Source organism: Pseudorca crassidens, chromosome 19, assembly GCF_039906515.1.
Source record: "Pseudorca crassidens isolate mPseCra1 chromosome 19, mPseCra1.hap1, whole genome shotgun sequence".
NCBI classification, from domain to species: Eukaryota; Metazoa; Chordata; class Mammalia; order Artiodactyla; family Delphinidae; genus Pseudorca; species Pseudorca crassidens.
Window position 1 is genome coordinate 47,086,292 of NC_090314.1, and position 124,246 is coordinate 47,210,537.

Genomic DNA, 124,246 nt, shown 5'->3' on the forward strand with positions numbered 1-124,246 from the left:
ACCATCCTGGAGCTTCAGAGAGAGGGAAAATGTCTCTGGGAACCCACAGCTCCTACCCATAATTGCTCGTGCACATCCCCAATCCCTTAGTCACCGAATCCACGTGCACGCATGCATGCAACCCCATTGCACTCCATCTGGTACCTGCACCGACTCAGACACACCAAGAGTGAAAGGCAGTGATCGCCTACTCCCAGCTCCCACTGCCACTGGTCGGCAGTGGAGGGCTCACTGGCCAGACCATGTATAATTCACAGGTTTGGCTCAAAATAGTTCTATTCGGGCCCAGCCTCTTGGCTGGGAGGGTAGGAGTGGCAGGGGTGGAGACAATGACGTGGGGGAAGAGTCTGCTCCTGCTCTGGGTGCCTGGGCAGCCTGTAGGGCTACCTTCCCAAGTTGAGGGGGCCCCTTTTCTCCCTTCCCCGTTCGCATCCCCAAATCCTCCAACCTGGGGAGACAGGGTCCCCTGAGGGCCAGCGGAGAGCTGCACTGCCCATGTCGGGTCATCACACCTGCTGGGGCCTGGAGTCCCCACCTGCCTGTCTCCAGCCCCCGACACTTCCCCAGGGCCCGCGGTGACAGGGACGCTGCTTAGTTCTTAGGCATCTTTGTCCCAGGTCTCCTGTCTTCACTGCACCAATCAATCCGTTGATAAGTCCACAAATATTTACTGAGCCCTCGAGTAGGCAAGGCTGGGCCTAGGACATTGGAGGCACACGTGCTGTGCACAGAGAGGCTCACCACTTGCTGAGAAGGTAGGACATTCGCAGAAAGAACAAGGACCGGCCAGGCAGGGACAGGCCACCAGGGGCAGGGACAGGGACTACAGGAAGGTGACCAGCTGAAGGCCGTCATGACTTGAAGCAGGCCTCCTGGATGAAGGGTCAGATTCGGGGAGATGGTTCGAGCTGGATGAGGGGACTAGAAGGTACAAGGCTGCTTGGAAGGTAATAAGAAGACTGGCTGATGGAACCGGGGTCATGTGAGGACGTCATGGGACTGGCCTGGTGTGTCCTTCACCCTTCCATAGCTCAGCAAGGACAGGGACCACACCATACACAATCCCGTGGAATTTGTGCCCAAGGTCCTGTCACATGTAACCACTTTGCTTGGAGTCAGCCTACTTGGGTTCAAATCCTGACATGGCTACTTTACTGCTCCATGACCTTGGGCAAGTGGCATAACTGTGCTTGTTTCCTCACCTGCGACATGGGGGTAATAACAGTCCCTACCTCTTGGCCTTGCTGAAGAGAGAAATCAGAGACGCACAGATGGCGCTCAGCCTAGCGGCCATCCCCACTCTTTCATCTACCGTGATTTCCCCACCTGTGCAGAGAGACAGCGGTACAGAGTGCCTCCAGGACCCAGAGAGCTGACCAGGAGAGGGCGCTACTGCCCAAGGGTAAAGAGGTAGTGCTGCCAGATAGAAAGCAAGAGGGCTTCCTGGCAGAGGAGGCCTTTGTGCTATGATTTGATTAGAGGCGCCTGACTCCAGAAAACCTCTAGGCAAAGGGGACACGTGGGCCCAGTGCTCTGGGGGCCACTTTCTCCGTGGGACACGACACTCCCCATGGTGCCGTGGGAGGTCTATGGGGCTTCGCTTTCGCTTTGCTGTGTTTTCTCCCTGAAGAAAGTCAGTGTGTACTTTGGCCCTAGGTTCCGGAGGGCTCTCTCTCTCCTCCGCACATAGGTCTCCATCCATCTCTTGGGACCTCTGGCTCCGTCTCTCCATCACTCTCTGCCTCTGCCTCTCTGAGTCTCGCTAATTTTGTCTTTCCTCCTGTCTCCCCCTCCCTCCCTCCCTTGTTCCAAGTCTCTCTCAGGTTCTGATTCCATCTTCCCTACCTCTCCTCTGCTCTCCCGTCTCTCCAGGGACTCCCCCCAAACTCCACACTCTTTTCCTGGAACTGGAGGCAGCTGGGGAGTGGGGAGGGGGGGTGCCTGCCTCCGAGGGGTCCACCCCAGGGCCGGCTATATCGATTAGGGCTTTCTTCAGGGGGAGGGAGACATCAGTGAGTCCGCGACAAGACTCGCCAGCGCTGCTAATATTAGCCCAGGAAGGCAGCTCACTGATGGATTAGGAGAAATTAAGAATTCAGATTCTGTAATTTGAATTGAAGGCCGCTGCTTGCTGACAGCTCATACTTCCCCAGAAATTAATGAGTGAAGGAGGGACGGCAGTGCCCATTTTCCTCTTTGACGATATAATTTTCCCCTGTGATCTGCGCCTCTGAAACCCCATCCCTAAGCAGGCACTCGCCAGGAAGGTGGGGTCCTGTTTGTCTCAGATCCTATTCCCAAATCCTCTTGCATCCCAGAAGTTCCCTGGAACCGGCCCCCTAATTCCCGACAGAGCCCTGGGCTTCTGCCTGCTGGTGTTCTCAGCGAGGGGCCAGCCCAGGGAATGCCAGAAGGACAGGCTGTGAGGCACAGGCAGACCTTGCTTTCTGTCCCTCCTGACGGTGTGCGCTGCCGGCCAGGATCCTAGCCTGTACAATGGAGATCGTACGTGCACCCCACCCCAGGGGGTGTTGTGAGGCACAAGATGCGAACAGGAACACGAAGGTTACCTTCTTTCCCTCCCTGCCTCTTCTCCCTGTGCATCTCAGCTGTGTGGTTCTTCAGAAAGCCCGCCAACCTCCCCACGGCCAAACCGGGCCCAGACCCGTTTCCTGTGGGAAGTCCACCTGGCTTCGCCCTATTGAGACTGATGGCTTCTAAGTGCTTGAGGCCTTCTTTCTTCACCGTCTTTTCTGTGAAGTCTCAAAGTTTCAGGTTATTCTGGGAAGGGGTGTGTCCTGTCTCCCAGAAGGTTGTCAGCTTCCCCCTGACAGAACTGGTCCCGTGCCCGGCACCCAGTAGGCGCTTAACAACTGGTGTATGAGTTTAACCAGCGCTTTCTATTCCCTTTGCACCTGCCTCACTGTCCCTCCACCCATGCCCACCAAGTGCCCGGTAAACCCTTGGTGATGACCGGCAGATGTTGAGGTCCACCAGGGCCCGGCCAGTCCTCCCTGCAGGCCCAGTGTCCACGTCTTGGGGGCGAGGTGTGTGTGGGGGGGCACATTCACTCCTGCTGCGAGTAGCTCCCCAGAGCACAGTCTCCAAAATGGCAGCTTGTAAGCAATTTTTAAAAAGTGATGGACTTCCCTGGTGGCGCAGTGGTTAAGAATCCGCCTGCCAAGGCAGGGGACACGGGTTCGAGCCCTGGTCCAGGAAGATCCCACATGCCGCGGAGCAACTAAGCCTGTGCGCCACAACTACTGAGGCTGCGCTCTAGAGCCCGCGAGCCACAACGACTGAGCCCTGTGCTACAACTCTGAATCCCGCATGCCTAGAGCCCACGCTCCGCAACAAGAGAAGCCACTGCAATGAGAAGCCCGCGCACTGCAACGAAGAGTAGCCCCCGCTCGCCGCAACTAGATAAAGCCTGCGTGCAGCAACAAAGACCCGATGCAGCCAAAAATAAATAAAATAAATTTATTAAAAAAAAAAGTGATGACATGGTGTTTGTTAAGGTAACAGGTAAGTCTTTAGAGGGAGTCCTGAGAAAGCCAGGCCTCGAGACACACGGAGATGGAGTCCGAGGTGGACCATCCCTTGTCCCTCCTCCAGACCCCTCAACCTCTGGGGCACACCCGCCCCTGCCCTTCTGCCCCAACTCCAGGCTTAGTCTCCCCACCTGGCACCTGGCTGAGCGCTGGCTCAGGGATGAGACGGAACCTCCTCAGCTGCCAGGCAGAAGGGCCCTGCAAGGCTTGGAGCCCACACGTCTCCACGGAACCGGCCACCGAGGATCTAGGGTTGGACTTCCCCAGCCTCACAGAGGACACGCAGGGAATGAGCTGAAACGGCTTCCTTCAGAGCTGGGAGGGACCTTAGGAGTCACCTAGGACCAACTCTCTCTTTGACAGCTGGGGAAACTGAGGCTCAGAAAGTCTCGACTATCTAATAGGGAGAAAACTGGCTGAGTGATCCCTGGAGCAGGTAATCCCAAATCCCTCTAGAAGGCTCTGCTGGGTTCTGGAAAAGCAGACGTTCTTCCCAATTCTGCTTCCTCAGGGCTAAACTTGTTTGAGCAAAAGTTTACCCCTGGGTGGGCTGGAGCTGAAGGCAGAGAAAGGAGATTGGCAGAAAAGCAGTTTTCCAAGTGACTGACGGGGTGCTCTGGGCAGGAAACACGGCTGCTGGATCCTGTCTGCTCCCCCAACCTGCTTGCCTGGGAAATGCCCCTTACCAGCACCACCACCAACGTTTTCTTTCCTGCCGAGGCTAACCCTGGATGCAGCCTGAACGTCAGGGAGAGGGTGAGGGTCTGGGGAGTGGCTGGGAAGCATGTACCACCATGCAAAGTTCCGGGGCCGGCAGGCGCCGCCTGACACTCCGAGGCTGCTGCCACTCCCGCGCCTGCCCTCGCATGGACCCTCCGGTGCCCAAATCGCCTTTTCCCAGATCCAATTCAAACGTTGTTTGGAGCAAGGTTGAAATAATCACATAATCATTTTCTCCTGTGAAGTTACTGGCTGAAGCCCGATTTGAAAGCTGATCTGGTAATTGAACCTGAGGAGTGGCAATAGCAGAGGCGCTGGGGTGGGAGGGGCTCTTCCTGGGGATCAGACCACCCCTCCCACTGCAGCAGTAGGGGCATCACGAACCCCACTCCTGTTGCCCGTCACCATCTCACTCACTTCCTCTGGTCACAATGTCTCTTGAGGTCGCAGGGCTCCCAGCCCACATCAGGAGGACAGCAGGTCCAGAGATTATGTCATCAGACTTTCTCAGTTCACAGGCCTAAATGGGGAGGCCAACGTCTACCAAGGGGTCCAACAAAGCTAGGACTCCAACCAGGTCTTACTCTCCAGCTAGCGCTCTGTCTCCACTCTAGTTTCCTGTCTCCCCTGAAGGAGCCCCAATACCCCAGAGCTACACTCTCCCCACCCTCTCCTGCCCTGCCCATCCCCATCTTGCATTAGTCCCTGGGTCAGTCCCACCATATTCTCCCTGCAGAGGGGAGGGGAAGGCCTTACCTGCTCGCTCTCTGGTCTAATGGACCATGCACACAGCTGATTCCCTGCGCACCCACAGCTGAAACGCCCACACTGGGCTGCCTTGCCCTGTCCCTCCCAGCACGAGGCTGAGGCCGGGGATCAGAATATCTGCCACTTGTCGCGGTTCATTCATTTCTTCCTTCTTTCCTTCCTTCTCTGAATGTTCATTTGTTCTTGCTGCACGTGAAACCCTGAACAGGATGCGGGGATGATCAAGGATTGACACGGCAGCAACTGCCCTCATGGCCCAAGGGCAGATATGAACAAATTAACAACTATAACACGATAGGAGGGCCCTTACCTGCAGCTGGAGAGATGGGGCGGGGCGGGGGCGGGGCTTCCTGGACGAAGAGCCCGCTAAGCCGAGGCGTCAAAGCTGAGAGGAGTGTTTTCCCGAGATGGACGCAATGGCCGGGACACAAGCAAAGAAAACAGGTGTCACCTTGGGCAAGCTGAGGTCTCAGTTTCCTCATTTCTAGAATGGACTCCTTGCTCTGCCTCTCAGGATTCTGGACGTACTTTGTGAGATGGAAAATTCCATTCCACTGATTATTGTCGTTAATGGAGGGCACTGGTCCCCCAGCGCAGACGAGGGGATAGAGTCTGGGGGAGGTGTGAATCAATGGTCAGGGCTGGTGGGAGAGGACGGCGGGGCAGGGAACTGGAATTCAGGACTTGCTCCAGGGAGCCCTTGTGGTTATTTGGTATCGGGAGTCAGCTGAGCGGGGGCAGGGAAGAAAGTGCCTTGACCGCGTGGCTGGGAGTTGGGGTGGGAGAAACCTCGGAGTTGGCGGCTGCTAGGAGGGCTAAGCCTGGCTCCTATGGTCAGGGTCCAGCTTCCACAAGACTAGTACCTGCTGGGCCTCGGGCACTCCAGGCCCAGGGAGTCAAAGTGAGACTCTGGGCGGGGCGGGGTGGGGGGAGGGGAGGGTGATGTCTAGTCCCCTTCCTGCACCTCTCAGCCAATCAATACCTGCCCTGCTCCCCTGCCATCGGCAGGGTTGGTGCTAGCTGTGTCATTCTGGAACTGACTGGCTGGCCCGGAGAGCCCACAGAACGCCCCTCCCCCATGAGGGCTCAGGAGGAGACCTAGCCCTGGGCAAGGTTTGTGCTTCCCTTATCAGTGGCACCAACCACTGAGCTTCCTGCCCCCTGGGCCCTCCTAAGCCCATGCCTGTGTCCCCCCCCCCCCCCCCCCCGCGCCCTTCCTGGCACGGCTGGCCTCCCGGTCAGCAGCTGCAGGGGTGAGTCACAGATCTCATTAGAGCTTAATTAATCAATTGAGTTAATCAGACAGCTGAGATGCACTGTGGTTGCAGATGGGAGCGGGAGAGAAAGAGCCAGAGCATGAAGGGCCGGGTCAGGCGAGCTGGACTGGCAGGGCCGGGGCTGGCAGCGGAGCCTGGTGGGTGGCGCTGGCCAAGTCCGCACCTGAGTCCCAGGGAAGGAGGATCAATGGGCTCAGCAAAGGCCCAGGATGGGCCGCTCTGAAACGTGCCATTTGCTGGGTGCCAGAGACAGCACCTGGGGAAAGAGAAAGCAGGACTCTTTCACCTCAGCTTCCTCTCTCATTTTTTATCTTGTCACGTGTGTCTCTGAAAGCTTTGAAATCCTTATTTGAATGGAATGGGAAAAGGAAAGAAAGAAAAACAGAAAGACAAAAAAGGTAGGTCCTCACATTCCCAGAGATCCCAGTCTGATGAGGGAGGCCAGATGTCTCCTGGGAACACAGACAGAGATCAGGACTCAGAGATAGAGAGACACACGTCTCTCCAGTCGAGCCACTCAGGCTCTGGACATCTGGACTTGGGGGGATGGGGAGGGGCCAGAGGGATCAGAGCCAAGGGCTGGCAGGAGTCCAGGAAGAATATTGGGAGGGGAGCATCTGAGCAGAGTTTACACTGTGATTTGCAAAATGATGTTTCATCTATTTTTTCTCACATCTGACCTTGGTATTACCTGGTGCTGGGGGAAGGTGAGCAGGACGGGAAGGGTGGTGGTGGGAGACGGATTCAGAGAGGATTCACAGACACCCCCTCCCCTTAGGCCCTGCCTGCCAGGGGCTTACAGTTTCCACTGGGCGACAAGCTAAGTGCCGTCTCTGGTGACCCAGAGTCTGAGGCCGTGAGAGATAAGGGTTCAGGGCCTGGGCCATGCAAGGGACTGTGGGAGACAGACTAGAGGAAGGCAGGCACTTCTGATGAGGTTGAGGAAGGCTTCACAGAGGAGGCAGCATGTGAGCCAGGTCCTGCAGGCCTTGGGATTCCAATAAGTAGGAGGGGGTGTGGAGAGGAAGGGTGTCGCAGGAGGAGAAAATGGCCGGGGCAAAGGCAAGGAGAGTTGGACTGAGTGCAGCAGGTTAGCTGACCCCACAAGCTGGGCTGAAGACAAGGCTCCTGCTTGTGGCGGGAAGAGAGGGCTCTATGCTAGGGGGGCTCTTTGAATGCCAAACCCAGGGGTCCACAGTTGAATTTGGTAGGCACTGGGAATCACTGCCAGTCTCTAACTGGAAAGAATGGGCTTACAGCATTTTTTGGAGACAGTATGTCTGTGGGGGCAGCCCTGTGCGGGATGGAACCAAGATGGAAGAGACCTGAAACAGGAAGGGAGAAAGTGTGTGTGTGTGTGTATGTGTGTGTGTGTGTGTGTGTGTGTATGGGGGGAGGGGCTATGTGTGTACATGTGTGTACGTGTGGTCATGTATATACATATTTGCATGTATATGTGAGTGTGTGTGTGTGTCTAGAGCAGTGGTTCTTACTCTTAGGAGTCATAGATCTCTTTAAGCCTTGACGAAAGCTTAGACCCTTAGCTTAGAAAAATGCACGGACTCAAAATTTTGACTTCAGTGATGGGGACAGGAGGCGTGTTCACGGATCTCCTGAAGCCCATTTGCTGGACCTCCTAGGGTTCAGATCACCTTAAAATCCCAACTCTCCTGTTTCGTTGCAGAGTCTGCAAAAAGCTGTAACTGAAGGCTCACCACGGTCTTGGTCCTGGGCAGCCTGGAGCCTCTCCCCATATCCTTCCTCTGGCAAGACAATTCTGCAGCCAGGACAGGGAGGACCAGTGGGTAATAGGGGCTTCGGGGCCACTTGGGCACAGGATCAGCCAGCCCGGGTGTGAGAGCTCCAGGCTGCCGGGTGCCCTTCCCTGGTTCCCAGCATCAGCAAAAAATGTCTGGCTAGACCCAGGAGAGCTGCCTCCCTGCCAGCACTGAACGCCCTTTGAGTTGCCCTGAAGTAGCCCTGTTCACTCCTTTTCACAAATCCTAGTGCTGAGAGCAGCTGAGAAGCGGGACCCAGGTGTCCTGGCCCCCAAGAAGGGAGCTCCAGCAAAGCTGTTTCTGGGTTTGCTGTGTCACTCCTGGGGAATCACACCCTTCCTGGGCCTCTGCTCCTGCCCTCCTCCTGCGGCGGAAGCCAGCCTCCCCCAGGAGTAGGGTGGCCCCAGCAGACCCTGAGAACACACCCAGCAAAAGCCACCCAGGATGGGACGGCCTTGGAAGGGGCTCCCCTGCCCTCCCTCCTCATTTTCTCTTTCCGTCACCCATGCTCACGGCTTCGGAAGCATACATTCTTTGTGTAAGAAGCCTTTCTACCCCTGTTGAAATGGTGTTGATCATGATCATGCCCTTTTGATCGACAGTGGAGCTCAGAGAGGGTCTGTGCCTCAGATCCCACAGCCAGGAAGCAAAAGCTCCAGGAATGAAAAGAGTGTCCAAGTCCAGCTGGCAGGCTCTTCCCTCCACACCAGGCTGCTCCAAGGCCTGGGGGATGCCAGGGGGGGATGCCCCGCCCCACCTCCCTAGGCCACTCACTCCTCCCAGCCCCCACTGAAGCCACTCTCCCCTCCCCATGCTCTGGAAAGCTCCTGCTAGAAACATCCCCCTGACAACTGCATTAAGACTAATACCCCTTGGGACTTCCCTGGTGGCGCAGTGGTTAAGAATCCTCCTGCCAATGCAGGGGACACGGGTTCAATCCCTGGTCTGGGAAGATCCCACATGCCTAGGAGCAACTAAGCCCCGTGCGCCACAACTACTGAGCCTTCAAGCCACAACTACTGAAGCCCGCGCACCTGGAGCCCGTGTTCCACAATAAGCAGCCCGCGCACCGCAACAAAGAGTAGCCCCCACTCGCTGCAACTAGAGAAAGCCCACGTGCAGCAACGAAGACCCAATGCAGCCAAAAAATAAAAATAAAAAGTCTAATGCCTCTTGGTCCTCCACTGAAGCCAGAGTCTGACATTAGACTCTGGCCTATGATTCCCCCATCAAAGCTGGTGCATTTGCCCTGTCGTTAACAGTGGGCTCCTTTGTACCTGCTGCCACTCACATAAGCGCTCCAGCACATGAGAAGCAATGGCCACGCCCCCTGGGACGCACCCACTGTCCCTCCCACTCGCGATCTTCCCCTTGCCCTCCCCACCTGGCTTCCACCCCTTCTGCCACCTCCTTGGAGATGAGCATATTCAATGAGGCTCTGCTGGGGGAACTGTTTCTTTAATTTACGCCCCCCGCCCCACGTCTGTCCCTGGAATGTGATAAAAATACCCAGAATTGATTTTTTTCTTCCCCTTCTGCCGGGGATAATGTTTACCCAGGTGTCAATCAGGAGAAGAATTTGGCTTCCTAATTTCTCTTCTCCTCCCTGGGGGCCGTGCGTCTCCCAGCGTCACAGGGACACTGAGCTGGAATCAAGGTTACTAATAATCCCCCAGCACACACAGACACCGAGAGCACATATATTAAAGTCACATATTGATTTATGTTTTCGGGTCCCTCTGCCTTGCTGCCCAGCCTCAGCCTTTCTCTCTGCCAAGGAGAAAAAAGAATTACACAGCTCTATTTATCGCCAAGATGTTTAGTGCAAAGAGCACTGTGTCCGAAGGTAATTCCCACCCCACACCCTCTTTGGGGGTCTTTTTAAAAAATAGTGTGGCATTGCCTATCCATAAGCATTTACCTTTTGTTGTTCATTCTTTAACTTTTCCCTGAAGGAAGCAGTGAGACATTTGAGGTAGACTGTCAGATGGACTTCCTGACGTGACAAATGATGGCTGCCACCGCCACGGAGGTGGTAGGGTTGTCTTGCCAGCGGAGATAATCTTGTGGCAGGTGTGCGAAATGGATGGGTAGGATGTGTGTGGACAGTGGGGCAATGGATTCAGTAACTTCTAGAAGTCACCCACCAGTCCAAAAGGCACCTTGTGATTAGTGGCTCACAAGTTATGCTCCCATTTAACATCTGGGAAATTCAATAAGGTGAGGAGTGAGTTTACTTCCCAAGGCTTCAGGCTTGCCTTCCATCTGGACCCTGAGTTTGATGGGAAAAAACTTTCCTCCAGGCATGGGTGACTCCTGCCCTGAGGTGACTCCTGCCCTGGGGGCATAAGTCTCTGGCTGGGGGGAGGTGGAGGCGGGAAGGAGGACAGACAGTCTGGAGATTCTGATTCTTTAATGTGAGATGGGGTAAGGAAGGGCTCTCAGAGCCCTAAGCCTGGCAACCAGAGCCTCCCGCCACACCTCCCCTCCCACCCAGAGTGCGAGTCGCTCCTTTTGGTGGGGCAGCCATTTAAAAATGCCAAACTGGGCTTCCCTGGTGGCGCAGTGGTTGAGAGTCTGCCTGCCGATGCAGGGGACACGGGTTCGTGCCCCAGTCCGGGAAGATCCCACGTGTCGCGGAGCGGCTGGGCCCGTGAGCCATGGCCGCTGAGCCTGCGCGTCCGGAGCCTGTGCTCCGCAATGGGAGAGGTCACAACAGTGAGAGGCCTGTGTAACCGGGAAAAAAAAAAAAAAAAAAAGCCAAACCATTTGACTCCAGTTCCCCCAAGGAAGCTCTTGGAATGGAAGCAGTGCTGAGCGTGGGAACTCACATGGACTCAGCACCACTCTGTCCATGTCTGTCGGCGAGTTTCCTTCCCTCTCATATAAATACATCATCTCCTTTATTCTTCACAAATACTCTGGGAGGGAGAGGGTGTCAGCCCCATTTTACACATTGGAAAACGGAGGTTAAAGAATTTGCGCAGGGTCACAGAGCAGGGAAAAGGCAAGCCTCGACTACAGCCCAATTCCTGATTCCTCCACAGAGCTCACCTGGGCCCCTGCCATGGGCGCAGCCTCCTGATAGCCACTGGTGACCTTCAGATCCCTCCAGCCTCCTTCCCCGGCCCAGCCTTGAGGGCATGGCTCACCTCCAGGCCCAGCTGACTCTCCATCCTTGGTACTGGAGAAGCAGTTCCTCTTCTGATTGTGCCCAGATGTACCTAGGCTGGAGGTCAAAATATTCCGTGATGGAGGCTGACCCAGGTGCCCCCTCCCGCCCGGCTTCTGCCAGGGACTCTGGGGGGCTGGCTGCCCCCTGCCTTCCCTTTGCTGGTCTCCAGGATCTTGGCTGAAGTGCTTACAAACCCAGTGTCCCTCACTTCATTCTGGAAGTTATTTTACCCCTCTCGCAGGGCTGAGAAGTAAAGCCACGATATGCCAGCCCAGGGCAGGGCAGGGTCCCTCTGCCGTGTTAACCCCATAACCCTGCAACGTGAATGTTGAGCCCCATAGTACAGATGGGGAAACCGAGGCTCAGGGAGCATAAGCAACTTCTCCTAGGTCATCCAGAGGATAAGTGGAGATACTAGGGTTGGGTCAAGTCCACGTGACCCGAAGTCCTTGCTCTGGAGCTCCCTCTTTATCTCACTGCTCCTCCCGGGCTGTCCCCATCTGACAGGCTGGATGACGGCCGGGGCGGGCGTGTGGGGGGTAGACAGCACAGGGCGCGGCGGGAGTCAGCAACGAGGACCCTCCCAGGGAACTTTTCCCATTGAAAGTCTGTTCCCCTCGCGGCCACGGGTGATGTAGGGCTGGAGCTGATGAGAAGTGTGCGGCGGAATGGAGGCGGGCGGCGCGGGCGGCCGGGGCTGGGGCAACGCATTGAAATTCCGCGGGGCGCGGGGGGCGGCGCAGGCCCTGACACGGGTCGGGTAATTGATCTGGAGGTGCCAATTTGCAGCAACTAAATATTTGGTTTCTGCCTCTGCCCGCTTCGCACTCTGCTCAAACTTCAATTAAAAGCGAAAAGCGAGGGGGTGGGGGGCTGCACGCCCGGGTCTTCGCGGCCCGATCAATGGCGCGGAGCCTGCGGGCTGCGGAGAGCGGCGCGCCGGCCGCGGGGCACCGTGGACGAGGGCGGGCCGGGCGCCCTCTTCCGTATCGCCGAGCACCAGGCAGCGGGCCGCCCGCGAGAGGCAGCGCCCGAGGGAGGGCCCGCGAAAGCGGCTCCACCAGCCTGGAGCCGCGGCTAGGTCTCAGCCTCGCAGAGCCGAAGCCGCCCGCTTTGTGCCAAACAGGGCCAGGCCTGACAGCCCCATTGCGGACGTCCAAGCCTGTGTCCTCGGGCAGGGATCCCGGGGAAGGAGGGGCCCCGGGTCGCTGACCCCCTCTCCCCATGCACCCACCACTTTGAGGCCGACCTTGGCAGTCAAGAGCATTTGCTCAGCCTCTTTCCTGAGAGCCGCTGGGTGCCTGGGGGCACTGGGCGCAGAGGTCTGTCTCCTCTCTGGTGTCTGCCCACCTGTGTACCCTTGGGTTGGCCAAAGCGCCAGGGGTAAATCCAACCCAAGCCCCTCCAAGGGTGGGGGTCTGAAGGAGACAGGGCAAGATGCTGAGAAATTGGGGAGGGGTCCTGGGGAGGTGGCTACAGCCTGGAGCAGGGAAAGGGATCACTGGGTCACAGCTGCTTCATATCGGGGTTCCAGATAAACACAGTACCCTGTTAAAATTGCTGTATTGTTAATTAAACAGGTGTAATCAGCAAAAAAAAAAAAGAAAAGAAAAAAAGAAAAAAAATCCCCTGCATTAGCAGGTGGATTCTTAACCACTGCGTCACCAGGGAAGTCACTGTGTGCAGTTAGTCCCTGTGGAAATTCCTGTCTGTCAAGGATCTTTCACTACCTTGGGGGAGAGACTCCAGCACTGGTAAAGGGAGCTAATCATTGGTGCTGGGAAGCAGGGGGACCTCAGGGTCTGTTGGGTGGGGCAGCCTGGAAGTAGTTAAGGCAGTTCTGGTAAAGATATGATGAGGCTTGTGGATGAGGGTGGGGGTGACAAACAGGCATCCAGGTCAGAATGGAAGGTGGGGGTAGATTCAGATGGATGGAAAGTGAGGGAGTGGGGATTGGGATCTTTTCATCTGAGTGAAGGTTTCTTAAGGGCCAGAGCTGGGAAGTAAGGCAGAGGGGCTGGGAAGGTAAGTGAGGAAGCCCTTGTCCCCTCCCACATATCTGTGCCCCACCTTCTGGGGTGGAAGGATGCTACCAGACTTACCCCTTCACCAAGTGAGGCTGCTGCTGGACCACACAGCTGCAGGCTGCAGCCCCTTTCCTCCCCTCCTCCTCTTTAAGCCCCTTCTCCCTGTCCCCCCAGGATTCCCTTGGTCTGCGGCTGGGTGTGGAAGCAGGGTCCTGCCCGTGTGGGCCCCAGCTTCCAGGTACTCAGATGGCCCTGCAGGATCCTCTGGACCAGGGAGGCCTGGGTACCAACCCCATTCCCAAACACAGGGCTCTGGGGGAGGTTGGTCTCACCATCCCCCCTTTCCACCCCCTTCTACTCCAAGCAGAGGCCTCACCTCCTGGGCCCTCCTCATCAGCCATCAGTCCCATTCTCTCTCTTTGTGGCTTGGGCCATGTTTGGGGATGAGGAAGAACCCCTGCTGGGCCACCACCAGAAACCTCCCCATCTACCCCTGCTCTCCCACCCCAGGCCCTCCCTGGGGCTGCAGCAGGCCCCACGAAAAGCCAGAGCCCCTTCCCAGCCTGCAAGCTGGGTGCTTGCTCCCTCACATTCCCTCCCTCCCTCCCTCCCTCCCTCCTTCTCCCTGGGCCCTGAGCTGTGGAGAAGAATGATTTCCTGTAATTGGCCAGCAATCCGGCTGCCCGACTTGTTCTATCGACATGCTGGTTAGCTGGAAATTGTATTGGAATCTGAGCGATGGGGAGGGGAAGGTGGGGAGCAAAGGGAGGAGGCTCTTTGGGCCCCAGCTGGGTGCAGCCTCAGCTCTGCGGGTGGGACAGAGGAGCCACCAGCCACATCTCCCCTTCCCGGGGAAGGAGCAGGAGAGCAGCCCACAGAGCCTCAGCATCTCCTGCACTTTGCTCCTTTTCATCTGCCGTCTCTGGGGTCTCCCCTGGCCACCCCCTGTGGCCCCGAGGCCTCGGGTCATCACTGCCACCCTACTGCCTCTCCTGCTTCTGGGACTGGTTCCTCCTGACCTGGAGTGCCTTTGTGACAGCAGCCCTGGCTGTCCCTCTCCCATCCAATTTCTAGCCATGGTGGCCTGTTATGGAGTGTCCCAAACCTTCCCCTGCCCCTCCCTTCACCCTCCCAAGGACAGAGAGAGACTGAACATCTGAAGAAGAGTTGACAATAACTCCTAGCTAAAGACCAGAGGCGTCATTAATGGGGACAGTGCAGGTAGTGGGAGGGGCATTGTACTGGGAGTCCAGAGCGTGGGATTATGCCTATTGGTTACTTGGGCCCCCGCGGCTCAACCTCTGAGGCTCCTGCACGCCTTCTCAGAGTTGAGGGACTTCAAGGAGATAGCTGCGGGATGTGCTTTGGAATCTGTAAGGCTCTGCTAAGTACCCTATGGCCAGCCTGGGCCTGGGGATGTGGATGGTTTTAGGGGCCCGCCTGTCCCCTTCATCCCCCCCGCCGCCGGGAGGCCGGTGCGCCTGCAGCCCTCGCTGGCGTCTTTACTGCTCCGCGCCGGGGCGGTGAGGCCCAGAGTGGGTGAACGGAGGGCAGGGCCCGAGCGCGCGGTTGCACGGTGGGAGGCCTGGGGAGCGTGCCGGTCGCCCTCGTACGGGGTGGAATGGGGACACATCCGTCCGCCCGGCGGCGCCAGCAAAGAGGACGCAGAGAGCCGCACGGCTTGTTAATTAGCGCCCGGGCCGGGGCCTAGCGCCCGCGCCTCCGCGGCTGGCGGGGGGATCTGACGCCGCCGCGGCACCGTAGGAGAGGCGGAAACGCCACCGGGAGAAAGTTAGTAACCGCTCGGCGAGCACCTGCCGCCGAGGCCCGACCCCAACCTGGGTGGGTGCTGCCACCTGCCGGCCGGAGGGGAGACCGCCCGGCCGGTCGCGGGGCCGGGGCTCCCGGGGTCCTGGCTCCTGCTGTATCCAAGGGGCTCCCGAGCGACCTAGACATGAAGCGACGCCCCAGGGGAAGTAGGATTCTTGTAAGGCCGTCTTGGGCCACCAAGCCTGGGAAAGGGAGGCCGTGGGGAGGGAGGCAAGAGGAGGTGAGTGGGAGCTGTAGGAGGACCTGGGCAAGGGGAGGACGGGATGGCATTTTCTCCACACCTTAACAGGCTGGCCATCCTCTGACATTCTGGCATCCAACTCAGTAGACTAGGTCCGGGAGGAAAATAACTCTGGAACTCTATAGTTTGCAAAGGGCTTTCGCTGTTCTCTGACATAAGCATCATGAAGTCAAGAGGTCACGTAAGTAGGAGACAAAGCCCAGTGGGCCAGAGCGATGCCAGGTCTGCTGCCCCTTCCAGGCAGGCCCAGGGACAAAGCAGGCAGAGCTCTGAAGCCTGGCTCTGACACGAATAAGATCATCCCTCTGGGCCTGGATTCAGAATAATCCATGCTATGTTACCTCCGGGTGTCACACATCCAGCAGCAGCTGGCATGCCACGCCTTCAGGAAGCACCGTCTTCTCAGTGACCAGGGTCACAGGGCACTGGGAGGAGTCCGTACCTGTCCTCCCTTACCCGCTCTTGCCAGGTCTCAAACCGGAGAAGCGGCTGCCCTCTGCCATTCTCATCCTGCCCTGGCCCTCACCCCACAGCCTGACACCACCTTACCAGCCCTTTGCCCCTCACGGGTTTGCAGTGAGTTAATGAGCTGCTCTGAAGTATGAGCAGCTCTGGGAAAGGGGGCACTGAGTATGGCCACCACAGCAATCGCATTTGTCACACTCATTTCTGGTCTTAATAGGCTGCTGGCTACAGGATCAACACATCAGCAGGTCTGCCGGCTCTGGCAAGGGGAAGCTGATGTCTACATTGGTCTAATTGGGTTGGGGAAGGAAGATGGAGTATGTGGGTGTGAGGCTGCCCCAGCACCTCCACCCACCTCCCACACAGGTACATCTGGACCTGGCTGGAATCCTCCTGGGGCCCCAGAAGAAGTCAGAAGGCAACTGTACCTTCTGGGCCCAGGGAAGTGAGGAGCACAGGTCTTAGTGTGGGAGGAGGCCAAGTCTAACCCCAATGGTACCAGCCAAGTCTGGGAACCTCGGTCAGTCGGTGATGCTGGGGGAACAATGGCAGCACAGGGCATTTCAGATCAACACACTTTATTCAGCACCAATGGCAAGTCAGGCTCTGCACCAGGAACACGGATGAATAAGACACAGTTCCTGCCCTCAAAGGGCTTACAGTCTAGTAGGAGAGACTAACCAGTTTTTGGCTGATTATTATACTGTGGATTCAGGTAAAATGTGGGGCAGGGGGTATCCCAGAGCACCTAACCCAGCCTGGGGCTTCAGATGGTGCCTGAGCTGGAAGGTAGCCAGTTGTAGGGGAAAAAAAAGGTTTTCCAGATTGAGGAGCAGCAAGGTGAAGGCAAAGAGGCCAGAAACAGCCTGGTGCACCGCGTGCAGCCTAGCAAGAGCTCAGGGAGGTAGAGTGGTAGGAGGCGGGGAGCAGGGTGCGGAGAGTGCTAGGGAAATGCCACGGTGGGACAGTGGGTCATCCCAGAAGAGGCCTGGCCTCTGCCTCACTACAGCATCACGACAAGGGGATTGTTACTGCCTCCTGGCCAAGGGCTTCAATCTACAGGGGAATCCTGCTTGAAGGCAGCCCTTGGTCTAAACTGATTTCCCATGGTCCACACAGGGGGTTTTGGCCGTGACGGGGCACGTGCTAGGAAAGGGTTCAAGCCCAGGGACCCTCCCAGCTTTAAACACTGGTGACGGCCACTGAAGGTGCTCCTCACCCCCGCCCACAAGAAAGTTACAAGAGTCTACCACTGTTGCTTCCACAGCCCGTGATGGTCACTGTTCCAGAGGGAGGGGCGCTGGGGGAGGTGGGAAGGAGCATCTGCTGACAGAGGGCTGCTTCTCTGCCTTGGACAGGATGTGCTCCGAGGAAGGGTCGGCCCAGTGCAGGGCTCCAGCCCAGATCCAGAGTGTGTGTGCTGAGGGGTTGGGAGGAAACCGGATGCATTCATTACCTGGTTTCAGCCTCTGAGGAGATGGAGACCCAGGAATTCCTGCCTTGCAGGGTCCCGCTAGGGGGAAGGCAGGAGGTAGTGGGTGAGCAGGTAGAGGAGACTGGCGATGCCGGCCAGCCCCGTGAGGACCCCGAGCCGCAGTGGCAGGTACTCCAGGGAGCGCTCCAGCTCGGCGTGCAGGAGGACCACCTGGCGTTTGGTGACGCCCCACTCGCCCGAGTTGTCTAGAACGTGGCGGGCCATGCGGGCCTTGTCCTTCAGGGGCAGCTGGGCCTTGATCCGGGCCTCTGCGTCATCACGGTTCAGGTTGTTCCGCTGCATCAGCCGGGCCAGCTGCGTGTCTCGGTCACTAGGGACCGGGCAGAAGGGCTGCTCAGACATCCCAGGTCCCGGCCTCCCTCCCAATGGTGCGTGACGGGGGTGGACAGCCCTGGAAGCTCCTGGGCTCCCCCACCACACCCCACTCTTTGTGAGCACCCTGGTAGCACTGTGGGCTACCTGAGCCCCTCCCCCCACCACACCCCACTCTTTGTGAGCACCCTAGTAGCACTGGGGGCTACCTGAGCCCCTTAGTGTGAATGTGGAGGGAAAAGGGGCAGCTGCTGTTTCCTGCCACCAGGCCCGAGACTCCCAGTTTTAAGATGGGAGGATTTGATCACCTGGAATCGGCTACATCCTGCATCCCTGGATGGATGAACTTTACTGAAAGACCTGTGTCTGCAAACTAAGCACTTCCTTCAGCTCCCCTGGGGGCCTGGCCCTGCGGCATCAAAAACAGCTTCCCAGTCCACCACAAAGAGCCCTCTCCTTGTCTCCCCACACCTAGTCCTGCACATTCAGAGCAAAAGGACTGGGCTGAGACGGTGGCCACTGGGCTTGATGCCACCGATGAAGTGGGATGCACAGAGCCCAAGAGGAGCAAGGACTTGAGAACTGGGTCCCCTCGGTCCTTGGGACAGGACTGAGCACTGCACAGTAAGCCAGGCAACGCCCAGTCTCCCAACGCCACAGGAAATACAAAGGATGCCTCGCGCGCGCTCTGATGTTACCGCCTGGGTCCTTCCTCGGCAAACGCCCTGTCCTGCTTTTGGCCACACAGGAACTGCCCAGCTGTCCTCTGGAATGGGGTCATCTCTGTGAATGCCTAAGCCCTCAATAGGAACAAGGCGGGAAAGGGCTGCAGCAGCTGTTTTCTGCCATCTGGGGTCTCTCTGCTTTGCCACTAGGCCTGAATTTTCCCAGTTATAAGATGGGAGGATTTGATGACTACAGTTTAGTCCCCTCCTACTTGTGGCCTAGACCCAAGGGCCTCCTGGGATGTGAAGACAGACTTTCCAAGGACAGACATAACTGAACACTAGCCAATCCCAACGCCATTCAGAACTGAACGTGGCAGGAAGTCATTTCTGGCTGACTGATCAGGGAAGACCCTGTAGAAGGATGGCATTTGCACTAGCCTTGGAAAGTAGGTAGGACTTCTGATTTCCTTTGTTAGGAGGACAGCATACTGTCAAGGTCATGGGGCCAATCCCTGCCTGGCTAAGAACAAGGACTATAGCCAACCCTAGTCAGGGACACTGCAGATCTGTGGCTGGGAAAGTCTGGGTGAGAGAATGGAGATGGCCTGGGGCCACCAGTGAGCGCACACCCTTCAGACGGTGAGGCCGTGACCGGGGGCCTCCTGGGGTGTGAAGGCAGAACTCTCTGACAGCCCTTCCTGGAGCTCAGGGATAGTCCCAGATGGTTAAAAGACTGACGTTGTTTGTGGTAAGGGAACTTTTGCCCAAACATTTATCCCACAATTGGCAAGCTCCTTGAAAAAGTGAATAATCACATTTTGGTATAATCACACTTTGGTAAACGCCCATATTATTTCAAATGCCAATTAAAGGAGTCCATGAGGGGGTCCTTATTTTTGTAAAGCGTGGATCCCTTTTATGAAAAGCAAATAATCACTCATTCATCTCTTGGGCATCTCTCAAGAGCCATACAACCACATGTGGTAAAAGTGGGGCATGTATGGTACCCGAGACCCTGGGAAAGGCTGCTCTGGCTGGTGAGTGGGGCTGGAGGATCTCCTGGGGAGCAGGCAGAATCTACAAAGCTGCAATTATGTGCCAGGAGCCACAGCTATCTCTGCTCTTAGCAAAAGGAAAGCATAGGATGAGGAAGGTGGCAGGGAAAGCGTGGAGTCACCTGGTGACTGCAGACGCAACCAGCCCGTCTTGTTTACTCACCTACACTCTAATAAGACTTTTTTTTTTGAATCCCTTGGTACAAAGTTTCAATTGTATTAAAATTCCAAGGCAAAGAGAACTCTGTCCTCCTGGAGTTGGCTTGGCCTCAGTTGACAGTACTTCACAAACAGAGAACAAAGAACTCAGAGAGGCTGCAGGATTACAGGGCGAGACACGGGCCAGTGGGGGAGCGAAGAGGATGCCTGAGTCCCTGCACCAGGCTCAGCAGATTCAGGCTGCCTTTAAATGCCAACCCACAGCGGGGCGCTGGGGCAGAGGGCAGGGTGATGCTTAGGGCACTGAGCGCTCCAGGCCCCGCCTCCAGTGTGCTCGGAGACTCCCCCACCATTAGTCTCTTGAGAGCAACCCTGTGCCCAAAGTACCTGCAGAGCCAAGTGTCCACCTCTGTGTCTGCTGTACTTATGGGTGGCATCCAGGAAGTTTCTGGAAGGCAGACACACCCTGAAGCCTCATCTGCACTCTCACTCCGCTGGGACTACGACTCATTTTCTCTGACAGCTTGATCCTCCTCTGTTTGCCAAACCTGGATTCTGGTTTGCTTCATGTCCTGGGGGACATGAACAAAGCTCCTTCCTTAGCTGGGTTCTGACAACTCCTTCTCGGCAACTTTCTTTTCATAGATTTTGCCGATGGGTGACCCTGGACAAATTCTGTAACTCCCTGCCTTGAGTTTTCTATAACTCAGAAATATCAACTCCTGTCCTGACTACCTTATGTTGAGAGGTAAACTGAGGGAAGTAATAAATGTTTGGAAAGTTGAGAAGTGCTGCAGGAGGGAAAAGGGAACCAATGAATAAGAACACGGTCGCCCAGGGGAGGGCCCGGCATCTGGGCTGAAGTGCCTCCAAGAGCCAGCAGGGGGAGCCCTTCCCAAGCACTAGAGAGACCTGGGGACCATCACTCCCCCACATCTACTCCCAGGCACATCTGGGTCAGGCACAGAGGTCAGTTTCTACAGGCTCTGGGCCCTGCTCCCCCAAACCTCTGGGCCTCCTGGCCACCCTGTGGGGAAAGGCAAAATGCAGGGGGCCATTTTGCAGGTACACGCCTTCCCCCAGGGGTCCTCCTTTCCAGCCTCGGTCAGGCCAGGCCGTGCCACACACTCACCAGTATACCACCACCGTGTGCTTCATGTACTTGAGCAGCTTCTTGGTCTCAAACAGCAGGGGGATATCCAGAATCACGTAGCGGTATCCTGGGGGGAGGCCAGGAAACCCACAAGTTCAATTCTGCAAGCACACACAGGACTATGTGCTCAGTGTGGGAACAGAGTCCAAGCCACCGCCCCCTACCATCAGGAGCTGCCCGGCAGAGGGGGAGACCTTCCGAGGAGAGGCATAACCCGAATGCTAGCCAGTTCCAACGCCATTCAGAACACAAAGCTGCAGAAAGTCATTTTGGGGTGGATGATCCAAGAAGACCTTACAGAAGGGATGGCATCTGTATTGGCCTTGAAAAGCGGGTAGGACTTCTGATACTTGAAACTGAGCAGGTGGAGGTGAGGGTTCCGGGAAGGGGAAGAGCTCTGGCGGAAGTGGAGGCCTCGAGCAGAGTGAGGCGAAGCTGACAAGGTGGTCGGGGCAGTCACAAAGGGCCGAGTTCACTTGATCTTCAACCCAAAGAGTTGTTATTTCTGAACAGGGAGATGACACAGCCAGAGCTGTAGGAGACTGGAGAGAGTTTCCAGGAATAAGTGGGCCTATTCTGCCCTACTTCACCCACTTTTCCTCAAAAAAAGAGAAAAAAAAATGATAGGTTCTCCACCAGGAGCCAGGTCCTGCACGGCGCTCTCTGCCGACTCTCCACGAGAAACTCCCATGGGGTGGTGGCCGCAGCAGCCCCAGAGGGAAAGAGGCTGCTTCTCGGCGTCAGAGGCCGCCTCCAGCCAAGGATTACAGGTACGACTCTGGGGGGTGGGAGCGGTTATGACTCATACTACAGAAGTAACTCCCGTGGGGTAAAAGGCACCGACTAGCCCTCCCACTGCAAGCCAAGGCCGGCCAAGTGGGTGCAACCTCACCCACTGTGTGCGGGCATGTCCCTGGGCTACTCGCCCAGGAACACCTGGGGCTCCTAGTTCTCTTTAGGCAAGTGACCGCTGTGTAAGTGTGGAAGAGCTGGCAGGGATCCAGGAGCAGTGAGAAGCGGGTGTGTGTGTGTGTGTGTGTGTGTGTGTGTGTGTGTGTGTGTGTGTGTCATGAGATGGGCTCAGATGACACGCCTTGGTTTGTCGCCACCACTGTCTCCCTTTGGGCCCCTTACCAAACCTCACCTGTGTGAATGAGTGAACAGATGGCCCGCTTCACAGGAAGACGGTAAGGATTACATGAGCAAATGCCTGTAAACCCCTCAGCAGCCCCTCACCCAGACCCTCACTCACTGCTCCACAGATGATGCCTGGCTGTTATTACTACAGCTCCCTGGAGGAAGGAGGCTGGCAGTGCTGGCTCCCCAACTCCTGTCCAGCCCAGAACAGGGGCCGAGACCAGGTCCTCACTGGGCCTCTTACCTCCCTTTTCTGCTCCACTCCCGTCCCTTCCTCTCCCTGCACTGTCCTTTCTCCTCGGCCCCTCTCGGGAGCTCGCGGACAGCTCTATGCTTCGCTGGCAAAGGGCTATTCAGCTGTCACATCCCTCCTGCTTGATAAGCTCTGCAAACCACCCTGACTCTATTAAGACATCCGTCTGCCTACGCGGAGACCTCCCAACAGCTGGTGATCTTATCTGACGTTTGATTATACCAACTCTGACAGTTGTATTTGTTATACTCATCAGGGGAAAACTGGGACTGTGGAAGCCACAGCTGTCGTCCCCATTTTTCACCTTATCGAGCTGAAAAGAGCTTTCTGGCTTTTATTTAAGTGGTGGTGGCTGGGGAGAGGGGAAGTTGGGTGGATGACACAGCGGGAGAACTTTGGAGCGGGTGACATTATCCGATGCTTAATTTCAGAAGGGGAGAGCCACTGCTGCCTCAAAGCCCTGCAGATAGATGTACTCGCGCCTGGCCTGGGAGCGAACGCGAAAGGGCAGGAATGAAAGGCAGAAGGTCTCGCTCCCGGCGGGGGTGGGCAGTGACGGGAGGGGTCTTGGCACAGATACAAGAGGCAGGACAAAGGTAGCAAGAGTCCTGAGACTGCCCTTGAGGGAGGAGGGAGGAGGCCTGTGGCAAGGTACTGAGATGGGGAGCAAAAGCTGGTCCAGCAGGGAGGATGCTGGGAGCCAGCTCCTGCCTGGCCAGAGCTGGGGGGCGGGGAAGGGAGGGTCAACATGAAGGATGTCTGTCAAGTCATCCCTTTCCTTCTGGAGGGAGGTACTGGCCAGAGGGGACAGCAGTGGGGAGAGGGTCCCCACTCTGTACATGAGAACTTGACGCATGGGAGAATTTGGCCATGATCACAGTGCAAAAGCCCGAAGAAAAGCAAGATGCCTCCCCCATACCCTCCAGGAAGCAAAGTCTCAGCCTCGTGACTGACGGGAGACAATCAGCCAGGCCTTCAACCCGGAGCCTGGGCTGGAGGCTCCAGGGCCCAGCGGCTGACAGGCCGCTCTGTAGGGGCCCTGGGCCAGCCTCTCGCCTGATCCTAAACCATTGCTCTCAGCTCTCCCCCTTCTCCTGGGGACTGACCCCATCCTGGACAGTAAAGATCAGGTCACCCCTGCCCAACGCCATCCTGAAGAACCGTGCTTGGACTGTAGCGTACGGCTTGGGAAAGGCTGCCACAGACCCCTGCTTTTCAAACACTCTCCCCTTCCTTCAGTCCTGCCGCATCACTTGGCCATCCCTGAGCACGCCAGGCTAGCTCTCTCCACTGAGGCCCAGCCCCCAAGGATCATCCTCCACTTAGAACCCACCCCCGCCGGCCCTGGCCATCCCGGAGCCTCCCCACCTTACACTCTGCAAACTTACTTTCCCAGGCGGCTCAACCAGCACCAAAGCTGACTGACTACGGTTTACATTGTCGTGGTGTTTGACAGTCACAGCGTAGACTTTTAGTCTCCCTAAGAACTTGCCCGGGTTGGCATTATTAGCCTTACTATGCAGAGGAGGAAACAGGCGCGGGGGCGGGGGTGCACTCCACAGTCACACCGCTGGAAACCGTGAGGGCCAGGACTTAAACTCAGGTCTTATGACTCCATTATTCGCCAGCTACTATGACTCCCACCCTATTAGAAAAATCAGCTTCCTGGGGTTCATGGCTCAAAAGCCTCAAGTGTCTCTTCTCATTAAACTGTCAGCCCCCTTAAGAGCTGAGGGACATCACTTCTCTCTGGGGCTGGTACAGGGCTGCACGGAGGACGCCAACGAGCAGAGTGAACTCAACAGCCTGGATGATAACCAGCTCCTCCCCCCGCTCCCACCCCCACCCCCGCCAACCTTTCTGCAGGGGAGAAAGGCCTGGGCCCCACCCCGTCCCAGGCCCCGGGTCTTACCCCGGAGGAAGAACTTGAAGGTCTCCTTCATCATTTCCTTGCAGATCTCGGGGTGGGTGATGGAGTTGAGCAGGTGCCGCCGGTCGGGCTGGTTAAAGATCAGGTCCCCCAGGACCTTTCGATCGATGTCGCCATTCTCCAGCAAGACCTCAGTGCCGAAGGCCTCCACGATACGCCGGTGGGCAGGGTACCCTGGCTGGACGACTGTGGCATGAAGAGGAGCCTGGGTCACTCGCTGGAGCCTCCAGCCCAGCCAGGGGACTCTGAGCAACCAGAGGCAAAATGATGGCGGAACCCAGGGGTTCTTCTTTCAGTTGCAGCAAAAACAAGATGAGGGGAGGGAAAGCAGAGAGGAGAGCAGAGTGCACAGAATCCCTGGTGTTGGTCATAGGGTGAGGGGAGCTGGAGGGAAGAGTGGGAGTGGGGCAGTAGGGGGCAGGAGACCAGGGCTGATGGGAAGGCCCCCCCCCTCCTCTGAGGGCTTGAAGAGCCTTATAAAAAGGTGAGGCCTCATGGAAGGAAGGGAGCCCAGGGCATCTGCTGTGTACAACCCGCCCCCCCAACTCACCATGCCGGGCAATGACGTCCACATCAATCACCGCACAACCCAGCTGCTGGAACACCTGGATCACCGAGCTCTTGCCTGAGGCAATGCCCCCTGTCAGGCCCACCAGGAACATCTTCCTAGGAAAGAGGGAGGTCACCGGAGGCCAAGCTCCCCGGTTGAGATGGTCCCGCACAGGAAAGCTGGAAGGACCTGCCTGTGGCACAGAGCAGGCCTAGTCAGTGTGGAGCCAAATGGCTGGGGGACAGCAAGGCAAAGGCGGGGGAGCAAGACACAGCTGGCCAGGCAGAGCCTCCCCTGAGCTCGGGAGGCTCAGGGTCCACCCGAGACAGAAAACTCTTTCAGGAGAGGCCTCCGGTGTTCTTTTAAAGACACTCATGAAGAAGGCAAACTAACACTATAAATTTAGCAATCAAAACGCTGAGCAGGCAGAGCAAGGTCGGGTGCTATTAAGCAAAGAGAGCTTTCTGGAGGCTGCCGTACCCCACTGCAGGCAAGCTCCCATAGGAAAGGGACACCTGTCCCTCTGGGGTGAACCCAAGGCGCTCTCCAGATGGCCCCAGCCTCCGCTTTCTAGTCTGGGACACTGAGGCTCACGGGGAGGAAATGGCCTGCCTGCCACACCCTAGCACCGGCACCGGGAGGCCTGGTGACTGGTGTACACTGAGAGTAATAATCCCTCCTTCTCATCTAAGAAGCAGCCCAGGTGGGGAGCTCAGCGAGAGGCAGTGGCTGAGTGGCCACTAAGCCTGAGGTTTAGAGAAGTGTGGATCATGCCAAGAAGGAACGAGGGAAGGAAAACAGGCTTGGTGGGGAGGTAGCCTTCAGCCTGGCGTGGTGATCTGCGGTTCTCAGACTGAGCAGTTGCAGTACAGCACAGAGGCTAGGAGCACAGACCCTTCAAATCTAGTTGCTCCACCTGCATGCTGTGCAACCCGGGGCAAGTCACTTGCCTCTCTCAACCTCAGTTTTCTTCATCCATAAAATGGGGGTAAAATGCAGATGACAGAACCTGCCTCCTAAGGCTGTTGTGCAGACTGACCGAGAAAACACATCTACAGCCCTTGGTGCACTGCCACTGATGTGGTAAATGCCCTGGAAAGGAGGTGAGGGTGCTGGTGCAGGACGGATGCTCTGAGTCAGTCATACTGCAAGGCATGGAAAGAAAAAAAAGACTTTCATGAAGTCAGGTCCCCATTCCTGCAGCCTCAGACGATCTCACAGTAGATTTTAAGCCGTGTTGCATTTTCAGTAAACATGGTTACCATGTCCTGGACTCTGTTCCCAAACTGGGAGAAATTAAATCAAAGGCCACGTCTCTCCCATCCTTCCTTCAGCATCAAAGGAAGGATGTCCAGGACCCTGAAACCTGTCCTAGGACTTTTTTTTTTTTGGTTAAACAGCAGATTTACTGTCCTAATTACAGTTTGCTTGAGCTTATACTGAAATGAGTCTGCTTCCCCTGAGGACACACTAAACGACAGGGGGAGGCAGCCGCTCGGGTGTGGGCTGAGTGGGTGGGTGGCTTGGGGCAGCAGGGGACCAACCTAGATGTTTAAATCTGCCCGCGCTCATTCTCACCCAGGGAAGCCAGCGAGGAGAGAGGAAAATATCCACCAGAATCATCATCCACGTGGAGAGATCTAACTAAATTATTAAACCGTTTACAAGGCATTTCTCTACAATCTCTCTGAGACTGGAGTTGCCCCCAGGTAGGTCTCCCTCCAGCTTACAAAAGAGGAATTAAGGACAGGGTTCACTTGCGGGGGAAAAAAAAAATTCATCCACTCAGCTGAAGCTTTTTAAAATTTTTTTAATTAAAAAATTAAAAAAATTTTTTTTGGCTGGGCCGCACGACTTGTGGGATCTTAGTTCCCTGACCAGGGATTGAACCTAGGCCCTCAGCAGTGAGATCGTGGAGTCTTATCCACTGGACCACCAGGGAATTCCTTATTTATTTATTTTTGGTGAAGTTTTGAAATGGGATATTTAGCACCAGCGTTTTAAATCCAAACTCTGTCCTGTTGTCCCTAAAGCACTGGGTCCTCTTCTGCGGAAGACCCATCTTGAAAACAGGCCGCAGCTGAGGGAAGGGGCAAGGGCTGGTTCTCCACAAGGCCCTGACCCCTCATCGATGAAAGCAAGCCACTGTCACCTGGTCACCCAGGTTTGCCGAGTTGGGTAAGGGGGCCTGTAAGACCATGTGGCCGAACAGACCTCACCTCCTTCCTGTACACAGGACCAGGATCCGCCTCGAGACCTACTGAGTCAGATCTTGGTGTTGGGGGCTGGAGGTACCCAGGCAGTTCTGCTGTGCAACAGGGCTTGGGATGGACTCTTTGTTTACGATGGTAAAGACTGAGGACCAGAGAAGAAGGGACTTGCCCAGGACCACAACTAAAAGCAGAGCCTGGATGGAATTCAGGGCTCCTAACTCCAAGTCTAGACCCCTGCCTTAATGTACCCCGGGAATGGAAACTTAATTTACATTTAGATTAAGACAAAATAAGGATGGCACATCCGTCTGTAGGCAAATCAATTTGGGGCCAAAGAAAAATTATTTCTTGATGATCACACTGGTGTTTTCCCTCTGCAGAATAGGGGGCCGGATCTTATGGACAACCACCAGGGCACAGAGATAAATTCCAGGCTCAATTCTGCCCCAGCCTCCTTGGGTAACCCAGTGAAGAGCTTCCCTTCTTGGGGCCCTGGATGACCATCTGTAGAAACAGACGAACAGCTGCTTGGCCTCTGCCAGGAAGGCCGAGGGGATGGAGGAGCACATGCCCAGGGAAGCTGTGGGCCCCTGGCTTAAAGGGGCTGGACAAATAACAGCTGTTCCCATTTGACAAGCCCCTCCATAGCTCACTCCTTCATGAACCGCTGAACGAGTTCCTCTGGGCTTTGCAGCAACCAAAGGAAAACACAGGTCTTGCCCCACAGGAAAATTCTGAGAGACAGACAGTAACAAATGGAACCAACCAATAACAGAGCACTGACAGGTGAGCGAGAGCGATCACGTGGTACTCACCCTGGGCCTGGGGAGGGTGGGGGATGGGTCTGCCCAAGAGGCGCACTGACCGAGAGCCCACTGTCCCCTTAAGGCTCAGCAAGGAGGTAACGAAGGTTTAGGTTCCCAGCTGCCTCAAAGTCAGGCACCCAGATCCACGCAGACCTGTCCCGTAGCTCCTCTGCAGGCACCTACCAGAAGAGTGACCACCTTTGATATCCTCTTCTTGATCTGGCTCAAAAACCATCAAAAAGCTCACGATAAGTGTGGCGGTGCTGAGTGGGGGAGGGCATCAAGAGTGACGGGGGTCATTGTTTTAAACGAGGGACCAAAGCAGTCACTCTGAGTGAGGACCTGAAAGCAGCGAGGAAGCAGGCCACCTCTCTCGGTGCAGCCTCGTCCACCCCCCAAACCCAAATCAGGCCTCTGACATCTCTCACCACTTCATTTCCTCTCCTTCCCTTGTGCCCACTGTGCTTTGTACTTTTGTGTGACTACGTGTTAGATAAAATAAGCTCCACAAGGTCACAAGCTGTGTCCAGTTTGGACCCTTCTGTCTCTAGCATCTAGCCCGGTGTCTAGTGACTGTCAGTCGCTCACCAGGTGAGTGATATTGGTCACGTTATTTAAGCTTTCTTTGACTTAGTTTCTTCACCTGTAAAATGGAGCTAAGGACACCTACTCTGGGTTGCCATGAAGAGTAAATGTGTTAATACGTGCAAAGCACTTAGAACAGTACTTAGCACACAAGGAACCCTCAACCAATGTTCCCTTCTTGTTCTGACAGTGTTTGATAACTATGCGTAGAATGAATGACTGAATGACTCCAGAAGCAGGAAAGGGAATGGGAAATACTTGGGGGTCACATTCTCCCCTCAGTGGCAAAGGGGAGGCTTCCAGCCTGCTCCTCTTTCCATAAGAACATGCTGCTCACTGCCAGTAAATCCCTCCAGGAGAAAAGTGCAAACAAACAAAACACCCAATGGGTTCAAGCAGAATAAGGAACTGAGGGACTTCCCTGGTGCTCCAGTGATTAAGAATCTGCCTTCCAGTGCAGGGGATGTGGGTTCGATCCCTGGTCAGGGAACTAAGATCCCACATGGCACGCCACAACTAGAGAGAAGCCTGCGTGCTGCAACTAAGACCCGATGCAGCCAAAAATAAATAAATAAATAAATAAATAATGTGGGTTTTTTAACAAAAAAGAATAAGGAACTGATATGTGAATGGACACACTTTCTTTCCTCCCTCGGGAGAGCTCGGGACTTGGGTTGGAGGCGAGTTCCCTTGTTTTGCATCTCCCAGTCAACAGCCCCACACCGGCCTGCCCAGCCAGGGCCCGCTCCCTCATGAACTTCCAGCCTCTTTCCTCCTCCTTCTGCAGCCTCTCAGGATTTCACCCTGGGCATGTCTGACCAGCCACACGCTTCTCCTCTGAATTGCTTTCCAAAGGGGATGTATCCACGTTGCTCCAATGATCAATATAATCATTCATGAAAACGAGTTGTTCCCTGCCTTGGGACCCAATTATTTTCTTGTGGAAGCAGTGGTTGCAAAAATATATTGTTTTCCAATTAACTGATAAGTGCTATTTTTATCTACAGTTTCCTGGCTCCTGATCTTTCATTATTGGTGAGAGGCTGCTGTTCAAACCTGGGTCCAAGTTCTCTTCTCTTCGTCTGCTGGGCCTATTAAGTCACCACCTCCTTCTCCAGGCTGCCAATGACCTGGAGGGAGGCCCCAGAGCAGGTGCTGGCGGTCAGCCTCCCTCTCCCTCGGCCCTCACCAACACCAAGGGAAGGGAGGGAGGGCGGGAGGGAGGGAGCAGGTCTTTCTTCTACAGCCCTCTCCAGGCACACACCATCACTCCAGGGAGCTTTCATGGGTGGACAGGGAGGTCGTTTGGACTGGACTACAACACTGGTGTTGATGCAGAAAAAAGGATCACGGGGAATGCCAAATCTCAGGGTCTGTGAACGCAGCCACGTGGCCTAGGGCAATTTACTTCAGAGCTGTGGGCTTCTATTTCCTTGCATATAAAACGGGATTAATAATGACTACTCACGGGGGTTTCGTCAGGACTGAATGAGGTACCATATGCCCCCATCACCTCATCTTCCCCAACTCAACGTGTGACACGTCGGTGACTGCTGTCTACTCCCTTTCCCTGAAGGGCACCTCCGTCCTTTCAGCTGCTCAGGCCAAAACCCTCGGCACCCTCCTGGCTCCTCTCTCACAATCTTCATCCAACTTACCCGCGCCCCCTGCCAGCTCTACCTTCCAGCTTCACCACCTAGACAGACACGCCCGCCACCCCCCAACAGCCCCGCCAACCCCACCCACCGTCTTGCTCCTGGATTACTGCAGCAGCCTCCCAGTGATCTGCTGCCACCTTTGCTCCCCGACAGTCTGTTCGTCATAACAGCAGCTAGTGTGGTTGGATAGTGTCATCCCTCTGCCAAAACCCTCCAAGGTCCCCGTCTCACTTCAAGCCCAGTCCTTAGAGTCCCGTAGGGGCCTCCTGACAGACACAGCTCCATTCTCTCCAGGCACCCACCACTCCCCCCCTTGAATGAGACCCTCCAGCCACCCTGACTGCCTTGCTGCTCCTTGACCGTGCTGAGCACTCCCACCTCGGGCCTGTGGACACGCTGTTCCCTCCACACACAAGGTCCTTTCCCCCAAGGGTCTCACGGCTCACCCCCTTCTCCGCTCAGTTGTCACCCTATCAGAGACTGCCCTGAACACGTAAAATAGCACCGTTTCCCTCGTGTTTCACTTTTCTTCACTGCACTTATCACCCCTCAAATATTATGTCTATGTGATTATTTATTGTAATCTTCCTCTCTCCCTAGAATCTGAGCACTATTGAATTCAAGGTGCTTAAAACAGGGCCCGACGAGCAGCAGGGCCTCAGACAATATCGGCTGAATACTGTACCTAAAGCTCACAGCAAAATGTCCAGCTCTTGGGTCAGCAGGAACTCAACAGTAACTATTTTAAAATAAGAACATGTCTGTTCCAGAAAACGTACTGTGACCATCACAAAACCTCTTCCACATCACTTCCCACCCCCACATTCCTGGGCTGAGATATCTTGGGCTCACAAATGAGGAAACCGAGGCAAGGAGTGCCTAGGAAGCTGAGTGTCCCAGCAGGCAGGGACTGGAGTGTAAGAGCTGCCATCCACCGTCTGAGCTGCTCCCTGTGTGCCTGGACGTCGTGGATCCCATCTGATCAGCACCATGACCCAAAGAAGTCAGTTCTTACTTATTCCCATTCTAAAGGTGAGGAAATGGAAGGTAAAAGAAGTTAGGTATTTGCCCACCGTAGTTCCAAGTGGTCTTCGTACTGGAGGAGGCACGAAGATTTTCCAAGGGACACAAAAACATGGTTTAAGAGGAATAAATTTCAACTCAGTTTGCCAAGCGTCTCCCTATGAGAACAGATCACACTTGGAACATGCTGCGGGCTATCTTTTCCCAGGTTCCCAGAAAGGTGTAACTACCCACCCATGCCAAATTTTACTAAGGTGCATTGTTCCACAGTGCAAAATACCCCTGGCACCCCAAAGGGGTGATTCAAAATATAAGTATTCATGCCAAGAATGCGATTGTTTATAGTGACCACGGAACAAATTCTCCTGCTGAGTCCGCTGCTTTCTAAACCTTTGCCCTCAGTAAAGTTAAAGGAGGACCTAAAAGAACTGTCAGCTGACAAGTCATTAGTAATTGACATCACGGTGATTTTTTGGCCCATAACTCAAAAGATGTTCAAAGAGTTGAGTATTACTGCCACAACGAAATGTCTTCAACTCCTCTGTATTTATTTACAAGAACCAACTTTTTCAATGCTTACGGGCATGAGAGAAAAAAAAGCTCTGCTCTTTCTAGCAAATATACATGGATACGTATATGAATTTTTTAAAAAGTTCCATTTGGCTTATTAAGAGAAGCATTTTAAATAAAACTTATGTTTAACAATGATCAAAACTAGTTGTTGTGGTCAATTGGGTATTTTACAATTTTTGAACTCAATCCAAAAGAAAATGTTTAATATTATGACAATACAATTTTCAAGTGTTTTAATTTTTGTACGTATTTTTGTTGCAGAGAAGTAGGACAACAAACCAAAGACTTCGAGCATAAAATCGATTTTACTAGAAAAAAATTCTGTGGAGGAAATATAGTGGAAATACGAGTTCAAGGAGGAAAAAGGAACAATGTAAAATTTCAACCGTTAAATAAAAATTGGTGGAATTCCCTGGTGGCGCAGTGGTTAAGAATCTGCCTGACAATGCAAGGGACACAGGTTCAAGCCCTGGCCCAGGAAGATCCCACATGCCGCGGAGCAACTAAGCCCCGTGTGCCACAACTACTGAGCCTGCTCTCTAGAGCCTGCGAGCCACAACTACTGAGCCCACGTGCCACAACTACTGAAGCCTGCGCGCCTAGAGCCCGTGCTCCGCAACAAGAGAAGCCATGACAATGAGAAGCCCACGAACCGCAACGAAGAGTAGCCCCGGCTCACGACAACTAGAGAAAGCCCGCGCACAGCAACAAAGACCTAACACAGCCAAAAATAAATAAATAAATTAATTAAAAAAAAAAAAGAATCCACCTACCCATGCAGGGGACACGGGTTCAAGCCCTGGTCCCTGGTCCGGGAAGATCCCACATGCCGCGGAGCAAGCTCGTGCGCCACAACTACTGAGCCCAAGCGCCACAACTACTGAGGCTGAGCTCTAGAGCCCATGAGCCACAACTACTGAAGTGCGCGCACCACGATGAGAAGCCCGCGCACTGCAATGAAAAGTACCCCCCCTCTCGCCACAACTAGAGAAAGCCCCCCGCGCAGCAACGAAGAGCCAACGCAGCCAAAAGTAAATAAATAAATAAGTAAATTTATATATTAAAAAAACCCTATATATAAAAAAAAACTGGTTCATGTATTCTTTTCAAAGGATGAGGGAAATCAAATCACTGCAGATTTAAGTGCCTAATGTAACAGTTTTATTTTTTAAATGTCCATATTTACAATTAACCAAAAATCATATCCTTTGAAACTTTCAGAGAAAAATTTTTGCAATCTAAAAATGGGAGAGTGGGTAGTTTTCAAAACAAAGCTAAGCTCACTGCTACTGCTGGCCTGCCTTCAGCCCTAAAGGCACAGGTACTAAGTGAGGTTCTGAACCCTTTAACCAGATTACCCAGGAGGACACATTCAGACCTTGCTCGAAAGACAGAAGAGGATCTGGTGGGAATTTAGGGCTCGAAGGAAGAACCACCCCAACTGGCCTGTCCACTTTCTATCATCAGCCAGATCTCTAGCATTTCATCGTGTCCCCAGGCCTGTCTGCACCCTGCCAAATCCATCTGATTCATTTAGGCAAAATCTGCACAGCTGGCCCCCAAAGAAACCATATGCAAAGGCTTCCACTTCCTCAACTTTAAAACTAGGACTTAACGTCAAAGTTCATTCGGGTGACAATTTCTGCATAACTGGGAGAGAAACATCTTTGAAAACTTCGTAAACAAACTCAGCTCCAGAGGCGCCAAAGCCTCCGTTTGCGAAGCTGGGAGGCGGAGAAAAGCAGGGGGTCAGGCTGCCCTCTTCATCAATGCATAAGTGGGAACTCCATGCCTCCAATTTTTCACATGAGCAGAGTCGGAAAGGTACCCAAGATCACACAACTATAAGTGGCAGACGCTGGCTTCAAAAATCAAAGTTATATCTGACCACAAAGGTCTGAAGTGCAGTAGCTTTGGACTGAACCAGAGTTTGAATTCAATTTCCACCGCCTTCTAGCTGTAAACCTTTCTTGGTTTCCACAGCTGTAAAACAGGGAAAACATCACCTTACTTAGTAGGGCTGCTGTCAAGGCAATGAGCCATGGAGGTAAAATAGTATGTGCTCAATAAACTGTAACCAAGGCTTGAAAGAAAGGCGCGTACTCTACGCTACACCACGCAGCACAACTGGTGCGCCCAGAGCCCGGCACCAGGACACAATACCTCCGGGGTGGACCCAGCTCTCCGGGGTGGCCTGATCGCCCAAGAGAGCAATGCAACCCCGGGAGCCGCCGCCGGGAGCCGCCGCCCGGCCCGCCCCTCCCCGGGCCCGGCAGCTCCCACTTGCCCGTGCGGCGCTCTACGTACCCGGGGCCTCTGACCCGGCCTCGGAAGCCGCGTTTCGCCCAGTCCCACAGACGTTCACTGGGTGGCTCCCGGAGGGCAGACGAGGCCTCAGGAGCGCGCGCACGCGGACCGGACGTCCGGCCAGCGGAAGGGGGCGGGACCGGGGAGGCGGGGCGGGACCGGGGACAGGAGAATCGGGGAAACGCGCAGCCCTAGAGCGCTGGGCCGCTGGGGACAGAAGGGTTACTCCTCTCTCCGAGCCAAAGCCTTTCCAAGCTGGGGGAGAAAATCCGGAGAGTCCTAGCTTCGAATTCAGGACTGGCCATCACTAGCTGTGCAGCCTCTAAGCACATTGTACCTGCCAGGTCTTAAGAGCACTCTGTAGGCATTAATTATCTCATTGAATCCTCACAGTCCTTGAGGCAGATACCGTCATCCCCATTTTACACAAAAGGAAACTGACATTTAAAGGTTAATCCGTTTGCCCTCTCTTAAAATGTACGTTGGCTGCAGAGCTCATTATGTCCATACAAGCCTAGTAAGTCACTTTACCTCTCACTCTCCTCAATCAAAGTGCAAATAATCGCTACTGTGCTGCTTGTTGAAAGAATTGGAAATACATAAAAGCATCTAATGGTGCCTCACATATAGTAGGTGGTCCTTAATTAACTCCTACTCTACCTCCTTTCCCTCTCCCTTAACTGTACTTCTGCTTTCCGCTTCCTTTAAGGTAGGAATCTTGTCTATCTTCACCACTAGTATCCTCAGTGCCTAGAACAGTGCCCATCATAGTAGGGATCCAATACACTGAAGGATGAAGTAATCCAACATCTTTCTCTGATCCCTCCAGTCCCTGAAACCTTTCTCCTTGATATCAACAGCACTGGCTGACATCACCCAATAAATAGGATTGCATCTCATGATCAAAGGGACCATTTGGTCCAAACACCTGTCTAGATCATCTCTGCTACCTCTACTTGCACATGTCCAGAGTCAGCAAACTCACTGTCTTTCGAGACACCTTCATGCTATCTTTGAAGTCCAGTCCTGGCAGTTAGAAAGTTTTTCCTTAGGTAATATCTCTCCTAATTCTAATCCATAGGGTCATACTAAAACATTTCTAATTCCTATTCCATAGCGCCAGATCTAATGGCCCAGTTCCCTTCCTGGACCAAACAACTTTCAGATAACCTCGATTTGTGGTTCTCCACCTTTTCCCTACTCCTGACACATCAGAGGGGTACTCAGACTCCCATCAGTAACCATGGCTGGCCATGGCAGTGATAGGAATAGGAAGATGCCTGCCTCTCCCCCAAGGTATAAAGCTCTTCCTGGGGTACATTGTTAGGAAACCCCTGCAAGATGATCCTGCTTTTCCCGGATTCTGCCTTACAGTATTGTGAGCTACTGATGTACAAGTGGGGGCTCTGTTTTCTAAGTAAGCATCCTTGTGGTCCAATCTGCCAACAGCAGATGCCTCTCTGCTCTGGGATGATCCGGGAAGAAAGGCTGAAGGGCTGCTGCAGGGGCTTCAACCCAAGAACCTCCTCTGAACTGAAGCTCCACCTTTGCAGTTTTTTTTTTTTTTTTTGGCGGTACGCGGTCTCTCACTGTTGTGGCCTCTCCCGTTGCGGAGCACAGGCTCCAGACGCGCAGGCTCAGCAGCCATGGCTCAAGGGCCTAGCTGCTCCGCGGCATGTGGGATCTTCCCGGACTGGGGCACGAACCCACGTCCCCTGCATCGGCAGGCGGACTCTCAACCACTGTGCCACCAGGGGAGCCCCCAACTTCGCAGTTTTGAGGTGTTGCCATCAAGGGCTTTTTTGGCTCAAACACATATCCTCTGTTATTCGGGATGGCAATAATAAACTTTGAGCTGGCTCTGGCTGCTTACACAATCTCACTTCATCCTGACAATGACCTGCATCTCAGTCACCCCTGTGTCCTTAGCATCTAGCGTAGTGGCTGGACTACAGAGTTGCATCAAGTTGTGTTTGGTGAACAACCTTATGAGTCCAATAGAGATGACTCCTTTGACTCCTGGGTCTTTGACTCGCTTCTTAAAACTAAACTTACTTTCCATATGTTTATTTTAAATAAATATTAATATGCAATTAAATTTATACCATCCCTCACAAATATCATTAATATTTATCCTTTATTAAACAGCTTAAGAAAACTTTCCCAGCTGGGAGATAAAGTCCAAACTCTGAAGATAAGCCTGAAACTTAAGGCCTTCTGTAACCTGGCCCCTGATCACCTCTCCAGACATATGTCTCACCATATGTCTCACCATATGTTCCCCCCCTGGGAAAGGCAAAGGAGGAAGGCAATTTAGTTACTACACCAGACTTTGTGTTAAAACACCAGGTTCAAGTCCAAACTCATCCTAGGTAGCAGTGAAACTTTGGACAAATCATTGCACTTCTTGTTTTCTGACTGTAAAACAGGAATAAAACCAGCCCTGCTGGGGCTTCCCTGGTGGTGCAGTGGTTAAGAATCCACCTGCCAATGCAGGGGACGGGTTCGAGACCTGGTCCAGGAAGATCCCACATGCCACGGAGCACCTAAGCCCGTGCGCCAAAACTACTGAGTCTGCACTCTAGAGCCCTTTTGGTCACAACAGTCACATTGCCTGCCTACCTCCCAGAAGGGCTCTCCACTGAGCAAAAACTGCTCAGTTTGCAGTGAAATACAATGCAGAGTGTCTTACTTAAGCTTCGAATTGCAAGAATGGCAGGGGCCACAGACACCAGCACCATCATCCTCTACAATCACTCTTCATCAGTCATGTTTCATTAGCCTTTGTTTAACCTCTACGAATCTGTGGGAAAAGAAAATATAGGGCTGGGAATTAGAATAACAGAAGTGGGTTCTGACCTAAGGTCTGCAACTAGGTATCACTGTGATTTTTTTGTTTTTTGCAAGCACGATTTTCTTCAAGTTTCCTTCACAAAGTCGCATGAGGTATAATAGGTGAAACAGTTAGAAAAGTTAAATCCATCTGACACATGTAAGGCTTTATTATTATCTCTGACCTCCTCCCTTTGCCTTCACTGCATATAAGGCATCGCAGCAGTCTTGGCCCTGGAGAGATGAGTGTGGGTAACAGCTCTCAGCCTGAGTGGGTGTCTTTGCCTCCCAAAGTTAAATATAAATGATTGGGGGCTATCTGCTGCTTTGGATCATATTTACTTCTGCTCTTGCCACTGATATAAAAACCAAAAGTTAACTATATTTAGCTGTTTTATTTGTTTTGTTTCCCTGAGTCAGATGGGAACTATTTCTTCCTACTCTATTCCTCTTCCCACGTTGAGAGTTTCCCAAAGGCAAAGATTATTTCCCTTTTTGGCCATTGGAGCTCTCTGATGATAAGAATTTGTCCTTCCCTCACCACCCACCATAACCCAACCTGAATGGGAAATCTCTAGGAATGCGACCCTTGTCTCTGGGCTTTGCTTCAAGAATCAGGTGCGATTATTCAGTCACAGGAGTGAGACCCAAGGGAGTGGACCACTCAGTCAAGGGTAAAAATAGCTTAAGATGTCAAAATTACCTTCTAATAACTGATTTCCTTGGGTAGATGTATCAGACAATGGGACTTTTGTGGTGGTGAAAAATTCAGAGGGCCTAAGACAGATCCATATTTGTACACTGATTTTGCCACTTATTAGCTATGTGATTGTGCAATTTACCAACCAATCTGGGCCACATTTCTTGTCTGTGAATAACGGGAACAGTGCCCACATTCTAGGCTTGTTGACAGGATTAAATGAGATGTACTAAAAGCCTTACCACAGAGCCTGGCATGTAAGTGCTCATTAAGATTAATTGTGAAGGGTTGCTGCGGAGAATGAAAGGGACTGTGGGTGTGGAAGAGCTTAAGTATCTTCCGGCCAATTAAGCAGCAAGGCCTGACAGAGCAGTCAGATGTCCTTGCTGAGGATCACTGTTCCGCACATCACAATTCACCGCCTCTCAAGAGGCCTCGAGCTACCAACGACCAGGGGCTGCCCAGAGTCCCGAGTGAGGAAACGCGACCAGGAGCCAACCTGGCTTCTTGCAGTAAGGGCTCTTCAAGAAGGCCCTATGCATTTGGGCTCCCAGTGCGGCACTGCCGCGGGCTTCAAGGCCTCTTACTTACCCGGGAATGGTAACAGTCCTTAACGGCAGCCAATAACGGCTCACCTGCGGCCCAGACACTAGCAAGGGCGGGATGAGGTCAAACCTTGGATTTTGGAGCCCACGCCCCAAACCCTAGACCTGCATTGAACTACAATTCCCAGCATGCCACGCGGCCGCCCGGGTGGCAGAGCGTGGGCCTCGCCAACCTTGGGCCGTTCTTTCTTCCCGCGCGGCCGAACTCCCAGAACTTCCGGGTAGTGCTGTCTTCCCACCCACGACAGCTTCCCCTCTTGATTTCTGGGTATTGTAGTCCATCTTGTTCCGGTTTCCTGGGAATGACCTTCTCCTAGCTACGGATACCTTCGCCACAAAAACTACAAAACCCAGAGTGTCGCGCGAGTTCCCCTCGTCCAATAGGAACCCCCCATGTAGTGAGGCGCGGAGGCCGGCTCTCGCAACTCAAGATGGCGGACGAGAGTGATACAGCAGTGAAGCCGCCGGTACCTCCGCTGCCGCAGATGATGGAAGGGAACGGAAACGGCCATGAGCATTGCAGCGATTGCGAGAACGAGGAGGACAACAGCTACAACCGGGGGTAACAAGATCCTCGGAGTCCAATTCCTATCCAGTCCCCCACAACCTGGGTCTCTGGGGTGCGGGGAAGTCATCGGGAGCTTAGTGTATCCCCACCCCCACCTTCTTATTGGCTGAGACATTGGAATCCTGCCTGGCGATTCGTTGCTGTCTTTGTCATTTATCAGGGGTGGGTGGTTAGTATATTAAGACCCAGAGACATTCAATACTTTTATTATATAAAAGTTCTTCTGTGTAATGTTCCACTCGTGTGGCTCAGGCGCGTCCGAGGAAAAGAGCATGTTGGACGATGGTCTTCAGTGGCACAACACAGGTCAATCTAACAGTGCAGTTCGAAAGGAACGTTTCTTATAAGGTGTGTGAACAACGTGATTAGCAGTAAACGAATAATAAAACGTTTCACTGCAGTTCACCTGCAATGAGGAAATTCATCAGGCTATACCAACCATAATTATGTTGTAAAATATCACTACTAGAGAATCCCAGGATATAAACTCACCTTATAAACCCTGCGTAATTACTGTATGATAATGTTTGGATGTATACCGTGTCTGTTGCTCCAAATAATCCATAAGTTTCCTGAACAGCACATAATTAGGTCTTCCAGTATCTTTGCTCTGTTAACTTTGCGAAGTAGCCTGGCGCTTCTAGAAATTGAGTGATGGTGCTTCCTTGGACAGTGTTTGGAAGTGGGTTTAATACTGCATCTCCTGTACTTGAGGGTCTTGCCTACTGGTAACTGTTCCTCGGGTAGAATAAGTGCATCAGGCGTTTGAGTGTTGAGCTTTCAAATCAGTGTTCAGTCTTGCAAGCCACACCCTATCATTTCTCTTTCTCCATATTGTTAACAGTGGCTGGCGCTGACGCTTGCTCTCCCTGTCTATATTTACATATGTGTTTTCTAACGGAAAGTCATGAGAGGCTGTTTTGGATGTATAACTTTGGCTGAGTCTTTGGTAGTCTGATTTTCATAGCCATCCTGTCGTTTGCTGTATCGGTTGGTGGTAGTTCTGGAGGAAAAAGTAGAAGGTTGAGACCTTTGGATAAACTTTAAAGAGAAATTCTGCTACCTTAAGGCAGCGGGAGAACAAAGGATTATTTAAGTGGTTTATAAGTGGCTTGTGATGAAATCTTAGGTTAAAAGATCTAGCTTTATGTTCTTCAATCAGCTTTAAAAACCACAAGAAGAATGTAGGGGAAAAGGAAGCTTGTCAAATTTGGTTTTTATAGGACTGTGTTCTTTTGCACACAGATCTCATGTAATGAACGCCTTGTTTGGAAGTGTGAGATTCCTGAGAAAGGAAGAGCTGAGAAAGAGGAAGTAGGAACAGGAAGGAGGGAAAGTGCAGCCCTTCTGAGTAGAGATTCCAGTCATGTGAGAGTTCTTGAATTTGAAATTCGTTTCAGAAGTGAAAGTATGGCTTCATCTTTGCTGTGTGTGTAGTTGCTTTTAGTTTTCAATGCTAAACTGTCGCCTTAACCAGTGTCTGTAGCTCGTTAATTGGTTTATAGTCTATGAATCACTTTGCAAGACTGTTTGACGGAAAGTTCTGTGTTTTATTTAAAGTACAACAAAGTGGTAACCTAAAAAAAAACCTTTGCAGGTGTGTTGTTGTTGTACATGGTTATGGTCTGGGTGAACAAATTCAGTTTTTTAGCAACCCGAATCTAGATATCTGTATAAATAAGTTTGGAGGTGGCAGGTGAAAAACAGAGGACCCAGCCTGGAGGACAGGGTCTAGTTCTGACACTTAGAATCTGGGATGGAGTCAACATTTTTCCATCAGTTGTCAGAGGAGACAGTTTTGGGAAGAAGCTGTGTGGTATGATGGGAAAAGCATAGACTTTGGAATCATTCAAACCTGAGTTCAAAGCCTGGTTCTGACACTTAATAGTCCTGTGACCTTGGGAAAGTTAGTTAGCCTCCAGTTGTAAAGATTAAATGACATAATATCTGAAGCAGCCTTCCCCTTTCCTTTTATTCTTCAAATCTTCCCTGTTCTCCTTCCCCCAGCTTGCCCCCCCCATCACATACTATATTTTTTTTGTAGCTTTTATCATGACAGTAGTTAAATAACATTCATGTCCAGTCCATGTCTTACCTACTGTGAGGTCTCAGCACAGGGATCCTGTCTTTGAGATGCCTGGCAGTTAGTGGGTGTTAATGAGTGTTTGCTGGATGAATGAATGACAAATGTTGAAGTTCGTAGCCCAGTGTTAGTGGAGCTTCATTTCTCCTCACTGAGGGGAAGGAAGGATGTCATATTTTCTTACACGTACACTTCCTTTTCGCAAATAAGTCTCGTAAGCCTTACTACAGTTTTAGTGAAATAATCCACAGATATCAAGGATCCTTCAATTTTTCGTGGTAGTTTTCCACTGTTTTTTGGCTTCTTGAAATTTTTCTTGCCTTTACTTAATATTAGTTTAAATGTTTTCAAAAGTGATAAAAGAATTGAAGGGGAATATCTCCTTTTCATGCTAACAGTTCTAAAAGACAGTATGCAATAAAAGTTAATGATAGTTCAAACTAACCCTGGTTCTCTTGGGCCTTTCAGGATGGGCTCAGTGCTTTACACTAATGAAGTGAAATCCGTTCATGTACTGGAATAATAGGAAATACAGTTCTGCTAGTTCTTACATCCCTTCTTTGTGTAGAAGTTTAGTTCTTGATTTTTTTAGTCATGTGTTTCTTCCATAATTAAATATTTGGTGAGTATAAATTTTACGTATACATATAAGCATACATGTGCACATGTGTGCACATATAGTATATAGGTGTGTGTGTGTGTATGTATCTGCCTGCAGTTTTTCTATCTGCTATTTTTTTTTTAAATCCACTCAACAGAGGAAAGAAAGAGGGGTAGCGTTCCACCCTTCCCCCCTCCCCAGTAACTTGCCTGGCATAAGTTACCGTGAGCAATTGAGTGGAGAGTCAGACTAAGATCATCTTTATGCTGTATCTCCCTGCAGGTCATGATTCACCTATGGGTTTAATTTGCTTGTTTGGTTTTTCCCCTTTTTAAAATTAAAAAAAAATTTTTTTTTTTATTGGAGTATAGTTGCTTTACAGTGTTGTGTTAGTTTCTGCTTCTTGTTTGTTTTTAGTGAGAAACTTATCGCTAAAGAATAAATCTTATCAGCTGGCAGTAGATTTTAATTGTGCGATAACAAACAAGTAAAGTTTATCTGGGTGTTTTGGAAAGGGAAAACTTTTAGACTATTTTGTTTGTAGGATTCGTTCCTAGAATTTATTCTGCAGTGTCATCGATAGCACTGAGATGCTGGGAAGCCATGGATCAAGAATGCTTTGATAAGGGATGTCTGTTTCCCATTCTGTTCTCTTACTCCATGGGGACAGGTTAATATGGGTTCTTAAAAGTTTTCTTCACTTCCTAATCATGAGATACTATCCTTTATGAAGAAACTTAAGAGAAAAGAAAGGTCTTTTTGAATGGAATTCCATAAAGCTATCCTTACTTGCTTCTGTTTTATTCTTCAGATTCTCCAAGAGTGGCTCTTTCCACATTTATTTGACGGCTTATAGCTGTATCTGGCTCTTAGAAGAAGAAATCTTTTTAGTTCCTTTTTCTTAATTTCTCTCTTCAGCTTTTGGTTTTTCAAAACTAGATCAAAGCAGAAATGAAAAGAGAGACCTCATCACTGATATCAAATAAGTGTTCTAATTTTATTTCCCAATTAAGTGGCAATTAAAAAGAAACTAATCAAGAGCTGCTTCAGAGAGAAGGGACTGGAGAGCAGAAGAAATGAAAAGTAAATGAGAGCCTATTTCAGGGAGACTGCTGTTCATGGCAAACCAGTTTTGCTGATTTTTCACATTGTTTAATGTGCTCGCTCTAAAATTTCCCAGCTTTACTAAGTCTGCCATTAACCCTTTCCCCGCAGAGTCCATAAGTTTTGGGACCATAAATTTAGTAACTTTAGGAGGATGCTGCTTTAGCTCTTCCTTTTAACCTTTTATCTGAAATCTCTGCCCTGCAAGCCTCTCTTCCAGTTCCCCAAGGACGGCGCTCTTGTGATTGTTGCATTTAAGGCACACAAACACTATGTTCTCTCTTGAGAGCACAAAACAAAACGAAACTAATATTCTTCAACAGGGTCGGTACTTGCTTCAGAATTTTTTCTACTGCTGCTTTCTTCGAGAGGGAGCTAAGGAGGATTCACTGTTGTTAAGTGTTCAATAAATGTTCTCTGTTGCTAGCATTACTATGTGCTGGGCACTGTGCTAAACCCTTTACATGGATTATCTCATGTAGACTTCCCTTATAAAGACTGATTTAGCTTTTGTAATGAGGCTTGGGATTTGCAAATCCACCTCTCCCTTTGACACCCAGGAGGATCCACTCTGAACTTGCTGGATTTCTTTTCCCTCCTACATTGACTCCTTCCTCCTCACTCTGCCAGCAGTGTGAGTCCTGTCTTTGGATGCATTCAATAACCCACGGACTTTCCCAAACTAGGGAGCCCGTTGGCGATGGAGGTGACTGGCCCCTTTAAACCGTCCTTGATAGACTGATATCTTTTTCAGAGTTCATTCCAGTGTGTGAAGTGGCTGCCAGCATTGAGCCACTGCTCTGAAAATTACTGAAAATGGTCTCTGAACCGCATTTGACTTGACCTAGGAGTTGCCAGGTTACAGTCTAGCTCACCAAACCAACCCAGAGTATGTAGAATTTACATTTCTGTCTCATTCCCACTGTAAACTACTTAGTGTATCAGAGCTTTTGTGACCCGTAAAAACCAATTTTCCTTCATGACAGGAATTGGCTTGTGCACGCTCAACATTCTGGCTAACCATCCCCGGGAGGGCAGAGGGTGGCAGTAAAAGCAGTAATCCTTGCCACAAACTGCTGTTCTTTTCACAGGCCTCCTGGGTACCTTGATGGCAGTAGTAGAGTGTTTTTATTTTTACAGTAATTTAGGACTCACTAGCAGCTTTTTATAAGAATAACTGATTGGTGGGAGTTTGCAAAGTTTGGGGGATTGCATTAAGGGATCCTGCAGTCTCAGCACGAGGACCGGCAGCTGATACAGATTCATGCCATGTAGTTTCTATCTGGGCCCCCTTGTAAATGCCATTGCATTCACCTGGCTTTGGGCCTTCTGAATACTGTACCGATAGGATTGCTGGTAAATCATACCTCATGAATAAATTGATTTGCAGAAGGGGAGTTCCCTGGCGGTCCAGTGGTGAGGACTTGGTGCTTTCACTGCTGTGACCCCGGGTTCAGTCCCTGGTCCAGGAACTAAGATCCTGCAAGCCACTGGCATGGCCAAAAAAATTTGATTTGCAGAAGGATTTCCTGATGTCTACAAGTAGAATCAAAAAGATGTTAGAGGCTAGGATTTATTAAGTTTCTCTGGAAATTTTGAATTTTAGCCTAAAAAGTTAACTTCCAGATTTTAGGGGTAGAAAACAGGTAACCAAAAGTCGTGAATTTTATTTTCTGAACTCTTTTTTTCTTTTGATCTCATAATTAAAAGTAAACCATGGGGCTTCCCTGGTGGCGCAGTGGTTGAGAGTCAGCCTGCCGATTCAGGGGACACGGGTTCGTGCCCCGATCCGGGAAGATCCCACATGCCGCGGAGCGGCTGGGCCCGTGAGCCATGGCCGCTGAGCTTGCGTGTCCGGAGCCTGTGCTCCGCAACGGGAGAGGCCACAACAGTGAGAGGCCCGCGTACCACAAACAAACAAACAAAAAACTAAACCATGGTCTGTGTTTAAGACATTGGAACCGTTTGAAGTCGTTAAAGTGGAGCTTTTTTGTTTTAACTCTTATAGAAATAGAACAGTTCCTAAGGAGGGAGAAGACAATGAATAAGAAAGTTGATAATTTAATAATAAATTTGATAATTTAAAATCTCAAACAGTGGCTCAAAAGAGCACAGCATCGCCTGTGCTTTCATAGAATGTTAACACAGCTGTCCTATGGAAACATTGCTAAAGATGTTTTGCTGACCCTCTTTTGGGTTCTAGCTTTTCAGGGTTTTATTTTAGTCTGTTATGCCTGGAAAGCATCAGTCAGGCACATATTTGTTGAACTGTCAACTGTGTGCTCAGCATAACTAGGGATGCTGTGGGAAACAGCTGTGAAAGATATGGTCCCTATACCAGGAAAATTTTTATCTCATTGAGAAGCCAGGCAGCAACACATTATATATATAAAGTATTAAATTGTGTGGGAGATCATAATCTTAAAACAGATGGACATCAATGAGAATGAGAGCTGGAGGAGTCAGGGAGGCTTTCTGGATAAAACACGGCTCCCTCTCCTCATTGCCTTTACTGTCTGCTCCTGTGATACGCAAGAATTTGTTTTAGGGCTTTCGAAGGTTCTCAGATAAATTCTCACAGGGAATGAGACTTCAGTGTTTGGGGAGGAATGGGCCAAGTGGTTAGATTGGTGACTTGTCCCTGGGTACTAGTTGGTTAGTTGATGCCTCGCGTCCCTGGGCCTTGGTTTCCTCTTCTGTAAACAACAGGTTAAGCCAGATGGCCCTGAGATTCCTTCCAGCTCTGGTGGTTTAGCTCCCAGGAAAACAACTTCTGTCCCTCAGCCACGCACCTTTGAGTGGATTTTGTTATCAGTCGGATTAAGAGGAGGCCTGTGTCATGGACCTGCGCTGCTGCTGTTATCTGGAGGTTGGCAGCTCGAGCTGCTCTCTGTCAGCTTGCCCTTCCCTCCCACCAGCACACACTCTGGTGCTGCATTCTATTTCTAGAAATAAGTACTGAAGTTCATTTTCCATCTCCTCCCCCAGCCCTGACTTTATTTTATTATTTATTTATTTACATTTTATTTTTGGCAGCGTTGCGTCTTCATCGCTGCACACAGGCTTTCTCTAGTTGCGGCGAGCGGGGGGCTGCTGTTCGTTGCAGTGCGCAGGCTTCTCATCGCGGTGGCTTCTCTTGTTGCAGAGCACAGGCTCTAGGCGCGCAGGCTTCAGTAGTTGTGGCATGCAGGCTCAGTAGTTGTGGCTCGCGGGCTCTAGAGCGCAGGCTCAGTAGTTGTGGCACACGGGCTTAGTTACTCTGCGGCATGTGGGATCTTCCTGGACCAGGGCTCGAACCCGTGTCCCTGCACTGGCAGGCAGATTCTTAACCAGTGCGCCACCAGGGAAGTCCCCAGCCCTGACTTTATACCAGAGCATCCATAGGATTTCTTATATGTTTGAACTTAGAATATTTTGACCTTCATTTAAAAATGACATTTCTTGATTACTTTACTTCTCTGTTCCTGGTTTGTCATTCTGCTCATTCATCCCATATTCACTAGGTTGGTCGTTAGTGACTTGAGTTGATCAACTTTAGAATGTACATTTCAAAATTTTTATGTGAATTCCCATCTCCCTTTCCACTGCAGGCAACCCCCCCCAAAAAAGGGGGCAAGTTTCACTAATTCTCTGCTCATTATTTTGGAACCAAATGAACCGAAGTTAGACTTTGATTTGCTGTATTCCAACGTTTTGGCCAGTCCCTTTGAAGTATGTTAAGGTGACTGGCAGGTTTAGAGAGATCTCTGAGAGATTTCTGTTTTAATTTGCAGAGTCCCAGCATGCCCAGGGATACTCACCCAGTGGGTATGGACTCCAGGTCCCTTTAAAAATGAAGCCAAATTCTTTTGAGAAGGACCAGCCTAGCTTCCATGGGGTCGTTTGGTTTGGTTCTTCCCAAATCCAGATTGAAGCCATCCTGTGAAATGGTATTGGCTTCCTAAAGACCTGCTCTCAAGGCCTCTGAGCTTGGTTTCTTACGGATAATTAAAGGTATTATAATCACCTGGAGAGCTAGCCCTACTGTGCTCCTTGGAAGTCTCTTCTCCGAGTCAGTTGTCTTCCTGTTTGGGTTGTTGACTGTCAAACCATGTTGAGCTCATAGTGTTCTCATGAATATGGCTCAATACCTGGTAGCTCAGTGACAGTGACTTTTTTTAAACTTTCCTTTGTTCTTCAGGTGTCTCCGTATTCTTGATGTACAAATTGAGACAGGATCGTTGCTCAGTAGCTGCATGTGCAAATTCAAGCCAATCCAAGGAAAATGAAAGTAGCTCTTTGGTTTTAGTTTGGGTCTTGGAGTTTGCTGGGCACTTTTATTAATAATGCATAAAACAGAACAAGAGTTCTACCCAGGGTCTGTCCACAAAAATGGGGTCCAGAAAGAGATGGCTACACGGAAGTGGCTCCACTGAATTGCAAGAGCAAAGGCAGGAAGGGCGTTTTTAGCGATTTTGCCTATTTGTGAAGATGTCTACAGTCGGAGGAAGTAATTTCTTCTATTTTCCTTATGTGAAATTGTGTTTAGTAAGTATTCAGTTGTTAATATGCAGCAGTTCTTCACTTTAACCTTTCTGATTCTTTTTTCCGTAAAAACAGTTCTTATGGTAATTCATATACAGGGACCAGATAATTCATTCCATAAGCTGAAATGAATAAGGACTTATAAATTGTATCAACAGTGGAATGCTGCTTTGTCTCCTACCATCAACCAGCTTTTTGTTTTTTTAAATTTATTTATTTTTGGCTGCTTTGGGTCTTCATTGCTGTGCACAGGCTTTCTCTAGTTGTGGTGAGTGGGGGCTACTCTTCGTTGTGGTGCGTGGGCTTCTCATTGCGGTGGCTTCTCTTGTTGTGGAGCACGGGCTCTAGGCATGCAGGCTTCAGTAGTTGCAGCACGCAGGCTCAGTAGTTGTGGCACACGGGCTTAGTTGCTTTGTGGCATGTGAGATCTTTCTACACCAGGGATCGAACCCGTGTCCCCTGTATTGGCAGGTGGATTCTTAACCACTGAGCCACCACGGAAGTCCCCATCAACCAGCTTTTAAACCTTATAATGCTGCATACAATCCGGAGACTGAAGTGAGACTGTCTCTTGAATCAGAAAACCACACAGGCTTGTCATAGGCTGCGAACAGGCCTGTGCATAATAACAAAATTGAGATAATAAGAGGAAAGCTTTATCTTCAGTCTGTAAATGGCTTTATGGTTCCTATTCTTTGCCATGGCCTTGGGGGTTTTGCTGAGCATCTGGTTTTAAGGTGTTTACCTTATTCCCCCTCTGAACGTTATCGGTCTTCCTTCCGTGTTTTGCCTTGTGTGTCCCATTAATATGGTATCTAGGAGGTGCACTTGCATCTGGATGTCAGAACCTTACACTTCGACTAAAGTCAGGACCTTACTTGCTCTCCCTGACTTTAGTCTTTCTGCAACAGGGGCCTGGTGAGAGGCCTGGCCCCACGGGTGCAGGCACAGTTATTCCCGAGCAGGGGAAGTAAGGGTGGATGAGCTAGATGGGAACTGAATGTGATGGGCCGAGGGGAAAGTGGGGCTTGATACCTTCCAGAATAAGAAGCTGCTGTCACTGTAGGCTTTCAGGCGTGGGAGGGACTCATGGAAAGCCATTTTCCCAGAGGTGAGTCCCACTGCTATGTAGAGTTTAGGAGGAGGCAGAGAAGTTGTGATGTCAGGGAGATCCAGGAAAGGCTGGAGATAACTTTAGTCCAAGTGCAAGGTTGTGAAGTCTGGATGCAAGCACTCCTAACCAGACTAGGACAAGAGAAATCTGAGGACATTCTGCAACGGGAAATAGCAGCACGTTGCCTTCTCCCTATACAGTACCACGTGCTATGAGATGATAATTAATATTCATAATAACTCCAAGGCACTTTAAGACCATGAAGCCTTTCTGAATTATAAAATAAAGCTTAAATGATACTTACCATATGGTATGCAAAATGTATTTTATACTGTTTGAATTCTTTGAAAAATTGATTATCTAGACTGTACAGCTAAAATAAAACCCTGCACTTAGCTGATTCTGCAGATTAGGGTTCACTGTACCCTTGTGTTTGACTCCTAATTTAGACTTTTTAATGGAAGATTTCAAGGGAGGATGGCAGAGTAATAGTCCGGCATTACTCCCAGTCTGACAATGCCCAAATCAATTTAGACATGGCAAAAACCAACTACAACAGTAAATTAGGGGGCTTCCCTGGTGGCGCAGTGGTTAAGAATCTGCCTGCCAATGCGGGGGACACGGGTTCAAGCCCTGGTCCAGGAAGATCCCACATGCTGCAGAGCAACTAATCCCGTGCGCCACAACTACTGAGCCTGTGCTCTAGAGCCCATGCGCCACAACTACTGAGCCTGCCCTCTAGAGCCTGTGAGCCACAACTACTGAAGCCCGTGCACCTAGAGCCCGTGCTCTGCAACAAGAGAAGCCACCGCAATGAGAAGCACGCGCACCTCAATGAAGAGTAGCCCCCACTGGCCGCAACTAGAGAAAGCCCACACGTAGCAATGGAGACCCAACACAGCCATAAGTACATACATACATACATACATAAATCTATTAAAAAACCAGTAATTAGGAAAGCAGCCTGCAAGCTGAACCTTAAAATTCATCAATAAAATGAAGGAAACCCAGAATCAAAACTATTATCCTAAAATCAACAGGAATTGGGAAAAAACATTTGGGAGCAAATGAATGGAAAATTTTAGCAAAACACAGTATAATATATGATTTGTGTCTCAAAAATATTGGGAAACAATACAGAAAACGATAATGAAAGCCTGTAGGAAACTGTTAAATGTGGCTAAGAAACTGTTTTTGCTGCCTTCATTGGGTGACTCATGCAGAGGGAAAGCAGCATGAGAAATCCCCATTACTGTGGTTCACAGGCACACACGTTTCATGTAAATCTCCTCTTAGCAGGGGTGGCTGGGTGTTCATTGCTGTTGTTTTCCCAAGATTCCTAGTGCCGTGTTTTGCTGGTGGTGATCACCCAGTCTGAGCCGGCTGGTGGTTGTTCTCAGTCCTACAGGCCTGATTTAGGCATTTCTCATGAGCGTTTGACTATTTTGGACACAGATCACAGCCACATTAAACTACCTTTTTCCTTGTTCCTTCGTCCCTTTCCAGTACTGCTTTGTGCTTTAGGTCCAGATGGGGCAACTCAGAAAACCTAATGCGTCAGGAGGGTGGGAGCAGAAGCGAGGGAGAGTTTCCAGAAGACCACTTTGGGCTGTCATCCCTTTAAATTCCAGGCTCTAAGGAAGTGTTGGTGGTATGAATGCCCTGTTAACAATTATCATTTGCCTTTGCTGCCAGCAACCTGGCAATCTAAAGAAAATAACCATTGGAATTCCCTGACTGTCCAGTGGTTGGGACTCCACGCTGTCACTGTTGTGGGCCCGGGTTTGATCCCTGCAGGGAACTAGGATCCCGCAAGCCACGTGGTGTGGCCAAAAATGAAAGAAAATAAACCGCATAAAATAAAAGCAAGAACAGAAAAGGTCCTTTCAAACAAATAGGCCATCCTTTGCACATTGCTCCCTCCCTGGGCTCTGGTGGGAGTGGAGAGGAGAGCTGTGTCTGCGAGTGTCCTCCAAGTGCCCCTTCTGGGCCCTGGACTCTCTGGTCTGCTTCTGAAGCCAACGGGCTTGATTAAGGAGGGTCTGGCTCTACAGAAAGCTCTTTGTCAGTGTAGCTCAAAACAGATGATTTTTTAAAAACCCTGCATCAGTATTTACTTTGTCTTACAGTGGTTTGAGTCCAGCCAATGACACTGGAGCCAAAAAGAAGAAAAAGAAACAAAAAAAGAAGAAAGAGAAAGGCAGTGAGACAGATTCAGCCCAGGATCAGCCTGTGAAGGTAACAAGGAGTCTCTGTTTTCTGGTGACAGAGTCGCTTTTTCAGATGAGAGGGTGTTGGGGTAAATGTATAGGAACAGTGTGGATTGACAGTCCCCACTGGTATTACTTCGAGAGGGAGGAGTTGGATCCCTCTGCTGCCCTCTGCTGCCCTCGACCTAGGTGATGAAACTGCTATCCTACCTTAAAAGGCACAGCACGTTAGACATTGACTCCCAAGCCTGGTGCCCCCTCAGAATTTATAGGTGCATACCTGCATGGGGTGTTGTGCCGCGTGCCACAGAGCGATTCCCTTGTGACCGCCCCTGTGGCCTAGAGCAGTGGTTCTCGGCCTTTTCTGTCTTCAGTCCCCACCACTGTGAGAATGAAAGGCCTGTTCCTATTAAGGCGGACCTTTATATATTGCAAGCATTCTGTTGATGCTACAGTTATTGTAATGAGAACTGAGACTCCCACAGAGCCCATTTCTGAGTTCCATAGTTGAGAACCATTGGCCTAGAGCTTACCTCTGAGACTGACACACCGACACAAAACCCAGAAGTATGGGTAAGGATTGTTTTGTTTCTTAAATAAAGCCACATTAAAAAAAGAAAAGCTTTTATTTCAGGTAAGTGCTGTCCTCTTCCAAGTAGGCCCTGGAGGAAGCTCGAAACATACCCATAATTCTTTCAGAATTGCCTCAGTTTACAGGCCTCACGAGAAGTCCAGTCTCATCATTCCAGTGTACCCGCCCCTTGCTTCTTGCCTCCAAAGTCATACTCCAACTTGAATCTCCTACCTTATTGAGATATGGCTTCAAGTCATTTTTTTGATATTTTCAATACCAAACCCACTGTGAAAAAAAAAATCCTACCGTTATTGACCACCATGCTGGCCAGCTAGGTTCTTGCCAGGCACATGGTTTAAATTAACCCCAACCTTCAATTTCTCTACAGGGTAGGTGGGGGTCTTCCCATTTTAAAGACGAGAGGAGGTGGTTTACCCAGGTCTTTCAGTCAGGAATCCTAGCCCAAGCCCATGCTTTGGCTTTAGGGATTCTTGTTGGTTTCTTTGTTTGTCTGGGGGTGGGTGTTTGGATGACTCCAGGGTGGTTTGAACTGAAACCTTTATCAAAATGGTTCACTTTGAGATTAGAAAATCTCAACAAAACACCATTTGTATAGCCGTTCTGTTTTTCTCTTTATGAGAGTGTTGGAATACATAGTAAAGAAATTAGAAAAAAACATAGCAAGAGGAAGAAAATGAAAATCATTTCCAGTTCTACCTCCCAGGAATAAGCAATGTAAATATATTGGTTTATATTCTCTCTTTCCTTCACAATTTAGATGAAAAAAAGATGTCGGAAAGTAGAAGTGTTAGAAGTTATGGGTATTTGTATAATCTTAAGTTGGACATAAGATCCAGAAGCCATAAAAGAAAAAGTGACAAATTTCAAACTTCTCTGTAAAAGTCAAGAGGTAAACAACAAACTTGCAATACATGGATCAGTCAATTGAAGAGAATGAAATGAGTAGGCCATTCACAAAGAGAAAAATCAAGGTTTTTATATGAAAAGATGGTTAAATTTGAAATGAAAATTAAAGCAACATTTTTTTTCCCCTAGATTGGCAGAGATTAAGATTTGGTAAATCTGATGATGAGGGTCTTGAGAAACACACGCCCATACACTGTTCACTGGGTTGATTGATATTCTCTTTTTAGAGAGTAAGTTGACAATATATATAATCTCAAACATGCATCTCCTTTTACCCAGCAAGCCTCCTTTCTTAGACTTTATCCTGTAGAAATACGTATTCAGTGAGCAAAAATAGATGTAGAAGAAAGTTCATTGCAGCATTGTCTGTAAAACTGAAGACCAGAATCACCAAAATGCCATTGGTAGGGGGTTGGCCAGATATATCGTAGTCTGTGCACGCAGGGGACTCAGTTGTTGGAATGGGCAGGTCCATGTGACTGCGTGGAATGGTTTCTAAGACATAGTGTTTGAAGAAGAACAGTCAGTAAAATAATACTGTACGATCCAATTTGAGTCTTTGAAAATTGTGTGTGTGTTTGGAACTTGCATGCAAAAAAGTCTGAAATTATATTTGCCTCTTCTCACCCTACCTCCCAAATTTAAGACTGTTGATGACAAGGATTATATTTGAGGGATGGGACTGTTGGGTTTTTTATCTTCTGTGTGTTTTTACATTTCTGCATTGTTTGAAATTTTACGCTAAGCCACGTTTTGCCGTCAACCACCGTAAGACTAAGAAGAGGAGAAACCCTGTAGGAAGCACCTCCCTATCATACTGCTCGTCGTCGACCACTCCTTCTCCACTTGTACTTCAACAGCTGATCTCTCAGGAACCACACCGCTTCTTTGAGTTGTACCCCCTTAACTCTTGGACTTGAATGAATCAAAAGTGTTTATTAATATAATGGGCCTTTTCTCTCCCCAACTTTGTCTTGTTCAGATGAACTCTTTGCCAGCAGAGAGGATCCAGGAAATACAGAAGGCCATTGAACTCTTTTCAGTAGGTCAGGGACCTGCGAAAACCATGGAGGAGGCTAGCAAGCGAAGCTACCAGTTCTGGGACACGCAGCCCGTCCCCAAACTGGGTATGTATTCGCTTTCTTCCCCAGGCGAAGGCAAAGGCAAAGGCAAGGGCAGGGGCGAGGGATGTGCCTCAGCCATGCTGAGGGTTCTGTGCTGGATTTGTGAGGGAGGACGAGAGAGTTCTGTTGTTCCTTGGTGGTGGTTTTTAGAGGATAGTCTTTACAGTGCAGTTCAGAAAAGGCTGTTGTCCAGGGACCTTATCATTTCACAGTAACACATATTGAGAACAAGTAATGGTCCTTGTAGTGCATCATCATCCAGTATAAATCTACAAAGAAAAACAGGGCGTTGGCACATGGTGAGTGGGGATGTGCGCTCATGGACCTGTCTTCCCACATAGGTTTTATGGGGAGACTTGTTTATCTGGGCAGTGTTTAATCTGGAGTGGGCCAGTCCCCAGCCTCTTCCCCTTGTCTCTCAGACAGTGCGTGCTTCATAGATGCAAAATAATTTGACATTTTGCTTCCCAGTGATAGTTTAATTCCACCTGGAATACCGTATGCAGGTTTGGTCGGCACCTCTTTGAAAAGCTATGATGAACTCTCAAAGGAGTGGGGCAGGCAGAAAATAAAAGGATTCTGGAAGAGACTGGTCGTAGCAGAGTTAGAGATGCCTGCTGAGACTGAGCCACAGCTCACCTTGACGGCTGACTTCAGAGGGTGTTACTGACAGAACGTTTTTGCAGTGGGTTGCATCATGCCCCTAGACCCATTGATAGCCCAGTTCCTATTTTCTGTGTGACTGGGAAAGTAGGTATGTTGAGAAAAACGTGTGTTAACAACAAACATGAGTGACCTTCAGGCTGTCCATGTTACTGCTCCCCTCCAGTGACACAGTGAGGTTTGACAGTGTGTTTGGTGGGGAAGAGCGGGGTGAGGGCAGAATGAAAGCCTGGTGAGGGGAGAGGGGCAGCTGTGCCCAAGGAGAGTCGTCTACTCCAGAGTGTGCCCCTCCGGCCAGCAGGATGGACATTGCTTAAGAGCTTGTAGAAATGCAGAATCTCGAGCCCCAGACCTGCAGAATCAGAACGTGCAGGGGATTTGTGTCCACTCTGCAAGTTTGAGAAGCTCTGCTCTGGAGCAGATGCAGTTTGTAGACAGCTTAGTCCCAATCCAGAAGCAAGCTGAGACGTGCCCCCCAGAGGGTGCAAAGCAAGGCAGTGCCTGGATGGTTGTGAGTCGTGAATCAGCAGCAGGCACTGTTCTAGAACCCTGCCCTCACCCATCCACCAGGTCTGTTGAGCTGTCCCGGTCAGCCAGGTCCCAGGCCACTGGCTAAGCCCTCCAACAAGGCTTTGGGTCACAGCAATACTATTCTTAGGGTATTACAGGTAACGGGCCCCGGCGACCACTCCCCCACGAAGCAGCAGGAAGAATCGAGAGCCACACGCTCCACCTCTGAGTGAATTGCACGAAGAGGCATCCGGGGTGGGGGGCTGCTGTGCACCTTGGCTGTTTTCAGATGGGTCTTGGTTTGGTTTTATTTTTCATTAAGAATTTGCGAATGGGTGACTTTGCTCCATTCTTCATAGACATGGAACCTGGTGAAGAGGCCAGTTGGGATTAATGGGCTTCTCTTCTGCTTTAGCTCATTTACTCTTTGATGTTTGCCTCAGTTTCTCCACCTGTATGTAGACAATACTCCCGTTTTGTTCTCAGAAAGCTCGTGACAAAGCCACACTATTGCTCACAGGGACCTAGATGGCCTCGGGAAGGTGGAATGGGGCTGTTTTGTTTCTCCTCGATGTGCCTTCTGGGCAGTGTGTGGTGTGGGGCTCTGGGGAAGAGTGATCACTCCAAGCTTCTGGCCAGTCTGCCTTTCAGGTCCGCGGTCAGTCAGGTCCAAATAAAGGATTCCTTTGTGTCTGTGAGTCAGCACATAGAAAGTACCACATTATAGGCATCAGTTGGTCCGCGTGGCTGAGGTGTCACCCCAGTTCTGCTTCTGACTGTCCTTAGGGTAGAGTGATTTACAGCTTCTTGCTTTAATTTTTTCCACTTAACTGGGGGCTAATAATTGTGAGACTCAAGCATATCAAGTGTACTGTGTTTGCAGCACTCCCCAACTTGTGGTGAGAGTTAGATTGCATTTCACTCAAAAGACTTAGAATTCTTTAGGAGTTTAAAATCATCTGGGACTTCCCTGGTGGCGCAGTGGTTAAGAATCCTCCTGCCAATGCAGGGAACACGGGTTCAAGCCCTGGTCCGGGAAGATCCCACATGCCGCGGAGCAGCTAAGCCCGTGTGCCACAACTACTGAGCCTGCGCTCTAGAGCTCATGAGCCACAACTACTGAGCCCGCGTGCCACAGCTACTGAAGCCTGCGTGCCTAGAGCCCATGCTCCGCAGCAAAAGAAGCCACCGCAATGAGAAGCCTGCGCACTGCAACGAAGAGTAGCCCCTGCTCTCTGCAACTGGAGAATGCCTGCACGTAGCAACGAAGACCCAACGCAGCCACAGATAAATAAATAAATGTATTTTTTTAAAAAAATCATCCTAAGTTCACCATTGAAAGGCCTGTAAACAGCCAGTGTCTTCAGCTGTATAACAATTCTTTGTGCTCCCAGATCAACTTTTGATCTCCCTTTTCAGACCATGTCCTTCTCCTTTTTCAGTCACCCCTTTTCCTGCGCTAGTCGGGGGGTGGTGAGGAATCCTTTTACTTTGCCTGACCTTAGTGGGGTGGAATCTGGCCACTGTTAGATTAGTTTAAAAAGTAACTCTCCCGAAGAAAGGGAGAAGGCGGACGCGTACTTGGTTGCCCCGGGCCCTGAGAGAGAAGCTTCCCCACTTTGTCCCTTGTCCTGCTCGTTAGGCTTAAGGTCTCCCAGATCTCACATTCTTTTCTCCCAAGTCCTTCACAGGTGCACCGTGGCGCTTGGTTTTGGATCTCGGTGTCGGAAGGCAAAGAGAGCATTTGGGGGTAGAGTGTACAGAAAGAAACCTGTTGAAGGTCCAGGGTTTTCTTTCAGAGTTCCCAGTGTCCTCCTCAGCTGCTCGCTGGCTCATGGTGGCCTAGAGACAGTTGGCTGCATTCCTGCCGTGCTCTGCAGAGCAGCCCGCACCGACTCAGCCAGAGGCGCTCAAGAGCCATTGGAAGGTGGCAGGCAGGAGCCCTGGGCCGCTCTCAGCCTTACTGGCGCCCCGGGCCGCGAGTCCGCTCAGAGTGCTGCTTTTCGCGGTGTTTGCTCTGACTCTGCCTCGCCAGCTATGTCTCGCAGATGGCACACAGCCTTGAGATAACCTGTGAGAGCTGGTTTGTCAACACGTAGATGAAGACTTACCAATTGAATATTGTATAAAAGTTCACTCAGTAATGTCACTTGACGAGCACTTATTGAGTGCTCTTTGTAAAATTCAAATCTCAGGATGTCACTCCTCCCTCCCCTCCCCCTTAAAGACCCGTTCAGGATGTCCCACAGCCTTGAGGATGAAGTCCAGCCTCGGTAGTAGCTCGCAGGGTCCTCCACAATCGGTCCCCGCTCTCCTCTTCAGCCTCCTCTCCTAGTTTCCTTCCTTCCCCCCACTTCATCTCCAGGCCTTGACTGTGCTGTTCCCTCAGTGTACCCACCCTCCCTGCCCCACCCAGTCCACTCCTGCCTAATTCCTAATTATCCTTGAGATCACATCTTTAGATATTTCTTCTGAGAGGTCTTTCCTGACCCCTCCCCCTCCTACCATACTTCATTGTCGTGGACTCTCGTTATACTGAGTGACAGGTGCCTGCTTGCTTGTGTCTTTGGTACCCGTGATGATGAGGACCTACGTCCATTTCATTCGCCAGCTCCTGCCGCAGAGCTGGAGCATTCTAGGATTCTGTGAACACATGGTGAAGGCGCAAATGGCAATGCTTGGTGCATGCAGGACCTAGTAACCAGCCTAAATGAAGTGATTTGGCCTTGAGACTGTGGTCATGTAGTGGCAAAGGCCACCAGTGTCTTGTCCATGAAATCATTTAGGGGGAAAAAATTGATAAAAAAGTTCTGAAGTTTAAAAATGTCTTTTGGAGGGCTTCCCTGGTGGTGCAGTGGTTAAGAATCCACCTGCCCATGCAGGGGACATGGGTTCGAACCCTGGTCCAGGGAGATCCCACATGCCGCGAAGCAACCTAAGCCTGTGCGCCACAGCTGCTGAGCTTGTGCTGTAGATCCCACGAGCCACAACTGCTGAGCCCACGTGCCACAACTACTGAAGCCCGCGCACCTAGAGCCTGTGCTCTGCAACAAGAGAAGCCACTGCAACGAGAAGCCCACGCACCGCAACGAAGAGTAGCCCCTGCTCGCCGCAACTAGAGAAAGCTCGCGTGCAGCAATGAAGACCCAACACTACCATAGATAGATAAGTGAAAACGTCTTTTGCAAAGGGTATAAGTTCAAAACAAGATAGGGAAAATTGATTAGCACCTAGACTAGAGTAGAAATCCTTGGTACCTTCCAAGGGTCCAGCCCTTGGCTTGGTAGGCTCAAAAAGTTATACGTGGCAGGGAATTGAAAGTGGATTGACTTATATTAAACCAAGTCACAAGGGCTGCTTTATGAATTAATCAAAAGGCCAATTTCTAAACCAGGGAAAAAATATATAACCGCTTTCCCAAGGAAACGTATTTGGGAGCAGCTTATAAATAAGAGTTAGCTGGATTCTTCCCTGCTGTGTCCCCATTGTTGCCTGTACTTTGCAATCTGTGACCCTTAGCACGTTGGTAATGACTCATTTCTTGAATATTTCCCCAGAAGATGGTGTATCTTGTGAGGCCAGGGACCTTGTCTTTTCTCAGCTCTGTCCTGGTACGCCATGTCTGACTGGTGTTCAGTAAATGTGCCGGGCGAGAGTTAGACGGTCAGTCCTGATGGTGTTGTGCTCAGCTCACGGCTGGATGCAGCCGTTTCCACTACACCTGCCCCACAGATCCGTCACTGGGAGGGTCCACAGCTTCCTGTTACGCGTTAGAATGGTGTGTTTGGGCCAGGAGTCCGAATGTCAGTAAAAGCATGAACTGAGTGCCTAGAGCCTTGTGCTGGGAGCCGTGTACTGAGTGGTCCCCTGAAAAGACTGTTTTCAAAATGTACTAAACATTTCATTCTTCTAAGTTGTGAACATGAATGAGCTCTGAATTGTAGAATCTGCCAGGGCCAAATAATTCCAGGGGCCAAAGTTAAGTGGCTGATTTGTCTGAGTTTATCAGATAGGTCTGATTTGGCAGGGGTTGGGAATCAGGGCTCTGTCTTCTCAGTACCCCCCTCACTTCTTATGTACTCCACAGGGGAAGGGTGTCCGTCCCGGGTGGAGATGTCCCATCGGAGGGTAACTTCCCAGCAGCGTGGTGTAGACTCAGTGATTCAGCCTGAAGGCGCTCACAGGGCTCTGTAAACACCGAGGGCCTGAGCTGGCAGCAGCAGTTAACTGGCCCACGTTGTTCAAAGCCAAGGCTGGCGGGACCCATAGTGAGCCTGGCGCCTGGACGCCATTGTCTAGCTCAGGAATAGGCCCAGTACGTTGTTGTTGCTGTTGACACAAAAGCGGCCTTGTTGCAACTCCTTACAAATCCATCCAGGTCGATGGGCCTGGGCCAGGGCCATGACAGCACTCTACACCAACCAGGAGGCAGGGAGCCAAACTAGTCAAGATAAATGTTTGTCATTCAGGAACCAAAGGGAGATTTAAAAGAATGTCCAAGAAACCAACCACCTTGGATCCCGCTGATTGTTCTTAAGCTTGGCCATGAATTGGCCCTCAGCTAGGGGCCAAGGGCAGCTGGAGAGATGGTCTGCAGTTGCCAGGAACAGAGTGTCCTTGAGATGGAGGGCTCCTAGGGATAGGAGGAATTTGCTGAGGTCAGTGTTTGAGCTGAGCCCCTTCCTTCCCTAGGAAGCCGAGGGTGAGGCTTATGGCTGTGCTCTTCTTCCAGGGGAAGTCGTGAACACACATGGTCCCGTGGAACCTGACAAAGACAGCATCCGCCAGGAGCCCTACACGCTGCCCCAGGACTTCGCCTGGGATGCCTTGGACCTGGGGGACCGTGGTGTGGTGAGTAGGCCTGGGTGGGCCAGGAGTGTGGACCGGCTGCCACTTTCACTAACAGGCCTGCAGTCACATCGAGACGGCTTCTACTCAGGCCTTCCTCAAGGGCTGTCTTAAGAGCTGAGCCAAGCAGGTCTGAGCAGAGCCCCCATCTGTTGCCCCTGGGGCCTGCCCACGACTCCACATAAATAGCTCTTGGCTTCTCTGGCAGGTTGAGAGTTAACCCCTGCCACTCCCCGAGGCAGATACCTTTCCTTCATGCTTTCATTTTTCTTGTTCATCCATTTATTCAGTCCCTTGTCTTAACGATGGAGTGGTTGGTTAGTTGGATGACATTCTTGGTCTGCCCCTTCATGTACTTAAGTCTGCCACTCTACCCTTGGTGGCTCAGTTTCCTATTAAGCACTAGGGTACTTGTTCCAGGAGTCCCTGCCATGAAAAGGATTTGGGAGATGAAACATAATTTTTGGTAGTTTGCCTTGTCCTGAAAGGCTTGGAGCCCCAGGGTACTGGAGTTCGTCCCCACCCCTGGCAGAATACCTCTAAGGCAGCTCCTCCTCTCTGCAGCTGAAAGAACTCTACACCCTCCTGAATGAGAATTATGTGGAAGATGATGACAACATGTTCCGATTTGATTATTCTCCCGAATTTCTTTTGTGGTGAGTTGTAAGGGCTTTCTTATTAAGGTTCCAGAGCCAGGCATAGAGCAGAACAACGACAGGGCACCAGATTTTTCATCCCTGCTAAGAGCCATCCTTTTAATGACAAATTAGTATGCGATTTTTGAGTTTCTGCATCTGAAGGAGACTTGCTTCTCGTGGAGCTTAGAATCAAAACCTTATTTAAGACAGAATGACTGGGTGAGGGATTCCTTTATGGAATTGGTACCCAGAAGAAAAGATCGTCTACTGTATAGTGACTTTATGTAAGAAGGGAGGGAGGGATGAGACCTGCTAAGATTTAAAAGAAAAGAGGTCGTTTTCTATCCATGTCCCGAGCATGCTCAGTAGTATGAAAATGACCTCGCCTGGCTGGGCCACCCACCCTCCCGGGCCTCGTTTAATATCCGGGAAGGTAGAGGCATGAGGCCAGCACGGTGGGGGCCTGCCTGAAATGGGAGGGAAAGGAAGACTGGCCAAGCGGAAAGAGAGGAGGTGATGGTGCTTTGGGGAGGTGGAGCCCAGAGCTCCAGAGGCTCCACAGCCAGCTCCCGACCATGGGACCCACTGGACTCAAAGCCAGGGAGGCCGGTGCTCCGGCTCGGGCTGTCAGAGTAAGTGAGCACAAAGAAACCGGATCAGGATGAAATCTTCACTGTGACAGCCCTGGGTTGGATGAGCAAGTAGGCCAAGTGGACTGAGCAGAAAGAGCGAGCTGTGGCTCCATCCCATTGGTGTCCAGGAGGGTTTGGCCCTAAAGAGAATTAGGAGAATTGAGCTGTTCACCCCCACTCAGGGAGGTGGTAGCACGAGCTTAGAACCAGACTCGGCGGCAGAGCCCAGACAGTCCCCCAAGGCCACTGGCGAGCAGCACCACGGCTACAGCCCCCGTCTCTCCTCTAGGGCTCTCCGGCCGCCTGGCTGGCTCCCCCAGTGGCACTGTGGGGTTCGAGTGGTCTCGAGTCGGAAGCTGGTTGGGTTCATCAGCGCCATCCCGGCAAACATCCATATCTATGACACGTAAGCACCAGCGCCACTCCTACCCCCCGCATCCTCACCATCCTGCTTGGTCTGGGAAGGTGGGGGGGAAACACGCACATACTTTCCGTAGAAGAAAGAGGGAAGTTCCCACGAAGGGAGGGAACTTGGGTCATGGGAAGAAATTCATCATAGGAACCACCTGTCTGGCTCTGAATTGTTGCTGGTGCTCTTGTCTGTGACCTGGGCTGGAAGGAGTCCACCCTGAGGGCCGGTGCACTCCCTGACCAGCAGTTCAGCATTTGCATTTGTGCCACTCACGGATTGACACACTCAAGCCGCCGCTTCAGAAGTGGCGGGTGTGACTCACCACCACACAGTCACGGGGCCTTCAAGCTCTGCTCTTTGCTTTCCCTGGAAATGTCAGAACCATCTACCACAGCCTTCTGGGCTTAGAGGCTGTGGGTTCTTGGGGGAGTCAGAACCCCTGCAATCCTAGAATAACCCTTGACTTACTCTGTGGGGTTCCTGACGGCTAAAGGTGGGACCCCGCCAGCCTACTATTGGGGCTTCACCAGGGAGATGCTGTGGTGCCTTAAATAAAGGAGTTTGCTTGAGTCCCACTTACCTTTGGAGGCAGAGTCCTTAGAGAGTGGGCCCCTTGCCTGGTGCAGCAGAGCAGGGCAGTGGGAGGGCGTCTGAGTCCCGACTGCTGAGTGCAGGCAGAGGCAGAACACAAGCCTGTGCTGAGGGCCCCGGTCTCTGCAGGGCGCTCCATGTGCTGGACAGGATTACCTTGCCTGTTAAAAGCCTTGTCCCTGGGTTTTTTCCTTCCTCTTCAGAGAGAAGAAGATGGTAGAGATCAACTTCTTGTGTGTCCACAAGAAGCTGCGTTCCAAGAGGGTGGCTCCAGTCCTGATCCGTGAGATAACCCGGCGGGTGCACCTGGAGGGCATCTTCCAAGCTGTTTACACTGCCGGGGTCGTATTACCAAAGCCTGTTGGCACCTGCAGGTAAAAAAATCTCTTCTTTGCAAGGTCCTAGAAACGGCGACATGCCTGCTCTAGTTTGAGGAGCTTGTGTCACTGTGAGTCACAGTTCTGCCCCTCCGCGTGTGCCCTAGAGCGTCTCCTGCTCTGGTGTCTGATGAGGTGGGCGGTGGTCCCCACAGGAGCCGGGTGGGAGGCTGTAGGAACAGCAGTGTGCACAGAGCGTGCCCTGCCCAAAGGGGTTAGGCTTTCTTAGGTCCCCCCGATTCCTTCCATTTGGAAATGGTGGGGGTCAGTCTGCTGGGGTTTTGTTCTCGTTTTTAAGGATGAGGCCAAATCTGGATCTTTATGGTAAATGTCCTAAAGTTTTAAATGGTTGGCTCAATTTTGTTTTGAATATTATGTGGGCCGAAAGAGCATCCCTGTGTGCACCAAGCACAACCTCTGCCTTCGAAAGTTCTTTGAAACAATTGAATATTCTGCCTTAAGAACTTCAAAAGTGAAAACACCAGACAAATGCTGGAAAGGAGGAGGCAGAGGCTAAACATTCAGAGAACTAGAAGTCTTTTCCATTGACTTGATTCCAGGAGTGGTGATCGCTGTTCCCAGACAAATACTGTTACAGAGGAGTGGCTTGTGAACTTGACAAAGAAAATATAGGAAGCGCTGTGGCCACTCTGCACTCACTGTGGGGAGGTTGGCCATCTGGGGCGACGCCACTGGCTCAAGTGGGGCCCGACGGGTCTCTTACGCCACCTGCCGGCCATCTTGAGATCCCTGTGCAATTGTCCTTTTTTTTTTTTAATATTTATTTATTTGGTTGTGCTGGTTCTTAGTTGCGGCACGTGGGCTCCTTAGTTGCGGCATGCGAACTGTTAGTTGCGGCGTGCATGTGGGATCTAGTTCCCTGACCAGGGATCAAACCCAGGCCCCCTGCATTGGGAGTGCGGAGTCTTAACCACTGTGCCACCAGGGAAGTTCCGCTGTTGTCCTTTTAATGAGACTTGCCATAGTCCTCTGAGGACAGGACATTGTGTCCCCACAGGTACTGGCATCGGTCCCTAAACCCACGGAAGCTGATTGAAGTGAAGTTCTCCCACTTGAGCAGAAATATGACCATGCAACGCACCATGAAGCTCTACCGACTTCCAGAGGCCAGTGGTGCTTCGGGGCCCTGGGCAGGGGCAGGGGGGAGGCCAAGGAGAGCCTCGCCCTCAGCAGGAAAGGAGCGGGGCCTGGGGGGGGTGTGGAGGGGGCTCTTACCAGAAAAGCAACTCAACCCGTAGTTTCCGGGTTCCTAGCCTTTCCATCCTGTCGTTCTGTTATCTGTAGCAAGGTTTTTATTTTAGTTGGACTTCCTCTGTTCTCCTGAGCCTACACCTGGGCTAGTTTCTCTGCCATCTGTTGGCAGACTCAGAGAACACCTATTCCGTGTAATTTTAGCCTAAGTGAAGCATAATGGAGAGAGGAATCCACTCACTGGTACGCAGCACATCCCAGGACCCAGCGGAAATGAGCCACAGAGCATCTGCTGCTCCCTCTGCCGAGTCAGGTGGAGGAGAGGTGGCTTGAGGTTGTGAGGGGAGCCCAGATTTCCAGTCCCAATCCTCCCGCCCAGATTTTGCCGCCGAAGGACTAGGCAGCCTGCAGTGAGCTGGTTTTCTCCTCTGGGCCTCGGTTTGCCTAGTTTGCCAATGAGACAGACGCTCCTTGTTCTCCTGTTGTGCCTGTCTTCAGGAGCCTAATGGATCTTAAAATCCCTTCTCTTCCCTCAGAGCTCTTCCGGGCAGTGTCAGCACAGTTATTGGATGCCTGCTGATCAGAGGGCTGCCCGCCTGGACTCATCAGCCACCAAACTGGATTAATCGCCCTGGGATTGGGCTGATCCACCCCTGGATTGGGGTCATTAGTGCCCTGCTTTGAGAGCCCGCTGCAGCATAGTTAGGCACTGCCCAGGAAACCAGCTTAGGGAGCCATGATGAGTGTCCCTTTGGGCCACTGGAGAGTGTTCTTAAAGTGTAGCAGCTGGAAGAATGTCTTTGGATCTCCCCGCCTGTGGGTGAGAACCCCAGCATGGCTGCTTTTTCAGTCCAGGATTTGAGGTGTCATTTGGGGAGCTACCATGTAGAAACAAGGTCACTAAGTGTTCCCTAGAGACATCAGGATTAGCAAGGAATTATGGCAGCTAGAGGTCCTGGAACTGCAGTTTTAAATTTATTTATTTACTTATTTATTTTTGGCTGCTTTGGGTCTTTGTTGCTGTGCTCAGGCTTTCTTTAGTTGTGGCCAGCTGGGACTACTGTTCGTTGCAGTGCGCGGGCTTCTCATTGCAGTGGCTTCTCCTGTTGCGGAGCACGGGCTCTAGGTGCACAGGCTTCAGTAGTTGTGGTGCCAGGGCTCAGTAGTTGTGGCGCACGGGCTTAGTTGCTCCGTGGCATGTGGGATCTTTCCGGACCAGGGCTCGAACTCATGTCCCCTGCATTGGCAGGCGGATTCTTAACCACTGTGCCACCAGGGGAGTCCCCTGGAACTGCAGGGTTTTTTTGGGGGTTTTTTTGCGGTATGCGGGCCTCTCACTGTTGTGGCCTCTCCCGTTGTGGAGCACAGGCTCCGGACGCTCAGGCTCAGCGGCCATGGCTCACGTGCCTAGCCGCTCCGCGGCATGTGGGATCTTCCCGGACCGGGGCACGAACCCATGTCCCCTGCATTGGCAGGTGGACTCTCAACCACTGCACCACCAGGGAAGCCCGGAACTGCAGTTTTAAAAGCAATTCCTGTCCCCAATAAAGATGTTAAAAAAAAAAAAAAGCAGCAATTCCTGTACACCTGAAACTAACACAACATTGTTAATCAACTATACTCTGATATAAAATTTAAAAAAAAAGAAGAAGAAGCAATTCCTGCATTAGGAAGCAGTTGTGTCAGGCAGTGACTGAGGTATATAAACTAACTCTACCCTGATTTCAGACTCGGCTGACCCCACCTTTGTGTATTAAGCCTTTGGGAATGTTCCCTCAGCCCCAGTATTTACTCCAGAGCATCACATGGGTTCATTCCACTGAAGCATTTTCTAAGGAGAAGCAGCTGTGGGGTGGGATTCTGGCATGAGATTAAATCCTGGGAGTTCTGTGCTTTTCTTCTGAATTTTACTTGCAGCAGTGTCCTGCCAGGGGCAGTACTGGGGTAGTGGTGTCCAAGTGGATAGGCAAGGCGGGCATCCAGTGTAGGCTCTACCAGGCCCGGGCTTCCATGGTGCCTGTGGCTGGGAGGCTGTCTGTGAAGTGCTCTAAGTCTATAGGAGAGTGAGCAGTGTAGGAAGAGATGAGCTGCAGTTCAGTGGGAAAAGGTTGTGAGGCTCGGAGGAGAGGGGCCAAGAAAGGCTTTACTGAGGCCCAGGAGTAGCACCGGGCTGGGCCTACCCCAGCACATCCATGGGGTGGTCAGGGTTTCTCCACCATGGCACCATTGACATTTTGGGTTGGGTAATTCTTTTTTTTTTTAATAAATAAATAAATTTATTTATTTATTTTTGGCTGCATTGGGTTTTCGTTGCTGCATGCGGGCTTGCTTTAGTTGCAGCGAGCAGGGGCTACTCTTCATTGCGGTGTGCAGGCTTCTCATTGCGGTGGCTTCTCTTGTTGTGGCGCACGGGCTCTAGGTGTGTGGGCTTCAGTAGTTGTGGCTCACGGGCTCCAGAGCGCAGGCTCAGTAGTCGTGGCGCACGGGCTCAGCTGCTTTGCAGCATGTGGGATCTTCCCGCACCAGGGCTCGAACCCGTGTCCCCTGCATTGGTAGGCGGATTCTTAACCACTGCGCCACCAGGGAAGTCCCTGGGTTGGGTAATTCTTCATCACGGAGACCGTCCTGTGCGTTGTAGGATGTTTAGCAGCATCCCTGGCTTCTACCCACTAGATGCCATCGCACCCCTCCCTCTAGTTGTGACAACCAAAAATGTCTCTGAATATTGTCAGATGTCCCCTGGGGACAAAATTGCTCCTGCTGAGAGCCACTGGGCTAGAGAGACAGAAGATCACAGCCAGAACAGCCACTGGTCCCGAGGGTGGAAGGTTTTGTGTTCTGTGTTAGGGAGTTTGGAACAGGGAGGGGTGTGACGGGCTGTGTTTTCTTAGGAAGCCGGCCTGGGCCATGTGGATAAGAGATTGACGCAGCCTTAGTCAAGGATGGCAGCCTTAACCACGAGGGAAAGGGCCAAAGACACTGCAGGGGCAGGACTTGTGCCGGAGTGGATGTGGACAGTGGGTGAGAGGGAGCTGCCTGGGATAACTGAGGAGTCTCTCTCGAGGGCCTGGGTGGATAGACTCAGGGTCGGGGTAGGAAGGGAGACAGTGTGAGGTTTTTGGTTCATGTAGGACTTGAGAGGGAGCCAAGGTGCTCATGGTCAGCACACCTGATGCTCTCTGGTTCTTTCTTCCAGACTCCCAAGACAGCTGGGCTGCGACCAATGGAAAAAAAGGACATTGCAGTAGTGCACAAGCTCCTCACCCAGTACCTGAAGCAGTTTCACCTCACGCCAGTCATGAGCCAAGAGGAGGTGGAACACTGGTTCTACCCCCAGGAGAATATCATCGACACTTTTGTGGTGGAGGTGAGTGGGGAGGGGTGTTCTGGGCCTCTGCCCCGTTGGCGGGGAGGCGTCCTCCCTAAGTGGCTGGAGTCCCCAGCCTCGGTGACTGAAGAGCGATTGATGGGAGTGTTGGCACCCTAGACTTCCTTGACCATCCGTGCTTGGTCCCCACTAAAGACAGGAAGTTGTAGCTTGCGTTGGCTAAGATGAGCCATTCCTCTCCCCCTCCCCCACCCCCACTGGTGACTCCCAGTAGAGAGAGCTGAGCCCCTCTCGGTCAGGTGAGCCTTCAACTCCCTGCCTGTCCCCGCTTGGTCTGGTGCCGGCCAGGTGTGCTGGGTCCTGGGAGCTGTGAGAAGGCCCTGGCACCACAGGCGGGGAAGGATCATGGCAGGTTCAGCCCATAGCTCCCCCTGGATTTTCCTTCCAGTTCTGTCCTCAAGTTCCCCCGGCCATGTGTTTTCTCCTCCGTGCATATCCTGTTTCAGTTTCCACCCATTCATCTAGAGCGGCAGAGCTGCCTGAGGGTGGTGGAGTGCAGTAGAAAACATTTTATTCCCAGGTTGCAGGAACCCTGTGCCCATGTGACACTGCCTTCTTCCTATTGTCTGCCCTTCAGAATGCAAACGGTGAGGTGACCGATTTCCTGAGCTTTTATACACTTCCGTCCACCATCATGAATCACCCGACCCACAAGAGTCTAAAGGCTGCTTATTCTTTCTACAACGTTCACACCCAGACCCCTCTTCTAGACCTCATGAGCGACGCCCTCGTTCTCGCCAAAATGGTAAGCAGCAGATCAGAGGGAAGGGTCCGTGGGGCGGTGGTGAGCACGGCTCGCAGGTAGCTGCCCACAGGCTGGGAGCTTTGAGGCCTCTTCCCCCTCGTGCTCCACCAGCCTAGCACTTTTCAGCCAGCAGCTCAAAACTAGGAGGGAGCAAGGAGCGCCCACACTAAGTGAAGGCATTGAACTCCTTCTGATTTATTTCAGTGAGTTTCGTTCTCACGGTAGGCACTGCCAAGGAGCCTGAATAGCCAGGCCTGCTCGGGGAGTAGAGGTGTTCTCCTTACGACCTCCCCAGGGTGGGAATGGGGAGATCGGTGTCTGTTGCGGTGAGTCATTGGAGCGGCTGACAGTAGAGCATGGGGGGAGGGGCCCGGGCTTCTCTTACACTGGAGAGGTCTCCAGGCAGTCCTGCCCCATGGGTTCTGCCTGCGCCTGGCCCAGCCCACTGTGCGCCAGCTGAACAATGACAGGCCAGTCGCTGCCCTGGGAGAGCTTCTGATCAAGCTGGTGAGATTTAGGAAGTGTCTGTTGCAGCCTCAAAGCAGCGTATCAAACGTCGTAAAATCCCTCGGTGCACAGAGGCCTCGGAGTTGGAATGTCAGGGAGTGAGGGAGCAGTGCAAATGCCCAGTGGCTCATGGGAGTCAGCTTTTCAGAGGAAAAGGTTCAGGGCTTGGTCTCCAGAGAGGGCTGTGGAAATTACGAGAGTGTTTCAGGGAAGTGTAACAAGGAACAGTGGGAGCGGTGGCCTGGACACTGAGTACACAAGTGTGTACTGAGGCGCACGCCGAGGAGAGGCCGGGCAGGGTGCTCAGAGCATCATAAGAACCACCCCCAGGGAGCGGGGTGCTGGCCGCAGTCTGGATGTAACATGGAAGCAGCAGGAGCTTCTGAAGGAAGATTGCTCCCCTGGCTGCCTGTGGATGATTTTGATATGATAGAAAAGGGCAGGAAGGTGAGGTAGCTTTCACCTGTCTTCACCTGTTCTTGTCTCTCCCTGCTGCCATGCAGAAAGGGTTTGACGTATTCAATGCACTGGATCTCATGGAGAACAAAACCTTCCTGGAGAAGCTCAAGTTTGGCATAGGGGACGGCAACCTACAGTATTACCTTTACAATTGGAAGTGCCCCAGCATGGGGGCAGAGAAGGTACGTACGCGCTAGGTGCCGCCTCCCACCGAGCTCCCTCGCAGTCAGGCCCACGGCTGGGCCTGTGTGGGTCAGGGAATTGGCGTCTCCAACGGAACCAGGACCTCGGGTCTGGGATCCAGCATCAGTCTGGACCCTTGAAAAGTCCCTCCCTCTGGTGACCAGACTAGGAGGGTCCGTATTCTCCTTTCAGCAGCTGATGTGAGGGTGGCGGAGGGCATGGGCCCTAGAGCCGCGCAGAAGCAGGAAGGTAGTCTCCAGCCTCTCCTCCCACCCGGTGAGCTGCCGCATCCAACTGGGGGCAGGGCTTCAGGACCGTCTCAGGACACTGTGCGAGTCGCGTGCCCCCAGTCAGGCAGGAAGGGAGAGTCTGAGGCCCTGAGGGGGTTTTCCTCTGCTGGGCTGCTGCCCTTATCCCAGTGTGGCCCTCCCTCCCCCGCCAGCTCCAAAAGGTGGCTCAGGGCCATGGGGGTAGCTGGCGTTTACGGGATGACTGACAGGTGAGGGCACCCTTGTGCCCAGTAGTCCTCAGGCTGCCGCAGCTGCTTTCATTAAAAGATCTGGTGTATAAAGCATCAGAGGAGGTTGGGTGAGAGCCCCGGGCTCGCTGTGAGCCTGCTCACTGAGCACGGTGGCGCTCTGCGGGCTCTACCAGTCATTGGGACTGCAGGACTGGGCGGGGGAGTGGGAGAGGCTTTGGACAGCTGTCACCTCAACTCTGCCTCTCCCCCCTTGGCTCTCCTAGGTTGGGCTGGTGTTACAGTAACCAGTTGCCAGTGAGATTCTGGATAAAGCCACTGAGAATTCAAACCAGGAAATGGAGCCCCACCACTTGTTGGTCCAGTTTTCACAAACGTGAGAATCCCTGGCAAAGGGACCAGAACTGAACTGGTTTTACAAACCGCCACTGAACTTGATGATTGTATTGCAATGGCGTAGGCTGCGTGATGTCACCTCTGGCCGTGTCTCTGGTCTCCCTGTTTTCCAATTAATCACATCATTATGCAGCCATGGTCAAGGGAATGTAACTGCTGAAAACTAGCTCGTGATTGGCATATTATGGAATTAACGGGTGAATAATAAAAGTATATATATATTATATATATATATATAAATATTTTAAATATCTTTCATGTTCCAAATGTACAAGGATGTTTGGTCTCTAATGAAAAACTGAATCCAGATCATTCCTCAAAATTAGAATCTCAGGCCAGTGCCAGACAAACACGTTGGTGCAGTGAATTGTTTCCTTCTGAAAGCAGGCATTGACTTTTCTTGGGGGAGCAGGAGAAAGAGGATGTGGGGAATATTATCCAGTTCCCCTCTGAATCAGCTGGAATACTGGCTTCGAGAAGGCGGGCTGGGGTGGAAGGGCTGTGCAAGCTTTGGGGAGAGCTCGGCTCTCTTAGAACGGCAGGTGGAGTCCTGGCTGGGGCTGACTCAACTCGGAGCTTTTCCTGCAGGGGCCGCGCCTTTTCTGCATCCTGAACCTGGGCAGCGGGGATGAGCTGTGGAAGCGGGTTTCATGAATCAAGTCCCTCTTGCAATCCTCTTGGCCTGCTCCCTGTAGGAAGTCATCCTGCCAACTGAGTTTTAAATCAGGGCTCATTAGCCAGCTGTTGCCAACCGTATATTACGGGGATCAGTCCCCTGTGAGATGATGTTTTTCCACTGCCTGGGGTGACTGGCAGTTTGAAGGGGACCTTTGACCTCCTTGTAGCATCTGGATCGTTGTGGAGACCACATCAGTGCAAATCCTGCTTAGCTCATCTTAGAGCAAAGAGCCAGGAGGCCCCTGATGCCCCCAGGGTGGTTGGGCAAGGATGGCGTGGGGCCGACGATACCCAGACCTCCAGCCACCAGCCCTTGGCCTGTGCCTTCCAACCCATTAGCCATCTCTCATGCTCCTTTCCGAGACACACAGCCTGCGAGTAGCGGCAAGGAGTGGTGGCTAGACGCTGATCTGGACTTGGCGACAGAAATGATTTCCTGTTGTCGTTGTCTGAGTCTGATTTTCACTGATGGTGTTTTGTGGATTTTTGTGGTGGTGGTGATGGTTGCTGATGCTGCTGGTGGCCCCCGGAATAATGGAGCTTCTGGTCGCACGGCTGTCGTGTAGGCATCCCTCAGTTGTGCTCAGCCCAGTGGCTTGGGGAGGATCGGGCTGTGAACTGTCGGCAGCAACCCATGTCCAGGCTTGTATGTAAGTTTTGCTCTAGGAGGAGGTAAATGGTGTGGGGTGGGGTGCTTCCACCTGGCTGCTTTCACCTCTCAGCTACTTGTAGAGGGGAGGAAGCCTTAGCTCGCAGGCCTGTAGGGCCGTGTTGCAGGCTGTGGGTTTTGGTGAGCTATGCCAGAGGCTGATTCTGCAGGGTCCCCAGAGCTGGAGGGAATCGTGTGCCTGGGATGGGGCTGTTCTGCCCCTGCACACGCAGGGGTGCTGCCAGCTTCCCGCAGATGGCTGCTGGAGCCAGCAACTCCACTGATTGGCTTTTCATCAGAGGCCTCTAGGGGCCTCCCTTCTCCTTGTCGTCCCCGTGCTGCAAACTGCAGGCACTGATCATGGCTGACCTTTGACTCCTTGACTCCGAGATGCCCAGACCAAAGAAGCTGCTGTTCTTAGCAAGGTGTGCACTGCATTCCACGGACGGTGGGAGTCGGAGAGGCAGGGCTCGCCCCACAGCCATCGGACACACCCCAAGGCCCAGAGCAGCCCGCCCTGTGCAGGCTTCTAAGGATGTCAAAGAACAGAGTGCCCAACTCTCCTACCTTGGGCAGGACCTGGAACTTGGAAAAGCTCCCTGTCACAGGCTTGGTCAGCTCGGGGCCAGGTCCCAGCCCGAGCTGCCTCTGAAATTTGAGGTGCACGACAGCGCCGGGAGTGAGCTTTGCCTTGGTGACTGAAGTCACGGAATGGAAACTGTGAGGCCCGTGCCTGTTCTGGAAGAAACAGATTTCCTGGAGAGGCCCCAGTGTCTCCCTCCAAAACCCTGCGACTGCTCCTTGGACTCTGCCGTTGTCTCCTGGTAGGGACCCTGCCGCCTTCAGCGCCGCCGCCGCCCAGGTCTGCGGGAGTCGGCTCGGTGGTTGCTGTTAGTCTCCTTTTTGCCCAAACAGCCCCTGGGTTCTTCACGCGACTCGTTCCAGGACTTCAGGTCAGAGAGCTCAGAGAGAACCAGTGCTGGGGGTTTGGGGCCTTGCAGGATGGTGGACCCGTGGCTGGCTTGAACCCAACGAGGGAAAGGCCCGGGGCCTCCATACTCATCCGTGGGGACCTGCCTTGGGCAGCTCCTCTTGGTGGGCTTCCCGGGTGTGGCCCTTAACCTCTGCCTCCAGCGCTGGGCTCTCGGACTCCATGTTCCAGATGTTCACTCCTGCCTTTGGATTGACTCTGCATTTGACCCCTGACCCTGTGGCACATTCCCACGGCCTCCTCACTCTGTAAGGAGAGAGCTGGGGAGAAAGGAGGCCTCAGCTCTGGACTGAGGTCAACTACATAGGGCTCGTTTCCCCCACGCGTGCCCACTTCCGAAGATGCGGACATCTGGTTTGAAGGCCGGCCCACACCAAGCCACTTCAACACCTCGGTTTATGGAAAATTTCAGGCCTTGCTGCAGCTCCCTTCTAACTGCCGTCACATACTTGCTGAAGCCCGGGGTGGGTGTCTTGAATTCTTTGTCCAAAGATGGCCCAAAGGCCTGGATAGCTTCACAGAGCTACAGCCAGGGAGAGGGTGGTGGCAGGCCGGGGTGGGGTGTGGTGCAGGAGCGTGTTTCTGGCCGGTGCCTCCTCACCCAGGGGCAGCCTTCCTGAGGCCTGGCCCGCCTGCCCCAGAACCAGAGGAGAGCTGGGGCTGTGGTTTACTACTGCAAGGTGACGGTAGGCCTGCAAACAGACCGTCCCTAGGGACGCCGTGGGGGAAATTTCACTCAATTCAGTGCAAAAATATTGACTGCCGGCCGGCAGGGTGCCACATCGGGGAACAGGGAAGTGGGAAGCTTCACCTTTCTGTCTTGGCTTTTCTCCAGGCTGTGGGAGGGCATCCATTTCCGGGGTGGGGGGAGAAATGCCAAATGCATTGTTGTTCTGCTTGGTACATCTCACTTGTTTCTAATAAAGGAAGCAGCTGAACAAAACCCTCCCGCCCTCCTGTATTCCTCTGGTCAGCAGGTGGCCGTGGAACCGATGCAGCCCCCGGCCTGGGCTGGAGCCCTCTCGCTCTGCAGGGAAGACCCTCGTGACCACAGCACCGGGCAACTTCTGAACACCTTCCTTTGACAAGGCTGCCCTTTCAGGGCCAGCTTCGCTCTTTGCCCCTAACCTCTCCCACCCGCCAGCAAGGAGCCGGTACTGACTCAGGTTCCTCTGTGTAAGAGGAGCAACCAGGCTCAGCGCCAGCACCCTCGGTCTGGGTCAGCGTGGCTCCTCTGACGGAGGGCGCAGGCACCGCCCCTCCCCCTTGTCCAGATGTCACACCTCCCCTTGCAGGCCAGGGGCCGGGTGGTTCTGTTGAGACACTGGGGGTGCTTTTAATGCTGCAGGCCGGCAGGTCCCACTGAACCAGAAAGGTTCCCAGGAAGGGCCTGAGAAACCGCATCTAGACTTCCTGTGTGTCGTGTGTGTCCCCCCGCCCACCCCCTCTTCTCTTCCTCTGGACCTTTTCATCCATTCCCCGCATGGCTGGTGCTTCCGAGCCCCTTCCCGGGGAACCTGGGCCCTGAGCGGCACCCTGAGAGGACACAGGATCTGCCCCTGGGATCATCCGTGAGGCCTTTTCCCAGTCCTCCTAGACCCCCACCTTACGTCTCTCCCCAGCCCCAGACCAGCTGACTCCAGCTCCTGACAGCGGGCCTGTGGGCCTTCGCTCCCGTCTTAGGTTTGGGCTGGGAGAACACAGCCCTGTGGGTGGCCTCCACCCAGGGGTCTCCAGAATTACGAGCTGTGTTTCTTCTTTGCCCCCAGCTCCCATAATCAGTTCCTGTCAGCTTTTTTGCCTTAAAGACTCTCGCCCTTTGAAGGCCATCTTCCCAGCCTTTGGGCTCTTCTCCTAGCAGTAAACCCTTCCTCTGCTGCACCACGCCAGAGACGAGAAGCAGGACGGGGGGCTCAGCTGGGGCGCCCGGGTTCACCTGACAGGAGCCCCAGCCCAGGCCCTGCGGGGACCGCACAACTCTCAGTTGCCCTTCATATGCCAACACTGGACCTGGCCTCACCGTGCCCCCAACCGTGGGGCTGCAGTTTGGCCGCCTGCCTCTCCTGACAGCCGTGAGTGTTGTGTACCAAGGCCGCCCAGCCCATTCCTTCACGGTTCCTGGACAGGGGGGCATCTGGGCCCCTTCAGAGTCTGATTGTCTTCTTTCAGACACACTAATTCCTCAGAACCAAATGCCCCTCTTGGTGTAAACCGAGAGCAGGGTGAGGCTGTCACTTCCTGCATCAGGCAGGAAGGTGGAGACAGCCCAGCCCTGGGTTCTATGGGAGCAGCTTCCAGCCCCAGCCCAGCCCAGCCCCTGCCCCAGCCCACCCTCCGGGAACTGCCGTCAAGCTCAGCCCTTGTTCAGGGTTGGTGCTGTTGCCTGAGGGAACCCCAGATGCCAGGGCTCCACATTTAATCCCAGAAAGTCACCTTTCTGATAGGTCTCCTCTGGATTCTGCCTTCTGGTGTCTGGGCACCTCTCCCAGCATCTCTAGGGGGGCCTGGGGCGGCCCGCTGCTTTCCAGGCCTTTGTCTAGAAGGCTGGTTGGCTGGTGGAAGGAGAGTTCCAGGTCTCTGGGATTCGTCTACTGAGCAGACAGGGGCCTCGAACCCAGCTGAGCCTGGAAAGGGGGACTCTGTCTGGAGTCCCTCAGAGGCCTGTCCCCGCCCCCTTGAGGGCCACAACAATCCTGCTCTGGCAGAAGCCCACCTACCTGCCCCGCTCCCCGTCCAAGGCCCCTGGTGTACATGCTGTGGGGGTGGCTTTGTGAACTGCTGTCCTCACAGTCTTGTGATGCTGGCAGCAGCTCTGAGCCAAGAGGAAGGGTCAGGGCTATTTTGAGCTGCGGCAGCTCCTCCAACACCCCTGGCTGTCTTAGACAGGGGAGCCCAGATGCAGCAAGAGGCCCAGGGGACGCTCCCTCTGCCCCGTCCCTCCTCATAGGCCTGTGGGTGTGGCCTCAGAGGTGCTCAGGGCGTGGCAGTGGTAAAGTAAACTTGCTTCTTTATTTTGTTCTGCTGTCCTCTCCAGGGCTCTTCTAAGACAAGTTAAAAATCTCCTCCTAGGTTTACCCAGGGCTGAGCCTCCCTCTCCCTGCTTGCTTTAACAAGGGAGCGGCGCTCAGGTTCCAGAGCTGGAGGGAGGAGCCCAGAAAGCCTGGAGGGGGAAGGAGGGCCTTACGGGGTGGCTAACGCCTGGGGAGGGGGCAAGGGGGTGGCTGGGCTCCTTGTGGGAAGGAGGCTGGGACGGGGCAGAGGGTGGCTGAGGGCTTACATGTCCTGCTCCCCAAGTCTCCTGGCAGCAACGGGCCTGGCTCTTCAGAAGCCACGACGACCAGGTGGGCTGAGCACCTGAGGAGCTGGGGGCATCTCACAGCCCAGGGAAAAGATCAACTGCCTGTTCTTCAGGAGGGGCTGAGGCGGCCCTCAGCACCCAGTTGAGAACAGATCCTGGCGGGCAGGCTAAGTGGGAGGCTGGAGGGCTGGCCCTCCGTCACCCCTCCTCTCCAGAGGAGGAGAGGGCCTCCGCTGACGGATGCAGACTGGCACCTGCAGAACCCAGGGTGGCTCAGCTGTGCCGTCAGGAGCGCTGGATGCAGATGTGGACAAAGAGGGTGGCTGGTGACAGTGAGGCCCCGTCCTTGGAAAGCAGGTGGATGTGGCGGTATCCTGCCGGGAGGGTAGCCCGGTGTCAGCTTCTCTGCCCACCGCCCTGCGGGGCCAGGCTCTCAGAGGGAGTGGGCAGCCCGGGTGAACAGGGTCTTGGAGGCCCGGCCCCCCTTCTCTTTCCACCCCCGTCAACCCCACCAACCTTGCTTCAGGCTGCTGAGAGGCAGTGTAAACTGGCCCACAAAGTCATTGGGGGACGTGGCGTCATAATCTTCTACCACGAACCGGACCAGCACCAGCTCCGGAGCCCGCAGCTGGAACTGCAGGGTCTGTCCCCAGCGGGGGTTGAAGCCTAGGGCGCAGGCCTGACCGTCAAGAGCCCGCCCTGCACCTGCCCCGCTCCCCGCTATCTGCCCCCAGCTCGCCCCAGCAGGGCCCCCACCGTTGTTGAGCACGTAGTTGGTCTCCTTGCAAGCACAGTCTGCGGGCACCCCGTGGATCTCAATGCGCACCAGCGGGTCCACGATGGAGTTTGGCTTCTCGGCATTCAGCTTGGGCAGCTGCTGCGCGGTCAGCACCTGCGCGGGAGCGAGGGGAGCTGCAGCCTGGCCCTCCTGCTCAGGACCTGGAGGCAGACCGCCCTCCCGCGAGCTGTCCCCAGGCCTCTGCTATCCTCAGGCTGGCACCCCGCAGACAGGGACCCCAGGCAGGGTGTGGTCCAGGCTGCTGACCTGGATGGTGAAAGTCGTTCTGGGGGGTCCAGGACACTCAGGGTCAAAGGTTGTGTCAGGCTGCCGCAGACAGGCAGGTTTCAGGACATAGCCGCACTGCCCATTGATAAGGAAGCGCCCGGCATTGAGGTCCATCTCATAACCTGGCGTCTGGAAGTTCAGGGCCACTGTGGACACAGCGGGGGCAGGGCAGGGGCTCTCAGCGGCCCTCTCTTCACTGCTCAGTTTCAAGAGTCTCACTGCCCTCCCCACCGGACACACCTCATGGGGCGAGGACTCAGCTCTCTCTAGAGAGGGCCCAGGGTCCCACTGCCTGGATAGTGATATCCCACCCCTACCATGGCTGGGGGGTTTCACGGCAGCCTCCACAGCTGGAGCCGGAGGGTGGGGCTGGGGCCGGGCCAGAGGCAGGATCCAAGGAAGCCCCATGTTTCCCTCCCTGCCCCCAACGGGACCAGGCTCCTCTCCTTCGGCTCTGCTCAGCCTCCCTCCAGAACACACGCTCGTCAGCGTTGCTTAGTGGGGACTGCCGGGCTGTGCGTGTGTGTGTATGAGGGGCACGTGGGAGCGGAGGTTTTGAATTTCCACCTGCATGAAAAGTTTTGAGATTGTGCACTGGCTCGTTTACACAAACGAGCCTGCTTTGTGTTTCCCCACCTTCCTTGTTGATCAGTCTTTTAATCACTGGCATCTATAGGACTCATTTCTCCACCTTCTGGAAAGCTGTGCGGCCTCATCACCGCTGGGGCCGCCGTGGCCCCCTGCCCACCCCCTCTCCCCGGCGCTCCCACTCACCCAGCTGACAGCCCGAGTTCCACATCTCCTGGGGGTTGTAGTTGGCGGAGTTCATCCGCAGCCCCAGTGGGTAGACACGGGTCAGTTGGCAGGCATTGTGCCTGATGAAGCTGTTCCCTGAGCGAGAGTTGGGGCAGGACTGTGACAGCCCCTGGGCTGTGGCTCACCGGGTGCCAGGGCCTGTCCCCTCCCCTCCCCCACCTCCAGAGACAAGCTGGGAACAGAGGCTGAACTCCCATCCCCAGCTCCCCCGCCCCGGCTCCTTGTTCTCTCTGATGAGGGGACGGGGGTCCTCACAAGGAGGCTGCTGAAGTCCAGAGAGGGGCAGGGACCCCCCCCCCGCTCCCGCCGCCTGACACTGCCTCCCACCCCAAGTCCCCACGTTCCCAACTTGGTGGGTGGAGCACTTGGCCCCAGGCTGGCATCCCCTGTCTTTCATGGCTCATCCCACAAGCACTCCTCCAGCCACGCCTCTGGTTCCAAGAACCCTTCCTGTACCTCAAGCCTCCAGGCCTTGGGCCAACCTGCTCCTCCTGTCTGAAGTCCCCTCCCCCTCTTCACCTGGCTGCTTCCGCCTCATCCTTCAGTCAGGTGTCTTCTCAGCCACCACTTGCTCGGGAACCCTTCTCTGGTCTCACCCCCTCCTGCTGGGCTTCCCCAGCCTCCGTCATGCCTGTCCTGCCCGACTGATCACCCGGCACCGTAATTGTCCATCTGTGTCTGGCCCCACCACTAGGCTGTGAGCTGGTGAAGGCAGACAGCAGCCTCCCCCTTCCCTGTGCCCTTTTCCCTCTACGTACGCCTGGCCGGGTGCCGGGCATGCGCTGGGCACTCATTCCCTGAGCCCCTCTTTTCACTGCCCCCGAAGCCCTTTCGCACTCCTTTCCAGATCAACTTCAGCACCTACCACCCACCAGGAGCCTGCAGGTCCCCCAGAGGCCCGACGTCCCGGCTCCTACCTGCCTCTCGGATGAGCTTCTTGGCCTTGCGCTCGCTGAGGGAGCTGACCTGGCAGGGCTGGGGCGGGGCTGGGGCAGGGCGCAGGGTCCGCAGGCGGCTGGCACAGCAGTACACGGCCAGGGCCGACAGCTCCGGGGAGATCTGCTTGGCCTGGGAGACGAGCCTCAGCGGGGGTCTGCCCGCTCCAGACCCCTGGTCCTCCCACCTTCCTTCCCTCTGCCACCTGCCCCCAAGCTCCACAGTGGCCTCAAGCCCCTGCCCAGCCCGGGCTGGCCCAGCCAGGCCCACTCACCCGCCGCCTCTGCTCTGGGGCCCCCGCCTCCTCTTCTTCATCCTCGTCTTCGTTGTCCTCCTCCCGGTCTGACAGAATTCGACCGTCCTCATTCCGAGCAGCTGGCAGCCTCTTCCCCTTCACCAGGACCCGGCCTTTCAGCTGCTGTAGAGACCAACACGGAAAAATTAAGCCCTTTTGCCCCTGTGTCGGCTGGTCAGTCTATCACTCAGCCACCACTGTGTGAGGGGCTGGCCCAGGGTGGCGAGCAGCGAAGGAGACACAGATGAGTGATGTTTCTAATAGGAAGAAACCTATGAGGGAAACAGCCCCATCCACAGGGGACTGGCCAATGGGGTCCCTCTAAGCATCAGCATCCTACACAGCAGCCAGTAAAATGAATGAGGCGGCTCAGGGTTGAAAGAGACGGTGCTCTCTTCAAAAAAGATCTCGTGAAAGAAGCGCATGTAGAATATGTGTTCACGTGATCTTCGTGCACCATTTGAAAGAGAAGATAGCTATGTACATAGCTATATATATGCGTGGGAAAGTTCTGGAAGGATACACAAGACACTGCTGAAGATGCTCACTTCTCCAGAAATAGGACGGGGGGAGCGTGAGTGGAGGAAAATCCGTGTTCCATTGTGTATGCTTTTCTGCGGCTCCATTTTTTCTTTTACCATATGTATGTTATTTTCATACCGACAAAAAAATCACACACAAAGGTGAACCTACATTCCTTGCATAATTTGGGATTGGAAGGAGGAGGAGAGTTTTCTCAAAGAGCCCCAAAAGGATGAGTGTCCTGAAGGGGCAGATGAAATGCTCTGGGGGTTGGGAGGAAAGGAGGAAGGACCACTTCTGGCCAGAGAGCTGAGGAAGTTGTTAAGGCCACAGGAAGAGGCCCTTTACGCTGAGCTAGAGCTCTAAGCAGGTGGCGCTTGGCGAGCACAGATGGCTAGGAAGGGAGCTTCAGATGGAAGAGACAGTGTCAACCAAGGCCTTTGAGATGGGAATGGCCGAGCCTGCAGGACTCCGTGGGCAGAAGGCAGAGCGGGGAGGTCAGGGCCAGGTCGTAGAGGGCCTTCGATGCCAGGTGACAGGGTGGGGTGTGTCTAGTCAAAATGGAAGGCAGACAAGTGGCAAGACCACAGGGTGGCAGATGTCAGATGAACGGAGAAGCGGAGGAAGGTTAAGACAGAGAGAGGGGAGGGGGCCTGAACAAGGGAGGTGGATGTGGCCCTCGGAGCCAGACCCTCCCCCCACCCAGGCTGGGGGTTCGGGAGCATCACCTCTGGGGACGGCAGCTCTTCAGGGTTCTGGGAGTCCAGCAGCTGCGTCACCAACATGTCCCCTAGGATGGTGTGGAGGTGACGGGCCATGGCAGCCTGCTGCTCCAGCCCACAGTGGTTCTCGAGGGACAGGATGACGGGGTACGGAGACAGCTGTGGGAGGGAAGGGCAGCAGCTCAGTCACTCACCCCTCCCCCACCAGGACCCCTGCTATGCCCGGCCCCCAACCCCTTTCAGGCCAGGCAGGCAAAGGCAGGGCTCTGCAGAACCCACTCTGGGGGAGACTGAGTGCGTGGATATGGGACACACTGGGGTCAGTGTGCACGTGGAGGGGCAGAGGTCAGATCTGGGGCCTCGGGGAAGGGGTGGAGTGTCTGGGGAGCTGAGGGTGGCTGCAGGAATGTTTTTCTTTTACAAATGTTCTTTATCTGTTAATGACACTGACCATGTCGTTTAGGTTGCACACTTTTGGTCCCAGCCCATCATTTGCTGACGGTAAGGTTTGTATAGCTCGACAGAAGTTGCAATTTTATGTAGGTGCAACACTGAGCCTCTCTTTCACGATTTTCTCTTTGCGAGTCACGATTAAAAGGTCCTTCCCTACCCACAAGGTTTTCTTCTGGAAATTTTACGATTTTAATACATTTACTAAATATAAGGGTGGGAGAAGGGAGCCTCTCACCCAGCTTTATTCTACCCCATTGGGCAGTTGTCCCAGCAGGACTTGGTGAAAGTGAGTCCCTGGGCAGGGGTTTCTTTTGTTTCGGGGGGTTTTTTGTTTTGGGGTTTTTTTGGCCGTGCCACACGCGGCATGCAGGATCTTAGTTCCCTGACCAGGGATCGAACCCGTGCCCCCTACAGTGGAAGCACAGAATCTTAACCACTGGACCACCAGGGAAGTCCCAGGGGTTTCTTCTGGAAGGACTGAGACCAGCTGATGTCATGGGGAAGGCTCTGGGGCTGGGCGTGGGAGTCCCAGGGCTCACCGTGAAGGCATGGTCACGCACTGCCTGGATCACGTCTCGGAAGAGGATCTTGGAGGTGAGGGTGTGGCCATGGTAGATGACCGGCTCCCCTCCTGGCCCCTCCCAGCAGTCAAGCTCCACACAGCGGCATCCCTGGGCAAAGGCTCTGCGGACAGATGGATGGATGGGCAAGGTGTCATATGGGTGGCACAGAGCAGGGCGATGGACAGGCCCCCAGGTAGGCCCCAGGAAGCCCATGGCGGGAGCTGAGCCCCATGTCCATCCCCAAACTGGCTCCCAGACATGTTCACTCCCACCATCCCCCCCACTATGGTACCTAACATAGGCCTCGGTGCTGCTGGGCCCACCGATCTGAGAGTCGGTCAGGTAGGTGTTATGGGAGGAGGAGATGAAGTAGTGGGCCAGGGGCTGGTTCATGTCCTGGAACACACACGTGTGGGCCGGGTTCAGGGCAGCCCCCTCAGGCGACAACAGGTACATCATGAAGCCATCCAGAGTCATCAGCTCGTGCTGCTTGGCTGAAGGAATGGGCAGAAGAGAGCATCACGGGGGACCCCTTTGTCTGGCCCTAAAATGCCTCAAAGCTCACTCAACTTAGTAATAGTGAGCACCTGTCTACTGACTGGACTCCACGTAAGTTACGCCTTTTTTTTTTTTTTTTGGCCACACCTCGCAGCTTGCGGGATCTGTTTCCCGACCAGGGATTGAACCCGGGCCACGGCAGTGAAAGGCTGGAATCCTAACCAGTAGGCCACCAGGGGACTCCCAAGTTATGCCATTTAATTTCAACCCAACCCTGTGAGGACGGTACATTACTATGCCATTTTACAGATGTGGCAGCTGAGTCTCAGAGAGGCAAGGTAACCTGCCCAAGATGGTGCCCACAGCCTGTAATAGCAGAGCCCACTTAGCTGGGAACCCGGACCTGTCAGATGCCGAGCCCTGGGCCGTGTTGGCCCCAGCCCCATCTGTCAGACCCCTCACCTGTCTCGTTGAGCTCATAGGTGTGGATGAGCTGCTGGGCGTGGGCCAGTGTGGCGTCATCCTCACCCTGGTCCTCCAGGAACTCCAGCAGCTCGGGGGTGCTCAACACCCGGTCCTCGCCCGAGTACCGATGGAAGATCTCCTCCAGCTCGGGGCGTTTCAGCAGCCGTCGCAGAAACTCCTCGATCTCAGGCCCCTCCAGCCACTCATTGTTGGAGCGGTCACACTCCTGGAGAACAGGAGGGAGAGATTCAGAGGAGGAGGACACCCTGGGAGAGTTGGCCTGCGCTGACACGCCCGTCATCCACCACGTCTGGGAAGGAGGCACTGTCCGCAGTTTCACAGGTGGAGAAACTGAAAGCTAGCCAGGCTCCGGGTCTCACTCAGACTCACACAGCTGCTAAATCACAGGGCTGGGATTCTAAGAAAGGACTCGGGTTCATTGCCTGTTCCTCTGCCCCACGACCTACTCCAAGAATCAAGATGTGGGAGGAGACACTGTGAGCCCCGGGCAGGGCTGAGCCCCGGGCAGGGCTGAGCCCCGGTGCCAGAATCCCCCCTCCCGTGTGTATACGCTACCGTTCTCAGCCTCACACGTTCACACCCAGGGGCAGTGAGCAACACATAACAGAATTCACGTGGCGCTATCGGCCCAGGTGCACTGGTGCCGTGGCCCCTTCTGTCTTTTGGGGTCACAGTCAACATCCACACAGGTGTCTCCACGTGATCCAACTGGGCCACGGATGCACAGCCCACCTCCGTGGGCCCCGTCTGTGCTCCCACATGTGGGGTGTACATGGTCACGTGTGGAGGTGCCACACATGCCACAGTGGAGGGGGGTGCGCTCCTGTGTGTACCCGTGAGCCTGAGGTCCTCCCTACCTGGGCTCTGCCTGAGGGTGAGGAAAGGAGCTCTGGGCCAGCACTCCCATCCTGGCCCAGTGGCTTCACTGGGTTGAAAGTGTACCTAGGCCCAGATGTGGCCTTTCTGCAGAGAGAGGCCACTCTCCACAAAAGCTGGCGGGTGGGAAGGGGGAGGGAACTGGTGGCTCAGATGGCTGGGGGAAGGCAGAGAGCAGGTGGGAAGGGGGAGGGAACTGGTGGCTCAGATGGCTGGGGGAAGGCAGAGGGCAGGTGGGAAGGGGGAGGGAACTGATGACCCAGATGGCTGGGGGAGGGCAGAGAGCAGAGGCCAGAATGGTGGCAGATGCCCACCTTGAAGAGGCCGTAGGCGTACATGTCGTTCATGTCCACGTTGACCATGCGGAGCAGGTTCTTGATCTCCTTGAAGCTCATCTTACTGTCCTGGTTGGAGTCCGCTCGATGCAGATAGAAGTGGATCCAGGTGTGGGTGCTCAAGAAATACTAGAGACAGGTTGGGCCCAGCCCCCTGCTGACAGGTAACTGACAGGTATGGCATACCCCCACCCCCGCCCTGGGGGCTCCCAGGTTTGGGGGCTGTGGTTTCCCCTCAGCCTGTGGACCCCCTGAGTGCCCCAGCCGCACGTCCTCCACGGGAACGGGCTCCCCGTCACCACCCTCGGTTCTTAAGACAAGGGGCTCTATCTCAAACCGCGGTTCCCTAAGGGCGGAGCCACGCCTCCCCTGGGCCTGAGGGTCCTCCCGGCACACGGCCGGCCCCCCTCCCCGCGCGGTTCGCTGCCTTCCCCGGGAGGATATTGGTCGAGGCGCTCGCGCTGGCTCATGGCATCGAGGCGCGCGCGCAGCTTGGCCAGACCGCGCACCCAGCGCTGCGCCTCCTCGGCCGTAGGCGCCGCCAGGTCCAAGTTCTTGCGACGCCCCTTGAAGGCGATGGTTAGGCAGCGCGCCGGCTCGAAGGCGCCCCCGAAGCGCCGCAGGCCCTCGGACTGGTGGCCCTCGCGGACGGCCTCGATGTGCTGCACGAAGACTGCGGAGAGGGACGGGACGCGCGCGGCCGGGTCAGGGCGGCGGGGCCGGGCCTCCACTGTCCCCAGCCTGCCCGCGCCCGCCCGGGCCCCAGCTCACAGATGTGCTGCGAAGGCGCGCGCGGGATGCGCCGCTGGAACCACACGCTCAGGCCGTCCTCCTGCAGCCGGTACAGCCGCTCCTTTTGCCATGTCCGCGAGCGGATCTTGCAGAGCCGGGAGCCCCGCAGCATGGCGCGCACGTCCTCGTCCTCCGTCAGGCCTGCGGGGGCGGGAGGGGATGGGCATCCTGGCTGGCCCTGCTTGCAGGTTCCCTCCACCCTCCTCCCAGCAGGGAGGTGCGGCCTCCTCCCCAAGCCTCTGTAAACTCTCCCAGGCGGCTCTGCCTCTCCCTGTAACAGGCCCCAATACCGGCTTTGGCTGTAGGCTCTTTGGCCCCAAGGCCTGTGCTTGGTGTGTCCCACCCAGGCCACCCTGGGAGGGGTGCCAGTAACAGGCCTGCCCTCCCCCGTGTCAAGCAGCCTCGTCTGGAGGCCCTCAGAGCAGAGCCCAAGGCGGCGCCTGGGACTCAGGCCTCGCTAAAGGTCACTCTTTCTGCCACTCCCCTCCATCACGGCCTCCAGCCTTCAAGCCTGGAATCTGCCATCAACAGCCTTTTCCCTTGACACGAAAACCTGACCATCAAGAGGGTAGTCTCACTATCTAACCTAAATCTTTCCTGCTGCAACCCAAGCTCCTCACCTCTGCTTTCCCGAAGACAAGGGAGGACAGCAGAGGTCACTCTGGCTCCAGGGTCTCAGACCAAGCATGCCAGGCCCAGTCCTGCCTTGGCCAGCCTGGGGCTGATCTCCAGATGCCCTGGTGGGGCCCAGCTGAAAGCATGATCTCCTGTGACACTTGGTATCCCCCTTGCCCAGCCACTGTCACAACCCCGTGTAACCCCTGAGCCCACATGTGCTCTCCGGTCACAGCGTCCATCCTTCTTAATAAGACAAAATGCTTACAAAGTACCTACTACATGCCAGACCCCACTCACGTGTTAACACACGAGGAAACAAGTGCAGAGATGCTTCAGCAACTTGCCAGAATTCCATGGCTGGGGAGTGGCAGAAGCAGGCTTCAGACCCTGGAGGTCAGGCTCCAGCACCTTCGCCCTTGGCCACTACACTGACCCCTCTGCTCCTTCTATCCTCCTCCCTCCCCCAACTCCCTGCAACCACCCTGGGCTTGAGGACCTACGAAAGAGCAGGGTCCGAGGAGTCAAATACCAGCTCTGTCACTCCCCAGTTACACGGCCTTGGTGGCACTACCCTGTGACAGCTCTAAGCCTCATGTTCGCCATTCATAAAGTGGAGACCACAATAGTAGCTGCTACGAAATCCAAAATTCAGTCAAGATGCTGCCCACCCTGGTAGGGCCACACCCTGCTCAGATCTTCCTCAGCAGGGGTCAGAACCAAAGGTTTATGAGCCAGGGGACAACAGAACGTGTGGAAACCAGACCAACTGTAGGGTCCACACCCTTCGGAAGGACGGAGGCAGCCAGGAGTGGATGAAGGCCCAGAGTTCCCAGGGAACCGAATCTGGATTTATATGTGACGCCTCCAGATTTTTCAATGTTGGCAATTAAATCAAATTGAAACAAAAAACCCCAAAACACCACTGTTTGGGCCAAAAGAAACAAGACAGTGGGCCTCTCTTCCTCCCTTTATTTTAACAAGCTCCCAATACTGGGTTTGGCTTTAGGCTTTGTGGCCCCAAGGACTCTGCTTGCCCAGCTGCAAACCCTGACCTGAGGAATCAAGTCTAAATTCCTGGGGCTTCCTCTCACTCTCTCTAGGAGCCTTTGTAGGATCATTCTCCCATCTCTTCCTCAGACTGGGGTCCTTCAAGGACCACCTCCTCCAGGAAGTCTTTCCTGATTTGTCCTCAAATAGGAGTTCTCCTTCCCTGACCACCAGCAACACTTTTTACTTTAATTAAATCACCCCACCTAAACTGTAATTTCAGTGGACCTTAATAAGCCCAAGCGCTGGGATATCCACACCTCAGTGCTTGTCCCAGAGCCAGGCTTGCAGCCAGTGTTTTCTGAAAGGGGAGGCAGATGGACAGACAGCTGGGGACTAAGTGTATTCTAGCCCCAGCCCTGAGCCATCTGTCCAGATGTCAGGGCAGCAGCCTTGTGGGTCAGGGTTTCTCAACTCCGGCTGTGCATCAGAATCACCTGGTGGAGGTTGCAAAACCCATGACCCAGAGATTCTCATCCAGCAGGTACAGGTTGGGGGTTGGACATCTGTATGTTTAAAAAGCTACCTTATGAAAAAAAAAAAAAAGCTACCTTATGACTTTGAGAGTGACTATAATGGAGAATCATGGACTCAGGGGCAGGAGGAGAAACCTGCCATCCTTAAGAGGCTATGGTCCCCCTTGGGGCCAATTTGTGACCCTAATGGCTCCAAGGGGTCTCTCAGGGTTTAGACTGTGGCCTTCTGGAAGGGTCAATGCCCACTCAGTGCCACCTAGCCAGGAAGGGGAGGTGGAACCCTCCTTCTTCCAGGTAAAGAGCTGGAACTTGGCATGGGCCAGGCCAAGAGACTCACCAGACCCTCAGGCCCCTATCCCCACAGGTTCCCCACATCCAGGCAACCTCTGCATTCTCTCATCCTGAGGAACAACAGAGTGGGGGGCAGGGCATTCAGGGGCACCTGCAGCGCCATCAGGGCTGAGCCCGCCCCTCCACCACCCCCTCAGCTATGGGAAAGGGGACTCCTCATCCCCATGACAGCCAGGCCCTGCAGCTGCACCCACCTCCCCTGACTGGGCCAGCCCTGTGATGCCAAGGCCAGAGGTTGGGGGGGGGAGGTGGAGGAGGGGGGCTGGTGCATGACTAAGGCTGGAAATGGAGGTGAGTCACTGAAGGCCTCTTTTGTCCAGAGCCTGCTGCAAACAGGACATGGAGAAAGGCAGCCTGAGCTCCCGACCAGCACCCCACCGGGACAGGTTCCCACGCTGAGGAGGCCCCTACTCCTGGCTCTCACCCCCAGCTCCCCAGGAGCCTGCTGGGGGAAGGGGTGACATTCCATTCTGCCCACCCAACCAGCACAGGCCCCCCGGATCACACTGCCCCTTGGACCACACTGTCCTCCAACCACACTGCCAGAGGAAAAGCCACACAGAACGAGGGTGAAGTGCCCGGCTGGGCCAGGTGCCGAGTCCCTGGGTGGGTGCCTCTATTTCTCCACTGCTTGAGCTTCTGAACCCTAGGGTAGTGAGGGGGCTGAGCTGTCAGATGGGAGGGGCAGGACCAAGGGAGGTAAGGGCGTGAGGTCAGGAAGCAGGCCCAGGCCCTGGGCAGTGATACTGAGAGGGGCCTGGCCCTCTGCCTAGCCACCCAGTAAACATTTATCGGTCCCACCAGATCCAAACCCACAGATGTTTCCTCGACCTCATTCCTACCTGCTTGGAGCAGGAGTGCAAGCTGCCTGCCTCCCGTGGTTTCCATGGATTCTCTATCTATCCATCTCTGCCTTGAACCTGGAGCTGGGCTGGGCCAGCACCATGGCCACCTCAACCGAGCAGGTGGGGGAACAATCACGAAATAACAGTAGTAAAAATGAGGACAAACAGTACCAAAAGGTGGAAACAACCCAAGCGTCCATCAACAAATGAATGAATAAGCAAAATGTGGTCTATGCATACAGTGGGTTATTATTCAGCCATAAAGAGGAGTGAAATCTGATCTCTGTTACAACACGGATGAACCGTGAAAACATTATGCGGGCTTCCCTGGTGGCGCAGTGGTTGCGAGTCCGCCTGCCGATGCAGGGGACGTGGGTTCGTGCCCCGGTCCGGAAGGATCCCACATGCCGCGGAGCGGCTGGGCCCGTGAGCCATGGCCGCTGAGCCTGCGTGTCCAGAGCCTGTGCTCCGCAACGGGAGAGGCCACAACAGTGAGAGGCCCGCGTACCGCAAAAAAAAAAAAAAAAAAAAGATGAAAACATTATGCTAAGGGAAATAAGCCAGACCCAGAAGGACAAATGATGTACGATTCCATTTACATGAGATACTAGAACAGTCAAATTCACAGAAACAGATTTTATATCACTTATACCTCAATTTAAAAAAACTCAGAGACAGAAAGTAAATTAGAGGTTACCGGGGGCTGGGGAAAGGGAAGAATGGTGACTTATGTCCTAATGGTTACAGAGTTTCTGTTTAGGGTGATGGAAAAGTTTTAGAAATAGCACAATATTGTGAATGTAATTAATGCCACTGAATTACCCACTTCAGAATGGTGTACATGGCCAATTTTATGTTATATATATTTTACCACAATTTTTAAAAATTAAGGGACTTTGCTGGCGGTGCAGTGGTTAAGACTCCGTGCTTTCAATGCAGGGGGCACAGGTTCGATCCCTGGTGGAGGAACTAAGATCCTGCATGCCACACAGCACAGCCAAAGAATAAGAATAATGATAATGTAATATGCCAGAAACTGCTGTACACTTTACATGGCCGAATGGTATGGGATGTGAATTCATTCTCAATAAAGCTGTTGAAGAGGCACAGAGCAGCTAACGAACTTGTCCAGGGTCACAGGGCAGCTGGGGTGCGTTCAGAGTTGGGGGGCCTCACCCAAAGGGCTCTGTGTGACTGAAGGAGCACACAGGGCTCTCTGTCTGGGGCCCGCCCACAGGAGGCGCACAGTAAATGATAACAAAGAAGGAAACCAAGGCAGTGCCGGGGGTGGGGGGTGGGCAAGGACCCGGGTATTCTGCTCCATCCCTGCTCCTCAGTCCCATGGCTTGCAGCTGGGCCCCTCTCCCGCCCAGTGTCATCAGCTGGGGCCCAGACACCTTCCCTGAGCCGCTTATCTCAGCCCCCAGAGAGGGGCCAGGAGGTGGTGAGGAACGGGCAGCCCCACAGTTTCCCAGTAACCACCTGCAGCCTGGGCGGGTTGGGCTGTGTGTGGTCTGGGGCCAAGGCTGCGGGCAGGAATCTGCCTCACTGGCAGAGCTGCAAGGGGCTGTGGGGAGGCCAAGTTTATCCCTGGCCCTTCAATCCCACCTTTCTCACAGGTGGGCCACTGATGATCAGAGAGGACTCGCTGTGTATGCTAAAAACAGTGTGGGTGGCCCAAGGCAGGGGTGGATGCAGGGGCCATGTAGGGGGTGGGCAGAGGCCAGAGTGGGCTGGTGGCAGGGGTGGGAGTGCTGTGTGGTCACGGGGCGTGTATGCAGAGCAGGGTATGTAAGGAGTGAAGGTGTGTGTAGGGTGGTGTGTGCACATCAGGTGTGTGTGTGTGTGTGTGTATGGGGTTGGTGGGTGGGAGGTGGTCAGCTTGGCATGGAAACTAAGGTGTGTGTGTGTGTGTGTGTGTGCGCCAGTGCACACTCAGGAAGGGCCCACGGGACTCCAGTAGGAATGTGAGACATGCAGGGAACAGCGACAGCCGACAGCTTCATGCCAACGGGGGGAGGGGAGGAAGAGCAGCTTTTCCCGGTGACTGAGGCCATGAGGCTCTGGGAGGGGACAGGCAACGGCAAGGGGTCTCAAACTCCTTCCCACCGGAATCCTCAAGCCAGCAGGTAGCCTCAGCACCTCGGGTACCAAACGCGTCCCCCTCGCCCTGACTGGCTGCCACACCCAAGGCTAGAGCCTAGCGGAGCTCCGTGCCAGAATCCATAACATTCCTTGAAGCATCAACAAAGTCAAGAAAGGCAGGCGGTGCTTCCCCTGCTCTGGGTGGACGTAGTGCGATAAAGGTGGCAACACTCTTCTCCGCAGGGCCAGACCAGGCGTGAAGCCTGTTTGGGGGCTGAGATCGTGGAGCGGGGCTCCTCAGAGCTGAGGAAGGAGGAGAGGTGAGGGGGGCCAGGATGCAGGGCAGAGCCAGCCCCCCAGCCCTGCCTGGCACACGCCGGCGCGACCAGGAGGGCTGCCCACCCCTCCCACCACCCAGGCCAGGCACCTCCCCAGACCGGGGGCTGCTCTGAAGACCGCCCCACCTGCCAACCTCGCCCCTGGCAGCCCCACTCACCCTGCAGGAGATGCCCTGGGCAGGCCATCGGGAGAGCCCGCTTTCCCTGCGGCACTTGGCGGTGTGTGCCGACGGGGGAGGGAAGGCAACAGATTCTGCCCACTTAGTGCTCTGCTCACAGGAGGATTAGCGGCAGGGTGGAGCATCGGGGCACAGGGACAGTTCCAGGCTCTGGGGAGATAGGGCTGCCAGAGAAAATTCAGGATGCCCAGTTAAATGTGAATTTCAGATGAACAAAAAATAATAATATTTTAGTATCAAATATTTACATAATTTGGGACATACTGATATATATTTTTTGGCAGCCCTATGAGGACACCCCTGGCAGCTGGCAGAACCACTATGGGAGAGGGGTGTAGCAGGCCCCTCCCCACCAGGCTTAAATCACTCATTCATTCATTGTGTTAGGAGCTTGGACACTGGGCCAGACTTCCTGGGTTCAAATCCTCTCTTAGCTACTTCCCAGCTTGGAATACGGGGCAAGTTACTGAACCTCTCTGAACCTCAGTTTCCTCACTTGTAAAATGAGGCTAATGGTCCCACCTACCTCATAAGGTTGTGACATTAAACGAGCTAATACAAGAAAAGCGCTCGCACAGTGTTATAAAGGTGGTAATTAGTATTCATTAATTCCAGCAATAATGAGCTCTCATTGAGGGCTTCCCTGGTGGCGCAGTGGTTAAGAATCTGCCTGCCAATGCAGGGGACATGGGTTTGAGCCCTGGTCTGGGAAGATCCCACATGCCGCGGAGCAACTAGGCCCGTGAGCCACAACTACTGAGCCTGCGCGTCTGGAGCCTGTGCTCCCAACAAGAGAGGCCGCGATAGTGAGAGGCCCGCGCACCGCGATGAAGAGTGGCCCCCCCTCGCCGCAACTGGAGAAAGCCCTCGCACAGAAATGAAGACCCAACACAGCCAAAAATAAATAAATAAATTAATTAATTAAAAAGAAAAAAAAGAAAAGAAACGCTGTTTCTTATTAAAAAGAGCCCTCATTGAAAACGATGGCTTTGATGGCAGACAGACGCTGCCTCTTAACCGCATGGCCTTGGGCCGGTGACTTCACCCCCTCCACCTCAAGTTTCTTATCTGTGAGGACAGTGACAGCACCTTCCCCTGGGGTGCCCGAGGATTAAGTAGGATCTGGGCTACTGCGAGCTCAGCCCTGCCCTGGTGCTCACTGGGCTCCTCTTCTAGCTCTTCAACTGTTCCCTGGCTTCCCTGGCGCAGGCCAGGCCAGCAGCCCAGCCTGGGGGCGGGAGATGGGAGCAGAGTGGACCCTAGGCTCCACAAATGACTCCCACTCAATGCGGGGGCTGCTGTCCGTCCCCCCTCATCTCGGTTTCCCCCAGTATGGCCCCCCTTTCTTTTCCTTGGGCCCCTCTTCACCTTTGACTCTGAGCCACTCCCTGCTCTAGTCTCTTGACCTGATCGGAAAGAAAATCTGTCCTCTGTTAGACTAAGGGGTGTGGCAAAGGTGGTGACAGGACACAGCCCTCAGGGTCATTTCAGGAGAGGCAGCAGCTGCAGGGGTCATCGTGGAAGCTACCTGGCTGGTAGACCTAGGACTGGGCCTTTATGGCCAGGGCAGTTGGGCCCCAGGACAGCTGGGTTTCACCTCCACCTCCACCTGGACTCAGTGAGGCCTGGGGAAGGGACATTCCCCACAGACTTGACATTCCTCTCTCTAAAGGCAGTCACTCAACAGGACGGTGCCGCAGTCAGCGGGGAGGGAGGGTGGCGCAGATGGCATTCTGACACCCACATAGTTCCCAAGAGTGTCACTGTCACGGGGTGCCCGGAGCTCCCGTTCAACGTTACTCAGCCAAAGGGGAATGAGTCTTGGGCTCAGCTGTAATTATTTGTCTACAAGTGGCTCCTGGCACTAGACTGTTCATTCCCCCAGGGCAAGGTGCTGTGTCCTCCATCTCTGTAGCCCCAGCCCTGACACTGCGCTCTGGCATGCGGACGGGGCTTAGCAAAAATGTATGGAATGAGGAGGCAGGCAGGTGTGCGGGAGCATCACCTCAGCCCTCCCAGGGTACCCATAACCCCCGCAGGCAGCTGACTCCTGGGGCTGCTTCTCTGGCCCAACACCAGCCCTTGACTATCTCAGCAGCACCTCAACTCCCCATGGCCATCGACCTCTCCCCAAACCACCACTGCCCCTTAGACCACAGGATGATGACGCTGCCACCCATTAGAGACACCTTCCAGATCCCACCAACTGCCAAGTCCAGCCCGGTGCATCTCCCTGTAGTTCTGGAATCCATCTCGGCTGTACCGGCCCACTTCTGAGCTCCCCGTCCCCCCCGCACACACACAGCTTGCCCAGCTGACGCCTCAACCTCCCTCCTATGGGTCTCCTTGTTTCACCCCTGCCTTCGTCCAACCCACCCCTACTCTACAAAATTCCTGCCTCTCTCCTCCGGCCTGAGACCTTTCCCGGGCTCCTGTCACCCTCCAGAGAAAGTCCATAACCTTATAAGCAGGGGCCTTGAGGACCCAGCCTCCACCTGCCTCTCCCCTTCTGCCTCACTCTAGTCTCCCTCCAGCTCCAGGGTGCAGCCAGGGCTCGCCAGCATCTTGGTCCTTCCTTCACAGCCTTATTTCTTTGCTTCATTGTCTGACATCCTTGCTGGTACTTCAGCTCTCTGAGGGCCAGGACTGTGTCTGCCTTGTTCGTTGCTGAATCCCCAGGGCAGAGCATAATATAGGCACTCAATAAATGTTTGTGGAATGCATGTGTGATTGATGAAAGGTAGGGCAGAGACCTCGTCTTCTGTCTCCATAAGGAGAGTGCCAGGCACGGCGCTCAGAACACAGCACTCAATAAATTCAGGTCAAATGAATGAGAGGAGGCAGAAGTAAGAACAGGGGGGTGGGGCTTCCCTGGTGGCGCGGTGGTTGAGCATCCGCCTGCTGATGCTGGGGACACGGGTTCGAGCCCTGGTCTGGGAAAATCCCACATGCCGTGGATCTGTGCACTACAACTACTGAGCCTGCGCTCTAGAGCCCACGAGCCACAACTACTGAAGCCTCTGCGCCTAAAGCCCATGCTCTGCAACAAGAGGAGCCACTGCAATGAGAAGCCCGTGCACCTCAACAAAGAGAAGCTCCCCTCGCCGCAGCTAGAGGAAGCCTGTGCACAGCAACGAAGACCCAATGCAGCCAAAAATAAATAAATAAAATAAATTTTAAAATTTAAAAATCTTAAAAAAAAGAACAAGGGGTGGAGGACAGTGGTAAAGAGAAGGTAAGACCGGCTATCGGGACCTCTGATTTTTGCTCCAAGATTCACACAGGTCTTCGGGCAGCCCTGCCCTCTGTTCCCTCAGCCCCACTTCATTAACTATTCTACCGACCACAGTTCTACTACACCACTTCACTTTTACAGTATTTTACATTGTATAAAATGTAAAACTCTCACACATAAACCCCCTCGTTCAAGCCCTCAACCCCCCAGTCAGTCCCACTTTGCCCTGGTTCTGAGACGGGGCCAGGGGCAGTGTGGGGTACATACCAACTTTTGCCCTCTATTAGCTGTGTGGTCATAGACAAATTCCTGACTTTCTCTGAGTCAGTTTCCTCATCTGTGAAATGGGGATTATACCACCTGCCTCTCAGGAAGGTGAAGAAGATTGAAGGGCACCACATCTGTAACCACCCAGTGCTGGCCAGTGTCTGGGAGATGCTTGATAAACCATAGTTACTTTCCTTTCCCCCACTGACTTCCCTCAAATCTGAGAAGGCAACTCTGGCTTTCTGACCCGAAGGTAGGGCGCCTCCTGGTGGAAAACAAAAGCCATCCTGGGAGCCTCGCTCGGACCCCAGGACCTCGGGTGACCCCAGGTGCGACCTCCCCTCCCCCGCTGGAACGGTGCTGGTCTTCCATCCCTCGCCGGACTCCCCACAGCCCCATTGGGAAGCCCACCAACGGCTCGCCGGAACACCCCAACCCTCCCAGGCTGCGCCCCCGGGGCCCGTCCGCACCCACCCCGAGCCGCCCCAGCCGCTCACTGACCCATCTTCTTCAGCGCCCGCAGCCCGGGCCTCTTGTTGCCGCCGTCCTGGGGTGCGGGCGGGGACGGGAGCGCGACGGGCGCTGCGACCTGGGCCGGCACCGGGGGCTCCTCGCGCCGCCGATGGCGGCTCCTCCAGCGGCCGCACAGCATGGTCGCGGGGCCGGGGCCGGGCCCGGGGTCTGTGCGCGGTGTCGAGCGAAGAAACTTACCGGCGCCGTGAGGGAGTCGGGAGGAGGAGGTGTCGGGAGGAGGGAAAGAGGGAGGGACGAGGGTTAGGGAAGGAGGGACCCGGAGGGAGAGGGCGGGGCCAAGGATGGCGTGGGGAGGTGCGAGGGGGCGGCGAAGGGGGCGGTGACCCAGGCGGGGAACCGTGCCCTAGAGGAAGTGTGGGGAGGGGGCCTGACCCGCGACCCCGAGTCTCCGCGTTAGGCCCCTGCTCCTGAGTCCGCCTCCCCATTCTCCGAGCGGTCCTGGGATCCCGGCCCTATCGGAGTCCTGAGCCCCCATGGTGCTGGGGGGAGGCATCGGAGGGAGCGACGGCCGCCCTCTGGCACAGACACCCTCTCCTTTCCCCGGACCCTGACTCAGTGTGGACTCAGGACCCCTCTCCACCCTCCTCCTCCCCGTCCCGCCTGAGGGCTCAGAAGGAAGCCAGACAGGGGATAGGGTCCGCGAGCCGGATCGTCCTGGGCCTAGGGTCCGCGGGCCCGGAAAGTCCCGGGAGCTTAGCCGGGCGGCAGGGCAGCCCGAACCGGAGGAGTGGGGGGTGGGGGGGAGTGGGAACTGACTGGAGGTGGGGAGGGAGGAAGGCTCTGGCCATGACGTCATAGGATTAACCCTCTCCTCGCCCGGCTAGTTGCCGTCCCCAAAGGGGTAGAAGACTCCAAGCTGACTGGTCTGGAGAGGATGGGGTGGCGCGAAGCCTGGAGACCCCGGCAGAATCTGTGGTTGGCGGCTTGGACAGGTTGGCACCCCCGCCGGGCTTTTGATCGTCCTCGGACGGCCACCGCACGCTGCGTAGATGTCCTTGGCATCAACTTGTGGATGAGCGTCGAGTGCGGGTTCCGGTGACCGTGTCATGCGTACACTTACTACATAAGAAACCACCTGCGTATTTGTGCGCGAGGGGTGGGATATGTGCATCTTCTGCAGCAAGTGCCCTGGGTCGGGGGTGGAGGGCTGGGTGCACACCGCCACTCGGCGGCGGCCGGGAGTGTGTCATCCCAAAGATAAAGCTTAGTTTCTCAGGACCTAGATTTGCCACCTACTGCTCTACTCCATTTTCAGATATCCCGGACTCAGAGATTCCGTCCGTGCTGGCTGGCGTCTCCACACCTCTCTGGATATTCTTTCTAAATATTTAGTCTTCTCCTCTGTACTTTTGATCCTGCAATTCCTTCCTCCAGAAATGACCTTCCTCATTCTTCTCCTGGCTTACTCTTAAGGCTTCCAAAACTCAGCTCCAGTGTCCCTCCTTTAGAACCCCTGACCTCAGAACATGATTCCCCCTTTTATCCCCAGCGCCTGTTACGTGTCTGGAGAGCTGAGTTGCGTGGCTCGAATCTGTGGGACCTGGGTTCAGCTGACTAGCGGGTTTCCACCAGAGGGGGCGCAAGAGACAGCGTCATTTCACGGTGTCCACCAGGGGGCGCTTCCGCCTGCCTCTGGCGATCCAGGGTTGAGGAACCAACCCGCGGATTTGCCCCGCCTGATTGGGAGAGGCACGGCTAAACTATTTGCATAATCTCGAAAGGGCCGCGTTGAGTGGTCGAGGTGTAGAAGAAATCTGAAACGGGCTCTCTCATTGGCTTAAATTTTCCCCCTTGCTCCGCGACCCCATCCGGGCCAGACCCGGCCAGGAGGTCAATCGGAAGCTTCCGGCTAGTGGCGAGCGGGAACCCAGGTGTCCGGGCAGTGGGCGCTGAGAGTGAGTGTCGGGCGGCCGGGCAGCTGAGCCGGGGTATGGGGGGCCGGGGTGGGAGGATGTTTGCCCCGCCCTGTCTCCTCTCGGCTTGCGGGTTCTCCTGTCTAGGAGTTGGAGATGTGCATCTAGAGAGGCACTTGCCACCTGTCTCTCCACCCACACACCGAGGTCCTCTCCACCCATCCTGGCCCCACCCACGCTGCCTTGGGGTAGGAAAAGGTGTCTCCTCAGTCGCAGCTTCTGACCTCCCAGGGTGTCTCACTCAGGCCTCTAAAGAGCTTAGTTTGCTCCTGGAAAATGGACCAGTGACTTACAGAGGCGTGTGCCAGGGAGGAGTTGGGGCGGGGGGCAGGTGGGGCGGGCTGGAGCCTGCTCACACACAGGTTTGTTCTTGCAGAGTCGCTCAAAAGTAGGGCCCCAAGGCTCAGAGCAGCTGGGTATGGGTACCGAAAATGAAAATCCAGAGCCGGACTGCCAGAAACAGTTCCAGGCCGCAGTAAGCGTCATTCAGAACCTGCCTAAGAACGGTGAGGGCATGGGGACCCGCATTTGGGGGTCAAGACGACTGGGGTCCGCCTCCCAGGAGGCTTTGATCCTGGCAGTTTTTACAGACAAGTCCCTGCCTGAGTTGTCCTGGGGGTCCCCTCTGCCACCTGCCCCTGTCCAGCTGCCCTGGTGGGACCCCTCGCCATCTCTGCCCTCCCCAAGGGTGGTTCTCCCCCCGCCTCCATCCTCTTGGAGCTGGGAGTGATGCTTTCTCCCCCACTTTCCAACCCCTGCCCAGGCTCTTACCGCCCCTCCTATAAAGAGATGCTGCGATTCTACAGCTACTACAAGCAGGCTACCATGGGGCCCTGCCTGGTCCCCCAGCCTGGGTTCTGGGACCCTATTGGACGTTATAAATGGTGAGCTCCCCATCGGCTGGGCAAACAAGCCTCAGCTGTCAACCAGCATTTCACAGCCTTCTGTCCCCCAGGGATGCCTGGAACAGCCTGGGCAAGATGAGCAGGGAGCAGGCCATGTCCGCCTACGTCACTGAGATGAAGCTGGTGGCCCAGAGGGTAGGGAGAGGCTGCAGACTCCTCTCTGTGACCAAGCTCTCAGCCAGGTGGCCTGCCCCCCACCCTTCCAGTCTGACCCCCATTATGTTTCCTGCACGTTGATACCCCTATGGGAATTAACCACCTTCATGCTGTTCCCCCACCCCTGCCTGTCTCTGGTTCCTGACTGGGCACAAGGGGGAGAGGTATGACAGGGCAGAAGCAGGGTGGAGGCGGCCCAGCTCAAGGGGGCAGTGGTGGGAGGGGCCAGCCCTTCCCCATTAGACCCCCTCCTGCACAGGTGATCGACACGGTGCCCCTGGGCGAGGTGGCAGAGGACATGTTTGGTTACTTCGAGCCCCTGTACCAGGTGATCCCTGACATGCCGAGGCCCCCGGAGACCTTCCTGAAAAGGGTCACAGGTCAGGCCCCCAGGCTGGGAGCTCCACTAGTGCTGACTGAACTGTCTCGGGGGGCTGCTCAGTTGGAGGGGAGCCTGGGGGCAGAGGGCTCTAGGTGATGTCCCTGTAAGGACCGCAACCAGTGCCCCTGATGGGGTGGGTCTCAGGCAGAGTCCATGGCTAATTGGGGAGCAGGGGCCTGATGTCTTCCCAGCCCCACCTCTGGGTGTTGTGTCTCCGCAGGTTGGAAAGAGCAGGTGCTGAATGGAGATGCTGAGCCTGCCCCAGAGCCTCCCTGCCTTCCCAAGGAACCCGCACCCCCAAGCCCAGGTCAGTGCCTGGGCAGGAGGGGCAGAGGGCAAAACCCAGGCCGGAGGTGGGGGGGACCTCCAGGCAGGGTGGAGGGTAGCAGGTTAGGTGCCACGCTGTGCCTATCACGCCTCGTGCCCAGACACTGAGACCGCCTGCGTTCCCAGAGGCCAGGGGCAGGTTCTGGGATTCCTGATCCAGAGCCCCACTCAGGGAGCCATCTGTGCCTCTTGTGGCAGTATCTCTAGTGTGCCCTGGACAGATGCCTCTGCCTAGATGCACCCCCCTCCCCTCCCTCCGTGGCCTCCCTCTTGTCACTAACCCTACTCATCCCCTTCTCAGAGTCCCAGCCACCCAGGGACCAGGACTCTGAGGTTTTCTGTGATTCCATGGAGCAGCTGGAGCCTGAGCTGGTGAGACCCACTCCCATTGCCTCCCCTTCCCTACCCCACTGGGCCTTAGCTGCTCCCACCACCCCCCTTGGACTTTGTGACTCTTCTCAGCAGGTTGGGGCAGAGCAGAGGGGCGCCCTGGGAGGAGAGCTCAACACCAGAAACAGCACCGAGTCTCCTGCAAAGAAAGGTGAGCCCCTGACTGACCCTTCACCCCCTTTGGCCGTTCCCATGGTTCTGGTGCCCTGGGCCTTCCCCTGGCTGCCCTCGTGGGAAGAGGTGAAATCCAACGCTAGGCACTGGAGAGAGTGCCTAGCCTCTGCCCAGGAAGGGTTAAAGCCAGACACTGGCCTGGATGGGCAAACTCACTGCCCGGCCTCCTCTCCGAGGGCCGCCAGGAGTCTGTACTCTTGGCTGGCACTGAGGAAGGGCAGCTGGGGTAGAATTCCTAGACCAGCTCTCTCACCTATACCTACGTGGTCTTGAGAGTCATCCTCTCTCTCTGGGTCTCCCATTTGGGACTCTCTTAGGACAATGAGTTCTGCCCTGTCCCTTTCTAGAACTTCCAGTGTGCCACATCCCATAAGGGCACTTTCATAAATATTATCTCCTTTATTCCTCAGAGCGAGCAGCCCTGTGAGGGAGATGACATAATTTTCAGTTGACCAACGAGGCTTAGAGAAGTTACTGACTTGCCCAAAGTCACACAGCTAAGCGGTAGTCCTGCTGGGATTCAAACCCCTGGCAGCCCATTACTCAGCCACATGGATGGGCTTCACAAGACTCACACTTGGTACAAGGGATCGCACTCTACTCTTATTCTCCCTGGACCTGCCCCAGCCTGCCACCACCCTGCCCCTAGCTGAGCTGCCTCCTGAGTCCCCTTCCCTGTGTGTCTGTGCACTGCAGGGAGATTGGAAAGCACCCTGCTGGGGCCCCAGGAATTGGACACATGGCTGGTGGGGACGGTTCGGGCGCTGCAGGAGAGCATGCGGGACGTCCAGGGGAGACTGCAGAGCCTGGAGAGCATGCCTGTCCCCCGCAAGCAGGTGAGCCCTGTCCGAAGGCCCAGGGCAAGGCTGGGGCAGCACTTTGAGGGTCTCTTTTCTGGACTCCTCATCCAGCCACTTCTGTCTTTGTCCCCACGTCTCTGCCTGCTCACACCTCTGCCTTCTCCAGAGAATGTTGTGGCTCGTGGCGCAGGCAAGGAAGTCAGGGGGTCTGTAGTAATGCTTCCAGCCTGGAACTGGGAGAGGCCCTCCTTTCCTGCTCTTATCTCCCTCTGCCTGAAGAGTAACTGAGGACAGATGGAATTCCAGCAGTTGGAGGGGCCAGAATGTGTCTGCTCTTTGCATTGGGGCTGGGGGGGTGTGTCCCTATTGCCCCTCAGTCAGGACTTCTGTTCCCAGATTTATTGTCTCGCCCTACCCAGATTCAGCCCTTGCATCCCTCACTCCCTTCTCTCAACTTCTAGGTCTGCTTACCCTTTACACCTCTGCTTCTGCAAAATAAATCACAGCGGCCATTTCTGGAACCCCAGCTGTGTGCCAAACACATTACCTGCATTATCTCATTTTATCCTCAAAACAAACCAGTGAAATAGGTTTTCTTTTCATTTCCCTTTTACTGATGAGGAAACTACAGCTCTGAGATGTTAAGTAACTTACCTGAGGGTACACAGCCTGAGAGCTGCTTTGAGGATTAGATGACATAATGCATGTAGGTGCTTCCGCAGTGCCCGGGGGGGGGGGGACTTCTCATATGGGGTTCATTGTTAGTATTAACGTTAAGTAATGGAGCTGGGAGTGGCCCTAGGTCTGTCTCCCACCAAAGCTGGCATCCACCACTCACTATGAGTGAGTCTGTTCTTGCGAAGCCTGGAGTGGTGGGGGCAGGGGACGGCTGAGTTCCTGGATGCGGGGGAGTCACTCACGTGACTCTTCACCCCCTTGGCACAGTGGGTGTCAGCCAGGTTGGCAGGAATTCCCTCAGATCCACAGCGGCTAACCTTTCAACACTCACCCCCCAGGGTTTCATTTATTGTTTACCTTTTACTAATTTTATATGCTGAAGATTTTAAAGGTTTCCACCCTGAGATACTTGGATTTGCATCTCTAAAAATAGGACATTCTACTACCTAGCAAAAACAAAATTTTATCACACACAGTAATTCCTTCATATCATCAAATACACAATCCACATTCAAATCCCCTTTTCCACCTTCCCTGTCTGTCCAGGCCAGGAGCCTCTGTTCTTAAGACTCTGTTAGTCTAGACTAGTCCCTCTTCCCTGCTACTGACTTGCGGATGAGACTGGATAGTGGTCCTGTAGAATGTTCCACTCTTGTGGTCTGTCTGATGACAGCCTCCTGGCTAGTTTACATGACCAGATTACATCAGAAGTGATGTTCTTTCTTTACATCAAGGGACACATATTTGGATGTCCTACCGTGAATGATTTTAGCGTGGACCACTAGCAGGGATGAAGGGGTGACAGTCTGTTCCCACCACTTGCAGCCAGGGAATGTCCAGTTCCCCATCAAGCCCATTTGACATACAGCTTTTGACAATTGATAAGATACTCCTTGCCTGGATCAATAATTTATTTACTGGTTACAAAAAACAACGTTGACTTTTAAATTCTATTATTCCTTTAACATTTATTAGCTGTCATTTTTCTGTAGAGTTTCCCTGATCATCTAGGATTTCCCTGAAATACAGTGCCTTATGGAAGGCAGAATAAGTGCTTAATTCTTTCTCTTTAATTATCTATTTTTAGAGTAAGGAGTTGATTTAACAGCCACCTCAGTGGTGATAAATTTCCCCTTTCTCTTTGAGTATCATCATGAACTCATGGATTTTAAAGACTCAGTATTTCAGTCAACTGCAATCATCATTCTTTTTGATGCCCAGGCTGTCACAACTTTGGTGGGACCCTTTCAAGCTGGGTCCTATGTTCTGGTAATTTGACCTCATTAATCTTTAAAAGCTTCCTTGCTTCCTGGTACAAGACGTCTCACATTCAATTCTACCTTCCCTGCTCCAGACCTAAAATCTGCCACTTCTCCATTCAGCAGAGAATGGTATTTAGAAACTAAAATCTGAGCACCCAGGGTCCTCATTTGAAATATGTGGCATGTCCTTTACAATATGGGGTCTTCGGGCCACACCAACAGGGTCACTGCTTTGTGGCCCAGAGGAGACGCCTCGAAGCCAGTCTCTCCACTCAGCAGCCTCTCCAGCCTTCAGCCTTCTCGGCACCTTGGAGGAGGATATGGGAGGGAGTTAGGGCTCAACGTGTCAGGGACAAACTGGGAGCCCCAGTCCTCAGACTGGGGAGAGGGAGGCAGAAGCTCCCACCTGAGCTCTGCAAGCAGGTTGCGAAGGAGGGCCCAGCCTGTGCTGAGGCCCGGGCTGGCTCCTGACTCTCTCCCCTCGGCGGCAGAGGCCAAGGCCCGGCACTGGGCTCTCTGTTCCCACGCTGCTCTTCTTCCTCCTGTGGCCCTTGATCGTCCAGTGGCTCTTCCGACAGTTTCGGACCCAGAAGAGGTGACTCTCAATGGAGGAGTCTCTGCAGCCAACGGAGGAGACTTTGAGCCTTCCTAGAGTTTAGGAGAACGACGTTAAACCCCGCTCCCACCCCCTTCCTGCCCCAATTAGTGTTTGCCTTGGCACCTCTCCCCTAATGGGGAGCCGGATAGGACTCCACTCTTACTGCAGCTCCACAGAACTCCCCTCCTCTCACCCCCAACCACCTCAGGCTCCCTGGGGAGGCTGCACGTGTGGTGCACGTCCCCAGTTCAGGGTTGGCGGCTGATTCTGGGGCGGAGCTGCCGGGTCTCAGCCTCTGCCCTCCCCAGCCTCTGGGTCACCTGACTCCTTTCCCACCCTAGCCTCTCCCCGAGGAGGCTCAGCTCGTGGGCAAGTTGGGACTTGGGCCGGGGCCTGGAAGAATGATTGGCTGGGAGGCCTGACCGAGCTGGGGAAAGGCGGAGAGAGCTAACCCCGGGGGAGGGGAGTCTGCTCCGTTTTCCTGGCCGCCCTACCCCCACATATACTCAGGACGTCTTCACTAAACATTAACTTACAAAAGAGTGTTTCACTAAATAAAATAAAACCTTCATCTTCTGCCGTCTGGGCTGCCACGGATTGAGGCGGGAAGCGGGTCCGGGGCGCGCGAGCCTCAAGTCCCTTCCCTGCCCCCTCCCCCGCTGCCCGTGGACGGCCCCGAGAGGCCAGCGGGCGGCGTCCCAGAAGCATTTCCCAGCTACCCGGGCTAGTGGAGGCACCAGCCCAGGGTCTGGAACGGAGGCGGAGGAGATGCGCCGTGGTGGGGGCGGGGCCAAGGCCGCGGCCCCGCCCCCCGCCCCGTCGTGGCCGGGGGGAGGGAACCGGCGAGCTAGGGGTGCCGGGAGAAGAGGAGTGCGGCGGGGCCCGGGCACAGGCTCCGTCCACGCCCGAAGGGGAGGGCGGCTACTCCCTGCTCCGCGCGCCAGGCGTAGGGTCGGGGCCGACATCCCGGCCCCAGAGGTGCTCACTGCCCCCTTCCCCCTCCTCAGCTGCTCGCTCCCCGTTCCCCCTCCCGGTGACCTCTGCGCTCGGGCTTTCCCAGGGAACTTTCTGGAAGGCCAAGGCCGGCGGGAGCTTCGTTCCCGCCCCTCCCAGAGGAGTGGGGGCGGGGCCCTGCGCGGGAGCCCCGGTCGGGGTGGGCCCAGTGCCGGAGCGTGCAGAGACCTCCGGGGGTCGCTGGCTGCTGCAGACTGCTGGGGCTCCGAAATTTTGAGTTAACCCGTGTGTTAAGGATGGACAACTGGAGGGCAGTGGAAGAGGGACCAAATTGATGCTGGGGATGCAGGAGTCGGGCGGAAGCCAGCTCCACCAGTTGCACATACTAGCTGTGTGACCTGGGCAAGATTCTTAACTGCTCTGAGCCTGGGTTGCTTTGTGAGATAACGATGAAGATCTCTTCATCATAAGGCACTCCAGGGGTTTAAGTGACCAGGACAGGGGCTTCCCTGGTGGCACAGTGGTTAAGAATCCGCCTGCCAATGCAGGGGACAGAGGTTCGAGCCCTGGCGCGCCACAACTACTGAAGCCCGCGCGCCTAGAGCCCATGCTCTGCAATAACAGAAGACACTGCAATAAGCCCGCGCACCGCAACGAAGAGTAGCCCCTGCTTGCCACAACCAGAGAAAGCCCGCGCACATCCAACAAAGATCCAACGCAGCCAAAAATAAAAATAAAAAAATTAAAAATAAATGACCAGGACCTGTAAATGCCTAGCAAAGAGTTAAACCTCAGCTAATATCAAGGTGCGTGGCCTCCTTTCATAGAATTCTAGAGTTACGAACTATCAGTCTGGCCACCCCTCCCCTAATAGGGCAAATGAGTCCATATAGCTGAGCCCTGTCCAGTAGACTGAGGTTGGGCTCAGTTTACCTTCCGAATCCCCTGATTGAGGGTACCCAGGAGTCCTCAGGCGTCTGAAAATGGAACAATTTGGAAGTCTCTGACTCTCGGTCGAGTTCTCTGCAAAGACTCTTTTCCTCGGGGAGCTCCCAGTGTGAGGGGCAGCTCTTGCTCCCGGGAAGCCTCCTGTGTGACTGATGAAGCAGCACAGAGGAGGGGCAGGCTTTTCAGATAGACCTGAGTTCTTGGAAGCCCAGGGAAAACAGGCTAGGATGTTCAACCTCAAAACACCTGGATGTGCCTCAGGGTCACTCTTGCTTGCCTCTCCCTCTGGGCATACCCATCACCACTTCCCCACAGAACCACTCCTGAGTCCCCAGACAAGACCTGTCTTGGGATGAGATGCTTGCTCTTCATAGAATGCCCTACTTCATGCTACTCTGCCTGAAAATGCTTCGTCTTTCAGAGACAGCCAAGAAGTCACCTCCTGCATGAAACCTGTCCACAATTCTCAACTCCTAAGCAACTTGGCTCACAAGCTCCTACCAGGAGTTTCTTCACTTGCTTACTGTGGTTTGATGGCCTCGCTACACAGTACCTGAGTAGCAAGGATGACATTTTATTCACCATTGTGCCCTTCTATCCGATGTTTGCTAAGTGAAGAAGGGCCTGGGGTACTTCCCTGGTGGTCCAGTGGTTAAGACTCCCCGCTTCCACTGCAGGGGGCCAGGTTCGTTCCCTGGTTGGGGAACTGAGATCCCTTATGCTGTGTGGTGCAGCCAGAAAAAAAAAAAAAAAAAAAAAGGTTGGGGGAGAGGGTAAAAAAGGAGAGAGAGAAAAAAGAAATAAGGACCTGAATTAGGCTGAAGTTGTTGGAGATGAAAAGGAACCAAATCTAGCGTTCTTACGAAAAAAAAGGAATTCTGTGTTTGTGACAGAAAGAAAAATGGCACGGGGTCACACACAAAGACCTTCGCTTTAGCTGAAATTGCCACTCAATTGTCATGTGACCTTGGACAAGTCAATTTCTGAGATTTCTTATCTCTAAAATGGAGACAATAATCCCTACCTTGCCTAACTCACTGGGCTGTTGTGGTGGGGCAAATGGTTCTGTGTGTAAAAGAACGTTGTGCGGTGGAAAGCCGTTGCAATGTAATACACGGCAGCTGAGGAAGAAATAGTAAGAACAGTAAGAATAGAACGGGTCACTGTGCGTATGGCAAGTGGGAGAAACTGAGATTTCGGGGTGATTTTAGGCCTAAGTGAATTGGGCGGAGGGTTTGGGCTACTCCCGGCCCCTGTCCTTTGGGCGGGAGCTTGGAATCTGGAGAATTTTCACAAGGAGACTATGTCGCCGCCCCCCTCCACTCCGCCATGAATCTGTCCCACAGTTCTGGGCCAGAATCCCCCTGCCTCCATTTCTGGGCAAGGCTTCCTCCTTGCGGAAGCCTCTGGCTCTGCTTCCCTCCCGGTATTGCCCAGCGCCCACTGACAAGGAAGAGCCTCTGTGGCTGATTCCCCCTTCTCTCTCGACTAGCCAGGCTCGATTATTTCAACTCAGCATTAACTTCGAACCCCTCCCCCAACAAAGAGGCTCAGCAGCAGCCCTGGACTCTCCTGTCCGGGCTCAGGAAAATGTCCTGGTCGGTTCCCAACTGAAGAGACCAAGACGGCCCCAGAAGACCATTTTCTTCGATAGAAGCTGAGGCCCGGGGAGGGGGAGGAGGGGGCGAGGCCTTACAGGCCGGGTCTCGGGGGAGTCCAGGGCGCACACCCGGTGCTTCCCGGCCCAGGCGAGAGCCTCGGTCACGGCCCACCATTTTGCACTGGCCCCTGGGGCGGCGGTGGCCCAGAAGGACTACGCTGGGGCTGGGACTCGGCCACTTTCGGCCAAGGGTCCCGAGACCAGTCCGAAGGCGGACATCAACCGGGACTCGAACCTGCTTTCTCATTTTCCGAGGCCTAGTCCGAGGTTGCTGCCCTAACGCAGTCACACTGTCCCTTTAAGGCGGCACTTTTTATTCTTCATTTGTTTACTTCTTCATGCGCTTTTTTAAACAAAAATGTGTTCACAATATCCTTCCGCAAACGTCAATCCCAGTCACTAACCACACACCTTAAAGACATTCCTATAATTTTAAGAATCGAGAATTATTAGCCATGGGCCAATATCTCTCTTTACAGAATTAAATCCTCGTTTACACTTTAGGGACTACTTTTTAGGAGTAAACCATTCTTGCTTTAGCTAACAAGTGTTTATGACCTTCAGAACCTTTCCGCTGAGGACAGAATACAATAGTAGCCTTTAGGACGCACCTTTTCATAAAAATATTCTGTGCGGGCCCTCATAGGCCATCGAATCTTCTCGTATTCCTGAAGCAGAATGGTATGGTCCAGAACCCGCCCCATCTTCTCTGCGATCGGCCTTCCTTCCTCGGCGAGACATGTGCCTCTTGACCAATGGGCGCTCACGTTTCTCTAGCGAGGGATAAACGATGGAAGGAGGTGGCCTGGAAGACGCCCCCGACGCGCCCTGGGATTGGCTACGTCGCACGGCGCGAGAGGACGGCGGGCCTGAAAGATGGGAACTACGACTCCCAGCTTCCTGCGATGGGGACCCCGTTACGCATGCGCATGGGCGGGGCGGACCGTCTTCTATATAAAAGGGGCGCAGAGGGCTGGGAGGCAGCAGTTGGAAGTTGGCAGGTGGAGAGGCAGGTTGGGAGGGGAAGTTGGGGGAGGAGGCGGAAGAGGAGCTGTCGGAGGGGGGAGGAGGGAGGGAGGAAAAAGAGGAGGAGGCGGAGGAGAACTGAGCTGAGCAGAGCATCGAGCCAAAGGGGAGATGAGTTTGTCTGTCCTCGGCTGAGGCTCCGGCCGGGCCTAGGGAAGTGGGAGCACGGGTTGGAGCGACACCCGTGGAAGTGGGAGGAGGAGGCTCTGGGACTTTAACCCCTTGTGGGCTCTGCGGCAGGGGATTTAACCCTTTGTGGATCCGGCCCCTCGGAGTCAGCGTCATCGGGTAGTTTTAACCCCTTCGGGGCTGGGTTTAGCCCGTTGGATTTAACCTAATCTCCTTGCCCACCAACTCCTTGATCGCGGGGGCGCTCTGCGGGGAGGCTTGAGGCCCACCCCCCCCTGCACAACACCTACTGTTCCTGCTGCTGCACCCCCTTGGACCCGCTAGCCGGCCGCGCTGTGGGCCCTTAACCCTTTACTGACTTGAGCGCCCCCAAATTGCAACTGGAGTTTGCTGACAGAAGGACTGGCTGAAGGCATCACTGCAGGAATTACAGACCGAAGAGGACTGTGCTGGACATTTTTGAAAGAAAAGAAAACCCTTTTTTCCTTAAGGACTTACAGCCAAAATTCTTCAAACTCCGAGAAGAGGATTCTATTAGCAATGGCCGAGCCACTCTTGTCAGAGTATCAGCACCAGCCTCAAACTAGCAACTGTACAGGTGCTGCTGCTGTCCATGAAGAGCCGAACTCTGATCGCCCCCCAGGCGCGGAGGAGCGGGTGCCCGAGGAGGACAGTAGGTGGCAATCGAGAGCGTCCCCCCAGTCGGGTGGCTCTCCGGGGCTGGGCGGGGAAGGGAGCCTGGAGCTCCAGCCGCCTCCCGTGCAGACCCAGGTCTGCCCAGAATCCAGCTGTCCGGAAGCGGGTGAGAAGGGCCAGAATGGGGACGACTTGTCCGCTGGCGGTTCCCCCCAGCCGGCGGCGGGAGGGGAACAGAGGCCGAAGGCCAACAAGTTGGGAGCTTCTACCGCAGGGGGCGAGGAGGCGTGGGGACAGCAGCAGAGACAGCTGGGCAAGAAAAAACATAGGAGACGCCCCTCGAAGAAGAAGCGGCATTGGAAACCGTACTACACGCTGACCTGGGAGGAGAAGAAAAAGTTCGATGAGAAACAGAGCCTGCGAGCTTCGAGGATTCGAGCCGAGATGTTCGCCAAGGGCCAGCCAGTGGCTCCCTATAACACCACGCAGTTCCTCATGGATGATCACGACCAGGAGGAGCCGGATCTTAAAACCGGCCTCTATCCCAAACGGGCCGCTGCCAAATCTGACGACACCAGCGATGAGGACTTTATGGAAGAAGCGGGCGAGGAGGATGGGGGCAGCGACGGGATGGGAGGAGACGGCAGCGAGTTTCTGCAGCGGGACTTCTCGGAGACCTACGAGCGGTACCACGCGGAGAGCCTGCAGAACATGAGCAAGCAGGAGCTCATCAAAGAGTACCTGGAGCTGGAGAAGTGCCTCTCGCGTATGGAGGACGAGAATAACCGGCTGCGGCTGGAAAGCAAGCGGCTGGGCGGCGACGACGCGCGGGTCCGGGAGCTGGAGCTGGAGCTAGACCGGCTGCGCGCCGAGAACCTCCAGCTGCTGACGGAGAACGAACTGCACCGGCAGCAGGAGCGAGCACCGCTGTCCAAGTTTGGAGACTAGACTGAAACTTTTGGGGGGGGAGGGGGGCAAAGGGGACTTTTTACAGTGACGGAATGTAACATTATATACATGTGTATATAAGACAGTGGACCTTTTTATGACACATAATCAGAAAAGAAATCCCCCCTGGCTTTGGTTGGTTTGGTAAATTTAGCTATGATGTAGCTTGTGTGCTTTCTCCTGTTCTTTAATTATGTGAAACTGAAGGGTTGCTTTTCTTGTTTTCCTTTTTAGGAGTTTTTTTCTTTTTTAATGTGTAATTTGACCAAGTTATAAAGCATTTTTCTGTTAAAAATCCCCTCCTTAAATGGAGCTATAAGGTGGCCAAATCTGAGAACCATTCAATTCATTCTAGTTATAATAAATTTAATATTTGTACATGTAATGTAGCTTCAGTGTGATTTCTAGAGCTAATTGAGAATAGTACTGACTTACGTGATTGCGTTTTTGGGGGGGTAAAGGAATCATCTAATTTGTCCATTTTCAAAAAACAATCTTTAATGGGAGAATTTTCAATTTGCCCAGTTTTCCCTTGAATGGGTTTTAGTGTGCTACAATATACAGTTCCGGCAAAATATAAAGATTTAATTATCTTCAGTACTTAAGTGTGCTTGTTTTCTAGTGCCTTGGTTTTCTTTCTTGATGCTGGAGAAATAAACCAGTGTTGGGTGTTTGGGGAGTAGAAAGTAACTACAATCAGCAGCTTAAAATTTTAATTCTGCTTCTCAATAGCCGTTCAAAAGTCTATTAACAAAAACGTGAGCCTAATTTGGCAGTTTGTCAGGTTCGACAACTGACAGCCTCATTTCATTCCTACAAGTGTGGTTTTAGTCATTCCCCTCTCCTCCCAATAAGGCTGGAAGTTGTTCTTGGATGCCTGGAAAAGGCTCTTCGTAAACCTCTTGCTTTCTTAGTGCAAGCAATGGCTGGATGGACTTGTGAGGCAGCTCTTTATGTTAAAATATTCAGAGGTAGAGAATATTATATTTATAGAGGAAATGGCCATTTGGGGCATTCCAAGGACTTAACCCTAATTGTCCAATACTTAGGTGCTCCCTATACCAAAAAAAAAAAAAAAAAAAAAGGAATAGAAGCTGTCCACCTTTCCATGAGAGTCAAACTAAAATTAGAAATGCCCCCTCACTGCAAACCAAATGTAAAGCTTCTGGTTAAGGAGCTAAATTAAGTCCTTAGGGGCCAAGTGGGAACCATGCACCTTCCCTATACAGCCGCTATTCTCCTCAATCTCCTAAACTACTGATAGCTGCTTAGTCCTTGAGTAGTTCTGCTCTTGAAAATGCAGGGAGGCCCTGAGAATTAATTTCTGCCCCCAAATCAAAATAGTAAGAAATTGTAAGATTGTTCCCTCCTGTCACCATGATTAACCCAGCCCATCTTTACCTGCCCTGTGTCAGTGTTTCCCTAGAGCAACTGCATTGTTCAAATCACTAGCACAGGGGTTCCTTCACATGGGGCCTTAGAAACCATAGGGGGCCTTGGGCTCCATGAACCCCATGCAATTTTATGTAGACTTGTATTATGTGTACATTTTTCTGGGGCGAGGGTTCGAGAGAACATGAAGTTATCAAACTCCCTGAAGGTTAAGAACCCTTGGGAAAAAACCTCCCATTGGGAAGCTTGCTTTTGCAGCTAAATGAAGTAGTGGAGGTGGTGGGTATGTCAAGAGTGAAATGCACCTTATGCATGAGAAGCAACACAAATCCATGAATCAAGGGAAATTATGGCAGTTAAGCCTGACTCAGGGCCTTCAAAGCTGGACTGAGCTGGCCCTATTCTGGCAGATGGTCCACTGGAGACGATGTATGATCAGCTTTTCCTTTGGCCTAAAAATTACATTAAAAGTCTATTTTGAAATAGTTTTTGTGTTTTTAATTTTCCTTCTGCCATGACGTCATGCAGCAGTCCCAGAAGCAGCAACACTGCCCTCTGCCTTTACAGTGCACAGCAGAAGCCTCATTTTGACTGAACTATATAGGATGCAGCAGTGATGACCTCTGATTTCAGAAACTCTTCTTACTTAACAAGATGAATTTAAATATAACCATCTTGTTTCCCCGACTATTAGTCTTAGAAAGACTCTTAGTGCATTTATCATCAGGAAAAAAGTGTAAGTTTTAGGAGACATTCAATCCAGTCTTAAAAATATATATAAATATTTAGCTTTAAGTAACTGTCATAAATTACTTTGATTTACCTTGAGATATGCAACTTTGTCTGAAGTTTGCTTTCAAAGGCACCGACATTTTACTGCATTTATTGCATTTATGCTCTTAGAATGATGAGATTTGTGCAAAATTTCAGTTTTCTATCACCACTTTCTACATTGAAACACCTAACATATTGCTCTAAGGGCAGAGAGAAAAGACTCTGAACTACCTATACTAACGGGATCACGACAACTGATCCTCAAGTCCACTCTAGCCTTTCACTAAAGGCTTTTCTGCTAAACATTGTAAATGAGCTGCTCCAAAGATCATGCTTACACATTAGCAATTTCAGTTCTCTTTCTTATACTGGGGCCTGGATATCCAGCCAGGGCAAAGCACTTCCCAAATTTTGGAGACAGCTGGCTGGACTGCTTAATCCTCCTCTGAGTAAGGAAAACTTTTCTTGGGCCAGCCTATAACCTAAAGTGACCCTCAAGAGACAGAGCCCTTTAGATTTCAGTTTGCAGGGGAACAAGCCAAGGAGCTCCAGATTGGTTTAGTTCTGAAAAATGGACTAGGTATCTAAAGAGAGGAAACATTATAAAATTAGACCAGACTAGGAGTCAAAAACCAGGTTCCTAGTTATACCTTTGACAAATACTAGCGGTACAACCCTGGACGCATCTCTTATTAAACTCTCTAAGCCTAATTCTTCATCAGCAAAATGGGGCCGTGCCTACTTCACATAACTGCTGTTAAGGATTAAAGGAGACAGCATGAAAATAGGCTATCCAAAAGTAAGGTACCATTGGTATCATTATTGGTTCTTTTTAAGACCAGAGCAGTTGCCCATTTGATCAGTATTTTAATTTTCACTTTGTTCAGAGTAAAATAAAAATCCTTTGCTTGGGGAAATATAAATAAATATACTTTAACCCAGTGACTTCAAAAGTGAGAGAAATCAAAGAGGGAATCTACAGAAATAAACAAAATCCACAACTAAATAGTCTACCTTCAGAAAACCAATGTTTAGTCAAATATTAGGTAATGTACTACAGGTGTCCCCCTGTCCACTTACACCACCAGAAAGGAAACAAGTATTCACAACAGTGTGACAGAAAAGCTGGCTAGAGTTAAATAGCACTGTACTTGTACCTAAGTACACCTGAGTTTGTGAGTTCTTTTAAATGATTTTTCACATTTCTCAAGCAAGATTATTGGAATAAAATTCCACTATCCTTTCTCGTGTAAAGTGTAAATGGTTGTTGCTAGAAGTAAAAACTAATTTTTAAAAGAAAATGTCAAATTCAGGCCCTGAAGAGTGGGATCTGCTTACCAAAGGGTAATAGTCATACTCTGTAAGTAAGACAAAATATATGGTCTAGGTGGCAAAGATTCACGATTTGGCCAATTTCTGCCACTTGTCCTTGAATGCTGGAAAGCATACAACCTCATTTCATTTCTTGTTGAAAAAACAAAGGCTGGTTTCAGACAGATCAATAACACAGCTCTCACAAATCCTCCTGAATGAAGTTTTTCTTGGGCTTTACTTAGAGGCAGTCCAATTATGACAAATGATGTAACATGGGTAACAGCAGGAATAATCCTAGTAGTTTACTAACAAACTTCTGCACACCAACAAAATTCTTTCAAATGGTTGAGCTGGTACCAGGAACTGTTGGTAAGCCTCCTGAAACAGCTAGTGTGATTCTTTCCCTCAATACAGCACCAAGAGCAGTTACATCTGGCTTAGAATTTTCCAAAAAGAGCAAAAATTCAGAAGCGTATTGTAAACCCTCATCTGAAGGCATATTCTATTTGATACATCCACTGACTGTGTGTGAAATGTTAAAAAGCCCTGGATCTACGGTGATCAAAAAGGATATTCCTGAAGGAAAATGTAGGAAATGTAGAGTGTTCCATGCACAAGAATTTGAGAAAATGACAGCATCACTGCTCTCGTAAACTACCGAGTAGAATTTGTCCTAAACTCCAGAGCGTCAGAGAAGATTTGAAGTTCTGAAGTTGGCTTTAAGCACGCAATTCTGCATACCTGGATAACTCCAGGACAACTTTCAGTCAAAGGCAGAAGACCAACCAGAGGATGGAGGGGAATGTCTAGGAGGTTAGTTCTACCCTCCTCTCTGGGTCTTACTAAAAGTGCATTTAAAAGAGCAAACATTTGAATTTAAAAAGAGAAAAGACAAAGAGGATGGTGAGGGCTAAACAAAGTAAAAAACTAACTGGAAATCAAATAGTTCAGAAGCAAGTATCTTCATCCTGAAGAGGAGGACTGCTGCAAAGAACTACTCCTACCTCTGTCAATGAATGCTGCTCACGCATAGCCACTACTCCCAGGAGGTGGCCATCAGGCAGACGTAAAACATCCAGGACTTGCGGTAACAACTGCTTGGTACCCTGAGACTGACCCTCGTTCAACCTATTTGGATGGCCCATGGCAACCAAGGCCACACTTTGGTAAGGTAGGCCTCCCAAATGCCCTAAATAACCTTTGAAGCAGAAGTCCTAAAGTTTCCAAGTAACGAAGTTAGAGCAAGTAAATGTTTACATGGCCACTGAAGAGTAGTTACTCAAGGTATTTATGAGGGAGGCTGCATTGATACCATTTTCAAATTAGGAAACTGAGGCATATAGGGTTTGTCATAAACCACAGAGCAACTCATCTGAAAGAGGAGAGCTGAGGAGGAAGTTGAAGGTCTAGTCGAAAGTTAGACAACAATAGACTCAGCAACAAAACGGCCAGTTTGGCCTCATCTTCAGGATTTGGCCTCTAGCCAAGCCAACCAAATCTGTGGTAGCACACACAGAAATAGAACCTGGGAGTTCCTAACTTCCAGTGCTGTGTTTTGCTCAGTAGATAACCAAGGGACCATTAAATGAACTGATTTTACTCCCAACTTCTCTTATCAAGGAAAGGAAAAGCTTATGGGTCAACCTTAAATATGATAAACTTTCATCTTTAAAAACAAGTACCAAATTTCTGCACCTGGTACAGTAGTATTCTCCACTTAGTAGCTTCCAAAGGTTTAACTATAGATTACTTCACAATGGAGGATAAATCACAGTCTGAGATCCTCCGCCATTAAATTCTTGACAGAGGAACCACAAAGATAGTCTTTAAAGCCCCTTTCAGCTGTAACTATTTAACTCCTACCAAGTTAGTGTCAGCTTTTCCTAACTGGCATATTCTCTTGATCTGAACAACAGTGTGAAGTGAACATGACATAAGCCAAGTCAACCCACAGCATGAATCAAGTGTCCTGAAGCTTTATTTAGGATAAGTGGTTCAAATTTTAGATTAACCTGAGTCAAAGGTGATCGTATTTTTGCAATCCAGTTCTAAGACTTTCTCTGAGAACATATGGGGGGCAAAGGGAGAAAACAGTTAAAGCTATGGAACTGTCACTCTTACAACTTAAAAAAAAAAAAATCACTTTATTAATAGGAGGAACAGGGCTTCAGTTCTGAAGAAACTTTGCTATTAAGGCCAAATGCTTCGGAACGATTTGACCATCTGTAATCAGCAATGAGACGCATCACAAGGTACCCTCTAAGATAAAGCTCACCGCCCAGTCACTCTCCTAATTCCGAGTCTACCTAGGCATAATTTCAACTGACCTTTTAGCAACAACATTAAGCTACCCCTGACCTATGAATCTCTCTGAATTTAGATTTCAAGCAGTAAGAAACAAAATGGTTTCATCTGCAATTCAAGAAAAGAATTTCACATCAAACTTCAATCCTTAAGAAGCTGCTACAGCTATACGGTTGAGTGTTTATTTTCTCAAAGTAGGTTTCCCCTGCTCCCCCAAACGCCACATATATGAAGTAGCTCAAAATTGCAATTTCTATTTTGGTGGCCATCTGGGATCCACAGAAGTGACTTTCAATTACTTGTTATTTCAAAATAGAGATTCCCTAGTAACAATGCACCAGTGGCAAAATACTCCCCCATTTTGTTTCGTCTGTGGGAGAAAAGTTCTTTAAACTGGAAAGAATTTGTAGCCTTATAAAGACTACGTTGGACTTAGTTCGTTTTTTCCTTTAGGAGGGCGGCCATCTCCAAAAGTTTTGGTAAAAGTTATGGCTCAGATTTCAAAATGCAAACAGATGTTCCTGAAGCATCCGAAATGGGCCACTCCATGTTTATTCCCAGAACCGTGGCGACTCCAAGTTGTTTTGTGTCCCAACTCTGCAAAGGGCAAAAGCGCAAACCCCTTTGGTGTAAACTTTCAAGAGACGTGGAACAGCACACTTTTGGAGTTTCCCAAAGCGGCTGGCGACGTGCGAGGTCAGGTCGTTCAGAGAATCGGGGCTGGACAGGAGAGATCTCGAGGGCAAGAGCGCTCAGAGATTTCCACGTGCCCCGATCTAGCTGGTCCCTGGGGAGAATTAGTGGTTGCTACAGTAGGAAGAAGGCTGTTCCTGATCACAGCCCTGGCCGCGGGATGGCCTTGGTGTACGGGGGGAGATGGTGGGTGCACCTGGCTCTCTGCCCTCGGAGTCTCCAGCTGACTGCCACGCCAGAGGAACGCGCAGTCGGAGCTGCGACCTCCACCCGCCCCCGCGGCGCCCATCGAAGTGGGGGTTCCCGCTACGCCGGGCCTCGCCGCTATACCCAGGCCGCATGGGGGTGGGGAAAGAACTTAGCGGAGCTCGGCATCGGGATCTGCGCCCCCGTGGAAAGAGCAAAGGAGAGTCATTTCACCCGGTCTCTACTCAGCTGGGGTCTCGGGAAATACGCGGTAATTACCCAAGAACCCCGCCCTCTGTGAGAGGCGAGGCTGCGGGGCTGCCGGGATGGTTTGAGGACCGGGCCCGGCCAGAGAGACTCCAACCTTCACCCCCCCGGCGGTCCCCGGTCCCACCCCCCGCCGTCTCCCGGCGCCGCCACTTCAGGCAGCCCACTCGGCCCGGCCTCTCCCCGCGCCCGGACCACCCCCCATGGGGTGCTCTCACTGCGCAGCGAGTCCCTCCGCTGCCTCCTCCCAGCCCAAAATGGCGGCGGCGGCCACCGATCCTTCTCGTCGCCTTCCTCTAGGGCCGAGGATCCCTCCGCGTCCAAGCCCCTCCCCTCTCAGCCGGATCTGTTTTCTGCCCAGTAAAGATTAACGCCATCAATGAACTCTTTAATTGAGCTCGGAGAGGCGGTTGGATTGTGCTTCCGCACAGCTAATCGTTGACGAAAAAGGGAATATTGGCAGGCGAGTGGACCAATCAAAGGGGCATCGGTGAGCGCGGGACGCCATTCGCGCAAGGGTAGATGGGTTTTAGAGTTTTCTGTGTGTCTGTTGAAATTACAGGATCTTGATCCGCCTTCCCTAGCTAGAAGAACTACAATCCCCAGCAGGCACCGCGCTGCCAGGACGGGGTGGGGGGCCTTCCCCCAACCTCAGTGCCTGAGCGGCTTGACCAGAGCTGCAGCAACTGCAGCAAGAGGTAGGGCTGAGCCGTTGGGAATTGCAGACAGGCGGTCGCACAGAAAGACACACAGATGTAGTCCTGTGCATAGCCCCTGACAGCAAATAGGTCAGTTCCGCCTTTGCAAAATCTCCTTCCCGGATCATTTCCCCTCTTCCAAGGAATCCTTCCTTATCCCTGTTGGGTTTCCCTCCCAGCTGCCTGTAGTGCGAAGACTTCTTACCCTTTCCTCCGTTTCCCACCCTGAGAAGAAGGAGGGAGGCAGGCCAGGCCCTGTAGGTGAAAAGGCCTCAGCCCCAGGCTGGGCCCAGTCGTGTGTTTTGAGGTGATGACTTCTGGAGCCCAGCCTGGGGAGGAGGTGGGGGCCTGCAGTCAAGGTTGGGGCCGCTGGAGGCAGTGGGGAAAGGACTCCTCCTCGGGCTTGTCGGAGCCGCCGACCCACTCCACTCCCAGCCTGTCCAGGTCATTGCTGTGTCTTCGCCTCCCCAGGCAGTCTTTTCCCCTCTTTGGTTGCTGGGGGAACAAAGCTGAGGCCTAGCTTCCTAACTGCCAGCCTGCCTCAGTGAGTTTCAGGAGAAGAGTATAGGATGTAAGCCCTGGCCTGGGGCCTGAGGAACAGGACTGGGGAGATGGCCCCTTGATCTCCATTTGACCCCTTGCTGGCGTTAGGTGTGAAAACAAGGCTGGAGGCGGCCCTTCATTTGAAAATGAGGGTGTGCAGGTCTGGTGCTAGAAAATGGCCGCCGCCGGCTTGGTAAAAATTTGCTGGGTAGCCAGAGTCTTCCTGAAGATTCTCCCTCGGGACTTAGGTTTCCGTTATTTAAAGCAGGCGTCACTAGTTAAAAGGCATCTGCTGAAAGATTTGGAACAGAAGAAGGTGGCTACTCCAAACCAGACCAACTGTTAGCACAGAGTCACCAGCAGCCCTGGAGGAGGCCAAGGTAAGCCCCATTCTCCCAACCACCTGAGTGCCCTGCGCATGGGCCCTGCCAACTGGGATCCCGGCTTCTTGTCTCAGATGTGTTAGTGGATTTGGAAAACCAGTATTTTTAAATGAGTCCCCACTACGCGCTGAGCAATATGGCAGATTTAATTCTGCGCTATCTCATGAAATCCTAGTAGCCATTCAGGGTAGAAATTACTATTTCCATTTCAAAGAAGCTGATGTTCTGAGAGCTGACATGCCTTTTCTAGAATCATGCAGCCAGCAAGCAGAAGACCCAGGGTTTAAACTTAGCGTCTTAAACACTGCCTTGCATTTTGTCTAGGCTGTGAACCAAGTCTGAAGCAGGGAGAAGAGTTTGAGCCATCGGTTCATAATTTAGGATGGAGGTTAGGGGGTAGGAAATCACCCAGGAGAGAGGGGAGAGACAGATTGTATCAGAGAACATCTAATGCATGCCCTCAGAGAACGTCACCTTCTGATCTGGCAACAGGAGCCCAAACCCTCCCACCCTATGCTCTCTCTCACCGGCCCCCACCTTGCCCATTCTTCTCCCCTAGTCCACAGCTCCCTGTAGGTAAGAAGGGAACTCTAGTCCTCTGATCCACCCTACCTAGCGACTTCCAGTAAATTTTTCAGATTTATTTAATTTGGAGTTCATGGCATGTCAGGGCCTGACGGTTCAGAGAGGGCAGATGACTCACCCGGGATCACACAGCTTATCTGCAATAGTGGTGATGGTGGAAAGGGGACAAGCCTTCAGGAGGGAGACAGCATGTGGGGCTGAGGGGCAGGGCTGGCTTGGGTGGGGGGCTGGGAACGGGTGAATGACTGTGCGCACCGAAGCAAGCCCCCTTGCCTCGGACTTCCAGTGGCCTTGCCTCTTCCTGGGTGGGGCAGAAGGTCTTCTCAGTTGGCCCAAGACACTGGTGGTGACAAGGCCTGTCACTCTTGATTGTATTGTTACTTTATGACATTCTCCCTGCAGGTAAAGTAACAATACAACACAACAAACAACACACACGTACACACACTCCAACGTACCCCATCCCAAATTATGAAGAGAACTTTGGGGTCTCCAAAACGCACGTTAACACACCTCCAGCTCTTAAACAGGGCTGCGTGCACCCCCCAGTACACCCCCTACACGCGTGTAGACTCTTAAACAGGGCTGCATGCACCCCCCAGTACACTCCCTACACTCGTGTAGACCCATGCTCAGATGTCTCCGAACGGTGTTGAACATTATAAAACACTGTGCCAGTGGTGGTGGTTATTATTAGAATTCACCAAACCACAAACTTCCAGCAATTCATTCTCCTCCCCCAGACTCAGTACTTCCACCCTCACCACGGCAGAGATAAACAGATGCCCTGAACACACGCACGCTTGACAGAATCCTTTCCGCCTCTTAGATAAGGTGTAGAATTCTCTGGGCTACAGACTGGAGATTGGTCCTTCCTCTCCCTAGTGCTTTCCTGCCCCTCATGTAGAAGAGTGATACCAACTTGCCTGGAATAAATACACTCCATTCACCCTAGAATGACAGAAGCGAGAGTGTCATGTTCCAATATCTTTTGGATCCCCCCCCCCCACTTCTGGGCTTATGTCATTTAACATATATTTATTGAACACTCACCTTGGGCCATGCTTAGCGACACAGTGGTGAGCTGAACAGACACGACACATTCTTCTAGGAGAAAGACAAGTGGTAAATGGTAATGTGCTAAATGCTAAGTGGGACATTAACTGTCACATGACAGGGAGTCACCGGGAAGGGGAATGGGGGCTACTTAGATAGGGTGGTCAGGGAGGGCCTCTCTGAAGAGCTGACATTGGAACTTAACCCTAAAGGATGAAAAAGAATCAGTTATGCAAGTAGCTGGAAGCAGGATTGGCAACATGATTTGTGGGGTCAGTGCAAAGGGCTCTTGATTCAAAAATTACTAAGAAGTTCAAGACAATGACAGCAGAGCATTAAGCAAGGCGTGGGGCTTTTCTGAATGGGGGGCTCTGGGGGACTGTACAGGCCACTTGCAAGGAAACCAGCTCTGTCTGAAAGATAAGCTTTCTAGAAAGAGGGAAGAGCAAGCGCCGTTTGGGCTTCTGATCAACCAATAATATATCAGGAGCCGCTTCCCATCCCATTTCAAAGAGTATTTATTGAATGTCTGCTCTGTGCCAGGTGCTGTTTCAGGCATTGAAATTACAGAGTGAAATACACAGGCAAGATTCTGGCTCTCACCATGAGTTTGCTTGGGGAGGGTTGGGGGACAGACAGCAGACAGGTAAGCCCAGAGACAGACAAATGGTTGTAGAAGGTGCGAGGCTAGAGAGGGACCAAGTGAGCTGGGTGTAGGCAGGTCGGCTTCAGGCTGGATGAACAGAAGATTGTACCATGGGACGGGCCATCTGTGATCTGTCCTCCATTTTCCTCTCTCTTTAGACCTCTCGTGTTCCTGGGAGCCCCAAAACATCCCCCGAGCCTCATGACCCTGGAGGTTCCCTGCCCCTGACACCCCGGATGGAGAGCCACTCAGAGGAGGAAGATCCTCCCGGCAGTGGCCTAGGCTGGAACGGTAGGGGTCCCCGGGCCCAGAGCCCAGGGCGCTGCTCAGTGGAGGCCGTACTGGCACGGAAGAAGCACCGCCGGCGGCCTTCAAAGCGCAAGCGGCACTGGCGGCCCTACCTGGAGCTGAGCTGGGCCGAGAAGCAACAGCGGGATGAGAGGCAGAGCCAGCGGGCCTCCCGGGTCCGAGAGGAGATGTTCGCCAAAGGCCAGCCCGTGGCGCCCTACAATACCACCCAGTTCCTGATGAACGACAGAGACCCCGAGGAGCCCAACCTGGATGTGCCCCAAGGGGCCTCCCACCCAGGCTCCAGTGGGGAGAGTGAGGCCGGGGACAGCGACTCGAGGGGCCGAGCCCATGGGGAGTTCCAGCAGAGGGATTTCTCCGAGGCCTATGAGCGCTACCACACTGAGAGCCTGCAGGGCCGTAGCAAGCAGGAGCTGGTGCGCGACTACCTGGATCTGGAGCGGCGGCTGTCGCAGGCCGAGGAGGAGACGAGGAGGCTGCAGCAGCTGCGGGGCTGCACCAGCCAGCAGCCCTGTCGCCAGGTGGAGGAGCTGGCCGCCGAGGTAGAGAGGCTCCGGACGGAGAACCAGCGGCTTCGGCAGGAGAATGAGATGTGGAACCGAGAAGGTGGCCGCCGTGGTGGGGAGCGGGGCACCTAGGGGTGCCCCCCCATCCAGGCTGACCCAAGGAGAAGGTCCCGTTTTGTACACACTCAGGCCAGCCGAGTCTCAAGGAGGCAGGTCTCAGCACCTCTGCGCCCCCTGAGAACAGCTAATTTAGGTTCCGGCTTCCATCTTGTCATTTCCACAGTTTGTTCTTTGATGTCATCTTATTTTTCACAAAGGAATTAAATGATTTTGGTGAGATCACTTGGGAGTGGCTAGCATTGATTTCACTAGGGCTGCTCTGAGAATCAAAGCACTTCCATCGCAGAGAGGCCTGGGGCTGCCCCCAGCCTGGGAGGACAGCAGACCCCTGCATCGGGGGCTTCTCAGCGTCTCCAGAGTGCCTGAAATCTGCTCCACGTATCTGGGGGCCATCAGACTGCTCTGAAGGTTTTAGAGAGGGGAAGGCAGAGGCGGGAGGGGTCTCAGTCAGGAGTCACCAGGTTCAGCCAGAGCCTGACTTAAGATGCAAGATCGCTGTGAGGACCTGGGAACTCCCCCGGGAGGGGAGAGGGCTAGGCCCAAGTACAGGGGTTTCTTCAGGGTTTGTTCCCAGGCTCCCTGTATTTTCCCTGTCCTCCCCACAGTGTAGACGGCTGGGCTGGACAAGGTCTGGGTGCCTTGTGTCTCTCTGTGCTTGACAGCCTCCCATCACCCAGCTGGGGGTTGGGCAGGAGGTTAGGTTTGCCCCCTGACCTCCTAGAAGAGCGCTTACAAGTAAGCGCTCAAGGGGACTTTTCTCCTGATGGAAAATAAGCCCAAGGCTGGATGGGCAGGGGATCGATCCTTAGCAGAGCCGGAGGCTTGGCTTTCGGGGTGCCATCCTGCTGCTTTTAGCCTAATCACCTGTGTGGTTAATTCCCTCTGAGGTGAGCCCCTCACCTGTCTGTCTGATAGAGAGCTGAGTCAGCCCGGATATGCCACCAACCCACCAGCAGTCTTGGGCTCTGAAGCGAGCTCACACGCCCCTCACACGCAGACCCACCTCTCCCCAGACACCTTGTCTCTTGTTCTTGTGCTGCGGAGTGTCAGGCTGCGGTGGTGGAGGGGAAGTTAGTCAACTCACCAGTGAGCCTGTATTGGCTCTGCCACCGTGCACAGGGAGGGGCAGAGGCCTGGCGGGCCCGGCCTAACCTCGGTTCCAGGAGAGCTCATCTTGACAGGCCACACTGGGCGAGAGAAGGGCTCAGGCCTGGGAGCCGCTGGGATGGAAATGTTGAAAAATCCTGTGTGTTGCCAGGACAACTTTCATTTCTGCCCTGTCACACCCAGACCTCTCCAGCGTCTTCTACAGCGAAGTAAGGCCAGAACGGATCCTAGGAAGGGATGGGTTTTAAGAGAGCAAAATCTCCCATCTTTGGGGTCTCCCCCCACCCAACCCTGGCTGGGAGTCCTAGCCCCCTCCCCTTTGATCCCACACACCTCTGTCAGGAAGGGCTAGAGGAAAGATTGTCCCCACTTTGCAGATGGAAAACCCAAGGCTCAGAGAGGAAGCGGCTTTTGGATTCCAGGAAAGCTGGCCCTAGGCCGGCCTTCCCCTGTGGGGTGCTAGCCAGGGACCTGAAGGCCCCTGGGCAGGGTGCAGGCAGCCTCCCAGCTGCTGCATTCCTCAGCGTGGAGCTGGAGGGAGAGGGGAGGGCCAGGGCCAGGACAAGGTTGTTTACCCGGAGGCGCGCGCGCGCGCGCGTGCGTGTGTGTAAAAGTAACTAGGAGGGGAGAGGAGATTCCAGAGGGCTGCCGGAGTGTGGGGGAGGGCTGTGGGTGCAGCGTCGAGGGAGAGGGTGCTGGAGGTGTATCCCTGAGCAGGCAGGAGCTGCACACGGGGGAGGGGAGAGGTGAGGAGCTTGGCCTTTCTTGGTCAAGGAGCTGAGGAGCCTGGAAAGAGAAAAGCTGCTGCAACCCCAACAGACAGACACACACACACACACACACACACACAATGGCTGAAGGGCTCTGGGTCAGGGTCACACTGAGGTGGGTTCATTTTCCCAAGGCTGGTGGGGCCCAGGATGGGGCAAGAAAACAGAGGAGCAAAACAAAAACAAAACCAGAGGAGAAGGGTGTGGGATGGGAGAGTGTCAGGAGGGGCCGAGAGGGATCAGTGAAGAGTCAGTGTCACCTCCTTCCCCCCACCTGGGTCCCTGACCTCAGTACCCAGAACCCAGGGTAGAGCTGGCGTGACTCGGGGATCGGCACTGGGGAGGGCCAGCTCAGCCCCGGTGGCCAGATGTGGGTTCTTTTTGCTTTTCCCTCTCGAGCTGCCTGGTCCTGGGACCCCACCTCAGTGAGGAAGCTCCAGTTTACAGCCTTCACCACCCTATCTGCTGGGGAAACCGGGCTTAGACACACTCCCTTTTTCTCCCCAGGCCTTTCCAGAGCAGATGCTCAGTGCCTCATTCCCTCATGGCCATTTGCTTTCCAGGACCATCTCGGTCAGCTGGGCCGGGGGAGGGAGGCCCAGAGAGGCAGGTAGTTCCCAGGAGGGATTTCGTACCCTGGTCTGGGATCCTCCTTTCTTCCCCACCCCAGGTGGACACCCCTGTGTCCAGTGGACAGTCCCTGCCTGCAGTGGGGTCAGAGAATGAGAGGTGATGGGGTGCACAGAGCAGCTGAGGCGGCGGGAGGAGCTGCCAGGACGTGGGGAAGGGGGTCTGAGGTGAAGTAGTTCGGTATGAGTGAAGAGGGTGGCCAGTTCCCATTGCGCCCCGTTGGGCGCGGGCAAGGATGGCACTGGCCCTTTAAGTGGGGATGCCAGTCAAGGCCCTCCCCCAGCCAACCCAATTCGAGGGCACACTGAGCATGTGCAGGAGCTGTGGGAGCCGGAGGGGAGGGAAGTGGCTGGAGAGATTCCGGAGGGAGCACCTCTCCCCCCCCTTACTTCCTGTAGCTGCCCCCTCTCTCCTTCCTGGGTCTGACAAAGGAGCCCACGGTGCTCAGCCAATCCCTTCCCCCCCATCCCAGACCCCCGGTGGGTGCTGTCCTCTGGGGGCTCTGGGGCCTGCAAGGGGGTGACAGGTGGCCCCTCAGCCCTGGGAGGTCTCCGCAGCCCCCCTGCTGACCGGAGGTGGCACCCACACGCAGCTCAGTGCCGTCCTCACTTCCCCGCTGTGGGAGGGTGGTGGGTGCTCTTCCTGCTGCTTAATGTGTTCGATTTCATTCCATTGGTGCCAGGATTTCTAAAGGAACTGCCTACCTTGATGATGCTCTGCTCTGAAAATTAAAAGCATTTAAGAAGATGAGGTCCCTGCCCCCACCCCCGGGAGCATCCAGTCTAAAGTCTGAGAGGAAGCAAACGGCTCGCAGGCTAAAAGCGCCTGCCCCGCTCCCCCTCCTGGTTCTCCCTCCTTCCTCTAAAGGGCAGGGGCTCCCAAGTTCACGGGATCAAACTCTGCTTCCTCAACCAGCTGCATCCTCCAGGCCACCCTCCCCTGCAGCCTAGGAAACCGCCCCCCTCAAGCCTTTCCCCCACCTCCAACTCCCCTGTTTCTGCAACGACGTCCTCCTTCCTCCCTCACATCAGGCTCTCCTTCCCTTCCCCCTTTGGCACTTGCCCACTCTTCTTCCTGTAATCTCTTATCTACAGGTACCCTTTTTTCTTTTTTTTCTTTCTTTATTTTTTTGCCGTGCCCCAGCGGCTTGCGGGATCTTAGTTCCCCCGACCAGGGATCGAACCCGCGCCCCTGGCCGTGAAAGCGCAGAGTCCTGACCACTGGACGGCCAGGGAATTCCCCAGGTACCCTTATTTTCAATTGAGGTGAAATTCACGTAACATAAAATCAACCATTTTAAAGTGAACAATTCAGTGGCGTTTAGTACCTTCACAATGGGTACAACTGCCACCTCCGTCTAGTTCCAAACATTATCAACCCAAAAGGAAGCGCCGTCCCCATTTCTGCCCAGGCAGCCATCAACCTGCGTCTGTCTGTATGGTTTTACTTATTCTGGGTATTCCGGTGGTAGAGACAAGAGGGAAAGACTCGTCTTCTGGGGCCTGTATACCGAAAAGCACAGATTCCCTGAGGGCCTTCTGTGAAGGGAGCGCTGGACCAGGAGTCCCGAGCCCTGTGATCCATCCCAGTTCTGCTTCTAACTCAGGAGCCTCCCCTCCCCTGTTCAACGGGGCTGGGGGGGCTTCAGGCCAGGATCCTGGGCCCTCCAAGGGCTTACCCCTGGCTGGGAGCTTCTGTCTGGGATTGTGATGCCGGGCCTGAAAAATCTTCCTCTTTGGGCTTCCCTGGTGGCGCAGTTGTTGAGAGTCCGCCTGCCGATGCAGGGAACGCGGGTTCGTGCCCTGGCCCGGGAAGATCCCACCTGCTGCGGAGCGGCTGGGCCTGTGGGCCGTGGCCGCTGAGCTTGCGCGTCCGGAGCCTGTGCTCTGCGGCGGGAGAGGCCACAACGGTGAGGCGCAAAAAAAACCTTCCTCTTTAATACTCTTGGCTCCTTGCTGCCGGGTCCAGGCACTGAAGGTGGCCCCAGGAGACTGTGTGATTAGTACCGTGGGGTTTGGGGTCAGAGGCATGAGATGAGGAAACTTCGGCTCAGAGAGGTTGAGAAACTTGCCCAAGGTCCCACAACTCCTGCTTCACTGGGGTAGCAGCTGGTGCTATCTGATTGTATTCGAGCTCTTGACCACTGTGTTCTCCTGTCTTCAAAGGGATGAAGGAAGTTAAGGGCTTAGCAAAGCGCCAGCCGTGTGGGAAGTGCTCTCAACTGGGAGCAGCCATACATGTTACTACTTTGCGGAGCCTTGCATAGCCCTGAAGTGAATAGCTCCATTCCAAGGTGGTTCTTGGGAGCTCCCCTCACCCCCCCTTACCTTATCTTTGTCCTCCACTGGCCTCCTTAGGAGGACAGCTTCTGTGGGGACTGAGGGGCTGCCTGCACCCTGAGCCTTTAAGGCAGGTGGGAGTGAGAAAGCGTGGCTCCCCTCTCCCCTAGAGAAGGAGATGATATTGCTGCTTTCAGCAGAGCTCAGTTCACCCATTTCTCCATGGCTGAACGTCCACCCCTGCCCCGCAAACAAAAAGGACTTTGTGGACCCACGGGAGGGAGGGGACTGCATAGGCCTGGCCTGGCAGCGGACAGACTGAACAGCTGGCTCCCCAGTTGGCCACTGTGTCCAGGCTGCCTGTGGGCATGGACATTCCAGAGACCACCTGCCCCAGAGATCCTCCCGGGACCCCATCCAAGATGGAAACGCCCAGATCAGCCCCCTGGGCACCTGCTGTCTCCTGCCTCAGGACAACCAGGATGGGCCCCCTCCCCTGCCCCATCCCTACCCCACTCCAGTGGCTCTGAGAGGAAGTTCCCAAGGAGACTAAGTTGTGAGGAGACGTGATGAGCGTGTCCAGAGCCTACCGCGGCCACAGCCCAAGGTTACACGGAGAAGGAAGGGAAAGGGGTCTTTGGGGGTCTATAGTCTGTCCTGGCTCCTGATCCTTCTGGCACCCTCCTTGGGGTTCTCCTTAGGCCCACACACACCCAGTCAGCCATTCAGACTCCTTTACCATAGTGTGAGGACTTGGACACAGGGAAGCTGCCGGATTTCTCACAGCCGTGCCCGGAACCAAGCCCTGTGGCTGCCCAACTGGCCAGCATCCTCTCTTACTGTTGTGCCCTCAAGCCCCACTGTCCTCTCTGGCTAGACTTCCCTTCCTTGGCTTCTCCGTCCCAGCCTCAGCCATTTCCCTCTTGGGCCTTTGATAAACAGGATCTTTTCCTCTGGGCCCCTCGTCCAACTGTCCTCACTTGTAATCCACATCAGCTGTGTTTGTAGCCACAGGCAACACCCCTCCCTGGATTCACCCCACTTCCAGGATCCTTCTCAGCTCCCCTTCCTCAGCTGCCTCTCCCCCCTCCTCCCCTGGGCTTCAGATGCTAGACGCCTTTTTTTAACCTTCC

At 53.4% G+C, this 124,246-nt stretch overlaps 6 protein-coding genes and 1 long non-coding RNA gene across 39 annotated transcripts; 4 read left to right on the plus strand and 3 right to left on the minus strand.

Moving 5' to 3' along the window:
* Positions 1-16,393: 16,393 nt before the first annotated feature.
* Positions 16,394-38,033, minus strand: DCAKD (dephospho-CoA kinase domain containing). Of its 23 annotated transcripts, XM_067716498.1 has the most exons (8): positions 37,833-38,033; positions 36,402-36,512; positions 27,573-27,742; positions 25,554-25,689; positions 24,545-24,656; positions 23,977-24,180; positions 20,654-20,741; positions 16,394-17,637 (listed from the first exon to the last, which is right to left on the minus strand). In XM_067716498.1, exons 4-8 carry the CDS (start codon positions 25,686-25,688, stop codon positions 17,346-17,348), a joined length of 831 nt encoding a protein of 276 aa, XP_067572599.1. In that variant the 5' UTR covers position 25,689; positions 27,573-27,742; positions 36,402-36,512; positions 37,833-38,033; the 3' UTR covers positions 16,394-17,345. The 23 variants fall into 23 exon arrangements, with proteins under 23 accessions (XP_067572599.1, XP_067572598.1, XP_067572595.1 ...); XM_067716497.1 differs by lacking the exon at positions 27,573-27,742; XM_067716494.1 differs by lacking the exons at positions 36,402-36,512; positions 37,833-38,033 and adding an exon at positions 33,710-33,847.
* Positions 38,034-38,228: 195 nt separating this feature from the next.
* On the plus strand, positions 38,229-68,963 carry NMT1 (N-myristoyltransferase 1). Its single transcript, XM_067714159.1, has 12 exons — positions 38,229-38,408; positions 49,970-50,078; positions 52,534-52,678; positions 58,581-58,699; positions 59,261-59,352; positions 60,256-60,372; positions 61,173-61,343; positions 62,365-62,473; positions 65,755-65,925; positions 66,524-66,691; positions 67,702-67,839; positions 68,585-68,963. The coding sequence occupies exons 1-12, from the start codon at positions 38,278-38,280 to the stop codon at positions 68,603-68,605; spliced, it is 1,491 nt and encodes a 496-aa protein (XP_067570260.1). The 5' UTR covers positions 38,229-38,277; the 3' UTR covers positions 68,606-68,963.
* A 5,059-nt stretch (positions 68,964-74,022) lies between these two features.
* On the minus strand, positions 74,023-93,588 carry PLCD3 (phospholipase C delta 3). Of its 3 annotated transcripts, none has more exons than XM_067714158.1 (15): positions 92,843-93,588; positions 82,670-82,831; positions 82,343-82,571; positions 81,878-82,007; positions 80,664-80,892; positions 79,996-80,197; positions 79,680-79,824; positions 78,694-78,846; positions 77,423-77,566; positions 77,130-77,280; positions 76,171-76,287; positions 75,376-75,542; positions 75,087-75,222; positions 74,847-74,996; positions 74,023-74,704 (listed from the first exon to the last, which is right to left on the minus strand). In XM_067714158.1, exons 2-15 carry the CDS (start codon positions 82,800-82,802, stop codon positions 74,616-74,618), a joined length of 2,175 nt encoding a protein of 724 aa, XP_067570259.1. In that variant the 5' UTR covers positions 82,803-82,831; positions 92,843-93,588; the 3' UTR covers positions 74,023-74,615. The 3 variants fall into 3 exon arrangements, with proteins under 3 accessions (XP_067570259.1, XP_067570257.1, XP_067570258.1); XM_067714156.1 differs by having other exon boundaries at positions 92,633-93,588; XM_067714157.1 differs by lacking the exon at positions 92,843-93,588 and adding an exon at positions 88,609-88,766.
* ACBD4 (acyl-CoA binding domain containing 4) lies at positions 93,450-101,882 on the plus strand. Of its 9 annotated transcripts, XM_067714162.1 has the most exons (11): positions 93,450-93,597; positions 94,483-94,560; positions 94,955-95,084; positions 95,342-95,462; positions 95,534-95,618; positions 95,899-96,019; positions 96,242-96,328; positions 96,650-96,720; positions 96,811-96,889; positions 97,609-97,748; positions 98,174-99,143. In XM_067714162.1, exons 3-11 carry the CDS (start codon positions 94,997-94,999, stop codon positions 98,300-98,302), a joined length of 921 nt encoding a protein of 306 aa, XP_067570263.1. In that variant the 5' UTR covers positions 93,450-93,597; positions 94,483-94,560; positions 94,955-94,996; the 3' UTR covers positions 98,303-99,143. The 9 variants fall into 9 exon arrangements, with proteins under 9 accessions (XP_067570263.1, XP_067570267.1, XP_067570265.1 ...); XM_067714166.1 differs by lacking the exons at positions 93,450-93,597; positions 98,174-99,143 and adding an exon at positions 101,753-101,882 and having other exon boundaries at positions 93,793-94,560; XM_067714164.1 differs by lacking the exons at positions 93,450-93,597; positions 98,174-99,143 and adding an exon at positions 100,144-100,826 and having other exon boundaries at positions 93,793-94,560.
* On the minus strand, positions 99,284-100,926 carry LOC137211618 (uncharacterized). The gene is made up of 2 exons (XR_010937159.1): positions 100,787-100,926; positions 99,284-100,300 (listed from the first exon to the last, which is right to left on the minus strand). It is a non-coding gene; the product is annotated as an uncharacterized lncRNA (long non-coding RNA).
* Positions 101,883-104,816: 2,934 nt separating the features above from the next.
* On the plus strand, positions 104,817-107,151 carry HEXIM1 (HEXIM P-TEFb complex subunit 1). Its single transcript, XM_067714160.1, has one exon. It carries the CDS (start codon positions 105,508-105,510, stop codon positions 106,549-106,551), a length of 1,044 nt encoding a protein of 347 aa, XP_067570261.1. The 5' UTR covers positions 104,817-105,507; the 3' UTR covers positions 106,552-107,151.
* A 7,746-nt stretch (positions 107,152-114,897) lies between these two features.
* On the plus strand, positions 114,898-118,549 carry HEXIM2 (HEXIM P-TEFb complex subunit 2). The gene is given in 3 exon segments (XM_067714226.1): positions 114,898-115,065; positions 115,067-115,102; positions 117,551-118,549. Coding segments are annotated over 3 exon segments (993 nt in total). The 3' UTR covers positions 118,340-118,549.
* Positions 118,550-124,246: the final 5,697 nt, after the last annotated feature.

Coding starts and splice junctions, on each gene's coding strand:
- DCAKD (XM_067716493.1), bottom strand. CDS start 30,798: ATGGTGCTGATCAGATGGGATCCACGACGTCCAGGCACACAGGGAGCA. Junction 24,661..30,658: donor TTGCCTCGGTTTCCTCATTT/GTGAGCCCAAGA, acceptor CCTCTTTCCTAG/GAAGATGTTCCTGGTGGGCC. Junction 17,638..20,653: donor CACACGGTGGTGGTATACTG/GTGAGTGTGTGG, acceptor CCCGGTCCCTAG/TGACCGAGACACGCAGCTGG.
- NMT1 (XM_067714159.1), top strand. CDS start 38,278: ATGGCGGACGAGAGTGATACAGCAGTGAAGCCGCCGGTACCTCCGCTG. Junction 38,409..49,969: donor GACAACAGCTACAACCGGGG/GTAACAAGATCC, acceptor TTTGTCTTACAG/TGGTTTGAGTCCAGCCAATG. Junction 62,474..65,754: donor AGCTCTACCGACTTCCAGAG/GCCAGTGGTGCT, acceptor TCTTTCTTCCAG/ACTCCCAAGACAGCTGGGCT.
- PLCD3 (XM_067714156.1), bottom strand. CDS start 92,783: ATGCTGTGCGGCCGCTGGAGGAGCCGCCATCGGCGGCGCGAGGAGCCC. Junction 77,567..78,693: donor AAGAGCTGCCGTCCCCAGAG/GTGATGCTCCCG, acceptor TGGTCTCTACAG/CAGCTGAAAGGCCGGGTCCT. Junction 75,223..75,375: donor GAACGACTTTCACCATCCAG/GTCAGCAGCCTG, acceptor GCTCCCGCGCAG/GTGCTGACCGCGCAGCAGCT.
- ACBD4 (XM_067714168.1), top strand. CDS start 94,997: ATGGGTACCGAAAATGAAAATCCAGAGCCGGACTGCCAGAAACAGTTC. Junction 96,020..96,241: donor CTTCCTGAAAAGGGTCACAG/GTCAGGCCCCCA, acceptor GTGTCTCCGCAG/GTTGGAAAGAGCAGGTGCTG. Junction 96,890..97,608: donor CGAGTCTCCTGCAAAGAAAG/GTGAGCCCCTGA, acceptor TGTGCACTGCAG/GGAGATTGGAAAGCACCCTG.
- HEXIM1 (XM_067714160.1), top strand. CDS start 105,508: ATGGCCGAGCCACTCTTGTCAGAGTATCAGCACCAGCCTCAAACTAGC.